Consider the following 102,208-nt stretch of genomic DNA (forward strand, 5'->3'; position numbering starts at 1 on the left):
AAAACCAACACATATTAGCATATAGTTACTGTGAGTGAAGAGTTTCAACATGGCTCAGCTGGGTCTTCTGCTTAGGATCTCAACAAGTGGCAATGAAGGTGTTAGTTAAGGCTGTGATCTCATCTAAGGTTGGCTGAAAAAGGAAGCACTTTCAAGAATACTCAGGTCATTGATAGAATTCTGTTCTTTGCTGCTACAGGATGGAGGATTGTCAGTTTCTTGCTGTGTGTCAGGGAAGGCTAAGCCATCGTTGCTGGCCATGTGGGCCTCCCAACATGAATAGGTCACCACTGGCCCCTTGCTTCCTCAAAGCCAGGAAGAAAGGAGGTAGAGAGAGAGATAGAGATGGGGTGAGGGGTAGGATTAGGGCAGGCCCCAGCAAATAGATGGGTGATACTATGTCATGTAACTTATTCACATCATCATGTGTACTTAATCACGTACCTCCTGTCACCTTTGCCATATTCTGTTAGAAGAGAAAACACAGGTCTTGCCAGACACTCAAGGGAAGAGATCACACAGAAGCATGGATATCAGGAGGGATTGTGGGGATCGTGTTGAGAGTTTGTCAGGCTGGTTGGCTGGCCAGTTCATCCATTTCCACCCATGACTCTTGTGTGTCACATCCTACAGTATCAATGTCATGGAAAATGAAAAAAAAAACAAACCCAAAAACCAACAACTCTGTTAGGCTGGGGGTGGGTGGGCATGACCATCCCATAGAAGGCTCAAAGGATTTACTGAAGAAATAGTTTTATTTTGCATAGTATTTATTGTATATACATATTTTAATATATCACTTTTTACTTAATATTAAATTTATGTGTATTTTCCTACTACAGCAAATATAGGAGGGTAGCCTTTGGGAGACCGTACATCTTTAGAGGCTCAAAATTTTTTTAACTATGCAAGCCTATGGTATATGAAATATACTTATTCTTTTTTTTTTTAAGTAGGCTCCACACCCAGCAGACTCTCATGATTCTGAAATCAAGACCTGAGCTGAGATTAAGAGTCAGGTGGTTGACCAACTGAATCACCCAGACACCTGAGTGCTTTCTTATTCTTGAGAAATCTAAATTTCCATTTTGATTGTAATTTCTAATTTATTATTATTTTTTATTATTTTTTTGCAATCTAAATGAGATTTCTGCTCAAGCAAACTACCCTAGTAGAGTTGAGACCTGTATCTGTTGAACGGAAAAACAAGATTTTTTTTTTGTATCTTTGGGGTCTCATTTTAAAGCAGACTAGACCGTACCATAAAAAATACAAATAAGCTTCATATTGAGAAAGAAGGGAATTCTAACCAAGGTGATATCGTCTTTACCCGTGTAGCCAGCGATGAAGCAGACAGCTCAGCTTTGCTACCTTATAAAATTATAGCATTTTCCTGTGGCAGGTGTATGGTTTCTATTTCCATCACACTGGGTACGTTTGAGAGGAAGGCACAAAGAGGCAGTGTGGCTATGTGGAGTGGCCACATCAGGACTGGCAAGTTCCCACTTCAGTATTTCCTCCTCACCCCAAAGGCCTCCACTATAAAACCACACATATTTTTGTTCATTTGTTTGGTTTAGCTCTATTCTTTGTGACTTCCTCACAGAGAGACCATGAAGCTGGGTTTTAGAGAATCCCTAGCCTTCAGAGGTAGCATCACAGAGTTTCTGACGGTGTATCTGTAGATACTGTTCTCTCTCAAAAGCATGCAAGACCACCTCTCCAGTTAAACAACCAGTGCTTGAACTTCTAGATTTCCCAGTGTCCATGGAACTGTGACCTCGTGGACAACATGGAGAAAACTAAGACTGTTGTTTGTATATGTAAGTTGTGAAAAATACTTAACTCGGTGAGAAGGCATAATTTCTACCTAAGAATCCACTTTCCAGAAAACAAATATCTGTATTTTAGTTTTGATCTCTCTTATTATACTCCTCGAACTGATATGAAGGAAATGAATTCCTGGAAGTAATACTGTGAAGATAAATTTTCTTTCACTTGTTGCAGAGAATGCTCTCAGCACCTTTAAGTTGTCATTCTTTCCTTTTTATTAAATATCTTATTTATTTATTCATGAGAGACACACAGAGAGAGGCAGAGACATAGGCAGAGGGAGAAGCAGGCTCCCTATGGGGAGTCTGAGGTAGGACTCAATCCCAGGGATCTCTACCTGAGCCAAAGGCAGACACTCAACCACTGAGCAACCCAGGCATCCCTGAGTTTGTCATTCTTTCATGCATTCAAGATGGTGATTAATCCTGCTAACGTTTGCCCAAGCAGCCTTTTACAGAGAGAGGGTATTGTCTGCTGGAGGCACAGCTTAGGCACTTTTCCCAAAGACTGTTGTGAATTATCTCCTGTTCCTAAGGACCACTTCATGTTTCTATGACTTATTTTGGGAAGTTGTCTTCTGGTGGCCACTTTTGCCTTAGCTCCCTGATATATATATAGAGGGTATTTATTTTCCTTTCTCCTCTCTCTCTCCCCCCCTCCTTCTCTTTTGATTATTATATCTCTGTGGTCCCTTTTATCTCAGTACATTATTGAAGTATACTTTACATACAGTAAAATGCATAGATCTTAAGTGTAGATAAAGCAATTAACTTGAGATATGTATATCCCTTGTGACCACCATTTGCATCAAGATCAAGAATATTCCCATTACTCCAGAAGGCTGTCTTATGCTGCCTTACCAGTCAATACTGCATCCTGCGAGCTAATCGTTATTCTGATTTCTATCGCCAGTTTTGCTTGCTCTTAAACTTCATATAAGTGGAATCATATAGTAGTACATCCTGTTGTGTACAGGATGTATTTTTTTTTTTGCCCAGCATGATGTTTTTGAGATTTAATTGCACTGTTACATATACAATAAAATTCACAGAAATGTATTGTTTTTATTGCTAAGTAGGATTCTATTTTATTAGTGAACTGTAGTTTACCTATGTGGTATAAGCAAACTAGATACCTGATCATATTCATAGTTAGAAGAATGGCATGCTTCACAGCATAGCCAGCAGAGTGGTGCAGTGGAGAAGCATGCCGGCCCATAACCCAGAGGCTAATGGATTGAAACCATCCTCTGCTAGGGCATCTGATTTTTCTCTCTCCCAGATCTCAGGCAGATTTTGGTCAGGTTGCAGAATCTGCTTTTCCTTTGGCAACTCCTGTGATTTTTTTTGCCACACCTTAGTTAGTCTCTGCAAATGGTTAGTATTTCCCCCAAAGTTTTTTATTTTTTTCAAAAGCCACTCTTTTCTCTCATTTCAAAAGAGAAGTAAATCTCTCCCTTCTTACTCTGCCAGAGGTGATAAATTTATCTGGAATTTCCAATGGATCAGCATTATACCTTTCAGAATACACACTTGTTGCCAATTATGGTTTTATATTTTATTTACACTTGAAGGAAAAACATTTTCATCGATATCTGCCTGAAGAGTATATTGCATTTTACTTGGGCGCTAGTCATCATCTGTGCCTTGACACTTCTTTATTCAGTCCTATGTCTGATTTATCACATTTAGATCAAGTTAGTGGGAATGTTTTGTGAATCCTTCTCTAAAGCAATACATGTTGGAATAATCATGAAGACACCATCTGTATGGATTTTATGGCAAAACAGAAGCAAAGAAGTTAAATGTGAGATGTTAAGAGAAAAATGGAAGGGAGGCATTATAGTAAAAAAGTTTGTGCATCAGGATCCCATGGACAAACTCAGAGAGCACACAACACAAAACAAAACATGTAAGTCTTACCACAATACTTGCAAAAATGTGTCTTTGAGGAAATTTTATTTTTGAACAATAAAGAATTTAGTGAAAGGACATGGAACGGTCACAGATTTGTGGGAACAGTGGCGAACCAGCTTCTGCTTCGGGCAGGAATAGGCTCTCTGGTTACAGAGCCCAAAAATCATGCTGCAGACCCAGACACCGAGATGGCCACGGTGGACTCCAGAGACAGCAGCTTGTTACACAAACTGTCACTGCGCAAAGCCGGAGTGCTGGACCCTGCTGCCACGGCTGCTGGGATGGATGTGCCACCACCCCTCCTTCTCAGCTCACTTGGCCCTAATTCAAAGTCCAGATCCATCTGATGGGCTGAGTTCAGACCACTGACCTGTGCCCATTGGCGAGGGAGCTGGGAAAGCAAACCTTTTCCCCTTCTGCTGTGGGAGGTGGGCTGTACCTCCCTCTGAGATGCAAAGGGTAGCAGATCTTCAAACAGGAAGATCTTGACCCTGGGATCCCAGACTAGAGTCCATGCCAGGTAGTAAGAAATTGAAGGTCTAACATTCTTGTAAGAAGTTTGGAGGGGAAGGGAAAGACAGGCATTAAACTGAGGGAACAGCAAAACCAAAGGATATTTTTTTCTCTTTTCTTTTTTTCTTTTCTTTTTGGTAAGATTAAGGGCCTTAATAGCAGTTCCCTAGAGGAGAAGAAACAAGAAATTCTCTTGACATAACAGAACTAGCTGGCACTCCAATCCACGTGTGTAGCAGCACAACAGCAGTATCTGAGGATGAGAGCACTTTGGGCAAAAGGACACTGCCTCTGAAACAAAGGAACCGGATGCATCACCAGTGGCTCTTCAAAGGTTTCAGTTGTCTGTTGCCTTTAGTTAATCTATAAAAAGAGAATATATCCTTTTATGATTATAATAAGGAAATGCCTATGGACAAAATAGATAACTTTTTTGACAAATGCCTAGTAAAGGTTGGTGTCAGCCAAGTTCATCCAAGGCATTAAGTAGCAGCATCTATGCAGCCAGGCCATAGTCAGTGTTTGGGGTTAGAGGTAAATATACGCAATCTGTGCATCCTTTTGATTTCTTCTTTTAGTGCCTGATTGATCATCTGATGCTGCTGGATGGTTCTCTTCTCCTTAAATTCTTCTGAGTCGATATGGATTTCATACATCGCTCCACAGCCTCCTGAAATGTCAGTGACTTGGATAGCTGTAGCTCCAGGAAAGTTTTCCTTGAGAATCCGGGTCACTTTGAGCTCCCCCTCAGTCTGTGAGACAAACAGCCGCTGGGCACAGTGAACAAGAGGAGGCCCGCCATGCTGGGCCTACGAGGCCCGCTGCCCAAGGTCACCACCTTTGAGGAAAATTTTGTAAGTACTTTACTTACATACTCTTCAGTGAATTTCTACATTGTAACAAGAAAATACAAATTCCTATAACAACAAGCACCTTAAATAATGAAAAATTTTAAAAATCACATGGAAAAATATAAATAAAGTGATGGGTTGGAGGACCAGGGGCAGGGAGAAGGGGCAAAGATACTGCTTTGGTCCTTTACATTTATGGGTATGCACTATGACTTGCAATAGAATGTGCAGAAAATGTTGGAAATGAAATACCATCATCCTGCAACCAGCCTAGTAAAGACTGGTTATTGATACACACTAACTCTGAGGGGTAACTAATGGGCCACAGGGAGGCTGCTCCATCATGGCCACTTTGGCATTCACAAAACGTGCATAACCTGAACCTAATTATGGGGAAAAAAAAAATCTCACAAAGCACAAATTAAAAGTGTTATTTAAAACAACAACAGCAACAACAAAATAAACAACAAAGTGAGCCATTGCCATACACTCAAAAAATGTCAATGTCATAAAAAAGAAAAAGGCTATGGAGATGTCTTAGATGAAAGGAAACTAAAAGGATATGGATAACTGATGTTAACTAACTGGAATTTAAATAAAAACATTTTAAAAAAGAGTATGGGCAACTGATACAATAGCTAATCCGTGGCGGGAGGTGCTATAAAGGACATTATTGGTCAAAAGATATATTGAAATACGGGTGATGAGATTTTTAAAACAATATCATTAGATACACTGAACTGATACATCTACTGTCATTATATAGAGAGAATATCCTTTTTAGGAACTATCTATTTATTTTAAGATGTTTATTTGAGAGACAGAGAGAGAGGACAGGAGCAGGGGGAGAGGGAGAAGCAGACTCTCCACTGAGCGAGCCCTACGTGGGGCTGGATTCAGTCTTGGGGATTAGGACCTGAGAGGAAGGCAGATGCTCAACCCTTTAAGCCATCCAGGTGTCCCAGGTAATAACTATTTAAATATATAATAGCAAAAGGCTATGAAATATACAATTTACTCTTAAACGGTTCTGAAAACAGAAATATAGAGATGAAGATGGAGACTACATCTAAGTTGGAGTGAGGTGAGGGTAGAGAGAGGGAGAGAGGGAGGGAGAAGAGGAAAGGAGAGGGAGTGGTTACTAATGTTAATAGGTGAATCCCAAAAAAAGGTATATAGGTAGATTTTTTTTTTTTAGGTAGATTTTTTTACTGTTCTTATTCTTACCAGTTTTCTTTAAGTGTGAATATTTCCAAGGAAAGTGTTTAAGATCCTCATAATGGCAATTTGAAAAAGTAAAGAAAGAATAGTATGATAAACACTCAAGTTCCCACCAACCAGCATAAAGGGCTAGCAGCATTTTGTCATGTCTTTCTTCTATTATTTGCCAGCCGCCCATCAGCATTTTGAAGCAAATCCAAGAGGGTATGTCCCAAGCGCTGCACTGTGACAAGAAACGAGGAAAGGTAAGAATGACTGGGGCCTGAGGATAGGAAGGAGGTGGACAGCGTTGTGCACTGTTCATAGAGGGGTCCTGACCAAAACCTTGGCTTCTTTGGCTCTGAGCTGCGTTGTGATAGGGTGGGGGAGTGTCCCACCAGGATGCCCTACCTGAGTCCCCCTAGGGCACCGTCCACCTGCCGGATGTGTAAGGAGCAGGAAGAAGCAATAAATAGTGTTCTAAAAGCAGAGAGCTGTGGCTCTCACCCAGACAGGTGGGAGCCCACACGTCCCAGCGAAACTACCTGTTGGAAGGGAGAGGGAAGGTGCAGAAAGGGAAGCAGGAAAGTTGCACGCAGGGGGAGCGGTGGTCCTTGGGGCAAGTCCCTCAAAGAAGCACAAAACAGGGGCCTGTGCTCCTGAGAGGAGGAGAAAGCCGACGAGGATGGGATTCGAACCCATGCGTGCAGAGCACAATGGATTAGCAGTCCATCGCCTTAACCACTCGGCCACCTCGTCATCTGAGCTGTGTGTCTTGAATACTCTCTTAACTCGTACATTTAGCAAACATGGGTCCTGGGACGCAGCCTTGTTTTCAAACTACAGTCGTCCAGTCCCCTAGAATTCTCTCGTTAGACCAGTTCTCTCACCTTCCCCTGGGGAGCCTCTCTCACCTTAGCCTGCCAGCGTCTCCTGCCTCCAGGGTCATCCTTCCTTGGTGATCATACTGGCCTTCCAGGCCCAGGAAATTCTGTTCTCCCTAAACTCCAAAATTTGATTTTCTACCCGCTGCATTCTAGTGTCCCCTCTGCCCTCGATTGGCCAGCTTTCCTTCTCTGCTCATTCTTCAGATGTCAACTAAGCCCTGACAGCCCCCTAGCCCTTTTTTCCCTTGCATTCGTACTTCGAAGCTTTACAGGTGAGCTGGGGATCCCTGGGTGGCTCAGTGGTTTAGTGCCTGCCTTTGGCTCAGGATGTGACCCTGGAGTCCTGGGATCGAGTCCCAAGTCAGGAGCCTGCTTCTCCCTCTGCCTCTTTATGTCTATCATGAATAAATAAGCAAGATCTCTTAAAAAAAAAAAAAAACTACTTGCAAGTGTATTTTCATTCCACATCTGCTACAGAATTGTATTGTAATATTATGTATTTTTGTGCTCAAACATCCTATTGTGCCACTATGCAACTGAGAGCATAAATTGAAATCTAAGTTTTAGTTATTTCCAAGGATGATACATCTGTTCAAGACTATTCTTCTGACTTGAATTGCTTTCGCATTTAGTAGTAACACACAATAAAAGATACACATTGATAATTTTGATAAGTACTACATATATGAAGTAGAATTGCACTAGAAATGCATTCTTTAGTGAAAGTGCTGGGAATATTTTCCCCTATTAAGTTATGTGTCCTCAGAGGAAAACCTCTTTTGACTGGAATGAGAAGAATTTGGTGGGAATTAACAGCAAAAAGACCACTGTTTTGTGCTTCTGAGTAAGTGTGGGGCTTTTACAAAAGATGTTTTTATGATTATTTAAGGTGCATGATCTTCAATACATTTTTTCTATCCAAATTTAATAAAGTATAGTCGTGAATCACAGTGATAGTGAAGAGGGGACTTGCAACCCCGTAAACATAGTTTTACAAAACATGATGATCTATTTCCTTTGACAAAAGTCAAGAAGGAACATTGTCTTATGAGTCTGAATAAGTGTAAAAAAAAAAAAAAAAGTGAAGCCCTAACTTCCCATGACATGTGTGCATTCCTTTCCTTTAAAATGTATGGGTACTCAGAAGTGGAGGGGAAATTTATCATCTCCTCCAGGAAGAAACCGTGGAAAGTATACAACGGAAACACTGATCTGTGTCTTGTTTACAGACAATAATTACTGATTAGGGGAGATGCCAATATTATCAATTGTTCTTTCTTGTCAACAGGAAATATCCCCCTCCACCTCGAGGTCACATGCTGCAGTAAGTTGTTAGTAGAAAGTAATAAAAAGGCTTGATTTGCAAGGGGATGTGGAAGTAGCCATGGTTCACATCCACAGGGAGCAGAGTGAACATACCTCATTTTGCCTGTCTTTGGAATCTCATTCTGTTTGGGTTCCCTGAACCTTTGAAATTAAATTTGTTTTTTTTCCTTTTAATTTGTCTCATGTGAATTTAAGTTCTTAGTTCAGCTAAAGAATATTGAAAGGCAATGGACATTTTTCTGGTCCCCAGTGCTGATGACTGCAGACCCTGACTCAGTCAATACTTGTGACAGGAATATCAAGAATAAGTTTGAGCACAGCGATCTGCATGGAAAAAAAAAAAAAAAAAGTATGAGTAACAGAAAGAAGATGAGGGTGTAAAAGTTAAAGGAAGGCCACCAAAGGTTCCACCGAGATTTAAACTCAGATCACGGGATTCAGAGTCCAGAGTGCTAACCATTACACCATGAGACCCACCTCTGGGTTCTTCCCTAAAGGCTTGGTTGACCTACTTCCTTAAATCCAGTTGCTTGAAAAGTGGGAACATTTTGCTTTTCCTCCTCTAGGATTAAGTCATGGGCGGTTACCTGTCGCACACCCTCTACCCCAGAGTCTTACTGCAGCGCCCTGACCCCCAAACGTCAGGAATCCTCCCTCCACCCACCCCCGAATCCCAAGCGGTTCCCGAACTGGGTGCCCGGTAAAACAGGTGAGGCCGCGACGGAGAGGAGCCCTGAGCGAGGTGCAGGCCTTGGGGCAGGTGCTTCTGTGGTTCCCTGACCTCAGGCCCAGGGCCGCCCTGCGAGATGGGGGCCCCCGTCGCTACTTTGCAGGGGGACACCGGAGGCTGAGTCCCAAGGTCCTTCGCTCCGCTTCGTTATCAGGTCTCATCTCTTCCCGAAGGTCTCCTTCCGTGGGCGATCCCTGCGCTCCCGGCAGCTTTCAGCGGGCCCGCAGGGGCGGCGCTGGCGCTCCCCGATTAGAAGTGCAGGTGCCTGCGCCTCCAGGCTGGGGGAGGGTCCCTGCGTGGCCCGAGCATCTGCGGGTCGGGAAGCGGACGCGAGGAGGGACAGATCAAGTGCCTCCCCCCGCCCGCGTCCTCCCGCTCCTGAGCGCTCATCAACCCGCAGCGTGGACAGGACAGACCAGACCTCCCAACAGCCCAGAGCACGACCCCGCCCGGCCCCGGCGGCGAGCGCCCCTTCCTCGGGCCTGCTCCGGAGCCCTCGCCGGGAACACCCGCAGAACCAGACCTGTCCGCGTGGTGCGTCTCTGCGGGCGCAGCGTGTCAGCATCCGAGCCGCCGTTTCGGTGCTGGTACAGTAACAGGACAGGGCTGTCCTCCCAGAGGTTTACCGGGTTCCTTTGTCGCTCGCGGAGAGCAGACCCAGGGGGATTCCAAGTCAGCCTGTAAACCCTGGAGGCCGGGAGGCAGGGAGGCAGGGAGGCAGGGAGGCGACCCGATTGGGCCGCAGCCCCCCGCCCCGCCTCTCCTCCCCGCCCTTTCCTGGGCACACAAGGTAAAGCGCAAACCCCGCCCGCTATGTCCTAAGAGTTTTAGGTGTATCCTCTGCATCACTGTCAGCATCGTCGTGAACGTTTTCACCTTTTACAGATGGAGACACATTGCCTCAACCTAGGGAAGGACAGAGCTTGGAGATCCAAGCCAAGTAGTCTGGCACCAGGTCGAAGGGACAAAAGGAAGGGCTGCCCGTCACTTTGTGACATGGTCTCCCTCATTCAGCTTTAAGAGGTATTGTTGGGAATAAGTAGTTCTATGTCTAGGCTGGGAGACTTACTGATGTCTTAATTCTTGTTAAAAGTGTCATCAATATTATTTTTTTTAACAGAGAGGGAAAAAGCTTGAAGATTTAAGAACACTCTTTTTTTACATTTAACCACCAATGAGCACACTGCAAAACCACTGACTCTACTAACAATGTATCCAGAAGAACAGGCTTCTGACTTCGGTGTCAGTTCCCTGAGACAATTGCCTTCGAACTTGTTTTCCCTCAGCTCTGGGCAACCAATCCTCCTCCCCCAGAGACAGAGCCTAGGACACTCAGGTCAGGGTGGCCTAGCTCGGAAGCCAGGCCACTTCCTCAAAATCAGTCTGAGCCCAATCCTAGGGTCTGAACACACGGACCAGGATTTTGGAGGCCAGCTTTTGTAGAAGGGTGGAGAGGGAGAGTGTCTGCCAGAGTGTTCATAACTGCCAGAATTCCTTGAGTGATTTGTTTGCTTAAGTAATAAAATAATTATACACCAGATACCTATGCTATACATATCATAGGTGCATTTAAGAAATAATAAAATTGTGACCATCCTTTGTATCATTGAATGGCCTTGGCACTTTTGTTGAAAACCAGTTGGCAGTATGTGGACGGGGTTACTTCTGGACCCTCAGGTGTGTTCTGTTGATTTGTGTGTCTGTCCTGTACCAGTACCTCAGTCTTGGTTACTGTATCATTGTAGAAAGTTTTCAAATCAACAAGTGTAAATCCTCCAACTTTGGTCTTCTTCTTTCAAAATTATATTTCCTTTCCTGGTTCTTTTACATTTCCATATGGATTTTAAGATGAACGTTTCTGTTTCTGGGGGGAAAAGGTTTCGCTGAGATTTTGATCAGATGGCAGGATCTAGGAAAGACGAAATTTCCCAGGGAGCGAGGTTCATTTGTGGTTGAAAATGGATTTTTTTTTCTTTTAGTTTTTCTATTCTTGCTAAGTTGGATGGAAAGAGAAAAATAGGAAAAAGTCTACCTTCTCAAGAAGACCTACTACAGAAACAGGGATTTAAAATTGGAAGCAAAAATAGAGAGAAATCAGATTGGCTGGTTAGCTCAGCTGATTAGAGTGTGGTGCTAATAATGCTAAGGCTACAGGTTTGAGCCCCCTATGAGCATGTTGTCACTTTCTCTCTTAACACTTTGATTTCAATACTACCTACAGACATTTCCTTATACTTTTCTAAATAAGGCTGGCACTTGAAGTGGCTTCTTAATGACTACTGTCCTAAGAGTGGCCTACTGGCCCAGTCGGTAGCAGGTGATTCTGATCATGGGTTTGGGAGTTCAAGCCCCACCCACCTTGACCAGAGAGCTTCTTTTGTCCAGGATATATCCATTCTATTATTTTACAATCAATTGTTTCACCAAAAATCTTTCCTTTAACTTATCTGTCTTCAGCATTTACTCACAGTTTCAGCCTGAAAGGAGCCTTTCCAGCTTCTAAAATTCCTAAGATAGTCATTTTATTCATATTTACCTGCTAGAAAGCATTTTACTTCCCCCATTTTCCTTATAAATTATTTCTGGAATTTCTGAGACCACTAAGGTAATTGCTGAAATGTGTGGACATTTCTGGTCGTCATCACACTGGCTGGTTCTTCTGGCATTTAGTAACTGAGGCTAGGCATGCTGAGCATCCTAAAATATGCTGGATAGTCCACAGATTGTCCTGAGCTCCACTAGACTTCCAACCGTCCTTCTGGAGTGAAAAGTGAAAATGTGAAAAGTGAAAATGCTTTCCTTACCTGAGCCTAAATCTGAATTCTCTTTGCATATAGATGCAAGCATTTTACATGGCTTTGGTGTCTACCAAATTGATAAACTGAGGATTGGTTGACTTGTTTTACCTGCTAAGCGGTGCTTATTATAGAAAATTGTGTCATTGAGACCAGTTCATTGGGTTTTGAGTTAGAAATGAAACATGCTTTGTCATGATTCTGAGTCTAGATATCCAAGTACACCGAGGGCATGCATCAGTGCCAGATACACACAGTAAGTGTTCCATCCACAGACAGATGTTGATTGAATGAATCCTCCCTGACAGAGGGCATGCTGCCCATGCTTTTATTTTGCCATTCTGGTAGGCAGGTGAAAAGGTATACTCCATAGAGTTTAATTATTTACATTCCTCTGATAATGAGTAAGTCTAAATATCTTGTCATATATATGAGACATTTTTATTTCTTTTCTGTGAACTGTGTGTGATATCCATCCTAAAGTGTTGTTAGTCTTTTTCCTTCTGATTTGTGGGATCTCTTTACATATAAGAGCTGTTGGTCATTTGTCTATGATGTGAAACAAATATTCTAATTTGTCATTTGCCTTTTGATTTCCCTTAGAATTGATTTTATCTTGCCCCAAAATAGTCATTTTTGTAGTTATACATATCAAATTTTCAGGTTTTTAGTTTCTGTTTTTCCATTTTACTGTCATAGAAACTTTTACCTAAGTGTTCTTTTGGAATATTCATATTTCTGTATGCTACATTTGATTCTATGAGCCATTGGAAATGTGTCCTTTTTAACACGTGCTGTATGATTCCTGCACAGTGATTCCCCTTGCTCCCCCACCCAGAGGGCTACACAGCTACCCATGCCATTCTTTCTCCATAGATCTGAAATACTACCTTTATCAGGTGTATATCCTTGCTCATTTCCCCATTTTAAGTGGTACTGTTTTCTTTGAGAGCAAAAGAGGGATCCCTGGGTGGCACAGCGGTTTGGCGCCTGCCTTTGGCCCAGGGCGTGATCCTGGAGGCCTGGGATCAAATCCTACGTCGGGCTCCTGGTGCATGGAGCCTGCTTCTCCCTCTGCCTGTGTCTCTGCGCCCCCCCCCCCCCCGTATGACTATCATAAATAAATAAAAATTTAAGAAAGAGAGAGTAAAAGAGTATGGAACCTGGATCTCATCTCCATAAATTTGAGTTTAAATCCCATATTTCCCCCTTTTTTCACAATTTTCTCCTTTTTGAAATGGAAATACTCCCTTATACAAATCCCTGCAAAAAACAAACAAACAAACAAACCATAAAAATTAAAATGGCAGGGTGCCTAGGTGGCTCAGTTGGTTAAACATCTGCTTCTGCTCAGGTCATGATCCCAGGGTCCTGGGACTAAGTCCCATGTTGGGTTCTCTGCTCAGTGGGGAATCTGCTTCTCTCTCACACATACTCTCTCTCTCTCTCTCTCTGTCTCAAATAAATAAAATCTTCAAAAAATAAAAAAAATAAAAATGACAATTGATTAAGGAGTCTAAATCCATTTTCCCTGTAAGAGAAATTACTCCTTTCTTTTACAAACTCCCTTTACTGGACAACTTTCTTGTCCTCATTCAGTTACATCTTTGTGGTTCTTTAATATTTTAATCATTCATTTATGCTATGCCTAAATGTGAGTCATAACATCTCATTAGCACATAGAGGAGCCAAATGTTTGACTTAAGTATTCTCAATAAAAGCAGTAGATGTTCACCTCATGCTATATCAGTACTCTCTGCTTATGACTTCAGTCAAGGATTCTCTACTCTATGACTTTGATCAAGCAACTAGTGCATCCTGGGCATACAGGATGTCTCTTTTTCATTCTAAGGATTCTGAATCTGAAGTTTTCCTCAGGTTCAGAAACTGGGAAGAGCATTGTGATTTTTATTGGTGTAACTACTCTCAGTATCCTGATCATTCATCATTGTTTTCTTTAATGACACAGACTGAGCATTAAGTATCTCCACAATTCTCTGTGACTCAGGTTTTCTTGGCGTCTGCTCCAGCTTTGTTGCTTATTCTATTTCTTATAAACAAGAGGCTTCTGGCAGTGAAATTTAGCTTGTATGGTTTTGATGTCCTCTTAGTCTGATGGTTAGTAGAGTCTAATTTTGTAATAGCCTTCCCACTCAACAGCTGTGATCTGCAGAGAAGAGCCAATAAAAAGAAATGATCGTAGCTTTTAATGTCATGCTCTAAATACTTTTGTCTATGATAATATCGTGAAGATATTCTCTATTTCTTTATCTAAAAGTTATATAATTTTACCTTTGATATTTACATCTACATCTGTGAAAAGAACTATAAGGATAATAAAAAATAAATGCAGATGAGACTGAAGAATGGATGAAGGTAAAGATAAAAATGGTACAATACTGAGGATAGTTGAAACTGGGTCATGGATACATGATGATTTATTATAGTGCTCTGTTTCTTTTGTAAGAAAGATAAGATTATAAGATTTGAAAGTTCTTGTAATAAAATATAAGTTTCTACAGGTGATGAGTCCCAGTTCTGCAACTTAGACAATTAACTACTCACTATGAGCCTCAGTTCTTCATCTCAAAATTGGGATAGCATTTACCTTGTAGGATCATGGTAAGGGTTCACATTTTTGTTCACTTAACATTTATTGAGCATATTAGCAATGCAATAGACAGAGTTTCATTGATGAGCAAGACCAGGCCCTCCACCTACCCTCTTGGAAATGATTTTCTAGCCAGGGAGACACAGCAAGTCATTACACAGATTAACACAGACTGCAATAAAAGGTACATAGTGCTGAGAGTACTATGAAGATTTATTTAGAAAGTTGTGGGTAAGATTTTTCTGAAAGAGTAATGATTGAACTCAAGTGTGAAGGTTGAGGAAATGTTAAGGAGGTATAGAAAAGCACCCTGGTAAGAACTAATAATAAATACATAGGGGAGCTCTGGTCGCTCAGCAGGTTAGCGTCGCCTTCAGCCCAGGGCCTGATCCTGGAGACCAGTTATCAAGTCCCACATCAGGCTCCCTGCATGGAGCCTGCTTCTCCCTCTGCCTGTGTCTTTGCCTCTCTCTCTCTCTCTCTCTCTCTCTCTCTCTCTTTCTCTGTGTCTCTCATGAATAAATAAATAAAATCTTTAAAAAAATAATAAATACATAAATCCAGTCAATAAGACAGACTGTTGTGGCTGAGAGGAAGGGGCAGTGAAGTGTGAAGCGAGGCTGAAGACACAGGACAGACCATGGAGGGGATTTCAGGCCATAATCTTAAGGATTATATGATTAAGAGGAAGAAAAAGCTGTAACATGTATAGGCGATTGTCAATACTTCTAGAAATATCAGTTTCTGCCTTCATCCTTTTGTCCTCTCAAAGTACACAGCATTTGAGATCTGGTCTTTGGGAAAGTAAGTGGAAACCAGCTAAATTACTCCAGAACAATTTGAAAAAAGCCAAGAATTTGGATCACGAATCCCATTAGTCCTCTAGGGACCAACCCTGTGGCCTGGGTTGAAGGCATCCAGTTCTCAGCCACCCGCTACGGCTGTGGCTGCAGATTCAGGGCTCTAGTAGCTAAGACGTCGCGTAAATCACCGTGAGGAAAAGCCACACAACATCCACTCCACGTGCCACGAAGCGATTTCCTTCTGTCCTCCCTCATTCCGGAGAAACCCTGCCCACAGCGCAGCACGTCCAGCCTCAGAGCAGCGCTCGAGTCCCTGGCGACCGCCCTAGGAGCAGGTGCCATCCCGGATACCCCGCTCGCGCGCGTCCCGCAGACTTTCCTCTCGGCTTCCATACCCCCCGGAGACCCGCCCAAGCCCCTGGCCTGTCCCCGCCGGGACTGCGGTGCCAGGTGGAGCGATCCGCGAGGCCGCTTCCAGCGTGGGGCCACGAGGGGCCGGAGCGCGCGCTGCTGCTGCTTCGGCAGGTGCGGCGGCGGGGACCCCGCGGTGGGAGCGAGCCCAGGCGGCGCGGTCCCCGAGGTCTGCAGGTGCGCCACGAGCGTCCGGCGGGCCCGAGGGAGAAAGGAAAGAAGGCTGAGGATAAGCAACCTTCCCTGCCCGCAGAGAGCTCTGCGCCTTCCCTGCACCCCGAGTCAGCTCCAGGCACCTGCTCCACGCATAAGGTTTGGGGAAATATTTTTGGCGAGGAGAAAAAATGTGGGAAATGGATGACACGTGCTAAGCATCACCCTCTGCTTGCCATTTGTTTTGCCTTGTGCTTTGATTTGCTGCAGGATTCCTCCGCGCCTACTGGCACGCCCCTTGCAGCGCAGCTGGCGGCCCAGAGCTGGGAGAGCAAACGGGAAAGCCTGCGAGGAACGTTCAGAAAAATACTTTGTGCCTTTGAGGAAGGCAAATAGTTCGTGTGCAGGACATAACAAGTCCTCAGCGTGACAGGAAGGTGGATGCTCCGGACTTAAGAAACTCGGAACACACTTTTCCGCAGAAGGCTCAGTGCAGAGAGAGGAGACACCGGCCACAGATTGAAGGAGACATTCTCACATGTATATCGTAAAAGGGATCCAGGCAACATAAAGACCTCTTCTAGCACAAACCGTAAGGAGAAAGGATCTACCTGTGCAGTAAACCGGTGGATTTTGAAGAGGGTCCTCATTTTGGAAGGTAGGGCCTCCCCTGCGAGGGGCGTACCAGGCAGGTGAGGATGTAGGTGTCAGCGCTGCTGGAATCCAGAAAATCTGTTTTGGGGGAGACCTCTAAGGGGTGCATGCACAAAGGCTTTGGCACTCAGTGAATGGCATTTCCTCCGTAAAGTGACAGAGTCCTAACGGATGGGTGTTTCCGCTCAGTTTCAAACCTTAGACCTCTTGCCTGTTAGGCAAATGTGATGGCCACTACACCACAGAAACCCACTGATAGTATAAGCCTCCAGGGTAGGATGGAATGATACACCTATTTCCTGGGTGCCCCCATACCTAGTAATTTTGACTGATTTTTTAGTATATTTCACTTGATGAATTTATTTCCCCTCACGCTCTTTGTTTGTTAAAATAACAATATAGAGACTCCACAACTCAACACCAAATGTAACTCAAAACCAGAGTCCAAATTCCTTCCCAGACGCCAGCAGGGTTCCCTCAGGCTCCCAGGGGATTTGGTGTCCCCTCTCTCCTGACCTTGAGAAGCAGGACTCAATAGAGCTCGCTGGAGACCTCCCAAACTTCCTCCAGGGCCAAGCTGGTCTGGGTGCCTCTGCTGAGCTGGGGTGGGGACTATGCCCAGTTACTGTGTGGGGGTGGTGACAAAGAGATGACCTGACAACTCTGTGTCCCTCCGAGTGCTCTACAATGCTAGGGCTCAGTGAGCGGTGTCAATCTTTAACATCTGGTATGCTTGCCTATTTTTAATTTTTTTCCTCTTCATTTAAACTGACGATCATCACTCTTTTTCCCCTTCCCAGCATTTTCTTGAAGGATCTAGAAGGTGCTCACTAAGAAATTATCTTTCCTCAAATCTGTGGTGAGAAATCCACGTATCTGCACCTCTGACAAATGGCAAAGTGGAAAACCTTCCCTCTTCCTCATTAAAAACTGGTTTGGTCCCAATGTTGCTGAAACAGAAGAGGAACAGTATTTCTAAGAGGGCATGTTCTTTGGTCTTATTTTTTCTTCTGATATCAAGTCGACTGCAAAAGTGACACTTCATTTTTTTCGATGAGTTGATTAGGCATTTATTTTAAAAGAATTAATGAGTAGCCCACAATGTGCCCAAAGCTGATCTAGGCTGTGGAGGTACCAGAAGTCCTGAAAATTTGGACAGGCCTGGGATATAGCAAAGGGCACATGCCCTGATGATTATAATATGATTGCACACAATAGGTTAAGTATCTTAAAATTGCCAAAAGAAACCACAGAGATAAATGCTCATGTGTTTTCACAGAAGCATAGAAACAGGGGAATTTTCCAAGTCCTATTGACTAGGAAAGGCTTTCAAAAGAAGTGATAACTGACCTATGATCTGACAGATGAAAAGAAATACATTGGTGGAAGAGAGGTTGGACGGGTGTGTGTGGTGGTAGATCTGGCATTAGGCTCAGCATGGTAGGTCATGGGTCAGGGGAGATTCCATGGGACCTAGTAATAATGAGGTTACATTAACTTTAGTCAGTAGAGAAATAGGATTTCAGATAAAACACTTTAATAAAGACATATCGGTGAATTTCCAGGTCTTATTTGGCATCAAACTGGAACAAACATTCTCTAGTTATTATGTTTAAGTAAACACTCCTCTCCCAGCAGTGTTTCCTATCACTGTTAATCACCTTTATTTCTTACAGTAGCCAGGATTCCAGTCCAAGAGTTCTTTAAAATAAGTCTTCTACACATAGCATTCCTCCAAAACGGCTCACAAAAGGAGAAATCAGCCTGTTAGACCACTATGGGGAGAAGCAAGAAACTAATTGAAATGAAACCCATTCGTTTGAGAAATGTTGTATACCAAGAGTAGGGAGGAGAGCATTTAGGGAGTATGATAAATACTTTATTTATTTATTTATTTATTTTTTTAAGATTTTATTTATTTATTCATGATAGTCACAGAGAGAGAGAGGGGGGCAGAGACACAAGGCAGAGGGAGAAGCAGGCTCCATGCACCGGGAGCCCGACGTGGGATTCGATCCCGGGTCTCCAGGATCGCGCCCTGGGCCAAAGGCAGGCGCCAAACCGCTGCGCCACCCAGGGATCCCATGATAAATACTTTAAAAGTATTTCTTAGAATATAGAAGACATAGAGCAGATAAACAAGGAAATCTCAAGTCTTGGGGTTAAAGTACTTTTCCAGGGATGCCTGGGTGACTCATGATTGAGCCTCTGCCTTCCACTCAGGGCATGATCCTGGGGTCTTGGGATGGAGTCCCGCATTGGGTCCCACATTGGGTTCCCCAAGGGGAGCCAGCTTCTCCCTCTGCCTATGTCGCTCCTTCTCTCTTTGTGTCTCTCATGTATAAATAAATAAAATCCTTAAAAAAGTACTTTCCCAGATTCTTCTTTTTAAGAGTTATCTAACTAGTAAATGCACCAAGTTTTCAGATTTATACTTTTATTTCCAGTTGCCTCTGGCATTATTAAGGGAATTTTGTGTGCTTTGCCATTTATTCTTTTTTTATCCTCTCCTCTTTCAGATACAATCATATTACTCATCCTTCCAAAATTTCTGCTATATTCTAGAATCCCTTATCACATAAAAGGTAAAACAGTTATAGCACTCTTGATTTACACTAACTTATATTATAATTTTTACCTTGTTCTTTCATTTCTTTTGAATTGGATTTGACAAAAGGCAAATGAGTAAACACAACTCCTGTTTCAGTACTGGGTGTGGAAAATAGCCATAAACATATAAAATAATAGACTCAAAGCCACAACTATTGAGGTGCTGGGAATACTGGACAGCCACATGCAAAAGAATGAAATTAGGCCATATTTATACCCTATAGAAATCCTAATTAAAAATGGATTAAAGACTTTAATGTAAGACCTCAAACCATAGAATTCCTCGAAGAAAATAAAGGCAGTAAGTTCCTTGACATCAGTTTTAGTGATGCATTCCTGGATTTTAACCTACATGCAAGGGAAACAAAAGCAAAAATAAACAAATGGGACTACATCAAGCCAAAAAGCTTTTGCATGGCAAAGGAAACCATCCATCAAAATGACAACCTACTGAAAGGAAGAAGATATTTGCAAAATCATTATTCAGTAAGAGGTTAATATCCAAAATATAAAAAGAACTCATACCACTCAACAATAAGAAAACAAACAATGTAATTAAAAACTGGACAGGTGATCTGAATAGACATTTTTCTAAAGAAGACATACAGATGGCCCACAGGTACATGGAATGATGTTCAAAATGACTAATTATCAGGTAAAGGCAAAAGCCCAATGAGATGTCACCTCATAACCGTTAGAATAACTTGTATCAAAAAGACAAGGAATAACAAGTGTGGAGAGGATGTGGAGGAAAGGGAGCCCTCATATACTGTTGGTGGGAAAATAAGTTGGTGCAGTCTCTATAGAAATCAGTATGAAGATTCCTCAAAAAAATAAGAATAGATCTACCATATGATCCAGCTACCCTACTTTTGGGTATTTATCCAAAGAATATGAAAATATTTTAAAAGATGTATATACTCTTATGTCCGTTGCAGTATTATTTATAATAGCCAAGATATGGAAACAACCTAAGTGTCCACCGATAGGTGAATATATAAGGAAAATGTGGCATATATATACAGTGAATACTTATCAGTTATAAGGAGGAATGAAATCTTGCCATTTGTGACAACATGGATGGACCTTGAGGATATTATGCCAGGTTAAATAAGTCAGTTAGAGAAAGACAAATACTGTATGATCTCACTCATATGTGGAATCTAAGAAACAACACAAATGAACAAAAAAACAATATAAAAACAAATTCATAGATACAGAGGCCACATTAGTGGTTATCAGAGGGGAAGGGGATCAGGGAGCAGGCAAAATGGATGAAGGGGATCATTATATGGTAACGAATGGTAACTAGACTTTTGGTGGTGATCCCTTTTAGTGCATATAGATATCTAATTATAATATGCATTTGAAAGTTAAATTATATTATATACCAATTTTACCTTAAAAAAAAAGCCACAACTATTGAAACTAGATCACTAAGCCACTAGCCTTTCTATACAGAATATGGGCCATGTAACAGCAGCATAGACATTAGCTATGGAGGAGTTTGTATAAATGCTGAATTTCAGGCCCCATCAGAGATTTAGTGAATTAAATCTTTCATTTTAACAGATCACCAGGTAATTAATGTGCTGACTAAATTTTGAGAGCCATGGCTCTGCTCAAATGCATTATTCAGTGGCCCAAAAAGTCACTTGGTGCAAAATTGGGGATGGAGGAGGGGGAATGGCCATTCAAGGAATTGTGCAAGAAAAACACATGCTGACAATGTCTGAACTGGTAAAGAATCTAGGAGGCAAAAATAATTAAGACAGTCACAGAGTTCACATAAATCCTAAGTGGTGAGTGCCTGACATTTGATCTAAAATGGTAAAAGAAGACCAAGAAGCAAACCTCACTTATCCTAGGCAATTCCAATGCTCTGAGTTTTTCGGTTCTCAGCATATTTTGGTTTTTCTATCACTGTAGCCTGGGACAGGTGTTTCTGGCTTTTTTTTTTTTTTAAATAAGATTCTTAATCTAACACTGTCCTTTCCACTCCTGGGGTTTTATAGAAGTAAACTCCAATGATCTCCAATTCTCCACCCTAAATTAGAAAAGCTCACAGTTGAAGGCCCCACTGGGAGTCAAACCCAGGATCTCCCATATACTAGGCAGGTGCTTTGACCAGCTAAACCACAGAGCCGGTGCTGGGAGGAGGCTCATTTGTAAATAACCGTGATTTCACCATTTGGTCTGATTGATGTGGTTCTCAAGAATTTTTGATCAACAGAGGTGCATGCAGACTAATTCTCAGGATGCTGCTGCTGCTGCTGCTGATTTTTAATTCTTAGGATTTTTATCAAGTTTTCTCACTTTCTTTTGAAAGGTGCCCAGCAGTTTATATACTGTGCAGGGAAATACTTCTCACCCGTGGGCCCCTTGCACTTGGCAGCCAGACCATTTCACTTCCAGGAATGCTTACAACCACACATGGAAACTGGATTCAGCTTGAAGTCGACAATAGGGAGCCTTCTCCCTACTTCTTGGCTACGCTGGCCCGAGCAATGCAGGTTGCCCTGAGGCTTTATTGGAATGACATGAAATCACTTGGCAAAATACAGGCTCTCACATGCTGGCAGTTTTCTTCTTTGTTGCTAAACAGTTGTTCTTTATCCCATGTGTAACTGACCATTTTCTGTATTTGCAGAGTGTGGCAATTTGCTGTAGCGATGAGATACATTAAAAATGCACAGTGCTTTTTATATTCCACACCTGAAATTAATATTACATTTTATGTTAACTACCTGGAATTCAAATAAAAACTTGGAAAAAAGTTTTTTAAAGAAGAAATACATACCAAAACACATGAAAACATCAGTGGTATGTTAACTTTTTACATTTTCTCACTAATGTTGGATGGACCTCTTCTTACTCTCACCTTTTTCCTGATATTCATATTAAAATTGATATTTATCTCTTTCTTTCTGAAAAACAAATACTAAAAATTATTTGGAAAAGGCACATGTTCTCATTCCAAGAAATTGGAGCTGGACAAATCCTTTAGATCATCTTGTCTAACCTTGAGACAAATGTTGGAAGAGTATGTGTAATGATGGGGGAACAGAGGACTAGCTGAGGATAAAGCATATTGGCAAGTCCTTGAAACAGGCAGAGGGACCTTCCTCTACAGACTCAACTGCCTCCATGTTCATACTTTGCTAAGGGCAGAAGGCAATCCTAGCCCGACCTCAGGAGCCTGCAAGCCTACTTTAACATACAAAAATTCTTTTAGAAATTTCCTTCATCTCTAAACTCCCAAGATACAGGTTGGCGATCATCCCCCAAGCACATGGCCAACCAGTATCCATCTGAAGGGTCTCATGACTCAGGTTTTATCAGAAGGTAATAAGTGACCTTTCCCAACAACGGCTGCCCCCCTCAAGGTCCTGGGAACCTTGCTTCCAAAATTCTTTAGAGAACAAGCTCTCCCTCAACCCCTCCCAACTCCCAGGTATATAACCAGCCTCCCCTCACAGACCGGGGCAGCAGCTCTTCCTGCCCTCGGGTCCTGTCCCTGTGCATTAATGAAACCACCATTTTGCACCAAAGACGTCTTAAGAATTCTTTCTTTGTCGTGGGCTCCGGACCTCACCTATACTCCAAAATTTCATCATGTAACACACACTAATTAAACACACATATCTATAATAATTCCACAAACTTCTAAAAAACAAATAGCTTTTGGTTGGGAGCATCTTCGCCGGGTGGTCGCTGCTCGGCGCCCCCTCGGAGTCCGCCCCTTTTCCCCGGGCCCTTCCCCGCCCTTGCCCCGCCCCTGCCGGCGCCGTCCCCCACCTCCCACCCCCCCAGCTCCCTGCCCCGGGCGGCCCAGGCCCAGGGAAGGTGTAACGGTGTAGCTGAGGAGGGTGGGCGATTGGGAAGAGCCCCAAAGATCAGGGCAATATCCAGGCCTGGTCCTGCAAAGATGAAGCTAGGCTGAAAAATTTGCAGCACTTTCTGAAGGAAAAAAAGTGCAAATAAAACGGAAAAGAGCGATGCTAGGGAAGCGGAGCAAAGTGACTAATGGAGAAACCAAGGGTTGAGACTTACAACTAGGAGCATCTAGAGTCAAATGAAGCAGGAGAGGGAGAAGACAAACCTAATGATCTCTGACCGGCAGCGAGTCTCAGCACGGTTCCCTGTTAGCTCCCATAGGAAGAGTGTAATCAACCACTTGTAAATGTAAATAACAACCTACAAATACATATATAATAATCAGGGAATTCCACCACCTCTTTCCCTGGCCTCATGTTTAAATAAATTTAAGTGCTTTTGAAATCAAGTACTATTTGTTTTCCTGTACAACCAGAAACTAGTTGATTTTGGGGTTATGAGAGGTTTGTCTCCTGTGTGAAGCTTGCATTCCACTGTTCACTGGGGTCAGCATCAGGAGAGATGAGGGAACAGTTCAGACAGTTCTTCCCAAGTTATTCTCTGATGCTTAAAATGATTTAGGAAGAAAGATATTTTTTAAAAGTACAAGAACAAGCCAGCCAATTGCTGAATCGGGAAAGTTTTTTTTTTTCTTTTTAGATTTTATTTATTAGAGAGAGAGTGTGTGCATGAGTAGGGGTGGGAGGGGTAGAGGGCCAGGGAGAAGCAGACTTCCTTCTGAACAGGGAGCCCCATTCCAGGCTCCATTCAAGGGAGCCCCTGGAGATCAGGACCTGAGCCAAAGTAAGACACTTAACCCTTTAACTGACTGAGCCACCCAGACGCCCCTGGGTTGATTTTTAGATGACATACCCACTGCCTCACTGAACCTCATCCAGAAAACACCTTCAAAATGCCTTTTTCATTAGATACCATCTGTTGAGTCCAGGAAGAAGTAGTTGGTTTTTGGACACAGACAGAAGGTGCTTGAATGTGTGATTCCTGAACTCAGACCAATTCACTTTATGCTCAGTTTCCAAAATACACATTCATTCATTTATTTATTTTTGTAATAAAAAACAAGCGTTGCTATCCTTTTGAACATTTTTACATGCAATGGGGTGGATGTAGTTCCATGAAGGTCTTTTTGCTTTTGTATATACTTTCATGTTTGTCTACTTCTGAGCTTGTGAAATACTATTTTGCAGTTGGTTGATCTCTGTAGCCATTCCTGAGAATGCGAATGAATCCTTAATTAAGAGTTACAGTGTTTAATTCCTAATGGTAACTCTCAAGTAGACTTATTTATTTTATCGGTATTCTATTAATTTAAACAGATGAAATGCTGCAAAAAGATAGCACATGTTATTCCAACTATCATTCAAGAAATTAACCAAGAAATCGATCTAGCATGCAAAAAATTGTAGCAGAGGAGAGAAATAGCATACTTTCAGTAGATTATGAAATGGGATTATGTATGGGAGAAAACGTGTTTTTAATACGTTTTAATACTTTTCAGTAGATTATGAAATAGTAGATTATGTATGGGAGAAAACGTGTTTTTAATATGGCAAATCAAATAATAATTCAATATCATGTTCTATCCTATGTGTTTGATAATCTCTAAAACTACTGCAAACAGAGGCCAAGCCAATTGTGTTGGTATTCTTCCCTCACTGCATTCTTGCATGTAATAGGTACCAAAGGCACAAAAAATATTTATAACTAACGAGTAACATCTAAAATTTTTAGATGCACAGAAAAAATGAGAAAACTCAATAGAAACGTTCAACATTCCAGCCTACATTGAAAGTAATTATATTTAGCATTTTTTCAGAAGTTTCTTGAACTATAGGTCTCACATGAACAGAACTGCTTTAAAGAATTTATGTTAAGTACTTCAGTTTCATAAAAATGACAATAGCAAGTCTAATAAAAATACACAAAAGAAGCCTTACTATATAAAGGGAAAATGCAATTGTTTAAGAGATCTGGTTGTTATAATATACGGACAGCAAATCCTTTGAAAACGGTTGTTAAGCATTTTATACATTATGTTAATTCTTGAATATTATTGCAGTAGACTGAATGAAAAAGATGGGTGGGAGGTGCGGGTATAAGTATACTTTAACTATTTAAAATTCAGTGATATTTTACAAATGTTCCATTCTTCACAATTTGTTCTTCATTTCTAAATAAATTGGAGTATTGAAATAAGGCACTGTATTTTTTTCTGTTGTACATTTTACAAGTTATGTTATCCTTTCGGTTATGTGGGAACTCTCTTTATGAGATTATGGGTATTCTTGGTCTGGGCCTCTGTTGAAGCTCCATGGACAACCCTATTCTGCCAAAATTCATCTTTTTCACTAGAGCATCTAAAATTCAAGTTGTTTCCACTTTGGAAGTTGTACTTCCACCAAACTGATTAAAGCCTCTGCAGTCTTTCCTAGACTTTCACTCTAAAAGACCTACTGCTTTACCTTCCAGTGGAAAATGCCCTGCTCACACCTCCACAATTTAATTTTAGTTTTGTAATATGGACGTCTTGAAACAAAGCACATATTGGAATATGATATGTACTATAATACCTGTATGGACTTTATCACATCTTTGGCTACTGTTATTGTTAAAAAAAGCATTATCTTACAAAAAGAAAAATGCTTGCCAATATTTATTTTAAAACAATGTGACAGATAAAGGCAGGAAAAAGGAAAAAACAAGGTAATAATTCAGCAAGCTCTGATATTTCATTCATTTTTATGGCCGAGTAATATTCTAGCATGTGTGTGGGTGTGTATGTGTATAATATCTTCTTTATCCATTCATCTATCAATGGACACTTGAGCTGCTTCCATATCTTAGCTATTATAAATAATGCTGTAATAAACATAAGGGTGTATATATCTTTTCAAATTAGTGTGTTCATTTTATTTGGGTAAATATGTAGTAGTGAAATTGCTGGATCATATGGTAATTCTATTCTTAATTTTTTCAGGAATCTCCATACTGTCATCCACAGTGGCTGCACCAATTTAAATTCCTACCAACAGTGCACAAGGGTTCTCTTTTCTTCACATTCTCACCAATACTTGCTAATTTCTTATCTTTTCTGATACTGGACATTCTGACTAGTGTAAGGTGATATATCACTGTGGTTTTGATTTGCAATTCCTGTAATTGCAAATCAAATTTCAATGCTCAATTCTGTTGGGCATCTTTTCATGTGTCTGTTGGCCATTTATATGTCTTCTTTGGAAAAATGCCTATTCAGGTTGTATGGGATTTTCTACATAGAAAATCATGTTGTTTGTGAAAAAGAGAGCTTTATTTTTTCCATTTCAATCTGCACATTTTGTTTTATTCTAGTAGCTAGGACCTCTAAGTCTTTCCTTGACCAGAAAGTGGGAAAGAGGACATTTTTGCCTTGATTTAAATCTTGGAAGGAACCATTCAGTCTTTCACCATTAAGTATAATGTTGGTTGTACCTTTTTTTTTGGGGGGGGGTAGATATCCTTTATTTGATTAAGGAAGTAAAGCTTTCTTCTAATCCAATTTGCTGTTAATTTTTATCATGAATGGATGTTGAATTTTACTGAATGATTTTTCTGCCTCTATTGATATGATCATATTGGGTTTTTTGAATTTAGTTAGCCTATTAATATGGTGAATTACAAGAATATGGTGAATTTCAGTGATTGATTTTTGAATGTTAAAACAGACTGGGATAAATTTCATGTAGTAATAATGTATTAATTACCCCTGTTTATATCAAATGTATTTGATTTGCCAATATTTGTTTAAGGATTTTTGTGCCTATGTTTAAGAAAGATGTGGGTCTTTAATTTTGTTTTAATGGCTCTGTCTCATTTTGGTATGTATATTTTAATATATATCCTAATGTAAATAAAAATCAATTTCTATCTGGGACCATTGGAATGTTGATCAAATATACTGGTCCAACACTAAGTGGAAATTTCCCACAGAGAGTGTGTCAATCAATAGCTCATGGCTAAACAGGTGTGGACAGGTGATGTGTAATGGATATGCCTTCATCTCAGAGTGGATATTCTCAAATTCTGTCCTCTTCTGTGTCAATCTGCTGTTACTGCATAAGAAATCACCCCAAATACCACCCACATAAAACATAACTGTCTATTCCCAAAAAACTACTGGTTGGCTCCTGGTCACTTGATGTAGGCTGGACTCAACTGGATAAATCTACTGATTTCAGCTGGCCTTGATCAAACATCTGCATATCAGTTTATAAAGACTCAGACTGGTGTAGAGGGAGAGTGGACTCTGTTCCATGTGAGTCTCATCCTCCTCATGGAACTAGCGGACTGGCTTAGGCATATTCTTCTGCCAATGGGAGCACAAAGAAGTAAGTACAACCTCACAGATACTTTGGTTATATAAAGGTAAGGCATTTAAACAACCTCAAGAGTCTTCAAGAGGTCTGCAAGTTCTTTTTTTTTTAGGTCTGCAAGTTCTAAACTGATTTCATAGTAATACTAGATATTTATGATGGGCTTGTTAGTGATCTTAATGAATGCATTTTTAAAATCTTATTAATTGAAATATGCAGTAGTTTCAGGACAAGAGGCAAAGGAGGAGTTGTCCTGCTAAATTCAAAGAGAGTTCCCATGAAATATAAATGCACCTTTATGTGGCTAGTACCATAATGTCATCTCAAGAAGGGATTTTTTTTCCTCTTTGTATTTATTTATTTATTTTTATTTTTATTTATTTATAATAGTCACACACACAGAGAGGCAGAGACATAGGCAGAGGGAGAAGCAGGCTCCATGCACCGGTAGCCCGACGTGGGATTCAATCCCGGGTCTCCAGGATCGCGCCCTGGGCCAAAGGCAGGCGCCAAACCACTGCACCACCCAGGGATCCCCTCCTCTTTGTATTTACTACTGTATCCCAGAGCTTTGAAAAGTATCTGGAACTAGTAAACTCTCAATAAATATAGGTAGAAAAATAATAAATGTTGTCCAGACTGAGTGTTCCAGGAGAATGGAAGTCACAGTACTCATTAAATTTTGATTCTTGTGTATGTGAGAAGCAGATAGTTCATTTGTTCTACATATCCCCACTGGGTGAAGTTCACAGGAGTTAATTCTTAGTCATAATAACAATGTATAATTTTGATCTTCTGTTCTCACCTTGACTCTAGTAAGAATACATAGGAAGCAAAGGCATCTCCAGGTTCCATGGTGTAGTGGTTAGCACATCTGCCTTACACGCAGAAAATCCTGGGTTCGATTCCCAGTGGAACCAGAAAGGTATCTGGGTTTCTGTTCAAAGGGAAGTTAGGGAGCCCTTACTTTTAGATTCCCCTTTTGGACACTCATGAGCTGGCTGGGGCCTCGCTGTTTTGTACTATCAGAGGATTCCTCGGCTTGGGCTTTTCATGCCCGGGGAGAAAACCATTACTTATCAACAACAAACGTGGAATACTTTAAAATATACATACACACACACACACACACAAAAAAAATATACATACACAGCAGGGCCTTATTGAAAAGATTAGTTTAATTCCACAGTAATTACAATGTTAAGGATTTATAATTTTCAAACAACATCCACTTTAGCAAGCTTAAGCAGTAGGGGTGAAAAATGTAGTTAAAGGAAATTGATCTCAGAAACTGAAAAACTCTAGTTTTCATAAGAGATGTGCAGTTTCCCACAGAATCAGATTTTAAGGGGAGGTGTAGATCAGACATCCTTTTATAGTTTTGTAAAGAAACATGAACTTTCATACACCAGTAGACAGAATGTTACTACAGTAGCTATGTGGGAAAATTTGACACTATTAAATAAAATGGAAAGCACCTCCCTCCTTTTTAAAGCACTATGAAATTTTTTAATGTCTCATAATTTGGGTAGTGATTTAAACCCTGAGGATAGTAATAATCACTCAGATCTGAACTTCCCAACATATTAAAACACATACGACAATAGAACCATACCCTCTCCCCAACTAGAGGAGAGAACACTGCAAACTTCAAGTAACTTGTAAGTACAACTGTGAACACCCAATCCAAGCAAACCTATCTTTCAAGAGCTCCCAAAGGCAAGTCTTTGCAGTGGATGGGAGGAGATCCGGAAATTCATCTAGAAGTAAGAAAATGGGAACAGAAATCCCAAGAATCAGCTAAAATTCCCCTCCTCTTAGCAATCCCACTTGGAGTGAGAAAACACTGAGAAAGGGCTCCTGGTAGATCAAAGCATTGTCTCCAGGTAAGGAACCTGGGCATCTGCCAGAAATGAGGCAGCAGCCACACAAAGGCAGGACCTCTGGATGAAAAGAAAATAGGGTGAAGAAGCTCCCTTTGAAGACTAGATGGTAAAGGAAAAAAGAAGAGGATTCAAAATCCTGCAAGGCCAAAGGAGACATAAAAATCTGAAGACACAGAAATTTTTCCTCCAACCCCTCCCCTAAAGACACCATTAAAGTTACTGTATTTTTATGTAGGGATAGAAGAGGTTTGCCTTGAACTAGGAATCTTGTAAATTATCCCAAATCTCTTTACACAATATCTGAATAACTTTCATACAAAGCAACTATAATAAAACACAAAGTCAGTATATTTTAGCTTTTGAAAATTCTTACAAAAATGAAAAAGCAGAAGAAAAATTTTACGCAGCTCTCAAAATTTGAATGAGACATTTTCTTTTTTTCACATTTCAAAAGCAGTTTTAATGAGAACATATGAAAACAAATTTGCCAAGTTATATAATGACATTATTGAACATAACTACAAATTTATGCTGAAGAAAATAATCTGCTAAAATTAATGCATACAAAATTTATTTTCTGAAAATCAAAAACGTTTGCATAAATAAATGAAAATATAAAAAACTATTTTCTGAAAGTATAACTTAGTTTAAAAGTATGGTATTTACCTAGTTAATCTAGTTTCAAAGTGTAGTGTTTCTCAGGAACAAATATATTTTGATTATACTATTTTTCGTGTACATATTTCTTCCCAATAATGTGAAGTGGCAATAAGTACTAATTATGTAATAGGTATTGAATAAAGAGCCATTTTAACTTAAGCCATTATTTTTATATGAGAAATATTCATGACATACAATAGTTTTCTTTTTTTAACAGTACATAGTATATTGCCTTAAAGAAAATTTGACATGATCACTTTAAGATTGCGTACAATCTCATTTACTGAAGGAAATGATAAGGCACATCAATAAACTAAAGTTAAGATTAACAACATTATATACTTGTAAAATATATGTTACATTTAGTAATTAAGAAAATATCACTTTTTGATCCTTTTATTTTTTCCTCTTTAATTTTTATTTTTTAAATTTAAATTCAATTAACATATAGTGTATTATTAGTTTCAGGGGTAGAATTCAGTGGCTCATCAGTTGGATATAACACCCAGTGCTCATTACATTATGTGTCCTCCTTCATGCCCATCACCCACTTACTCCATCTCCACCCCCCTCTCCCGTACCCCCGCTCCTCTCCAGCAACCCTCAGTTTGTTTTCTCTGATTAAGAGTCTCTTACAGTTTGTCTCCCTCTCTGATTTCATCTTGTTTTATTTTTCCCTCCCTTCCTCTATGATCCTCTGGTTTATTTCTTAAATTCCACATATAAGTGAAATATATGATAATTGGCTTTCTCTGATTGACTTATTTCGCTCAGCATAATACCCTCTAGTTCTATCCACATTGTTGCAAGAGACATTTTCAAACAAGCATTTTTGGATTTTAAAAAATCACATTAAGTCAGAAATTTCAAAAAAATTAAAACAAATGGACAAAAATGGGAAGAAATGAAAAGAAAGTTGGTTGAATGTAGAAGAAATAGAGGAAAAAAGAAAAATCACACCAGGATCACATCAGAGTGAAGACTACATTACAAGGCACCCAAGAGAGAATAAATTTACAACATAAATGTTTGGTAATGGGAATTAAAGAAAGAGAAATCACCAAGAAAATGAAAAGAAAATAAAGGAAGAAGTAAAATGAGCCAAAGAAATTCCAATATATGAGTAATTAGAGTTCCTGAGAGAAAAGAAACAGTCAATAAAATATAAATAATTAAGTCTATAATCCAAGAAGTTCCTATAAATAGAAACCTAGCATCAGACCTCTGAAGAGCAATATAAAAAATTAGATTAGCATTAAAAAAACTGACATAGAAGAGTGAAGCATTAGAATTCACAAAGAGTGAATTCTATATCTAGCCAAGCGGAGATCTTCAAGAATCAAGAATATAGACGCTTCTATAGAGAGTTTTAAGTATACGCATACTGAACTCTTCTTGCAGAGTATACAATAGGGTGGGTACATTCAATCAAGAAATAAAGGAACTCCACTGGGTGAACATTTAATATATTTAATTGTAGATCTATAACTAAAATAAATGCAAGGGCAAAGGTGGGAGAATAATAGTAAATGTTTCTATTCTGGCACAAGAGAAACAGTGCATGCAAAAATAGGAAAAGAAGGGAGAGGAAAGAGGAAACAAAATAAATGTACAGACCACCACATAGACAATAAGCAAGAGTGAATGGCCAAGAACAATGACAAAACTGGGGAAAAAAACAAGTTATAGAGTGTAAATAAATGGGGGAAACATGAGCATTAAGGTAACTTGCTAGAACAAAAATTCAAACTATTCTAGATGTCACAAGAAACTTGTTAAATGAGAAAAGAAATATCAAAAAAGAAATACAAAATAAAAAAAAAAGAAATACAAGAAATATACATTATAATGATGGTAATAATAAACTATGACAGAACAAATGCATAATGATGCATAACTATGAACAAATGCATAACTATGACAGAACAAATGCATCAATCATATCATTATATATTAATGGGCTTATGTCATGTGATAAAATGTTTTCAAATTGGCTCACAGAGCAGAGGGTAACAACATATTGTTAAGATGTACATCTAAAACGAAATTATTCAGCAAGAAGAAAATAAAGAAATGGGCTAGGGTATGCCAGGAGGAAACCATAAAAAAGCAGGGCCTGTGATCTTGACATCAGATAATTTTAAATTCAAGCCCCCCCTAAACTAAACATGACAAAGATCAGTTTTGAGCGTTAAAGTCTATGAATCTGATAGTTAGAACACTTTTAGTTATTTACTAAAGAATGTGCCAATTACATTTATAAAATAAAAATTATGGAAGATACATAATTAAAAACAATAATAGAGACTTTAACAGGCATCTTCAGCACAAGATAGGGGCAGTGAATCCAAATAAGAAAGGATGTAGAAAACCAGAGCAGCATAATTAAGAAGGTAGATCTTATGGATGTCAATCAAAATGTATAACCTGGTATAGAGAATATATGTTCTTCTCAAGGGCATAGGGAACAATGACAAAAACTAGTAATGGAACAGGTCACAAAGGGAGCTCCTGGGGAGAGTAAGCTCCGTTTAGCAGAACAGTTTACAACCAGGGCTCTGGGCCTGACAGGAGCTTGCTGCTTCGCAAGACTCAGCCTGGACCTTAAGGAGTGTTCTGCATGCAATCTCTGCTTTGAAACTGTGAGATAATAGAAATATATATGGGTCTCTGCCCCCAGTTCCTGGAACAAGGCTTCCGAAGTCCTTGTAACTTCCTGGGTGACAGGAGTGTCTTTTGTTCTAAGGAGGTGACTCTGGATGGGCTCCTAGGTAGGGACTGGTCATGGGAAAGGCAAAGCCATGAGCAGAAGAAGCCTGGAATTTTGTGTCCAACCCTCCATTCTCTCCAGAAAGGTAAGGGCTACAAATGGAATTACCGATTGTGCCCACCTGATCATGAAGCATTTATAAAATCCCAAAAGTATGAGGTTCAGAGGGCTTCCACGCTGGTGGACATGAGGAGGTGTGGGGAGAGGCGTGCTCTAGGACAGGGTGTGGAAAATCCATGCTTTTCCCACAGACCTCATCCAGCCCATCCTTTACATGTGGGTGGTCATTTGTATCCTATATCACATCCTTTAAGAAATTGGTAAGTGTAAGTGTTTCCTGGAGTTCTGTGAGCTGCTCTAGCAAATTAAGGCAACCACAGGAGGTGGCCATGGGAACCTCCAATTCTGGCCAAATCAGACAGAGTTGTGGATGACCCACCCAGAGACCTTTGATTGGCATCTGAAGTGAGGTCAGAGTGTTGTGGAACTGAGCTCTTAGCCCGTGGGATCTGAACTATCTCCAGGGAGATAACGTCAGAATTGAGTTAAATTGCAAGACACCCACTTGGTGTCCCAAAGAATTCCTTGTTGTGAGAAAAATCTCTACACATTTGGTGACCAGAAATGTCAGAAGTGGAGTGTTTTGTGTGAGGACTAGAAGAGACGCACAGATGAAAGACTCATAGTAGGGAAGAACAGGACTTTCTTCACACAGAAGGTGGAACTGTGAATTTTTCCCTTTTAGAAATGAATAGGGAAGTTGGGAATTGCTGCTGGAAAATAAAAATAAATACCTTAGCTTCCCAGCATTGCCAGAATTCCTGATTCTCTTCAATGAGTTTCTATTTTTTCAATCTGTAAGACAGATTAAAGATAGTAGGAGCTAGGTTTATCTTTGCTGGGGAAGGAAGCTACAAATATAGAATCAAATAAACCCTGGCTTGTTGGATTGTGGTTGGAGACATCAGTGTGAAATCACGGTTATATCTATCTACAGATAGCTAGATGTCAATATTGAAATACATAGATGTGCATATGTATGTATGTGCAGGTTTCCTATCTCCGTCCATGAGAGAGAGGGCCTGGGAACAATGAGCATATCAAGTACTTAGAACTTGATTTCTAAAAACCATTCCCTGATAAGAGCATCCAGAGCTCCTTTGAAAAATAGCTGATCTCAAGATCAGCCCCCAAAATGACAATATAAACGTGGGGCTTTTTCTTATCCCCCAAATTAAGAACTTCCTAAAATATGATGGTATGTGTCAAAAAGACACAGGAGTTAGTTTGAAGGGTCCCCACTGGCCAGATTTGTGACAATCTGGGCAGCTCGGGTGGCTCAGCGGTTTAGCGTCGCCTTCAGCCCAGGGCGTGATCTTGGAGACCCAGGATCCAGTCAGGCTCCCTGCATGGAGCCTGCTTCTCCCTCTACCTGTGTCTCTGCCTCTCTCTCTCTCTCTCTCTCTCTCTCTGTCTCTCATGAATAAATAAATAAAATCTTTAAAAAAAAGATTTGTGACAATCTGAGCATAAATACGCATTATTAATGATTATAATTCTTTAAGCAGGAATCTGTGTGAGTTCATTTGAGAGAGATAAGATGAAAGATGATAGATAGATAGATAGATAGATAGATAGATAGATAGATGATAGCTAGATAGATGGGAAAGAAGGGGAAGCTCTTCCTTACAATAGAATTTAAACAATCCATATAAAAAGAAAAATAGGCTTTTTACATCATGATTTGAAATGATCATAGGAAAATTGATTGATACTAGAATTATGAATGGATGCCCAAACTAGTAGGTACAACTTTGAGGAGAATGAAGCTATTTACATTTTTATCAAAGACTCTCCACAAATTCCTTTTTAAAATACTGACATTTTTTATTATGGTAAAATGTACATAAGATAAAATTTATCATTTTAACAATTTTTAAGCATTGTTGTGCAACCTTCACCAGCATCCATCTCCAGAACTTTTTTATCCTCTCCGGACTTTTACTTGCCCCAGGTACTAACTCCCCAAGCTCCTCCTCTCTGCCCCACAGCACCCATCTCTTTTACTTTCCCTCTCTATGATTTTGACTGCTCTAGGTGTCTCATAAAAGTGTAATCATCCAATATTTGTCTTCTTGTGACTGGCTTATTTTATGCAGGTGTCAGAATGTCCTTCGTTTCTGAGGTTGGATAATATTCCACTATAACACATATCTATAACACATTTTGTTTATCTACTCATCCGTCAATGGATATTTTGTGGTTTTGGCTATTGTGAATAAGTCTGCTAGAAAATGACTGTACAATATCTGTGTGAGTTGCCCTTTTCATTTCTTTTGGGTGTACACCCAGAAGTGGAATTGGTAGAGCATATGGCAATATTATGTTAAATTTTTTGAGGAATTGGGATATTCTTTTCCCCATGGGCTGCACCATTATACCCCTCCACTACTAATATCTGAGGGTTCCAGTTTGTCTACATCCTCACCAACACTTGTTCTTTTCTGTCTTTTTTTTTTTTAATAAGAGCCATCCTAAAGGGTCTAGATATTACTCTAAAAATATACATTGGATAGCCATATAGATTAATGGGACACAATGGAGACTTCAAAAATAGAGGGATAAATATAAAATGAAATGACTTTTGATAGGGTTGGCAATATAGCAAATAGGAAAAGAACAGATTTTTAAAAAAATAGTGCTGGAAGATAAGGATAGCCATGTGGAAAAAAAAATAACTTTGACCTTTATCTCAGTATATGTAAAAGTTATAAATAGATTATAGACCTAAACAAAAGTGCTAGTTTATATAATTCTGAGAAAAAAAACATAGGAGAAGATCATCATGACCATGGAGAATGCCAAGACACTTTACGATATCTTTGCATGAATTATAAAACACAAACATCTGATCAAATGTTCTCCATCAAAAGGAAATGAAAAGGCAAGTCAAGGCAGACTGTGAGAATATTAGATACATAACTAAGAAAGGACATGTATTCAGAATAAAGGACTCTTACAACTCAGTGCTAAATGACAAAACCGAAGAAAAACATGCACGAAAGACTTGAACACACTCTTCAAAAAAGAAGATATCTATCTATCTATAGATATAGATGATATAGATGTAGATATATATAGATATACTTATTGGCTGTATATATGTGTATATATATATATATATATATATATATATATATATATATATACACATGAAGAAATGCTCATTATTAGTTATGGTAAATGTAAGTTAACACCACAATGAGATACTTCAAATCTAGTAGACTGTCTAAAATTTAAAAGTCTGACAATATCAAATGGTGGAGAAATCTGGAGCAAATGGAACTCTCATGGAGTATTGTTTGGGATATAAAATGGCATTACCTTTTTGGAGAATATTTGGTAGTTTCTTATAAAGTCAAACATACATTGACCAAAAGAGCCAGCAATTCCATTCCTAGGTATTTTACCCCAGAAGAAATGAAAATATATGTGATGGTTAACTTTTTGTGTCAATGGGGCTAGGCCACAGTACCCAGATATTTGGTCAGACATTAGTGTAGATTTTTCTATGGAAGGTATTTTTTGGATGAGATTAACATTTAAACCAGTGGGCTTAGAGTAAAGCAGATTACCCTTCATAATGTGAGTGGGCCTCATCGATTCAGTGAAGTCCTTAAAAGAAAAAAGACGTTCCTCTCCTGAAGAAGAGGAATTCTGCCTGCAGACTGTCTCTTGACTGGAACTGTAACGTCAGTTCTTTTCTGCGTTTCCACTCTGCCAACCTACCCTGCAGATGTGGCTTTGCCAGTCTTCACAATGACCTGTGCCAATTCCTTAAAATCTCTTCCTTTCTTTTTCTGGAGAACCCTGCCTAATGCAACATATATCCACACAAAGATTTGTCCCATTAATCTTCACAGCAGCCCTCTTCTTAATAGCTAGAAATGAAAACAGTGAAAATGTTCATTTGCATGCGAATGGAAAGCAAATGGTGATATAACTGTATAATGGAGTACAATTGAGCAATCAAATGGAGTCAGCACTGATACATGAAACAATATAAATTAATCTCAGAAATACTGTGCTAACCAAAAGAAATCAGGAACACAAGAGTATGTAGTATATGATTTATAAGAAATTCCAGAAAAGGCAAAACCATCACGGCAAAAAGAAGCTCTGGAGTTGCCTCGGGCTGGGATGAAAGTATAACTCAGTGGAAGGGGTATGTATTGGTTCTATTGCAGTTCTAAATCACCACTAATTCAGCGGTTTAAGACAACATAAACTTACTATCCTACAGTTCTGGAGGTCTGTCTAAAATGGGTCAGCAGTACTACAGTCCTTCCCTAATCTCTAGAAGGAAATGTGTATCCTTGCTTTCTCCAATTTGTAGACACTGCTGCCTTCTCTGGCTAATAGCCTGCAACTGTCCAACCTCTGCTTGTGTCACATCTCCTTCTGTGACCCTGACTCTTCTCACAGACCCTTGAGATTGCATTAGACCCAATCCCAATAATTCAGGATATTGCTTCATTTTCATATCTTTAACTTAACTGCACGTGCAAAGTCCCTTTTGCTGTGAAAAATAACATCCTTGTAGACTTCAGGGATTAGGATGTGGACATCTTTGGGAAGGGGGCATTGTTCTTACTATCACAGAGCACAAAGGAACTTTTGGGGATCATGGAAGTGTGCTCTACTTTGTGGCCATTCTTATTTGCGTGTATAAATATGTCAAAACTCATCAAAATCTATGCTTAAAATGAGTGCATTTTACTGTATGTAAATCACCTCATAATAAAGCTGATTTTAAAGCAGAAGAATCAGAATCTTACACAAACCATTTTGGGTTCTGCTTTTTTTCACATAATAATATATCTTCAGGGATGCCTAGGGGCTCAGCGGTTGAGCGTCTGCCTTCTGCTCAGGGCATGATCCCTGGGTCCAGAGATCAGATCCTTGGGTCCAGAGATTGAATCCCCGGGTGCAGAAATCAAATCCCGCCGGCTCCCTGCGAGGAGACTGCTTCTCCCTCTGCCTATGTCTCTGCCTCTCTCTCTGTATCTCTCATGAATAAATAAATAAATAAATAATCTTTAAAAAAACAACAACAATATATCTTCAGCATCTAACAGATGCAGAATAACAGCTAATTATTGCATTCTGAAGAGTGGAGAGATTTAAACAAATGTTAAATAATGCATACTTTTCTTTTGGGGCTCTTTTAATGCTCCCAGTTTAGGCAGAACGTGCTTAGTTTGAACATTATGGAGGTCATCTGCCCCTCTGCTCTCAAGTTTTCCAAAGTCTCCTCGTTGCATACATTCCCTCCATCAATGATGCAAAAGGTTAGAACATTTCAGATTCAACTTCTGAATATGTCAACTTTTTGGAAAATGAGCTCTAATTTTTCCCAGTGTACAATATTGAAAGCACTATATGAAAGCTCTCAAAAATACTGCTAAAATAGAGATTCCACCTTATATTGCTAAGTGATGAAGGCAAGTTGCAACACATAGGCTGAATTTTTTATGGGAAGAAAACAAGAGTTTGCTTGTACAAAGAGAATTGGAAAGAATCCATGAGCAAGTGTGCATAGAGGTTACCTATAGAGTTGGAAATCATTCTTGGATGGATGAGGCATAAGGACAGAGGAAAATTTTCACTGTACTTTTTAATATTTTCTAACTTTGGAAACACTCGAATGTATTTTTACCCCCAAATTAGACGTTTAGGGGTGAACAATGAGCCTTTTCTCAGAATGTTTATAGTGAAGCTGCCTTACTTTTCTACCGCGCTGATGTTAATTAGAACATGTTTCACACATGGCACTTGAAATACCTTGTTTCATGTTTCAGTGAACTAGTGGAAGTCCCAGATATGGAAGTGTAGAAAGTGCAGGCGGCTTTACAATTTCTTCCCACTTGGCAATAATCCAAAAAGGTCAATTTTCTTTGCGAGAATCAGTTTCCCAATTGGGAAAAAAAAAAAAAAACTTCCACAAAAGAATCTTTTCTTTTTCCTTTGCTCAGTCACTGCTATCCTTTGTAGATGGAAATCAAAGAAGGATCTAAGGCAGGGCAAGTCAGAGAAGACTGTTCAAGCTGTCTAAATTCTCAAGGAGACATGTTTCCTGTATTGATGGAGGGAGGCCTCAGGTGAGTCTGACACCCTGAGGTCTGTTTGCATGTAAAGGTAACGAAAACCCTACAGTCATGCCCCACACGGGCATCGAAGCCATGACCTTGGCATTATTAACACCATATTCTAACCAGTTGAGCTAACTGGCCACCAGGGGACACCTTTTTACTCCCTGTAGAGAGTGTAATAGAAGCCAAAACCATTTCAGGTTTTTTTCCAACACAGAACAGGAAATTCTCCAACTCTTCTATCCCCTTCTTGCCTAAATGTACCTGCCCTATTTTGCTCAACTTCCTTTAAAAATATTCTCCATTTTAACTTTCATCTGTGACTTCTTAAAAACAAAACAAAACAAAACAAAACAAAACAAAATAATGTGACATTAGGTCTACTGGCATTCCCAGGTATTTCTGTTCTGCAGCTGCATCCTCTGGGGTTGGTACAGGGGAACTGCGCAGAAATGGTAAAATACAATACCACATGGCCCGTACGGGTCTCGAACCCGCGACCTTGGCGTTATTAGCACCACGCTCTAACCAACTGAGCTAACCGGCCACCTGGTGGCAGTTCTCCCCTCTGTTTAGAGGATGTAAACAAAGACTGAAGGCATCACAGTTTCTTCAAAGTAGGGTCAGGGGGGAAGGGGGTGTGATCAAAACAAAAAACACAAAAGATAAACAATTAAAGAATTAACAAAAAAATCCCCACATTCTTTCTATTTTGCTCTCCCACACCGTGGATGACGGAAAAAAGGAGAGAAGTGTAACACTTGGTATGAACGAAGAACCCTCCTCTCTTGTGGATCTTTCTCAAATTGCAATTCTGACCCCAAAAAAAATCTGATCAAAATCGCCAAGAGGGGTTTCCTTATTCTCTTACCCATTTGTTATTGGCTTGTCTTTTTAAAATTGATTTCTAGGAATTTTTTGTCAAGTGTTTGTCATGTGCATGTTTTCCTTCAGGCTTTTCCTTGTCTTTCCATTTCTTAATGTTTCTTAATGATATTTTTTTTAATGTGAAGTTTTCATTTTGATAATGTTAGCTTATCCTTTTTTATGTATCTTACACTATTCTTTTCTCCCTGAGAAATACTTGCCTGCTACAGGGTCATAAATAATTTTTCTATTCTTTTCTAGATATGCTATCGTTTTAGCTTTACATTTAGAACTACTATCCACTTGTATTAATTTTTGAGTATGGTATGAGATAGCAGTGAGGTTAAAATTTCCCCGCAAGCTCTGAAGCTCAGAGAATGCTTGGGAAGAGAAAGCAGTCTAGCACTCAAGCCAGACTCATTCAGATGTCAAGTTGTAAAGAAGTTTGCAAAAGAAATTGAGAGAAGGTCTATAATTTATCTGGTTGCTCCAGATCATTTGTTTAAAAGACTTTTCTTCCTCCCTGATTAGCATTGTCATCTTTGTAGAAAATTGATTAATCGTGTGTGTGTCTACTTCTGGACTCTGTCAGGTCTCATTGATCTATTTGTCTACATGTAATGCCAAAACCACATTGTCTTAATTATTGGAGCTTCATAGGAAATATTTCTTTTTTTATGATTTTATTTTTATTTGAGAGAAAGAGAGCATGAGAGGAGGGAGGAACAGAGGCAGAAGGAGAAGCAGGGTCCTCACTGAGCAGGGAGCCCAACGCAGAACTCAGATCCCAAGACTCCAGGATCATAACCTGAGCTAACAGTTCCCACTTGAGCCACCTAGATGCCCTGGAAATCTTTTGATCAGGTACTACTGGTCCTCCACTTTTGCTCTTCTTTAGAATCAATGTTAGAGATCTATGTAATGTTGAGAGTATGGTCAGTGAAGGTGCATAGAAAAGGCATTTTCACAATGCCCCTGGAGTTCTCACTTTGGGATAAGGTTATGCCTGCATCCGCACTAGCGCAGAAACCTCCAAAGCAGAGCACCCAGGAAAGAAGCCCTACTTGGTCACGTTTAAGGGTGGAATTTGTGTGAGACAAACCAGGGGTCTCCAGAACACACTGCTTCACCATTTCTTAACACTGTTTATCCTCATTATAATTTAAAAAAAAAATTCAAATGCTTCCTAAGATATAGAGCACCGCTGGTAAACTGAAAGTAAGGTAGGTGAACCACACGTTTGCCAATCCTCGTAGTCCTGAGAAGTATTTTTTCGAGCTTTGATCCAATTTTGCAATCTTTGAGCTTCTTGAAAAGAGTTAACGTGAAAATTGAGGAAGTTGTGAAACATGGAACTCAGATAGATGTGTTTGCTGGGATGGCATGGTTCCCTCTCTCAGGGACTCAGCACTCTGGTACAGAGGGCTTGGACAAAAATTAAAATAAGGTCATTTCACATAGAGCTCATGGCTGGAAATCACATAAAACAGATGATGTGATAGGTAGTGACTGGGACATGCAAGCAATCAAGAAAGGCCTCTCAGAGGAGGTGACATTAGAGTTGAGTCTGAATGTTAAGAAGGAAGTAGTCATTTAAAGGTCATTAAAGGAATGACCTTTGAGCAGAGGGAACAGCTACTGGAAGTAGGAATTGGCTTTGGGGGATGCCTGGGCATCTGCTTTTGGCTCAAGTCATGGTCCCAGAGGAGTCCCTGGATCCAGTCCTGTCTGACTCCCTGCTCAGTAGGGAGTCTGCTTCTCCCTCTGCCCCTCCCTTGCCCCTTCTCTCTCTCTTTCTCTCTCTCTCTCTCAAATAAATAAATACAATCTTAAAAAAAAAAAAAAGGAATTGGCTTTGGATTTTAAGTAACCAAAGGGGCCATGCAGTTGGCATGTAATAGAGAGAGTAGTAGGAAATGAGTTCAGAGAAGAGTTCAAAAGCCAAAGTATGCAGGGCCTGGTAGCCCTGGAAAGGAATTCAGACTTTACTCTGGTTGTAGTAGGAAGCTATCTGAGGGTTTGAAGCAGAGGAGTGTCATCACCTGACTTACCTTTTGAAAGAATCCCTGTGGTTGCCAGGTAGGGAGTGGAGATTAGGAGCCAAGGATGGACAAGGAGGACAGGAAGAGGGAGCACCTCAGAATTTTCCATCCTTTTATAACATAGACTGATGCAGACAGAGAGTAATGCTATTTATAGAGCAATCCTGGGTGAAAAAATGGGGCTGCCTGTTTACAGGCAGCCGGCCTGGAGGCTCAGGCCACCCCAGAGGTACGATATATTCCATGATGTACACCTGATAGCTCAGCCTGCCACCTCTGACACATGGCAAGGGCAGCTCTGAGCTCTGGGAAGCTGGAGAATAGAGCCTAGCACCAAACCCAGTGTCAAGTTGCAAAGAAGTTGCAAAGGAGCTGGAGAGACGTTGTATCCTGCAAAGTGGAAGGGAAACCAAAAGTGTGTGAAGAGTCAAGGTTAGACTTCATTCTTTCATTTCCCAACAGGCACTGAGCACCCACAATGGGTCGGACCATGGTGCACATGTGTAACATACGAGAGGGAGGCATGGAGGCTAAACAGAGCCCCGCTTGAGGGACTATGTTTCAAGATCAGGAAACAGAATAGGCCACACCTGCTGAGCAGGGCTGGGCTAGAGCAAAGACTTAGTCCTCAGAGTTTGGAGTCAAGATAGGTGAGGGACTTCCTCACAGGACAGTGGACTTGTGGCTTCTCTTACCATGCCCCCCCCCCCACACACACACCTAATCCTGACTTGTTTTTACTTCTGTACTTCCTGGCTCCCCAGAGGCCCAGCTCCCCAAAGGTGCCGCCTCCCTGACTGGCTACCTCCTGTTCTGCGGGCCACAGCTCCACTGAGGCACCACTGAAGCAAGCTGAGCAGGCACCCAGGGATTAGGCCCACCCTCCCAGAACTGAGATGGGATGGCAGGGCGGGGGGGTGGGGGGCTGGGGTGGGGGGGTGGGGGGGTGGGGGTGGCTATCAGGAAACTTAACCAGAGCCCTACACCCCCAGGGTTGGAAGCTGGAAGTGCCAGGAGGTGTCTGGTAGTGGGAAGCGATGGTGAGGGAAGGGTTAGGAAGGAAAATTGAAAGAGAGAGAGAGAGAGAGAACAAAGATTAAATGGCAGAATGAGAAATGGAAAGAGTAAAGAGTATCAGACACACACAGAGACGGCCTCAGGGAGACAGAGCCTGAGAAGCAGCACAGGAGAGACAGGGCAAATCTGAAGAGAGGGAAACAGAGGCAGAGATAGAGGGTGAGAGAGAAAGTGACTAAGGTGACACAGAGAGCAAGGTCGGGGGACACAGGCAGCGGTGACCGCCAGCAGCAGGACATGCTAGAGAAGAGGCAGAGAGAGACCCATTGGAGAGACTGTGACACAGAAACAGCTGACTAAGAACCAGTCAGTGAGTTCTCATAACACACCTGATTTTCCCGTGCCTTGATTTCACATTCCCCAGTTTCTAGAACCGTGAGAAATAACTAGCTGTTGTTTCTCAGCCGCCCCGCCCATAGCGTTCTGTGACAGCAGCCCGAACTCAGACGGAGGGTGACCCCCTGTCCCTTTGGGATACTAAGAAGAGACAGAGATTGCTGTTTTTGAAATTAGGGTAAAAAAGAAATCAATGTGAAATGGTTCCAGAATTATATGACACAAAGCGACTTTACAGCAAGATACTTTAAACAATAAAAAAGGACAGCCAGGAAACAATTAGTAAAATGCTCTCTAAAATATCAAATAAAATACCACTATTCACAATGAGAATAATTCTCCTCGTATAGTTACATAACTCTCTGTCACAAAGCATTTTCAGGCAGGAGTGACGAGGATGTTTGCGGACCCAAGTCAGTTACATGCAGAACAGGTGCTAAAGCCCAATTTTGGGGAATTTCCTCTTTCAGAACAAGCTGCTTTCTCCTGTCCAGTGAACATGTCCAGGGTGAGGTGGCCACGCAGGGAGTGGCGAGGGTAGGGGCCCCTCAGGCCCTACTCCGAACCTGGCTCTCCTCTGCCAGCCTGAGCCAGGTCTGCAGCTGCTGGAAGATGCTCTGTGCAGAGGTGGGGATGGCGAGTCAGATACCAGCCTAGCAGGGGACAGGGGCATGTACATTAATATGCAAATGCAGAGCTGCCGCCTCTTACCTGGCGCCCTAGGCGGAGGCTGGGGGAGTCTGAGGGCCTGTCCGGTGCCATGTCCATGCAGTGGGAAGCACTTGGGATGAGAAGGGCTGACTCCAAGGGACCTGAGGCTTGTGTTATGCTTAGCACATGCCAGGGGTCTGTGTCCCCTGGTAAGAAAGGGAAGAATGTGGTGTGTTGCACCTGGAATAGGTGGAGACCTAGGAGTCAGGTTGTGATGGCAGGCTTACCGTTAATGAAGAGCACTTGGGTGGCCCCTGGGGTCTGGCCACCGTAGTAGGAGTTTGTCTGGGCCACAGCCTGCACTACAGATGAGGCTGAGAGCCCAAACACCTGCTCACATAGCTCTAGCTGGGATGGCAGTGCTGGGACCTGGGAAAAAGGGCACCTGGGGCCCTCACAGGTGATATCTGTGGAGGGAAATACCTATGAATGTGGGACATACAACCCTCCCCTTCCATAATCATCCATAGCAATGCCCAAAACAGCTCCATAAGTTCCCAGTCTCATTAGAGAGACACCAGGCATCCTCAGACAGTGACAGCCCAGAACATCGTGGCTGCGATGGAAAAAGGCCTGGGGTGGGACAAATCCCAGAGGGAGCACAAGAGGCTCCAGAAAAGCAATCTGCCAGGGATAAAACCCTCAGGAGTCAGGAGTGAGCCAAGCAAAGAGAATAGAGCCCCACAAATAGGGAAGACAGAATGTGCACAGGGCTAGAGAGATAAAGAAACACTGCAGCGGAATGCACAAATTGGACCGTGTCTCCCTTGCTTGGAATCCACAGCACTCTTAGGCTTATGTGCACTCATTGCTTTCTTTGCCATTTATTGAGCGCTTCTTGTGTGCTCAGATGCATTGTGAACAGTAATGGGAACACGGTAGCATCCAAGACAGTCCCAGGCTCTGCGGTGACAGGACTCCCAATGTAGAGGGGAAGATAGGCAATGAGGTCTGTATGATGAGGCTGGGGAAGTGCTCAGGAGAAGCACACAGAGCTGTGGAGGAAGTGGGAGGGGAGGCTACAGCAATCAGGAAAGACATCCTAAGGAGGAGGCATGTTGTATTGAGACTTGAAGATAAGTGAACCATGTGACAAGAGGAAGATAAGTCATCCAGGACAAGTAAACAGTATGTGCAAAGTTCCTGGGATGTCAGGGAAACTGGTATATTGAGGTGAACTGGAGAGCTGTCCGGGATGAAGAGTGGGCAGGGCTCAGTGACTACAGGCTAGGAGGACAAAGGAGAGGAGGCATGAGAAACGCTGCTGGGGCTTCTAGACGGGTAACCAGGGCGACAGAAGGGCCATTCCTGGGACAGGAACACGGATGAAGAGCAGATTGGAGGGATAATCATTCATGCAGAGGACTGTGTGTGTGAGGAAGCGTGTGAGGGCCAAGTGCACACACACATATAGTTGTCTACCCTCCAGCCCCACCCCTGCAGGCTAAACAAGACCCAGCAGTCCCCTCCCACCAAAAAGAAAACAAATCCAGACCACCTGTGAGACAGCTTGTCTGGACACCCCACAGAGATGGATGTCTTGGGGGTTGAGGGTTGGGCCACTCACAGAAGCCAAACTCTGTACATGTCTGGTACAACCACTGCCGGTCACCCACACCTGACACTTGGGAATCTGTGACCTTCAGTTGTGCCACTGTTTCTGCTCGGGAGAAGCTTAAACACCTCTGGCCGAGACTGTGCATGACAACCTAGAGGATGATACACATACATACATAAATCCCTCCTGTCCCCCCAGCAAGTCAAGGCCCAGGGCCTGAAAGCATACATAAGTTCTTGCATGTCAAAGGTCAGAAGTCAGAAGAGCTGCAGAGAGAGGTCCTGGGAGTCAAGGGTCAGAGCAAGTGGGTGCCTGGGTCTCTGTGGGTTAGACGTGAAGGTACTAGATGACGGTGACACCTTGGGCAAGTGATCAGCTCTTGGACCTCAATTTCCTCATCTGTAAGTGGGGGAAAGATAGTGCCTGTCTCCTAGAAGTATTGCGAGGATTCTATTATATATATAAAATTTATTTATAAGTATATAAATAAATATATGATTATATATTAATTATAATATATTAATTAATATAATATTAATATATATTTATATATATATAAAGCACTTAGGACAGCATTTGGTCCAGACAGCGCTAGGAAGTAAGAGTCGTTTGTAACTATGGGTTCCGAGGCTGGGTTCCTTGGAGAACTCTGTCCCGAGGGCTACATTTCCTCCCTCTTTCGAAAGGCTAATTGAGCATCTGCTATGCGCTAGACTGTTGCAGGCCTGGGGAAGGAGACAGGACGAGATGCGCAAAAGAGGTAAGAGTCGCTAACAATTGCAAACCGCGTGCTTCCCTTGACCGACGTCAGTGCACCTCCCGGGGGCCCGTGGATGAGGAAACGACGGGCCCAGAAGGACGCGCAGCAGAGCAGGATCCCCTGCGAGCCGAGGCCCCCACCCCGTCTCAAACCGCACGCAGGGCCGCTCACCTGCACTGCCCGCCGCAGCCCGTGGTAGGGCGCGGAGCGGCTGCGGTTGCTCCGGCCCTCGAGCAGGAGTCCGCAGAGCCCTCGCACGCTCAGCGGCACCCCGGCCTGCGCGTCGTACTGCACGGCGCCCCCCACCAGGGCCTGCAGCGCCCCCAGCAGCTCCGCCTGGTCCTCGGCTCTGTCCAGAGGTGAGCAGGCGCCCAGCTCCGCCCGCAGCGCCGAGCGAGTCGCCCCGCCCGCGTGCAGCCGTCGCTCCACCTCTGCGAAGGCTGCGGACGCCGCCGCCCGGCACTGCGGGAGCGAGACACCGCGCGGGCGAAGACCTGGGCTTGGGCCTCGCCTTTCCTTGCCCAGGACCCGCGTCTTTCACGCGCGCTCCGGGTTCTCCTGGCGGTGCTCCTCGCGACCGTCCCCCCCCCCCATGCGGAGCCTCGTCCTGCTGATAGGGTGACCCCCGGAACCCCCCCGCCCCACGAAGCCTCATCCTGTTGATAGGGTTGCCCCCCCACAGGCTCTCCCGCCCCGCAGAGCTTCATCCTGCTGGAAGGGTCGCGCCCCCCCGCCGCCCCGCTGAGCCTCACCCTCCCGACGGGATCGCACTCCTCCCCTGCCCCCGCCTCCCTTCTAGGTGCCTCGCCCCGTCTCTCGGTTCCCGCCTTCCAACCCGCCCACCTTCCGGGTCTCCGACCTCGCTCAGACCCGCCACCTTGCAAGTTTCGCGCTATTAGTCTGGCCTCCACCCTCCGAGGCCTCCGGCTCCCTACGTCCCATCTGGCCCCACCTCCTACCTCCGGGGATCCGCCGAGGGCAGTTCTCGTCAGGCTTCGGGACACCACCTGTGGACCGTGGGAGGGAAGGAATCAGGGGACCCCCCCCCAGCACCCCCTGCACCTGCCGCCCGCTGCCTCTCACCTCGTTATACTCGGAGAAATCCAGCGTGGCCCGCACTGGAGCGGAGGAGGCGACCGATGCGAAAATGAGGTGGGGGAACTGAGGGAGGGCCGCCGTCAGCCTGCGGGGCACGGGGACCAGGACCCCACGTTCCCTGCCCCTGTGTCTCTCCCTCGGACGGTGGCCTTAGGCCAGGCCCTGCCCTCCACCTGTGCCCTCTGGCAGAGACAGTTCGTGGGGAGCTCCTCTGGGGTGAAGGAGGGTGCGGGGCGGGGGGAGTGAATGAAGACGTGGGGACCCCTGCCCCCGAGATGGGGACCCTCCCCCGCCCGCTTAGACGGGCCCCGGGGACCTTTAGCCTGGCCCAGGCGGCCAGGGAGCCGGCGTAGGAGCCTCCAAAGCAGATCCAGGGGCTGGAGGAGGAGACGTTGAAGAGGCGGGCGAGTGCCAGGCGGGCAGAGGCCACGTCCGCCAGCCTGGGGGGGCAGAGGGAAGGCTCGTGCATGTCCCTAAGAGTCCCTCCCTGCGCGGGCGGGGATCCAGAGACGTCGGTGGGGGCGTCTGGCTAGATACCCGGGCCCTGCTCCCCAAGTGTGCCCCGCAGTCGTTTCTGCAGGCACTCACCGGCCAGGGGAGACCCTCCTGGAAAGCCTCCACCCTCCTCCCTGCCGGCGACTTGGGGGAGAAAAAATCTCTAAGGCATCATAGCTGGAAACCTGACAAATAACAGGGGAGGGTTGGGGGCAGATAGGGAGAGCTACTCAGGAAGAATAAAGGTCCCAGGCTGCACCGGGTAGAGGCCACTGGAGGAAGAGGAGACAGAGAGAAAGAGATGTGGAATGGACCTAATATCCTCTTTTCTATCCCAACTGTTTTTTTCCTTCTGGAGCTTTCTGGCGCGGTATGTGGTTGGTGCCATCCTGCTGAGGTTAGAAACTGAGACAGCCTGTGAAAAACTTGAGAGATAGAAAGAAATAGAGAGGCAAAGAGATATAGGTGGAGATGGGGAGGGATGGAGGCCAGAGGGAGGCAGAGAGGCAGCAGGTGGGGGAGGACAGATTTGTCCCCAAAGAACAGTGGAGAACAGTGGAGCTGGCGATGGACACTGAGGAGGAGGAGGGGCTGTTAACCAGAGTAGGGACCCCGGGGGGAGGGGAAGGAGGGAGTGGAGGGACCATACAAATATGTAGGGGCAGCCCACTCTCTGCAGAGGGAGGCTTTGAGAGGCTCCAGGCAGTAACGTGCCAGGAAGTCTGGAAAAGAGCAAGGACCTCAGTGTAGCTGGAGCCCAGCAGATGTGAGGTCCGAGAGTTACCTGGGGACCCAGACCCAAGAGGACCTCGTGGCCACTGTAAAGATTTTGACTTTAAGTGAGAGGAGAGATATGTGAGACATCTGAGCAGGGGAGTGGGGGTGAGTAGGAGAGGGGGGTGTGCTCTACAGGTCACTCTGGCTTCATCTGTAGGATACCAAGTACCTGGAAGAGTCCAGGGGCAGAAACTGAAGCCCAGTGAGGAGGCTGTGGAACCCCAGTACCAGAGCTGGGGGTCTGGACCAGCAAGCTGTAATGATTAAGCAAGAGGTAAAAATATGCCTGAGAGGGAGAAAGAGATGAGGGGATGGGCAGAGACCCGGAGATAGAAAGAGAAAGCATAAGACGCTGAAAAGGAGAAGAAAACATGCACCAGGGACCTGGGGGCCAACCTTAGGCCATGGAGGAGTGCAACACCGGTGCAGAGTTGCCAAAATACAGACGCGCTCAGTCCTGAGTCCCCAGATGCCCTCCCGACCCTCACTCACGCGTGGCGGCTGGACAAGAAGCGGAGCTGGGCCACATCCAGGCCTCCAGGGGGGACACTCAAGCCATAAAACCTGTGCTCCAGGCCTATCACCAGGGCTCCCCAGGCTGGGGCCAGGGCTGTAGGGTGCCCTGTGAGGAATATGTGGTTGGGGGGATGCAAGCTGCCTACCTCACTGCACCACAGGGGCAGCTCCCACCCTTGCCTCTTACCTCTCAGCACTGAGCCAGACCTGAGGCTGCTCTCGCCTCCCAGATGCAGGAACACGGGTCCACGCTGGCTGGTCCAGTGTTGGTCATTCACCCAATACCGCTAACAGGTTGCATGGGGAAGGAGAAGTAAGATCTAGAGCCCTGACTTATTCTTTATTCTCAGTTCATGGCAGTCTCTCTCCCTTATGGGTCTGTCTTTCTATGGTTAGGAGTAGGTGAAATTGGCTTTGTGTGTGTGTGTGTGTGTGTGTGTGTGTGTGTGTTCCATTCTCTCCTGTGCATCTCCTCAGCTAAAATGTAAGATCCATAAGAGCAGGTGGTTGGTCAGCTGTGCACTCTTGTGTCCCTGGGGTCTGGGGTAGTGGCTGCATACTGTGATGATATGTGCAGAATAAGTGATGAATGTGGATGGATTTGGACATAGGGCCTCGATGAGCTGACCTTTGCAGCCTGTGCACAGAGGACATCATTCATTAGATCTCTTCAAGTGTCTATTGTGAGGCAGGTCTGGTTCCAAACGGGCCCAGATTTCTGCTGCATTTTGAGATCTACATGTCGGTGGTGGATTTAATGATCAGTCTGAGGGACAGGGAGAAGTAGGGGGAAAGATAATGCCCAAGGGACAAAGGAAATGGAAGCTGAGAAACCCAAGCGGATGGAGGTAGGGGGTGGTCACTTACAGCGCAGAGGATGAGCCTATGGGGCCCAAAACCCCAGGCACTGAAGGTAGAGTGAGGGGAAGAAGGCACTGGGCTCCCCGTCCTGGCCTCACCTGCAGGAAGGACCGAGTGTCGGATGCGTTGAAGGGGTCCAGTGGCTGCTCCAGCCACCCTTGTTTGGGGATGGCCACAGCGCCTGGCCCTAAACTCAGGCTGGGGCTGGAGCTGTCCTGAATCTGTCCAAGGTGCTCGCCCAAGCGCCGAAGGAGGGAGACTGTGAGCCACGGAGGGGATAGAGTCAGGCCAGGCCTCCCTTAGGAGCCCCTGCCTGCCCTCCACCTCTCCTTACCTGGAGTGGAGGATGCACAGAGGGAAAGCAGGAGCAGAGGGCCCAGCCTCAGGGCAGACCTGTGGGCCATCCTGTCCCAGGTCTGCATCGGCTCTGGGTGCTCTGGTTGCCCCACTCTCTGAGGACCTTTGTCAGGCTCCTAGGACTGGGCATCACATTTTATAGGCTTTCATCAGGCGCTCAGGTTTCTTTTCAGATGCCTCTCCCGGGCCAGGCCAAGCGTCTGTGGGAAGCAGTGCCAAGCGTCTGTGGGAAGCAGTGCCGCAGGGAAGGGACGCGGGAGTCTGTACACACAGGCCTGCTGATGGGGCATCTGAGTATCCGGTTTCTCCCTCTGTCCCTGGATTTCTTATCCCTCTGTCCCCAAGCGCCCCCAATCTGGGCCTCAGTCTGCATTCTCCCTTTCAGACTCCACCTCTCCACCCAGAACTGGCCCTGCCAGCTCTGCCCCGCCCCCACCACCCCCATCCTCAGCCCCAGGGCACCAGGGTGCCCCACTTCCCTTTCTCCTCCTCCCCCAACCCCTCACTTCTCTTTTGTCTTCTCTACTTGAGCCTCTGTCTCTGAGTCTCACCCTGCCTGCTTCCTCAGTTCCTCCTCTTTCTGCCTCACTCCCAACCCTGTGACCCCCAGGTCTCACCACTCTTAAAAAGAAGCCTCCTTTGGAGAAGAAGGATTTCCTTTAGCTTTAAAGAAACAGAAGAATTCCAACAAACTTTTTACTCTTTTATGTAAAAAGGGGATCTGGCCATGTGGCTGGTTAGTTCAGGTGGGTAGAAGGTGACTCTACCAACACTGATGGTTGGGAGTTTGATTGCCAAAAAAGGTATTATTAGTTTTAAAATGTGTTTTAAAAAAGTAATTTTGCGGGATCCCTGGGTGGCGCAGCGGTTTGGCGCCTGCCTTTGGCCCAGGGTGCGATCCTGGAGACCCGGGATTGAATCCCACGTCGGGCTCCCAGTGCATGGAGCCTGCTTCTCCCTCTGCCTGTGTCTCTGCCTCTCTCTCTCTCTCTCTCTCTCTGTATGACTATCATAGATAAGTTGAAAAAAAAAAAGTAATTTTGCTGCAGTCACCTCAGACATTGGAAATAGCGTCTCCAACATAAAATTGAGATTAAATGTTGACTATTTCTCAGTTGTCTACAGTGACAAACACTTTCTCTATCTAGTCGGGGCAGGGCAGGGGGAGAAAAAGAAGCAGTAACTGAAGAAAAGGTAGTGTAAAGCCTTCAGGTAGAAGTCATAGCAAAGAAAAAAGAAAACAAGGGTACAAAGTAGGGATGGTACTGGAGGTGACTTGAGTCTGTGGGCTGCTGGCCATCTGAAGGCCACGTGTCCTTGTCTGTTTCCTAGGGCCCAGCCCGCCGAGTTTCCATGTCGCCCTTGGGTGCTTCATGTACCCAATTGTCTCCTCATCTCCCCACTGCCTTTCAATACCGTTGAAGTTGGTATTTCTTATTTTATGTTTTTAAAAAAATCTAATCGGTCACAATATGTACTTTTCCTTTAAAAAGCTATCAGTTTGCTCCCACCAGAATTTCTTTCTATAAGACAATTTTTTTTCCTTCTGGATCTCTGAGACCAACAACAGTTTTGAACATAAGATAGGCATTCAGTCAGTATTTGTGGAGTCAGCATATGAAGACTTTCCATCAGAGGGTGTTTCCAAATGTTGGCATTTTATTTGCTAATTCTGATCAGTACACCTGTATAAGCCTGCCCAAGTCACTGTGACAAGACAATATGGTTGTAAAGGTCACATTATTGTAGAGGATTCACATGAATATCAGAAATGAGAAATAAATTAAGAAATATAATCAACGGGCAGCCTGGGTGGCTCAGCGGTTTAGTGCCGCCTTTAGCCCAGTGTGTGATCCTGGAGACCTGAGATTGAGTCCCACATTGGGCTCCCTGCATGGAGCCTGCTTCTCCCTCTGCCTGTGTCTCTGCCCCCTCTCTCTCTGTGCTCTCATGAATAAATAAATAAAATCTTTAAAAAATTTATATATAACCACAGCAAAAAAGTAAATAAAATGTAGATGTTTTAGATTTGATAAACAGGCACTTTTAAAGGATAAGGAAACCATCACTCAATACTTGAAATATGGAGCCAGAGTTCACTGGCCCTTTGAGAGAGCTGAGGGATGATGTTTTGGCGGCAGGGGGTAGAGTGGGTTGACATGATCTATGGAAGTATGATTGTTTGGGAGAGACTGTTTTTGTTTGGCACGCAAGGGCTGTTTACTGAAATGAATCCATCTCTGGCTGACCTTCAGAAGGCAGGGGTTGACAGTGATTCACTGACTTGAAAACAATTATTATTGAGATTGAATTGGCTTAAAATCGGTTCTGGTGGCTATTAGTATGGCTACACAATAATTGGTCGTTTTCTAAGTTTGTGATTAGTTTATGTTCTCACCATTTTACTTCCACCTAAAGGCAAAGATCTTTCCTTCCTTCCTTCCTTCCTTCCTTCCTTCCTTCCTTCCTTCCTTCCTTCCTTCCTTCCTTCCTTCCTTCCTTCCTTCCCTTTCTTCCTTTCTCCCTTCCTCCCTTCCTCCCTCCCTTTCTCTGCCCTTTCCTATTTATTTATTTTAATATTCAAGTAATATATAATAAAAATGGTTTATCTCTGAGCCTCTCAATCCATCTTAGATACTTTTAACTTCTAGTTCAGTGATGAGATGAGTAGCAGAGATGGAGTTAGGGACATGATGGGGGATGTACCGGCAGGGATGGGTCATGATCATAGCATGGGTGATGGTGGAATTAGGATAAGAAACTGGGATATAGGGAGCACATAACCAGATAATAAGAAAGTAATTTTTATTTAGATCTTTTCACATCAAATTAACTAGAAAGAATTAACTACTGTGGTGGATGTGTTGCACTAATAACCTCAATTCATCTTCTTTCCCTTTATTCATGTTGTATTTTCATGTGACCGTGTTCTGCATTCTTCCTCTCTCTTGGCTGAACACTGTGACTTACATAGGCCAACAGGATGTTAGCAAACTTAACCAGGAGATTCTTGAATATGCCCTTTGCTCTTTCCACTTGCTTGCTTTAATTACTGTTTTTTGTTTGTTTGTTTTTTAGTCTTTTTTTAAGAGCAGTTTTAAGTTCATATCAAAATTGAGTGGAAAGTTCTTATATACCCCCAACCCCACCACACACACAACCTCCGCCACTATCAATATCCTGCATCAGAATGGTCCATTTGTTACAACTGATGAACCTACACTGACACATCATTATCACCCAAAGTTCATAGTTTGCATAGTGTAAATTCTGTATGTTTTGCCAAACACATATTGTATGTCTACCATTATCGTACCATACAGAATAGTTTCATTGCCCTAAAAATCCTCTATGTGCTGCCTGTTCATCCCTCTATCCCTCCTAATCCCTAACAATCTCTGATCTTTTAACTGTCTCTATAGTTTTGCCTTTTCCAAGTACCATATAGTTGAATCATACAGTATGCAGCCTTTTCAGATTGGCTTCTGCCACTTAGTAATATTCACTTATGATTCCTCCATATGGCTTGGTAGCTCATTTCTTTTTCGTGCTGTATGATATTCCATTGTGTGATATTCCATTGTATACCATAGTCTTGAAGTCAGTCCTCCAACTTGATTCTTTTCTTTCAATATTATGTTGACAATTCTGGGTCTTTTTCTTCTGCATATAAACTTTAGGATAAGCTTGTTAATATTCACAAAACAATTTGCTGGGGTTTCAACTGGGATTGTGTTGAATCTATAGATTGAGTTGGGAAGAACTGATATCTTGTCAATGTTGAGTCTATCTATGAACATGGAATATCTATTTAGTTCTTCTCTGATTTCTTTCATCAAAGTTTCATAGTTTTCCTCACATATAGGTTTTATATAAATTTTGTTAGATTTATACCTAAGTATTTCATCTTGGGGGTGCTAGTATAAATCACATTGTGTTTTTAATTTCAAATTCCAAGTTTTCATTGCTGGTGATTGGAAAGGAAAGATTGACTTTTGTATATTAGCTATGTATCCTACAACCTTGCTATAATTGCTTATTAGTTCCAGAAAGGGTTTATTTAGTATTTTTTTCCTGGTTGTTTTTCCCCGAGCCATTGTTTTGAGAACTTGCCTGGGTTTAGCATGCTGGAGAATATGAGATGTACGGATATTGGCGGATTTTTGTTGTTCACCAGACATGTGAATCAACCCAGCTGGGAGATAAACAGTCTGGTCAATTCTAACCTATGTTAGTTAATGACAGACTAGTGAGCTAAATAGATTCTCATTGTTCTAAGCTACCTAATTAGGATGATTTGTTAAGCAGTAAATTGGAGGCAATAAATAACCAAAGTGTACATTAAAATACACTCCAGTAGAATTAGCCTCCCTGCTATTCCTTTAATGCACAAGGTAAATTCCACATCAGGGTCCCTGTGAGCACAGTAGCTTATGTCTGGAATGACTTTATCTAGACAGCCCCATAGCTCATTTATTTTCTTCCTTCAGATTTTTGCTCAAGTGTCACCAATAATCCATTTAGAATTTGAAAATAAAAATTCACCCCTAATTTCCTTCTCTCAATTTTTCTCCTTAGCATTTACTATAACAATGTCAGCATTTTATATGTAACTTTGCTTTAAAAAATTTTCTGTAATCTTGCCAGTAGAAATGAAGCATTTCTGTTTTGTTCATAGGTGTTATTCCAACAAATATTTATTGAATGAATGAGTGATTAAGTTCTTTGTTCAAAGAAAAGAGGACACATGTTTGAAAAGAGGGTGGGAAATAGAGCAAACATCCCTTAGGTCTGGCCCTCCAGAGATGTTGGGTCAGTAGAGCTGGAAGGACACATTTACCTTTTCCAAAAGTTCATAAGAGGACCCGCTTGGTGTAAGCTCCTTCCATTTCCTTTCCCTCCTTTCAACACCTAGAAGCTAGGTGGAATGGAATTACCCAATAGGATTTTAGGGATAAGATCATCTATATTGCAGTCAGAGGGGTCTCTTAATTTAACAAGATCTATAGAGTGTCTAGATTAATCATCTTGATGTCATTCACAGGCAGTAGTTCATTGCCCTATATGCTGGCAACTAGAGATTAACGTGAATCAGTAAATCTTTCAAAGTCATTTTCCCTTTGAATCTCTTCTGTCTACCATCTCATTATTTTTGCTTTTTCCAGTTCCAGTTTACCCCCTAAAAAAATCCAGTTGAACCACCTGTCTAAATACTTGAATCACCTTGGGGCAGAGATTTTTAGTGAGGATCAGGCTATAAGTCTCCTCACAGGTCCGTTGCCAGCCCATGGATTGACTGCTCTTGAGAGCTCTGGCCCAATCATATATGGCGGGAAGTTGGATGTCAGCATTGCTCAGTAGAAAATATGGCCGTCCTTAAAGAGTACATAGCACACCTGTGACTGCAGGCTGAAGGGGGAGCAATGTCTATTAAATGAGAATGAAGACACGGCAAGCAAGGGGATTACCAAGTCTGGCACTCCATAGTGGACATCTCATGATTCCTTCAACTGTTTTAAATTTTAGCATAGTTCCAGAACCAGTTTTCATGTATTTGTCCTGAAAAGGGAAAATAACAGAGTAGAGAAACATGGAGTCAAATCTATTTGTGACATGTTGTTATCATAGAACTTTGGAAAATTCTTCCATCTCCTCAGGGAAAGGAATTCACTTGTACTCCTGTCAGTGAATTACTAATGAATTACGGTTTTATCTGCATTGACTAGAGCAATCTCTTGACTACTGGATTATTCTCATGAATTTTCAAACATACTATTTGACTCCTGTCTTTAAAAGGCTTCTTTTGCCTCAAGATTTTCTTCTAGCGACTGTCCTAGTTGTCAGATGGCATTTTTATAAAATCCCTAAAGAACTATGTAGACATACAGTCTGCAGTTCTCTCCTCCCATTCTTCTTCAAACTACATCCAGGATTTTTTTTACACCACCACTGCATGGAAACTTCTTGTCAAGATCATCAATGACCTCTAAATGTCTAAGATTAATAATCACTTCTAAGTCCTTGACTTCTCAGGGTTCATAGGCACATCATCCTTCTTAAAATATTTTCTTTATTTGACTTTCAAGATGCTGCTGTCCTGGTTGTCTTTCTACCTCCCTGGCTTCTTATTCTCAATATCCTTTGTTTCCCCCTCTTCTCACCCACCCTTTGCTATAATGGAATGTCTCAGAGTTTGGTCCTTGGACCTCTGCTTTATTTATAAACACTCATTTCTTGGTGATTTCATTTGTTCTCATGGCTTAAATAATGTCTATATGACTACAACTGACAAATTTGTATCCAATAGTCTAGACCACTCCATTGAATTCCAGGCTTGTATATTCAATGGATTCCTTAGCATTACCCTTGAATGTTGTATACCAGGCATCTACCTGTTACCATGTCTAAAACAGAACTCCCATGTTTTCCCCCTAATGATGCTATTCCATCCAGTCTTACCCATTTCACTTGATGGCAACTCCATCCTTCCAGTTCTGCAGAAAATCCTCAAAGTCATCACTGGTTCCACTTTTTTTCACTCTTCACATCCATTTTCTGAGGAATTTCTTTTGCTCTGTCTTTAAAATAGATCTAGACTGTAATTAATTTTCACCCACTTACCTGCCAGCATTCTGACAGTTATCTCTGATATGCAGCATGAAAGGCAATTCATAGATTTCCTTGCTTCTATTCCATTCCTTTCTCCATACAACATATTCTCCACAGATCTGGCAGAGGGGTCCTTCTAAAAAAACTTAAGTCATACGGATTCCCTTCACTGCTTAAAATCCAGCGTCTTCCTGTTTTATCAGTGAAGGCCAAAGTCCTCCAAGTCACTAACAAGGCCGCACTTGACCTGCTCTGTGGCTCCCTGCTGCCACCCCTCTGCCTCCTCCAGGAACTACTCTCCACTCGGCTCTCTCCCTCCGCTGTAGTTTGGCTTCTTGACTCTCCTTGTAGACCCCGGCCCCACTCCGGTCTGAGGGCTATTCCTTCTCCTGTGTCTCCCACAAGGATGCGGACCAGCCTCTGCCTGAAAAGCCCCGCGGCCTAGTGTAGAATCCTCTCTGACCCAGGGGAGAAGACACAACATGATCAATGGTTGATGAGGGAGAGGAAGAGTCGCAGCTCTGGTCTTGTTATATACTATAGTTCTTGTAATTTAAAGTTTTGGGTTACAGAGGGAGCACGAACATTTGAGACGTGGTAGAAATGTAGGCAGGTTTAGGTAGAACATTTTTGGAACGAAACAGAATTTATGGAGAAAAAAATAAGTAGCACTTGTTTCCACCCGGTTTCGAACCGGGGACCTCTCGCGTGTTAGGCGAACGTGATAACCACTACACTATGGAAACCCGCTGAGTAGGAGCCCCTCACATTCTCAGATTAAAGTGAACCTTAAGTTTATCCTTTCCTTGAGGCTATATTCGTGGAGGCACTACTTTCCTCTCCACACTCTCCGATTCTTAGAATCCACAATATCTGAACTAGACAATTCATAGCCAGGCCAGTGTCACCCAGAGAGTCCCAATTACTTTGCAGACATGGGGGGATTGCAGTCAAACTCCTGGGACATGTCTTAATCTGTCATAGGCTCCTATCACTGATCTTGTAAGATGTTCTGACCTTCATCTCTCAAGGAAATTGTTTTGTAGGAGCCAGAGCCAATTGGTGAACCCAGGACACTTGTCTGGACCACATGATGGTGGGCCAAAGGTGAAGTGAGTATGGCCAGCATTCCTACACTTAGCCTTTGTGAAGGACTGGGCATCCCTGACAAGCCACCTTTCCAGGACAGGGTGGGCTCACTTTCTTTTGGCTGCCTAGGAGAGGCAGGGTACCAAATGTTCTTCTCTGTTGCCAAGGGCATCAACAGCCTCACAGTCTCCTTTCTTTTTGATGTGGAATGGCCTGGAGAATTGAAATCTCATCAGACAGGACACCCACGAGTGTTTTTTCCTAATGCTGGCAGCCTGTCAGGATCTTGGTATTGAAATTCATTCAGACATCTGCTTTTAACACTCCTAAATAAGATGCTTTTTTGAAGTTTGAAAACAAAAGACAGGGATGGTGTTCATGCAAAGAAGTGCAACAAGAAATAAATTGCCTGGATGAGTTTGGGAAAGTTTCAAAATAAGGCAGAAAAAATTTATTCATGGGCTAGTCACCAACGAGCTAGTGTGTGTGTGTGTGTGTGTGTGTGTGTGTATGTGTATATATGTCACACTGTATTTTTATTATAGTTTCATGCATATATTAGCAGCTTCCTCATGCATAATTATCTCAGCTTTGTGAACAATATCCAGGGGACCACACTTTACCAATCCTGAAGAAGGGAATTTGATAAAAACTTCTAAGAATGGTTATGGTTTTCATCAAAGAAAAGTATATTTATTCAGCTTGGCATTAAAACACAAGTTGCTTGAGGAAAAAAGGATATTTTGTACCTTCTATTCGACTTTATTTGAAGTTATTCAGCAGTGCCTGGCATATAATAGGAGTTAATAGTCCTTGAATGAATGAATGGATGATGGATGAATTAATGAATGAATAAGCAGGACCAAATAAAAAATCAAGAACTGAGTTTTAGATATCTAACCTGAACTTTTTCCTAGTGTATTCTAACCACAGGGCATTTTGGGTGCATGCCAAATGAGATGCTTTTGAGTTTCCTGAGCACTTAAAATTCCCTCCTCAACTAGTTGTGATTAGACTGTCCCTGGACCTATTACCTGGAGCCAATCTTTTGTCAGCCTCCTATTTCTCACATTTGTGCCTGTCTCCCACCGCAGGCACCAACACTGTGTCTTAGTGTAGTGGTTGCTTCTTGTGTGTTACATGCAGAAGCCCTAGTCTTATTCCCCAAATCTGAAATAAACCAAGCACTGATTCCGTGGCCTGTTTTTTTTTTTAATTTCATAATAGAGAAACCTAGATATTGTTTTACAACCTTTGGCATCTGGATGATGTCTGCTCCAGTAGCCTAAAGGGTTCTGGAGTCTGGCTGACATTTACACTCCCTCCTTTCTTGCTGGCTACCCTAAGGAGCCATCTAAAAGCATTTTCAACAAAACTAGGGTATCCATAATTGCCAAATATTCTCAGAACACAAAATTAACAGTTGATTTGGGGGGCTGTGGTGGAAGCTATGGAAATATGGAATGCAGGCAGCTTCAGCTAACAAAGAGGAGGCCATGGCACCTGAGCACTGTGGGATGACCACCATGGGGAGAAATTGATGCTCAGTAATAAAAGATAGTCTCATTTGTGGCTTCCTACAAGTGGATTTCATGTGGGTCCTGACACTTAGCTCTATATTCTGAGAAATTGGAACTGTAGAAGGGGAAGGATAGTGGTAGCTGAGTCAGAATTTTTCAGAATTTAGGAAGAGTCATCAGACACAGCAAGCAGCTTGCAAATGAATTTCTGATATGTCTTGAATGACATTTATTTCTTTAGCTTAATCTCATTGGATTGAAATGGGCAGTAGTGAAATGAGAAAGCAGGGAAATCTGACATAAAAAAATTCTTCTTAAGCCTTTTCAGTATTTTGACCCCAATATAAATGGTAGTTGCCTATTACCACCCACTATTTTAGGAATCCTTTGGGTTTTATAGTGATAAAAAATCATATTCAAAGATTGACCTGATTATAATTATGGAAAATTAAGCACACATTTGCTTTCTCTAGAAACTAGAGAAACTAGAAAGGGCATTACAGATGTTTGAAGGCATAAATGCACAAAGACAAAGAGATGAGAAGTGGTGAGCAACAGTAAGATTTTGAAGACCAGGGAGCAGGATGATTACTGTAATGAAGGAAACAGAGTTTATTAAATATGTTTTTAAAAACCCTTCTTTTTAAGGTTCACGAGTGTTATTACATGAAAATCTACTCTGTTACATCTTGTAGTTTCATAATATCCATTATTATACATTTACCATACTTACCTATCTACTACCTACCATCTATTACCTATTACCAATGATGGTGTCAAGGTAGAGTCTGATTCTGAAGGAACAAAAATACTGCTGCTATTAACATCCACATGTGACTCAATCTGTGCCTTTCTTAGATTTTTTGGGGGGTGATGAGGAGTGAGGATTTTATACACCTGGGAGAAGAATGCCTAGGATCATTGGATCTGATAAATCTTGAGTTAAAGTTAATAGACTGCTCTCCAGGATGGCTGCATCAGGATAAAATTCCATCAGCAGGACCCGAGGATTATTATATCCCCATTCCTGCAATAATGGTCACATCCAGGTTTCTAACTCTTCAAACTTGAGGTAGAATAACATCTCATTTTATTTTGCATTTTCATTCAGTATTAATAATATTAAATATTTTAAATCTTTGTTAATCTTTTCAGATTCTTCTTTATCCTGGCTTTGACGAGCATCCTGTTCCTATTTTTTTACCTATCTTATGTCTTATGTGTCTGATTTTCATGGCTTTTTACTACATAATATAGACTAAGCTGTCATTTTAAAATGTTCCACACATCTTCAATTTTAGTCACATCTGTCCATTTACTTTTCCATTGTTGCCTTCATTGAACATTTTTTATTTGGATGAAGTAAACTATACCAACTGTTTGTGCTTTTAGAATTTTTTTAACCTCCTCTCTGACATCTAGGTCACAAAGATATTTCTCTACGTACATTTCTATTAATTTTTAGCTCTCACATTTAAGTATTTATTAAAGTATTAAAACATACTTAACTACTCCCTAGTTAAGTATGTTTTATAAACTATAGATAATTCTACCCTGTGTGAAGAATCACAGTAATAGAGGCAACAAAAGCAAAAATAAACAAGTAGGACTATATCAAATAAAATCTTCTGCACAGCAAAGGAAACCATCAACAAAATAAAAAGGCAATCTTTGGAATGAGAGAAAATATTTGCAGACCATATATCTGATAGAGGGTTGATATCCAAAAAAATTATAAAGAACTCCCTCAACTAATTTCAAAACAAGCAAACAAACAAAAACAATAACAACAATAAAAAACCAAAATGGGCAGAGGACCTGAAGAGACATTTTTCCAAAGAAGACATCCAGATGGCCCACAGACACATGAAACAATGCTCAGCATCAGTCATCATCAGGGAAATGCAAATCAAAACCACAGTGAGCTATCACCTCACACCTGTCAGAATGGTTATTATAAAAAAGATAAGAAATAACAACTGTTTGTAGGAATATGGAAAAAAGGGAACCCTGTTGGGGTCCCACTGTTGGTGGGAACATAAAATGGTGCAGCCACTGTGGAAAACAGTGTGAGGTTTCCTCAAAAAATTAAAAATAGAAATACTGTATGATTCATCAATTCTACTCTGGATATTTAGCAGAAGAAAATGAAAACACTAACTTGAAAAAATACATGCATCCCATGTTCATTGCAGCAAATGATCCCAAATAGCCAAGATACAGAAACAGTGTAAGTGCTCATCGATGTGTGAATGGAGAAAGAAAATGTGGTATATATGCATAATGGAATATTATTCAGCTGTAAGAAAGAATGAAATCTTGCCATTTGTGACAACACAAATGGACTTTGAGGGAATTATGCTAAGTGAAATAAATTAGAGGAAGACAAATACCATATGATCTCACTTATATGTGAAATCTTCAAAGAAACAAACAAGCAAACAAAACAAAAAACCTGAGACCATAGATATGGAGAATAGATTGGCAGTGGCTAGAGGTGGAAGGTGATGGGAGTGTGTGTGTGTGGGGGGTAAGATTTGGCAAAATGGGTGAAGGGGGGCAAAAAGTGCAAATTTCCAGTTATAAAAGAAATAAGTCATGGGTTTGTAAGGGACAGCATGGTGACGATGGCTATTAGTACTGTACTGCATTTTTGAAAGTTGTTAAGAAAGTCAGTCTTAAAAGTCCTCATCACAACAAAAAAATTTAACTACGTGGTGATGGATGGTAACTAGACTTATTGTGGTGATCATTTTGCAATGTATACAGATATTGAATCATTACATTTTACACCTGAAGCTAAATAAGGCTATATGTCAACTATACGTCAATTTAAAAAAATGACAATAAAAAGAATCAGTGATAGAATCATATAAGCACTCCTGTATGTCAATGTATGGGAACTCTTTTCTATGATACATGCTTTTTTGTACCTGCTGCTCCCTCCCTTCAAATCAGCTCTGACCCAGGCCCTGACTCAAGCCTGGATTTCCCTCAATACGTAAAGGCAAGAATCTCTCAGGCCATCCCTTTGCTCACTAGCACAGAATATCTGCAAAGCCAGAGACAGAGTTCTGAGCTGGATGGACTAATGAAATGAATGACACTTTCCTTTCTCATATCTTTATCAGGCAAGAGAAGACATGTTTTTGAACGTAGCTCTGTGAATTGCCAGGAATGGCTGGGCTCCTTCTGCCTCAATGGTTTTGAGTCTGAGGAGACTGGTCCTTGGACCTTTTGTGCTTGTGTGGTACAGCTGACACAATCTTCTCATATTGCAGTTCTTTCTCCAGGTCATCAAAATGGCAGAGAGGTATTTATTTACTTACTTTGGAGGCTCTCAATAGGTGTTTTATGATGTTTATATATCGATTCTTTTCTAAGTCTACATCAGGATTAATTTCATCTCTGAGTCCAGAAGCCCTCACAGACTTTCAATACAACCCCCCAAATGCCCATCTGGTACCTGCTTTCATGAATTCTTAAACAGTCCAGTGACTGAAGTGTCTGGCGGTGTCTTACTGACTTAGTAGATGGTGTGCACCTACCTCAGTGCCTAGCACATAGTAGGTACTTAAGAAAGAGATTTCATTAGTGGATAGTTAGAACCCTTGGTTACAATACTTCCTTATTAAAACCAACATCACATATTAAATTCCAAACTCTATATGTGTGCAGTAGGGCTTTCTAAACTTACTTTAAGGGTAATTTGTCTCAATATTAACTGTTCTCTGGTTCCAGACTCAAAGCCCTCACTTGGACAATCAGATTCAATGGGTTTGGAATGGGCTAAGATTCAGCAGGCAAAACTGTTCCCTGATGAGTGATGAAAATTGTAGACACCACCTTTGTAGAGCTATGAGACATAGTTCATGGGGCTGCATTCTCTCCACCTCTTAACGCTACTCCCTTTCCTTTTTGGTTTTCTTTACAAGTCCACTAAAACAAAGGTCTTTTCTTGAGCATAAAAGTGGTGACAAAGTGAGTTGAATCTGACAATGTGAGTATTCCCGTAGCTGTGCCTTTTCTGTCATAATATTTTTCATTTTAATGCAAGTCCACGAGATCAGGGATGCTTCAGTCTTTCCCCAACACCACCATAATGTAATGTACAAAGTGATGATTAGAATATTTGTTGAAAATAAATGTTTTGTTAGTTGTTTTTTTTTTGTTGTTGTTTGTTTTTTCCCTCAAAAAGCATTCTAAGGACTTGTTTCCTCTCTATACATTAAAGCCTGGTCACAGATTTCCCTGGTGTATTCATAACCTTCCAGGGACTAGCAATGCTAATTAATTTTGATTCAGTAATTTTGACATAAACATTTGAGTGTACCACCGGGATGGCCAAATGGTTAAGACCTTGGACTTAAGGTCCAATGGACATGTGCCCATGTAGGTTAGAACCCTACTCCCAGTATGTGTGCATTATGTGAGATTAAAGATCCCTTGGGACTTGGTCCAGCTCTGCAGCTGGGTCTGGGCTTTTATTGTCCAACATGACAAACTCTATTATTGGTGCATTCAGGTAATCTACATGTCATGTCATCACGGACATATTGGTAAGGTCTACCATCTTGGGGCTCCTGGATGGTTGGTTAAGCATCTGCTTTTGGCTCAGGTCATGATCCCAAGTTCCTGGGATGGAGATATTTACTGGGCTGGGCTCCCTGCTCAGGGAAGAAGTCTGCTGCTTCTCCTGCTCCTGGTCTCTCTCTCACTCATTTCTTTCTCTTAAATAAATAAAATATTTAAAAAGAATAAAAAATTAATAAAAGTCCACTGTCTTTTTTAGCTTGTTTTTAGGTGTTCCTTTCCTTTATCTTTCTTCCTGTCTTTGAAATTTATGAGCATTTTACATGGTTTCATTTTATCTTCACTATTGCCTCGTTTTTCATGTCTTTTAAAACCATCTGGATTGGTTTCCCGATACACACCTCCAATTAGTCCAGGTCTACTTTCAAATCACATTATGCTGCTTCTTGTGTGGTGTGAGCAACTTGCAATAGCAGGCTACTCTCTCCTCTGTTTTGGGTTATTGTCATCAGACATTTGCTTTCATTTATACTGGACAGCATGTCATTACTTTTACTATGCAGTCAATCTTACTGAAAGTAATTAAAATTGGGGAAAATATTCCTTCTATATACCTGCACTGTAACCATTTCTGTGGATATTCAGTCCTTGTAACTCTCTGGCTTCGTGTTCCTTCTTCCTGAATTCCTTCTTCTGACATTTCCTGTGGCACAGACCTGCTAGTAATACAGTCTTCTGATTTTGTTTGTCTGGAGATATCTATATCTTCTTCATTTTGGAAAAATATTTTTGGTTTGATAAAGAATTCAGGGTTAACAATTTTGGGGCTTTAAAAAATTATTATTATGTTTGGTCTCTCACCACTTGGAAGTTTCACTCTCTTTTGGTGAACGTAATTTCTGGCAAGACATCTGCTATAACTTTTACTTTTTTCAACTATATATAATACATATTTTGTTCTTTCACTACCTTCATTATTCTCTCTTTTCTACTTGTTTTCAGCAGTTTGAATATGAGGTAAATAGGGTCCCCTCCCCCCACAACCCTCCTGTATAAAATACTTAAGGTTCTCTGATCTTGGAGCTGTGGTTTGATGTATTTCATTATTTGGGGAATGTACTCAGTCATTATATCTTCAAATATTGTTTTTCCTGTTCTTTTATCTCTTTCTTTGCCTTCTGGGATTTCAGTTATAAATATATTAGACCACTTGACATTAATCAATAACTCTTCAATGATTTTTTTTCTTGGTATTTCAGTTTGGGTAGATTCTATTGACCCTCCTTCAATTTCCCCTCAGATCTACGGAGTCTACTGGTAAGTCATTAAAGGCATTCTACATCTCTGTTACCATATGTACTTTTTTTTTTTAACTTAGCATATCCATTTGACTTTGAGTTTCTAACAATCTACTGAAATTTCTCATCTGCTGATGTATGTGCTCCATCTTTTTCCACTAGTGCCTTTAACATAATCATCATGGGTATTTGAAATTCACTTTCTGACAGTTCCACTATGTGGGACATATCTGAGTCTCACTTTGTTGATTGCTTTTTCTCTTTTCTCTTGACAATGCATGGTTTCTTCTTGCTTTTATGAGTGTCTTATAATTTTTCATTAGCTGCCGGACATAGTGTCAGGACGGGAGCCAGTGAGGCAAATAGTATTTAGGCTGCAGATGGCTATGTCCCTTTTACTAGGCTATTAATGTGTGAGGCTATATCAATTTAAGCAGAAGTTGAGATCTGCTTGTGTCTCCCATCACTGCTCTGATTTCCTTCAGGGCACAACCGGCTTCAAATTCTTTTGGTGGGACTTTGGGTGTAGGGTATGGTTGAATTTTTTTGGAGTGCTTTCTCAGTGTTTTTACTCTACCTTCAGCTTCAGCCATCTCTGTTTGAGTTTCAGAGAGGGTTTCTCCCTTTGGATTTCTTGCCTTCCCTCAGCACTACACTTCTGTTTCTGGATGCCTAGTCCTTGCTAGTCTGGCAGGTTGTGCAAGACTTCCTCTTCCAGTTCAGCCCAGACTTGTTAGATCCTGTGGCCCTGGGTCTCTGAGGTAGGGCTTTCTCAGGCAGCCTGCTCTGCCCCATGGGGATTGGCATTCTCTACTATTCTGGGCCCAATATGGCTTTCTGACACTCCCCCCAGGGTAGAGATTTTTATTCTTTTATTCTTCAGTTTCTGACAGTATTTGCTGTTTCTCCCTCAGCTTTGAAGACTTTGTTATTTGGGGGCTGACGCTTCCTCTGGCAGGTCTGGACTCCTGAAGGAGGCTTCCTCTGCTCTCTTCTCTTGCCCCAGCCTTTCTTGTGAATGCTCAGTGAAGTGTGTGCAGACCCCACTTGAATACGCCCCTGCTGGCCCACACCTGGACTTCAGCAATTCATTACAAAATGATGAATTTTAGGGGCACTTTCCTCACCCTCTTGCATGGAGGCCACATTTTCACCCATTGCTTTTGGGTGAGCCAGTGTTTATGTCCCATTTCTATTTGGAAGCACTGGTTTTCCTTAGATGTCAAACTACGTGGTTGCTCTGATACCCCAGGTTTCATTGGTTCACAAAAGATGATTTTTAAAAAATACCTAGATTTTTGATTGTTAGATTAGGAGCAACACCCTTTCCAGCTTTCTTCATGTTAGCTGGAAGCAAGAGTCCTATAGGACTGTAATCTGAACATAAATGATGTCATACTACTCATTGCCTAGGATATTATCTTACTGATCTTCTGAGTGTCCAGTATGATGAGAAATCACAGTAAGTCAGAAATAGATCTAGTCATAATGATGGCATATTAAAGATGGGCATTTGATGCCTTTCTATCCAAAAATCCAAGAAGGAAAGAAAGGGGTGTTTTGAAGGCATAAATGCTCAAAGATGATAATAAGAAAGTAAAGAGCAGCACCAAAATTTTGAAAACCAAATGGCATGACACACAGGGAGGTTTGTTGTAAGCCAGAATGGGGGAAAGCTAAATAAAAATGTAACTTATCTTGTGGAAACCAACCCCTAAATTAAAAAAAATTAAAATTGGTGGCTGTAGGTATTTATACATGGACAGTGAAAGTAAAGCTAAGAGTAGAATACACTTGAATCTCACTTTTCAGGAGTTTACAGCTGTAGACCCTCTCCCTCAATTTCAAGATCCCCAGGGGAGATCACCCCTCCAAACTGTGGCAGAATATTTGGAGGATGATTTCATTAAGTGAGTAAGACAGAAGCTCACCTGCCCGGAATACACTAACAAATTTGAGAGGTATATACATTCTACAAACTATCCTATCTTATCTTGGCTCCATTCATAGTCAGGACTATAATATCCCACAGGGAGCTGGAAGATTTGTTTCTGAAAATCTGCCCAGTCTGCTTGTTGATGCTGACAGGGAAGATTTTCCCAACCAAATGGCCAGCCAAATCAACCCAAAGTTAATTTCCCCTTTAAGAGCTCCACCCTCAATGCCTGAGCTTCTGGTCAGGCAGGAATTGGGGCATCTGAAGTGAATGAAGTCTCCTGAAACTGAAACCTTAACCAGTGGGATCTGGTGTGATAGATAGTCCCAAAATTGAGTTAAATCCAAGACATCCAGCTGGTGTTGAAAAATTGCTTGGTAGAAAGAAAATCCTCACTCATTTGGTGACCAGAAGTGTAAAGTGTCCTGTGTAAGTAGTAAAGGAGACATACAGGAGGAAAAAAAAAAAAAAAGCTTTTTTTCCTAATACACCTCTCAGCCACAAATTCATCCTTTTAGACAGCTTTTTGAAAAGGGAGTATTTTAATTTATTTTTTGTTTTAAAAAATAAAGAAAGAAGTCCAAGTTTTCTCCTTTAGGTCCAAGAGTGTGATTATTATATCAAAGATCTTTGTTTGTTTGAAAGGGAGGTGGAAATAGATTTCTTTCTATGACAAGCCACCACCCCAAAAGAAAAAAAAAGTATTCCATGAAATTTACATGTTTAGAACAAAAATCTTGAGAGTAGAAACGATCGGTTATCTTAAATTACCTGGGAAAAAATTAATTACCTTGGTTAAAGCCTGGTGGAATAATGCTGAGGTAGTAATTTTTATCTCCATATAGATGCTCTGTTTTTTTTTTTTTTTTTCATTCTATCTTGAGAGCTCTCAGTTGGCGTTAGCTGCAACAGCGGGTAATAAAACACAACGCACTAACTAGTCCAGTACCCCTTAAAGTGTGGTCTGCGGAATACTCGCGCCAGCATCTCTTGGCTAAAAATTCACGGGTTGAGTCCTACGAACTAATGTGGAATCTCTAGGAGTGAGGCCCAGAAAATTGTGTTTCTTCCTCCCTCCCAGTGATCTTCCTGCGCGCTAAAACTTGGGAAGCATTTATTTTGGGAAGCTCCAAATCCTTTGGACGATTCTTCTGTCCTTCTCCATCTTTTAATTTGCTTTCAGCCCAACAGGCCGTGCATCAAACTGGGTCTGGACGCGTGGCAGGCTCATTTTTTTTTATCCGCGGGCCCCCCCTTGCAACGCACGCTGTCCGGCGCCAACACACGTTGTAAGATCCATACGTGTGTATCCACAGATGAAGGTCTCTTTTGCTTGTCTGTGTCACCCACACCCCTTTCAGGTGGATTTGCTTCTCAACACCCGCCCCACCCCCGCTGCCCCAGGGGCGCGCGCAAGAGCACCTGCAAACCTGCAAAGGGCACCCTCCTGTTGGAAAGACCCGGCTCCAGGCTGCCGACCCCTTGTCTCCCTAACACCCTCGCCCTCTTGCTGGTCCCTTTTCTGTCTGGGATCCTTGACAAACCCTAAACAGTCCCCAGCGTTGGTCTGGGGATGGCGGTGAGGTGGCGGCGCTGTGGGTGACAACGAGGGGCGGGACAGGGAAGAGGAGGGTGAGTGGCTTTTGGGGGGGGGGGCGGTGTTAAAGTGCATCTATCTCTGCGGAGATCACCAAATGGGGGGTCCAAGTGAGGCTCTGATTTCGTTTGTCCACAGCCACCTCTTTCTTGGCTCAACATTTCTCCAGTGGGGGTCCCTTCTCTTTCCTGAGGGACTGATGCTCAGGGACGGAAAGTGTGCAAAGTGAGTCCGAAGAAGGAGAGCCCTGCAGAATGGGGGAAAACTTAGTGAAGAAAATACTGTTTGTAGTGGGTTGTTGTTGTTGTTGTTGTTGTTGTTTTGGTGCTTCTTTGATTTTTAAATATCAAGGTATAATTCACATACCATAAAATTCACATAAAAAGTACAATTCAGTGGATTTTAGTGGATTCAGAGGTATGTAATTACCTTTACCTAACTGCAAAACATTTCCATCATCCAAGCAAATTGTTCCACCTTTCCAAGGTATTGTTCCACCTTTCCCAGCTCCTGGCAGCTACTATCTCAGTGGATGTGCCTATTCTGGAAGTTTCATATAAAGAGAATCATATAATAAGGCATTTTGCGTCTGGCTTCTTTCACTCAGCACATCCCTTCAAGGTTCATCCATGTTGTAGCATGATTCAGAACCTCATTCCTTTTTATGGCCAAATAATACTCCTCATTTGATTCTTTAAGTTGTCCTTTCAAAGATCTTCCAGTTAACTCTTTCAGTTTGGTAAAGAGAACGAGATGAAAACGACATTGCTGAAGAGAGACAATTTGAGCCACTCATTCAGACTTAAGGGGGAGCCAAGGTAGCATGTGTGGCAGTACCATACAAAGTCAGATGAATTATTTTCCAAAGGACTTTTGAGAATTTGTTTCCCTTACCAACTTGAAGAAACACAGAAAGACATTTTAAGAGGAAAAAAGGAAGCCCAAACCAGCCAGGAGTCAAACCTAGAATCTTCTGACCCATAGGCGGATATGTTATCCATTGTGCCACTGACCCCCTTGCTTTGGCCCCCTTGCTTTGAAAGTGTTGATTATCCATTATTCATTAGAATTGTTGAGAATACAGTTGCTTTGTGATGCAGGCAGAAGTGAGTTGAATAAGACCTGTGGATTCCCCTAAAGCAGATTGATTGTCTTTGTGGTTAGCTCTCATAAGTTACATTTATGAAAGGATTTTCTGACTTGAAACATCACGTATGTGACAGAATGTCCTTTGCATTTTTTTTCATTATGTGCATGCTTGTTTCTATTGTTTCTACTTGTCTACTTCAGTAGTTTATACAATGGGTTCATTGGTCCATCAGCAATCTTATTTTTCTTATGTACTTCATACTGAGGCTATGTGTGGATCAATTATTAGTGATCCATATCATTTAAAAATTTGATACAATGACAAAGAAAGTGGAATAAAATACATTACTGAGTTATGAGGCATATGTTTTCCACCTCACTCTCCAAAGAGCCATAACTCTTGCAAGAGGAGATAATTTCAGACTCTATGCAGCAAAACAGACATTCAGAAACCCTCACCTTCCCAAATTAGGCCAAGTGGTGGCAAGCATTCAAAAACAGTAAGCATTTTAAGACTCAAATTCACATAGGAACTTAGAAGTTTGGATTTATACTTACAAAATTAAGGAATACCAGTCATCATTACATAAATCGGCTACATATATTGAAGTGCTCAAATACAGGTAGAATAGACACTTGGAAATACAAAAGCATCTGTAAGTGAGGGCGGTCCTCTCTTTTGAGAAGGAGAAGCACAGGCGCTTTGGTTCTGGGCAGCAAGGTGCATGCAGTCTTTATCCTGACTCCTGCCCCAGTAGAATTACTGCCTTGGCCAAATTGTTATTTTCTCTTTGCTTTGACTTTCTCATTTCTGTATGATGTTTTAAAGAGCACCTGGCACATGCACACACTCATGGCTCCTCAGGATCCTAGACCTTTATGTTTCCTACCAGTCTGTTTTAGGTTTGTTTGCTTGCCTTTCCTTTTTCTTTTCTTAGATATCAGAGAACTCTTTAAGGAAGCTTACCTACATTGCTATTTTCAGCATGGGGAATTTTATTGAAGAGTTTTTAAAACAAAATTTCCTGGTTCTCTTTCCCCTGTGGTCTGCCTCTGGACTTCATAATCTCAATATGAAACCAGCAGCTATTCTGAAGGAGGAATTGGCGGGCTCTGGGGACTAAGGAAGTGCTACCTGTGCACAGGGGCAGGGATTTGTAGATGCCTGGCTTGGAGAAGGATACCTGTGCCAAAATACCCAGAGTGGTGCTTGAGAAAAGGCATGGGGGATCAACACAGACCTCTGGATAGGGAGCTGCCTTCCTACTTTGCAGTTGATGGAATAAGATGAAAAGCTGAGAGTACAGCTGTTGGTGAGAATTTCATTTCATAGTTTGGATAGAAAAAGCAGCCTCATACGCTGTGAGCAGGACTTGAACCTGCGTGGGAGATCCCATTGGATTTCGAGTCCAACGCCTTAACCACTCGGCCATCACAGCCTGGCACAATGTTGCTGTTTATACATTAAAATACACATTCTTACCAGGTCCTGATTTTACAGTTCAGCTTTACCAATGCTGGCTGCTTCTGCTCATTTGGCAAAGCTATCTTCAGCAGATGCAAAAAGAAATCACTCATCGGGCCACTGCTTTCCAGCTTCCTCCAACTCGACCCAACTCTGCCAGGCCCCAGGCTGCAACATCTCACCTCTTTGAGAGAAGGCAATATTCCAGTATCACAAGAATCATTGATTTTCAAACATTTTTTACAGTCTTCACGGATGCCCTGGTTTTACTTCATAGCTGGCAGGGAATGCAGTGGGGAGTTGTAGTAAGTGTGCTCAGGATCCTATTCAGTTGTGCTCTCTAACAGAATATACTGTGCTTTGCTGCTGTGGAAGACAATTTGTCAGGACCCACCAATATTTCAAATACAGGAGAGATTATCCTGTGCTTAAGTCTATTCTCTGCAGCATTAATGGTAAAAACACGATCGGGGAAAAACTTAGTTATTCAAAATTATTTAATTAGATAAATTATGGCATAATTACACAATGGAGTGCTATACATATTCAAAATAAAATGAGAAAGATCATTGTGTACACACATATATTTTAAAATAAAAGCAATGGCGAGAGCAATCTGCATACAATGCTACCATTGGAAGGATATTTGTGTTAGATTATATGCATTTTACAAAGCATCTTGCAAGGATCATCAGTTGACAGGCTAGAGACTGAAGAAATGGAATCATTCAGGAGCAGGAGGGAGAAAGCTACAGCATGCCATTTTAGACTCTGAATGGACTTACTAAAAAAAAAATAAATAAAAGCTCAAGAAACACTATACATGAGGAGGTGGGGGACAGGAATTGTTTTTACCAGAGGCCTTCTCTGGAATGGTGAGTGGAGAGCTTCCTTTCTGGAACTCAGCAAGACTCTGAGGAGTGAATTGCAATTTGGAGTCAGTCTGGAGTCAGTCAAGAAGCCTGAGGCAACAAGGCAAGAATGTTCTGGAGTGGCAATCTAACCCTGCCCTGTTCAGAGTCAGGGAGCCCCTGGAATGCACACCCTGATTTCAAAGCTTGTTGGGGGAGCAGTCTGGATTTGCTCTAGGGTGTTCTGGGAGAAGCGGAAGAAGTTCTCTCTCCACAGTGTAGTCTTGGACTATTTTGTCCAAGAATTTAAATAGCCTAAGCTTCCTCCTTTGGATCTAGGAGTACAACTTCAAAAATCAGGGTTTTTGTGGGTTTTGTTGTTGCAGAGAAAGTAGTAACTTCTGTCTCGGCCAAAATGTAGTTCTTACAACATCCAGTTTCCAGGAATTGTGTTCACAGGAAATCCTCTCTTGGCTTTAGGGGCAAAGAGCTCTGAGTGGAGGAACTCTGTAACATCCTCCAGTCACGACCCTAGTTTTGCCATTTAACCAGTCCACAGCTGTGCAACAGACCTGGGACCAACCCAAGGCTAGCTGTGGGGCAGTGTCATTGGTTTGATTCTCAGGCCTTTGACAGAACCCTTTGGAGACTCAAGTAATCTTGAGATGAAGACTATTGAGCCTATCCAAAAATTAAAGGCTCCTTTGAAACATCTATGGTTCTTAGATGGATCTTGCTTTTCTCCTAGTCCTTCTATCCCACCAAAGAATTCAGGAGTCCCTACAGAAAAAAAAAAAAAGAAAAAAAAAAAAAAAGAAAAACAGAAAAAGAAGGCATTTGTTTAAAGGGACACCATCCAGGGGACAGAGTTTGAAGTAAGAAAAGGAAGTGGATATTTTGGGGATTGCTAGAGACTACTTGTGTTCCTCTGAAATTGGTATCTTGAAGCCTAACCCCCAATATGATAATGGTATTTGGAGGGAGGGCCTTTGGGAGGTGATGAAGTTATGAGGGTGGAGTCCTCAAGAATGGGAGTACGCGCTTATGAAGGAGACTGTGGAGAGTTCTTTCCCCTATCCTTACATATGGAGACACAGTGAGAAGTCTGTCCTGTATGAGCCACAAAGCCAGGAAGCAGGTTTTCAGCAGACTCAGAATCTGCATGTGTCCTGAGCTTGGACTTTCTACCTCCCAGAACCATGAGAGGTTAATGTTTGTCATTTAAGCCATTCAGTCTATGGTTTCTTGGTTATAGGTGCCTGAATGAGTTAGGACAGGGATGGAGACACAAATGAAGCCTACAAGACTGAGCCAGTTCTGGAAAGGCAGATCCATTCACCTTGTGAGCAGTGTGCATAATATAAATTTGCCTGAAATGTCTGTGTTTAAAACAATGGTCCGCTTTCAACTTTAGAACATGGTAACATGGTAAAGGTCTCTGTGACTCATTTATAACATGAGATTTCTAGAGTATTGATATACCCCTGAGGAAGGGTAGATAAGCCAGCTAGAAGCTCACTGCTTTTGACAGGTTTTATGATCAAGTACAGAGAAAATAGCACCGGCCATATTAATAGCTGTGTACTAGGTACAGTGCACTTGTTAATTTTCTCCACTGATGAAACATCTGGAACAGCAGATGCAATTGGAATGATCCCTTGACTAAGTTTGCAATTGCTCACTGTCATTCTCTGTAGTCCATCTGTCTTCTATAGTTGAGTAAGCAAGTGGAACGGAGCTGTGTGGATGGAATCCCCACCCCTGTATCTTTCCAGTCCCTGATGTTGGCACTACTCTCTGTGGTCCCTCCAAGAATACCAGTGTCACTTTGGGTTTTCTACAGTCACAGTTAGAGGAATTTCTAGTGGCTTCCACTTGGCCTTTTCTGCCTAATAGCATTCATTCCATCAGTCATAGAAACGATATTAGGGCTGCCTGGGTGGCTTAGCTGGTTAAGTGTCTGACTCTTGATTTTGACTCAGGTAATGATCCCAGGGTTTTGGGATCTGGCTTAATGCTCAGTGAGGAGTCTGCTCGGGATTCTCTCTCTCCCTCTGCCCCTCCTCCTCTAAAATAAATAAATAAAATATTTTTTATAAACAGAGATAGAGATACCCATTCTCTCTCTTCACTGAGAGACTTCCTACTTCCCAGAACCATGAAAGGTCAATGTTTGTCATTTAAGCCCATTCTCTCTCTCTCTTTATAAAATGATTATAAAATTTATAAGATGCCCATTCTCTCTCTCTCTTTATAAAAAAAGATATTATCTCTCTCTCTTTATAAAAAAGATTTTATTTATTTATTTTAGAGGAGGGGCAGAGGGAGAGGGAAAGAAAATCTCAAGCAGACTCCCCAACGAGTACAGAGTGGAATGTGGGACTCGATCTTACAACCCTGAGACCATGGCCCCAGCTGAAATCAAGAGTCTATTGCTTAATGTACTGAACCGCCCAGGTGCCCCTAAATAAATAAAATCTCAAAAAAAAAAAAGAAACAATATTAAAGATATTGTCTGGAGTTAGTCTCAGGGTGGACGTAGGGACCTACTCACTATACCCACAGTGAAATGGACCAGAAGCAAACAGCATTGAGAACTTACCTTCTTGGTGGACAGCAGTGATGCTTTGTACCTCTAGGAATTAATGCCAGCATTGAGTCATCTCCTAGTAATCCCAGAAAATTCTATTTCTTTTTTCCTAATGAGCAGTCATGTTGGTAAAAGGATATAGATCCTTTTAGAAAAGGCTAGGGGGAGGAAGAACAGTATACATTTTTGGCAATGTGTCTGTGGTCTTTCTCAAGGGAAACTGGAGTTTTCTACATTCAAAACTGGCTCCAGTCTGGGAGCTCATACAAATCAAGCCCAAGATCAAAGTGCCAGCAAGGTTGGTTTCTGATGAGACCTCTCTTTCTGGCTTGTAGATGGCTCTCTTCTCATTGTCCCCACATGGCCTTTCCTCTGTACATACTTGGAGAGAGATTTCTGGTATGTCTTTGTCTTCATATAAAGACACCACTCCAGTTGCATGAGGGCCCCACCTTTATGACCTCGTTTAACCGTATTTACCTCCTGAAAGTTCTAGTTCCAAATAGAGTCACATCAGGGGAAAGGGCTTAAACATACGGGTTCTGAGTTTATAACAACACCATCTGATCTTTGGTAATTCACCTTGTGATCCTATCATCCTGTGATCCAGTCATCTCCATTATGTTTAGGGATTGCAGTTCAGGAGTAGCAGGTCCTACTGTAATTCCTGGCCTATGAGGAAAAGTCATGTTGAGCAGCTTAAGGATCCTGAGGCTCTCCTCATAGATTTATTTCTCTCAACTTTGGTGAAAGTTAGTTCCTCTGGAGAAGCTCATGATAAATTTATTCTAGAATTGCAATCTCCTTAATGCCTTTAGTTTGCTCTGCATACACTCAGAAAATAATGATGTTTCAATTTCATTTTGTTGGTTCACCTTAACTGTGGTCCGTATGTTAATCATTTATTAATTATATTTATATATATTATATATTTAAGATTTTTATTCATCTATTCATGAGAGACACACAGAGAGAGGCAAGAAACAGGCAGAGGGAGAAGCAGGGAGAAGAAGGTTCCCTGAGGGGATCCAGATATGGGACTCAATCTGGGGACTCCGGGATCATGCCCTGAGTCAAAGGCAGATGCTCAATCGCTGAGCCACCCAGGCATCCCTATAAATTATGTTTTTTAATTAATATAAATTTAGAGCTGTTTCTAGGTCCTTGAGTTAAACCATTGAGTTGGGTACCTTCTGACAAGTAAAACTATATCATTGAGCTTGGTCTGATGCAACTTTATATTCCTGCCCCCTTGATCCTATCCACTTCAGATCCATTCCCATTCAAACCTGTCAGTTTTCTGTGAGTATAAATTGGGAAAATCATGCAGTTACTTTGATGTGTATCACATCTCCTCCTCAGTCATACTTTGTACTTGAGTCTCTGGAGTCTCAAAAAAGGAGAGAGGTGGTAGTGATTGATAGATCCTAGAGAATATCAGCTGAGGTTAGCAAGACAAGTACCTAAATGAGGCCATTACAAATATCCCAGACAAGAGGGCACTAACCTCTTAAGGTTGGGCTAGAAGGGCTGTTTCTACTAGTTAGCACTGGGGGGTTGTAATCTGGTAGTGTAGAACGATTTCCCTAAATATGGTTGAGAGACATGATAGTTTTCCCCTTCTAAGCTCATTTCATTCGAGAAAATAAAGTCTGCAATATTTCTAACTTTAAGCAAAATCTCTGACTAAAATACAGATCTACCTATCACTAAATTCTATCCTTACCTGTTCCCCAAGATAGGAATTTGTTTTTTACAGGAGTCATTTTATTTTTATTTGAGTCAGTTCACTTTTTAACAATAAATTTAGAAAGACTTGTTCTCAGTCTGAGTCTCATCAAGAGCTACTGTGGCATTACATTTTGTTGCCAAATATTGACAGTTTAGTTGGATTATACCGTATATTAATTTTTTGCTTTAATATCATGTGTCTAGCTCAATTATGATAGAGCATGAGATCCAAGACTGAGGTGACATAATTTTGTCTTGACTCTTATTTGTACCAGCAGTAAGTTCAGGCAATAGAGCAGAAGAACAAAAATATCATGATTCTATAAGAAAGACTTATTACTAGACTGTGAGTTCCTTGACGACAAAGACTTTTTGCATTCACATTCTGTGCCAGTGATGTTCTCAAAACATTTCAACTGCTCCCTTATGGAGCAGAAGCCAGGTAGTGAGATGGAGCCACATGACCACTTCTAATCAAGTATCTGCAAAGGGATAGGCTGTGGTAGAAAGCATTGGTGGCTTCTGACCATCTCCTGAGCTCTAGCCTCTCAATTCTGGTTCCCAAAGAATCATTTTCTGTCACCATGAGATAAGTAATAGGCCCCATTGCACAAGCACAGAAATGGTGTAGACAGCATGAGGGAGATCCTGAAATCAAATTCTCCAGTTGTGGTCATCATTTGGCCACTTGTGTGAGTCCAGTCATTATGCTGTACTCCTTAAATTTATACACTGCTGTCTGTCAACTATATCTCAATACAACTAGGAACTTTTTTTTTTTTACAACGTAAAAACTTCTATTATTACTTAAAAGCTCCCAATTCTCCAGGATGCTGCCTAGGCTTATTATGCCTGAAGTTTGTGCAGGCATTGGGGCCTTGGGCAAAACTTTTGCTTGGTTGCTAGGATTTTCTTTCTTCATAAACAAGGAAAAGGGAGGGAAACGCTCAACAATGAGTGTTTCCAAGGCAGACTTTGTAGTCAATAAACCCATGTCCAAAGGGCAAAACCAAACTCCTTAATTTTATCTGGTCACAAGTACCAGTGTATGAGCTTTCCTCCAAGCGTTTCCGTAGTGTAGGGGTTATCACGTTCGCCTCACACGCGAAAGGTCCCCGGTTCGAAGCCGGGCGGGAACAGCAGCTTTCCTTTTCCCTCCCTCGAATGCACTTGATTTCAGAGATTTCGATTTCCTTATATGCACAGACAACGAAAACGTCGCCTCGTCGCCCTTACTTTGTTAGAAAGCAGTTTTCCTGAGAGACACGTACTGCAACACCTCTCTGTACCCCTCTGCTCCTCTCTGTGGGTCCCGGGGCCAGTGAGCCTGGTGAGGGGGGTAGGGATGGGCATGGGGGCGTGGAGGGGTTGGGACAGTGGGGGTCGGTGAGGGTGGGGATGGGGCGCGGGGAAGGTGACGGGGTTCTACGGGGTGGTAAGGGGGTGGGGGTTGGGGAAGTAGTGGGTGGGGTGGGCAGGGAGCAGGGGAGCGGCCCTCCGCTCCGGCCCCCCTCGAGGCCGGGGCCTGCAGCTAGCTACCCGCTGTCCAGAGGGACACCAGCCGCCGACCCCCCTCCGTTTCGTGGCAGGCAAATATTTGCGCACCAATCCGCCGACCCCAGCGCCGCTGGGAGAGCAGGTGCTGCGGTGTATCCAGTAAGTTGTTACCTTTCATAGGACCTGGAGGATAAGAAACTATGTACACACACACACACACACACACACACACACACACACACAGTTACTGAGAAGGGGGGGGGGGACACGCTGCATTTCATTCAAGGAGAAACACTTCCGCAAAGACACACATCTCTGTCTTGGCCTTGCTTAGAATGCGTTTGGTAGTCTAGAGATATTTCCCATTGCCATGGTTAATTTTATGTTTCAACCTGAACGGGTCCGGTGCCTGGGTATGTGGTCAAACATTATTCTGGTTGTTTCTGCGAGGATGTTTGTAGATGGGATTTACATTTAAGTGGGTGGACTTAGAGTAAAAGCAGATTTGCCCTCCATAGTGTGAGCGAGGATCAGAGAATCGAAGGAAGTCTTGAATAGAAAAAAGGTCTGATCTCTCCAGGGGACAAGAGGGAATTTTGACACCATCTCCCTTCAGATATTTATAAAATTGCTTATTTATTCACTAGGGAAAGCAGTAGGGAAGACGTAAGCAGACTCCACAAAGAGAGCCAGATGTGGGGGATCGATCCAAAGACTCTGGAATCAGGCCCCAGACTAAAGGCAGGTGCTCAACCGCTGAGCCACTCAGGCATACTCTGCCTTCTGCTTTTATCTGCAAGGTCAGTTCTTCAGTTCTTCCCTAGTGCCAGCAGACTGCCTTTGGACTTCAATTATAACCCCTTCCCTGGTCTCCAGTCTGCCATCATTCCCTATCAGATTTTGGACTCACTCAGCTGCCACACTCATGTGAGCCGGCTCCTTAAAAAGAATCTCTTTCTAGAATATAAACATCCTATTGGTTCTGCATCTCTGGAGAGACCTGACCAACATACCAGTTATTATTTCGAAGTATTTAATGCTTCAAGAGTTAGTAGGTGGCACCTCCTGCAGTTTCTACAGTAGTATTCTGAGCCAATAGATTATTTAAAAGGTAGCATTGGTCTGTCTGTCCCTGCAAATAAGGGGTGTTGTTGGCAGCACAAGATGGCTATCAGTCAAGGGTGCTTGTCACTGAGCAGCAGCGACTGTGGGGTTGGGTGGGGGCAGCTATCTTTATGGCCTGGTCTGGCACTTGGAAGTGGTTGTCCTTCCCAGCTTGGGAAGGGGGTCCATGGAATATTCCTATTCTCAAAGGGACATAAGCCCTAGGAAGTCTAAGACACACTGGTGGAGAGGAGGAAAAGACTGAGGGGTTTTTGCAGTTAAGTAATAATAATGCAATCTCTGCTCTAGAAACCTCATGTTTGCTTTCATAGGGTCTATACAAACAAATATAAGCAAGTTCAGGATAATAAAAACATAATATATGTATAATGAAAATAAATAGTAGTGTAGTAATGTGTTCTGTTATAAATAGCATATACATTCCATACATGTCTTATTGTAGTCTATTAACAGAAATAATAATACAAAAACTTACCAGAGTTTCTGGGAAGAAGATGTACTTATCTCTATCCTTTCATTGCTAGGTGCAACTAAAACCCTTGGACATTATACATAAAATAAACAGAAGAAGAATCTAGAAGATGGAGAAAGGAAGGAGCCTGGCTAGGGACCCTGGGACCAGAGGAATGGCATGGTGGCAGGCTCCCTATTTTTGCCCCATGTGTCCTGAATGGCCAGTGAGTGCATACAGAAAACCCTAAGAAAAGCTGCTCTCTCCAGCCAAAAGACCATCACATGGACAGCCTAACATTGCAAAACACTTCTAGACAATAACTAACCCTAACCCTAGCCATACACCATATAAAACTGTAGCCTCTCTGCTACCCAGGGCAGCAAAGTTCAAGCAGGAAGAAGGAACTTGGACTCCCACCCAGCAGTATCTCTTCCTCTCCCTCCCCACTGGGTTGCTGGTAGAGGAGATAGTGGAGAACAGGATTTTCATCATTGCTGGGTGGTAACTGGGTCCTGCCTCCATCTGTCTCTGGGCCGATGGAGAGAGACCACACAGGAGCCAGATTTCTCACCAGCTGCCAGCAGGAATAAAATGCTCCCTATTGCTGGTGTCAGTGGGAGCTGAGTGAGGGATCCTGGACTTCTGTGCTGTCTACCTTGCAGTATTGAGCACATGCTCTCTCACTTCCCCTGCGGTTAGAGAAAGCCAATTAAAACCAAGGGTTTCAATAAGAGCCAGAGTCTCCTAACACAAAGCACACAATGTCCAGATTTTAGTTGAAAATCACTTGCCAAACCAAAACCTGGAAACATCTCAAATTGAATAAAAGAGGACATTCAATAGAGTCCAATAACCAGGTTAAAGGAATGTTACGGTTATCTAGTGGAGATTTTAAAGCAGGCATCTTAAAAATGCTTCAGTGAACAATTATGAACATGCTTGAAACAAATGAAAAATAGCCTTGGTTAAAAAAAATCAGAAAAGAGGAAAAATGTAAAGAAATACAAAATGAAAATTTTAGAATTGAAAAATTCAATAACCAAATAAAAATCTCAGAGCATGGGCTCAGCAGTAGAAGAATGCAAGGGACATAGGAAAGAATTTGTGAACTTAATACAGAACAACAGCAGCCCTAGCAAACTAATGCATTCATAAATTACTGGTGGGAATGTAATACAGCTACTCTGGAAATACTCTATATTTTCTTTAAAAACTAAATATGACATCACCACAGGACCAACAGTTGCTCTCCTTGGCAATTATCCCAGAGAAATAAAGACTTACGTTCACACAAATAACTATGTAGAGGAGGAAAAATATTTTTCCCTCCATCCTTCTAGATTCTTGGCAGAGACTTCTCTGCAATAAAAGACAAATTAGCAAGAGAAGAAGAAACAAGTTTAACGATATGTATATCTTCTGTATACATGGTAGTTACACAGTTTTCCTGGGTCTGTTACTAAACTTCATTTTCTTTTACTGTTATTAAGCTTCTTAAACTTCTGTTACTAAACTTGTTATTCAACTTCTGTTTCTTTTACTTTTGTTAATCTTTTATAATGGGTGGTGGGAGGGTCTCAGCCAAGAACTGAAAAGGGTAAAGGGAAAAATTATTTTTCATCTCCTTCAACTGTGTGTGAATGTTTGTACCAATTTTATTCATACTAGCCAAGATTAGAAAAAAAATCCAGATGTCTTTCAAGGAGTGAATGGCTGAACATCCTGCTATGGAATACTGCTCAGCAACAAAGGAGAATCAACTATTGATATCTGTAAGAATCTGGATAAATCTGCAGAGAATTTTGGAGTGAAAAAAAAATTCCCAAAGGTTACACACTGTATAATGCCATGTACATAACATTCTTGAAATGGTAAAACTATAGAAATGGTGGATAGATTAGTGGTCACTAGGGGTTAAGGTTAACTAGGGGTTAATGCAGGTAGCAGGGAAGTGTTTGTGGTCATAGAAGGTGAACTTGAGGAATTCTCAAGCTGTTGTACATATTCTGGATTGTGATTGTTTGAATGTCAGTATGCTGGTTGTAATCTTGTTTTACAAGATCATACCTTTGTGGAAGATGGTAAAGAGTACCAGGGATCTTTCTGTATTATTTCTTACAACTGTATATGAATCCATAATGATCTCAAACTAAAAAAATTAATCAAAAACACTTAAGCAGGGATCCCTGGGTGGCTCAGCAGTTTAGCGCCTGCCTTCAGCCCAGGGCGTGCTCCTGGAGTCCCGGAATTGAGTTCTGCTTCTCCCTCTGCCTGTGTCTCTGCCTCTCCCTCCCTCTCTCTCTCTCTCTCTCTCTCTCTCTCTCTCTCTCTGTCTTTCATGAATAAATAAATAAAATCTTTCTAAAAATACTTAAGTATTCTCTAATACCTTCAGATCTCAAAACATTTTTTATATTGTTGTTTCATTTGCTCTCTGTTGTTTTTCCTTCTGCTTGTCTGTTTGGTGTTGCCAAATGATCTCTGTTCCTTCAAGATATCATCTGGTTACTTCCTGGGTGAAGCTTTCACAATAGCCAGAACCTAATATGCCATAATTTTCACAACCAGGTCACATCTGGTCCCACCTTTATTTTTGATATCCTCTCATGAATCCTTTCTCTTATTCTTCTGCCCTAGAATGGGCTGAAGTGGCACCTGTGCTGCCCTCTCTTCATTCATAACCAACCTGTGAGTTCTCTTCCCTTCCTTTGCTCAAAGCCACTACACTTTACAGTGTTTAGGGAATTGCACATTGTTACTGATGACATTTTTCATATCTAGGTACCACTTCTAGCAACACACAAGTGGAACATGATGACTCATTTGCTGTCCTGAAATGATAATTTCAGATACAGATTTGACTCTTTGCTCAAAATACTTTTACCTAATTTTTATATGAGCTTTGGACAAGTGATGAGAAGTAGCATGACACTTTCAACTTCTGTTAAGAATGACTTAAATTTTTCCTGTTCCTGTGGCTTTAGAGAGTTTAGTCCATGGGAAAGAATCCTCATGGGAACAATTTATATAAATTATACCAGATTTGTTTGCTTTTCTTATTTTTTTATTATGTTCCTTTGAATGCATGTCCTATTTCCTTGCGACTGAAAGAAGAGATTGGCTATTCATTGTTTTCATTTTCAAAATTTGGTTGAACAGCAACTTCCTGTAGCTACAGTGGATGCTCTGATGGTGATAAGAGGAAACCAGAAGAAGTAGAATAATAATGCATGGAGACTAGTGAAATTTGATCACTTGTTCTATATGGCAAATACATACTGAGCCCAAGTACCAAATCCTACATCCCATTCAGACTTCACTGCTCTCTACAATTTGTTGGTGGTTACAGAATGAAAATTCTGCACTCCACAGTTTCCAAGACAGAATTTAAATATTCTCTTGAGGCCCCACTGGGAGTGATTTTCCAGAGGAACTTTTACATAGACCAATTCTTCACATTAGCATTTCTCTACAGAAGGCCACACGGTCAACTCCTGAACTCAGAACCCTAACTTCCTAGCTGACATCAAGGTTCATGATTTTCTCTGTCATTTAACTTCTAAACAACACACAGCATGCTCTGTTAAGCTGTCTTCAACATTGCTGGTGACAATACTCTCCAAAATTACAGAAAGAAAGGGAGAAGGTTTCTAACACAGGATATTCTGTTTAAGTGGATGTGCCATGAAGCCCAAATAGAGATGTTTTCCATGGCAAATAGTTTAATTGCTTTCCTGGACAGTGTAGCTAATCTGTCCTGATCATTTGTCAGAAAATACATCAGTATAAGATGTGAAGAACAAGAGAAGATCCTTCTTAAGGTAAAATGAAGATATTGCCTATGTGGAGAAGATCATGCCTACTTAGAAGACAACCACTTAGAAGCTATGGGTGCTACCGGATTTTAAGCTCTGGGAGGTGGTAAGGGGGGGACCATGTGTGGCTCTGGGCCATTATGGGCTGCCATGGTGAAGACTAGACTGGGCCAGAGCAGAATGCCCATAAACATTTGTCAAATCAGTGAACAGCATTATGGTAACTTTCTGAAATGTATCCTAAACTCTAATGACATTCTTTTGCTCCTGCGGTGGCCAGCAAGCTCCCCCAGAAGTCTAAATAAAGCCTGGCAATGCAACTGTAAGTGGCCAGCCATTTCACTTCTGAAAGTTTCCATGGCAACATGTATATAATATTTCTCATTTTTCCCAACTTCAATAGGACAATCATGGCTATCTCTTAATATCAATTGAATAAAAGATGTGTGATGGAAAGTTTACATGAGACAACATGCAAATCACCTCGCACAAAGTAGGCCCACAAATGGTTAATTTCTTTATTGAAAGCAGGCTGTTACCATATATATTTTAAAGGAACAAGTTTCAAGGATGAGGAAAGCAGTTTTGACACAGAAATCTGGAAACATTTGGTTGGGTTGTACAAGTTGCAACAGCTTGTCTCTCTCAACCTACTAATGAAAGAAAGGCCAAAAACTTGGAAATATCAGGTTTCTGAACCCATCAGGGAGTCGAGGATACAAAAGAATGTAAGGATTGTCCTTCTCCGTGGGAGAATATAAAAAAAAGTGAAAGGGATTATAGGGGAAAGAGAAAATGAGTGAGAAAAATTAGAGAGGGTGACAAAACATTACAGACTCCTAACTCTGGGATACGAACAAGGGGTAATGGAAGAGAAAGTGGGCAGGGGGATGGGGTGACTGGATGACAGGCACTAAGGGGGGCAATTGACAGGATGAGCACATACTATATGTTGGCAAACCGAACTCCAATTAAAAAAACAACAACAACAACAACAAAACCCAAACCAAACCAAAACAAGAATGTAAGGAAACTGAATTCCACAAAGAGGCCTTCATAGAAGAAAAGAGGCCTCTGATTGCCTTTATCCCTGGCAGATGGACAGAGGGGCAAAGGAAGACAAACCCAAAGACCCAAAGACCCGATTAGGAAACACTAGAAGAAACTCTAAGGGATCTTTAAGGTTTGTCAGTAGGCCTGCTTGACCCAAGCTGAGAATTCCATGCAGCCCAAACCACTATGGCTGGGGAGAGTAAGCAAAAAGGGGCTGAGAGAAAAGGCCAGAAAGTGGAAATACCCTTGGAGGCACCCCCAAAGGCAAAGGGCAAAGCCTTCTAAAGTCAGGGAGCCTGCAGGACAGCTCAGGGCAAACCAATCCAAGGGTCTCTATAGTATACTTCCAGGAACCAGGCCTGAGAGCCGAGAGAAATCTCTCTAAGGCTCTCTGGAAGGAGAGAGATCTCCCAGACAAGAAAAGTAGCCGAGGGAAGCCTGGAGAGCAAAGAGGATGCCCAGGAGCCCAAACAGCTGACTCTCCGGCCCTTCAAAAGGGTTTGGAAAACCAAGGAGAGGCAGTAAAGCACAAAGAGAAAAGGGACGCCAGAGAAAGAGAGAGAGAAAAAAATCTGGTTTTCAATTCACCTTCCGCTGAATCTTTCCTAGAGGACCAAGCAAATGCAGATAAGCGCTCGTTCCTACAGAGGACGCTGGCTCAGAGAAATGTGCTCAAGATAAGAAATATGATCCTTTAGCTCTTATTTTTAAATTCAAAACCGAATTTATAAATTGCATACTGCAAAACAAATACATAAATAGTCGATCAGCCTCGTCGATAGAGCTCTTTTTTCTCCAACAGAAAAAAAGAAGAGAAAACGTGTCTTTCGAGTGTGACTCAGATACACGTTTGCATAAAGTGCAGCTGGGGGGTGGTCAGTCAGAAGAGAGCCGAGAGGGCTGCAGGGTCCCACCGAGACAAGATACGGCCCCCACGCCGGACGCGCCCTGGTCCCGCCTCTCCGGTGGCCGCTGCGGGGTGTCTCAGTGCCCTGGGGCGGGAGGGCTCCGACGCTCCCACGGTCCCCGCCCCCGCCGACGCCGGCCCCGCGCTCGGGCTCCACCTCGCGTCCCGCCAGCATCACTTCGGCTCCAGACCCGGACGCCAAGGATTGCGGGTGCGGGAGCGCGGGAGGCTCTTTTCCCTTTCCCTAACCTTCCGCGCAGTAAGACGCCGGTGGAACTTGGCTGGGTGTGACTTTAAAAGATTTAAGTCAAGCAGAGGCGCCCGAGTGGCCGGTTAGCTCAGTTGGTTAGAGCGTGGTGCTAATAACGCCAAGGTCGCGGGTTCGATCCCCGTACGGGCCACGCACTTGTTTTTCCTTTCCGGTCCGGTACGCCCTACAGTCTGCCTTACACCCAGGGACCGGGCCTCTGCTGAGCAGAGTGTTTGGGAGCTTCGGGTATTTGAACAAAGGAGTGGGGTCCCGGAGCGCAGAGGGGGCGGTACTGCCTCTCGGGAGGGGCCGGAGGGGCGCTCGGAGCGTGCTTTGCTCGCCTGGGGCGACGTGCTGACGCCGTGCAGGATACCGGGAGCGGGCGGCCCGCGCCGGGGGAACCGTCCCCACGAGCCCCGGGTACCGGTGCCACCCGTGCCGCGCACTGCTCGAGCTCTGCAGTCTCGTGGACGCAGCGCGGCGGTGGGGGGCGGGGGAGAGTGGGCGGAGCCTCGGGCCGCCCCGGGTCCTAGCGCACGTCCCGTCCTCCTCGGGACCCTCCCCGCCCTCTGCCACCTGCTGCCCCAAGGCCCTCGCACTGCCCCGCGGGCTGCCAACCTGCTCTGCTCTCCCTCTTGTTCCAGAGCCGCGAGAGTGACATTGGCCACACGGGTGGAATAATAATGTAATAAGAAGTGTATCAAGCGTGCTGGGGACGTAGGCGATGCTCAGGGAATCCAAGACAGTGGGGCTGCGTCTGGGGGAGTCAGTGATGCATCGTTCACGTCAAGAACAGTGAGTGACAAGATCGAAATTAAAGTCTGAAAAACCTGTTTAAAATATTAATAAAGGATACCTGCTTCTCAATGGTAAATACCATGACTTCAGGTTCGAAGTACAAGGACTGGCCAAGGCCTTTGCTGACTTGGAGGATGAAGGGGCAGCGGCCACGGGACGCGGACCCGCCTGGACACTGAGCTCTCCATGCGCTGGCAGCCTGCCAGGACACGGCCCTCTCCGCCCCGCACCTGCCGCGGGAACCGGGGCCCTGCGACACCTGCACGCCAGCCCCATGAGCCCACCCTCACCCCCGGTTTTGTTTTTTCTTGGATAAGGTAAAACCTTCACGTGGTCAGTATCTAAATGGGTGCTCCCCCCACCTGTCCGCTTTTCAGCACTACTCCCTTATGTCACTTCTCACCAGGGTCTCCCCTATATTACTCCTATTCCTAATTCACCTGTATGCTCCTGGATTTTCTTTAGGCATGGACACGTACATATGAAAATAAATGTTCTCTTCCTAGTTAAGTGAAATGTCACATTTACACACTATTCTGCAGCCTGCTTTTTTCAATTCATGTACCTTGGAGGTGTCTCTCCATCAGCATATACCGAGCTGTCGAACAGCATACTTACTATTATATACTGTACAGAAACAGCCTATTTTCAATTGGGTTGGTCCAATTAGCCAGAAGTTGCATCTGAACTTTTAATTTCCTCTTACTCCTGACTCAGGAAGTCTACAAGTAGGGCTGGAGAGAGGGTAGAAAGAGGACACCTGTAATTATATGTTGTGATTAAAACACTTTCTGTGTGAAACCATTTGATCTTTCAGGTGATGCTAAAGTAGGAGCTCCAAAGCATACTGTCAATCAAAGGAAATTCTATATAGATATGTTCAAAGATGATTTTCAGAAAAAGGTAAAGCTGTGATTCAGATATACAAATGAGCATGTCGTGAGGCAATAAGATATTTCCAATCATTTTAGTTCACAAAAGCAAAGTCCGGTAAATGGTTATGGCTCGGGGCACAGATTAAGAGGAGAGAGAGAGAGCTTTTTTGTAGATCTAGACGAGAGAGCTGAACAGCATCAGCAGTATTCCAGACATACACCACAGTCATCCCTCATCCAGGCCTCTGTAATTACTTGCTCCACCAGATCTTGAGCTAACAGTTGTAAGGGTATGGAAATTATTTTGTTTATATAGGGAAAAGTGCCCTTCTCCTATCTCCCTGTTCTTTGCAGGTTTCCTTGGATATCTAGAGACTTTGAGTCCTTCCTGGAATTTTCAGAATGGAGATGCATATCTCTGTGGGTTAAGTTCAGTTTTAAGTTTTTAAGGTGGGCCAGATAACCTCTAGCTATGTAAACACGTACCTCCAGAATTAGGCCAGGAGTCTTCCAGGAGATTTATGGGATACTCAAAGGGTGCAGCCTCTTGCTTCTCAAGCAGATTTAGAGAAGTCAATATTCTTTCTTCAGCTTTGCTATATAAACAATGAGTGAGAGTTCCTCATAGTTTTGTCGTCACTTTTGTGTTACCTTATATACATGTAAATATGCTAATCCTTCATAAAGCGTGTTCTCTCTCTTCTATTGATAAGGTAGCATCTTTCTGCTGGCAGAGGTGTTTTATTTCCCCAACACAGTTTCATGAACCCATGTGCTTCTTGAGCAGAATTCTGGAAATACAGACTCAGTAGAATGGTTATGGTCTTAAAGTTGTTGAAGTTATGCCATTTGGAGTCTGCGACCAAGTGTATCCAGTGCTGTAGTCTCTTCCTGTAAAGCTTTGAGACAGTCTTTCTTTGTGGAAGATGAAGCTGATTGCAGGTGCTTTCCCAACAAAATGAAAAAATATATATATATATACACATATGTATGTATGTATATATATATGACAAGATTTTAAATGGTTGTAATTGATTTATTACTTATAATTTCCAAAGGTGAAAGGGCTGCTGAGAATTTATAACAAGAATTCCACCACTAACAAGGAATTTTGGTTGTTTCTGTGGCATGCAAAAGAAGCTAACAAAGCCAATCCAAAATAAGTTTTGGACAAAATAGCCACAGACATAATGACCTATCATATTTTTAAAGAAGATAGAAAACACTGCATCTAATTTAGAGAAGTGGATGAATGTAATTTCAACAGAGAAAAAAATCTCAAAATGAACATATGATAATCCTGAGACATTAAATACCATAAATATACAAGACACCTAGTAAGAATATGCCAAGAGTATGTCAACAATATGAAGCAAAGAGACTTGGCAAGTCTGGAGTAGGTCCTACATATTTATATATTAATAAGGCTTATCAATAATTAATAAATGATGCAAATCCTCAATTAAAATTCAGTAGCCCAGAAGATGCTAGATTCAAATTAAAAAAGTAAAGTTGCGACCAAGTTAACATTAAAAAAAATAGCTGGAATTATGACTGATTATACTCTACCCTGTTGTCTACTATCAGGCAAAACAACACTGGACTTTATACATTGAGAGAAACATGTCATGGACAGTAAAAGCATTGACAAATCTCCAGGAATGTCCCATCCAGTGTACAATTTCTGAAATACTTATGTTAACATTTTAGCCATGCATAATTTGACTCAGAGAAGACTAAATCTTTCTCCTCCTCTTCTTCTTCTTCCTCTACTTCCTTCTGGCATCCCTTCTGATTTTCAAGTCTTTCTGTACAACTTGTCAACAGTAACATATCAAATAGCCCTGGTTTTTGCAGGGCGAGAGAACAAATCTTTAAGATTTTCCAGGTGCCTTCTGCCAAGTCTCGAAGACAATCATAGGTGAAAAAGGTACCTTGAAAGTTTTATTGTACATTTAGGATTTGCTTTGGGGAAGGCAAAAATTAAAAGCTGTTAGGACACTTGAACACAAGAGAGGAATCAGATCATGGCTGCTGGAGAAAATACTTGACTACTTGTTCCAAAGTTACAATAAAGCATTTAAAAATAAGCATAGAAGGTAATGTGATTATAAAGAACTGTAGCTCATTCCTCAGTGAAAAGCCTTTGTTTTCTTCAATAATTAAAGACAGCACAGTCAGCATAAACTATAAAAGGTCATTCTGCTAAAATACAGAATATTTGATGTCCAAGAAGATTACACAAGGGGAAACCAAAAGGAACCCTATCCTATTACAGGTGAAAGCAATAAGCAGTAAACCAAACAAGCAAACACATCAAAATTAAGCAAACTTCCTACATTTTAATACACTTCATGGCTTTTCAAACTCAGGTATTATAAATGAAGATAAATAAACTTAATTTTCAAATTTGGCCTTCATTATGCTCTTCCCCATTGCAGAAAAATTTGACACTGACTGGCTCCAGGAGTCAGCAATAAGTCATCACTATAGTCTCCAGTAGGAAGTAATTTCCTACTAGTGCCAGGCTGTTATCAACATAGATTGTGTTTAACTTTGTTATCTTCAAATGAATGAATAAGAATTGTAAAAATCTGTGTTGGAATTGTTTGTAATGGAACAAGCATTCGAGTTTGTAACTGAGGTACCTAAACCTCTGAGACACAGTTTAGCGAGTTGTTTACCGGGTTTCTCAACAGCAGCTTTCCATTGTAGAGGCTCAGAGATACCAGACGTCTGACTGTTCTCCCAGGTGAATCAACTGGCCCATTGAAGCACCAAAGCAAGGAACAGGAGGCTCTTGAGGTGTACTCATCAGTTTGAGAAATATTCCACCAGTTCCAGAATATAAATAAATGGATAAGCAAACAAACCATTGAAAAATATATTTCAGGATTTGACATCTAAATCTGTTTAAAACCCAAGGCAACTTCTTATAAACTACCAGATATCCTTATTTTCAAAAATTTTTTTCCTTTTATTTGCAGCCTTTTCATTTATTTTGATCTGCCTGTCTTGCTTTCTTGGGTTTGTTTTAATCATTATCTTTCTAAGAAGATTTCATGTCAACCTACTATTAAAAAAAAATCTTCACTAAATCTACTATCTCGCAAACCTTAAAATGTTGGCATCATATGTTCTGTCTCATGTTCTGTGGTTTCTCCCAACTCTCTCCCTCCTTCTCTTCCTAATTTGGCAGAAGAAATAGGAGAGAGGGTTCAGCCTCCCTATCCATCAACCAGGCTGTGAGGGTGGCCTGGGGAAGGGAATAACAGGGAAGCCTCCCTCTGATCTTTGTGAGTTTGGAGCCACCAACAGTGTTATGCTGGCGGGTCTGGCTCCTGATCTGTGTGCTCCACTTCAGACAAGGGATTGGCAGGTACCTGAGAGCGTATCTCTTCCTCCCTGACGTTTTGGTAAGTAGAAGGCAGGAGTAACACTTTAATATATGATCTATGGGTCTAAAGGCATTATCAACTTCCCTGGATTTAGTTTTTGCAAAGAGAGAACACTGCAGTATTTAAGTTATGTGAGGCTTGTACCTGAGGGAAGAGGAAAGATGATTTCCCGTCTGCTTTTCTGAGATCTTAACTGAGACTCCCTTAATGAAAGATTAAGAAGAGAAAAACAAACCGAGATTTGGCAACATGCTTACCTTGAGTATAGGTGGGAGCCCCCTGGGGAAAGATGAATAATTGTCCAGGTGGCTCAAAATTCCAGCTCATATACCACCTTTCACAAAGGACAATAAATCTGTAGTGAAATGATGGAACCAAGAAAGGCAGAGTCAGGCCGAGGGAGGAGATAAAAACTAAAGTTTGTTATTTCCTTTCCAGGCTGATAGGGCCTAAAGTTGTCTCTGGAGATTAACCTTTGTCTTTCTCAGGAGAGAGGGAAGAAGGGACCTCTTTGTAAACTTCTGTCCTGCTTCCAGGCAGGTAGGGGGAGGACAGAGAGCTTTTGGGGAAATCTGCTTTTCTCACTTGGTTTCAGCTCACAATAATCCTTAAGTCAAAGCGGCACATTTTGGGGTGGTATCACCTGTTACCCTTCACCACCATCTTTGTTCACATTCCTTTGGAAGTTGGGAGTCACAGAACTGCTATGAATCCAAGGAAAATGAAATCAGGTTTACTGTGGAGTGTTAATGGGATTTCAGGCACGGTGCAGGACAGTTTAAAGACAGGGACTCTCAAGGAACTCCAATCGTGACCTCTGGAATCTCTTTCCATAAAACCAAAAGGCCCATTGTGTAGGCCAGTGCTACATGTACGTTTTAGCTTCTGAACTACAGTATCACTTCAGATTCAGGAAGGTGGTTGTCCGTTTGTGATTTATTTTTTCCAAATGTTACTGAGCTTCAATCTTGCCCCTTGCACTCAGTGGCTTGTCTGATGCACAGAGGTGACAGTTCTTAGGGTTGACCTAAACCAGAGTGGTGAGAGTGTCTTTCCCCCACCCCATGCTCTCTTACTTGTTCTCATAAAATATGAGTCTGACTCAAACCAGATGCCATGGCTTGTGAATTTGTCTTACACTGACAACCAAACTCCCTCATTTAGCTGAAAATGTTGGCTGTCACACTTTCAGAGATCACACACTGAACTTCCAAGACAAAATGTGAGATGCTGCTTCCTATCACCTACTGCAAGATAACTGTCGCTGGGTTCCTAACCTCCTCTTACCTATCATCAGCAAACCCATTGCTGTGATCAACTATGGAAATGTTACTCATTTTCCCTTCATCCCAGTCTCTCATCATGTGATGCAATCATCTAGCAAGAGACTTCTCAGTTGGAATAACAACTGAACACAGCATTTACTTGCCATATAAACTCTTCAAGGCATCTCCAACATATTCCATGGTAACCACACTGTTGAAAATGAAAAGGAAACAAAGAAGGCCCCGCTGGGATTCGAACCCAGGATCTCCTGTTTACTAGACAGGCGCTTTGACCAGCTAAGCCACAGAGCCCTTTTTTGTGTTTATGTTCAGTTATATCATATTTATACCATTTTCTGTGAAATGTAGCAATTTGTCAGCAATTTACTCAATTTTTTGACAAAGAAAAGATATCTCTGTTTCTGAGCTTTTACTAAAACGGTTACTTCAACATTTAAAACGTGCGTTCTTCAATATAAAGTTTTAAAAATTTCAAATTAAAAAAATTAAATACCTATTTCATGGAGAATGTCACCATCTAGAGGAAATATTGGATATTGCAACACCATTTATTTATTTATTTATTTATTTATTTATTTATTTATTTATTTATTTATTTATTTTCTCCTTTAATTCATTTATTTTGTCCACAAATGTTGAGTCACTAATTTATGTTGGGTACTTTTCGAAGATAGAACAGTGCTTTGTGAGTGGTGAGGGCATATGCATTCGTTGGGCATCCACAAAGGGCAGGGTTCTGGCGGGGTGAGACTTCCTTGGGACAGATCCTCTGTGTACCTCCTTTCCTCTGGACATCTTGGGACTCTTGCCGGCCAGTCTAGCCTGTGTATAACCTCTTTGTCCTTTCGTACAACACCTTACTGTTTATGCATTCCCTTTGTCCTCAGGTCCTGCTGCCATTCTTCTCCTTATATAAGCTAATTTGTTTATCATACATCATTTCGATATGCATCTTTTTGTAAAGTTGACATTCTGTGCACAAATATAAATTTACATAAATGGCATATTATATATTTTTACATCTTTTGAAAACATTATGACTTTAAGATCCATCAAAATTGTCCTGTGTATACCTAAATCACTGCTTCTCTCTGCTCTATAAAATCCCATGGTGGGCACTCATGATACATTTCCTTTCTTCTGTCCCAATGATGGGTTCACAAGTTCCAAATAACACCACCTTTTCATCTACCCCTGCTATGTACTTGTTTGAGAATTTCATTGGGGTATAGGAACAGAATGGCTAACTGATCCCACTTTATTCTCCAGTCCACACTCCACCAGCTGTATGTGCCCCTTTACCTTTGTCCATGCTCAACATTATTGATTCAGCTTTCTAATTTGTAATCTAACCTTTTACTGTAGAGTAATGAATCTCCTATTTTTATTTGCATTTATGCTTTCTAAAGATTTTGAGCATCTGTTTATATGTCTGTTAGCCATTGGCACTGCATCTTATGACATTCACTCTTTTCTTATAATTTGCCTATGTTGTTATTGAGGTTGATATGTCTTCCATGTTGATGCACAGGGGGCTATGTTGTGTATTGTGGTTATTGGGCTACTGTGAATTTTAGATCTTGCAATATCATCTCCCATTGTGTTACCTGTCTGTTGACTTGTCAGTGGAGGAACTTAATGACAGATCTTTGATTTTGTTAAGGATTTATCTTCCCTCCCACCTCATGGATTGTACTTTTGAGGTTGTTTAAAGGGTCTTTCTCTGTTACTAAGTTAAAAAATGTCCTCTGTAAAAAAAAAATGTGTAGATTTTCTTTTTCACATTTGAGATGTTGATCATCTAGTACACTAGGTAAGTGTATTGGTTTTTTATATGACAGTCTGTTGGAAATATGTTTTTTGGTTCTCAAAGCGTTGGTTTGGTAAGGGTCTCCAAGATGTGTGGTTGGTCATGTAATGTCCTACACTTCCTTTATCTTAACTTCTTCACATTTTCAGGCAATTATGTATTTAATAAAATCATGCATTTTTTTCCTGTTAGAATATCTATCTGCAAGGTCAGGGAGAATCCAGTTATTTCCTAATACCCAGTACAAGTCATAGCATGGAAAGAATGTATTTTAATTTAAAAATTACTTGAATTATATTTTATGAATTTCCCATTGTATAACCTTCCAAGGATTTGTTTTTTGTTTTTGTAAGCCTGAGCCGATGTTTCATGGACCGATAAAGTCAATCCTAGGCTTCCCAAACTGTGAACAAGTATTTTGGTTCTTATAAGAAAATGATATGAGAATACAAATTCTAAGTTGCTGTGATAGATGAGTGGGCAAGGTTCTGAACTTAAAGTTTGCATGAGTCCAATCTTTGCTTGTGGCAAATAATCTTATCTTCTAATATGTCCTTTTCAATATAAACTGGAAACCTCTCTTGTTGGTTCCAGAAAATCTATGAATTTCTATTTTGTCTTCAGGCAATTTGATTATCTTTCTGTCTCCTGTAATCCTGCACTTTACCACCAGAACTTGGGGGAAAAAAATCCTATTAGGTAGTGTTTACTAGGTGCACAATTATATGTTTCTACCCTGGTCTTAGCCCACCATGGATTTGGCATAAGCGCCCAAGTCCATCAGTTTCTAAGGCTACTGTAATGTTATCCTAAGCAAAGATGTAAACCGAGGTCTCAGGTAACACAAAGGAACACGTGGCCCATGAACAACCTCCTGAGCTTTGTGGCTCTCAGCAGTGACTTGACTTTCAAAAGTCTCCCAACTCTTCTCCAAAGCTCTAGAGACCAGAGCACAGAGTTCGAAGGAGACCCAGACCCATGTTGTGTCACAGTCAGGAAGAAACAGAGAGAAATTGTGTAAGGGAGGTAAAATTTCTCTCCTACATGTTTAGGGTTTCTGGCCAGACCTAAGAATTAAACTGACATAAAATAGATCAATATGAGAAAAACACACACATTTCATTAAGTGATTTTTACATGGACATGGAGGCCCTCAGGAGAAAAACAAAGGCTCAGACCAGCAGTTAGAGTCCATTGCTTACATAGTAGGCTGTGCCAACATCCTGAAAAGGTGACAAGACAAAGGGGTTGGGTTAGGACAGTGAATTGTGGACAAGGGTCCAGGAAGATAAGGGTTAGTTTCAGCAGGGTTTCTGTACAGATTTCTCCTGGCCTGGAAGCCCTGGCTCTGGTGATAAGAAGGCTTCCTTCCTCCTGGGACCGGGAGGGGGCACCTTTGCCACGGGTATTGTACCTCTTGCTTCGGGGAAGTAAAAGGAAGATTAAGAGTGCTCTTCTTTCTACCTATTGTTTTTCAAGTGCCTTTAACTCAATATAAGCAGTATGCCAGAGCTGCACATTTTGGGATGGCATGCTCTGAACCCCGATCGTTGAAAACATGTATTCGTGTCCCTCCTTAATGCATACATATCCTAAGCTTAACTAGTGAGCAATCCCAACGGGCCAGCTCTGACCCCGTTGCAAATGAGGGGAGGTTACGACGGTGCAGCTAAGTTGGTTTGCAGCTCCCTCGACCTGCAGATGCATCTCCCCAGCACCCGGGACTCGCTGGGAAACGCAGGGAAGGTGCGCGCGCGCGGACGTTCTAACCGCTGCCCTGCTCTGCCCGCCTCGGGGCTCGGGTCTTTGAAAGTGGGGATGAACAGGAAGCGGTCTGGAAGGGTTCGAAGGGGCGCAAACCAAGGATGCGGTTTTACGGAAGTTTTTCGTAGTTTACGTGTTCGCAGATGACTTTACGGGAGGTTGTTTCAAGCTCGTGTGCAAGGGAGGCGCGCCGGGAACTCGGTTTCAAATGCCCTGCGTTTGAACACAGTCACAATTGGAAAAGTATAAACATTTTTCAACGTATTTTTCCAGAAACTTTTGTATTCGGAGACAGGGAGGCTCCTGCCGGCTTGCGGTTCCATAGTGTAGTGGTTATCACGTCTGCTTTACACGCAGAAGGTCCTGGGTTCGATCCCCAGTGGAACCAGATGCGGCTTCGCTTCTTTTTCCACCCAGGCTTGGAGGCAAACAGAGCGGGTTTGGTTTTGGGCTTATTTTCAGGGCTTTTCCTCTTCATTTCTTTTTGTAAAATTTAATGCTTTTTTTTTTTTCTATTTCCTTTGTCTTTTCTTTTTTTTTTTTTTTTTTTTTTTTAAGACTTCCGAGATTGCTGATAGAAAAACAGACTTGCGGATTGTTTGGGAGATGCATCTGCCTGCACCGCTCAGATGCAGGCGGGGTGTAGCATCAGGTGGTCACGGAAAATTAGTTTTGCTCCTGCCAACGTCCAGCCACTCTAAACAGTCAGAAAGAACCGCGCATCCAGGAAGTCTGAGTGCTCGAGACGCGGAGGCCACAGCACAGGTCCCTGGCCTGGGGGCACGGCACACGGCCGGTGGCTGCGGCTGTGCACTAACCAGACCCCTGCAGAGACCTCGCCCCCATACCGTGAGCCTTGTTGGAACCTCTTCAATTCCACTTCCACCCCCAGGGAGCCGGTGCCCTCCAAGGGTCCAAGCTGCCAGTCACCCTTCCAGTATCCCGCTCCGAGCCAGGAATAGGAAAGTCAGGATTCTTACCTGTTTGAAGATCATCTTACAGAAAGGTATTAAAAAACAGAAACAAAAAGTGACTTGAGGGCTAAGGGCTACATGGATGGGACCATGCTGAGAATAACCTGATGTACTCAGGGAGGTGGAGGCAGCACCAAATAATAGAACCGACAGATGTATCTAGCTGCATGAGGAAAGAGGCTCCTGTAAAGTAAAAATATACTATCAGAAATGGAAAATTCACTAAGTAGATCAGAAAGTGTGGCGATATTCTGGAATATCGAGCAAAAACAGTGCTGAAGGGGAGGGGAAAATTACAGTAGAGGAAAAGACTAGGATGTGTAATATCTAAATAATATTACTTCTAAAAATAAATAATAGGGAAAATGCAAGAAAGATAAACCTCAAAAAATCAGGTTCATATCACAACCCTAAAAAAAAAATTCTAGGCAGTCAGGGATGACTGACTATTTGGTCAAAAGGATAAAAATATCTGATCCTTGACTACTGAGGAAATTGAAAAGAATCTAAAACCTTCTAGAGAGGAGGTAAAACACAAGTCACATAAAGGATCAGTTAATAATAGAATAGTTGACTTTTCAAGGTTGACACTGGAAGCTGGAAGACAATGAAGCAGTGGTTTCCAATCTTAAAGCAGATGAAATCCACCCTAGATTCTATAAGAAAGTCGAATTTCCGTCAAGTATGAGCATAAAAGAGAGACACTTTCAAATGTACATTGCCTTGTCAAATTTACCTTTAGCACTCCCTTCCCCAGGATCTGTGTAAAAGTGAAATGAGACTTGAAACACAGAACATATGAAATATAAATACAGCATAAGCTGAGTGGAGGCACAGGCCAAGGTAACAGGAGCATCATGTGTTTGCTGAGGGTGCCAGACTGCAAGAGTTCAGAAATGTTTGGGGAAGAATTCTTTAAGGAGATAAAAAGTTGAGAGCAATTCAGATGTGCATAGAAATCCTCAAAAGAGACTTCAATAACTGGGGGATGAATCTGGGGTTCAAAAGATAAGATCTATTGACACCTGTGCAAATAAAAATAACATTATTCCATGTGGAGGTGCAATCATAGTCTGTTAGAACGATTTAAAATTGGAAAAGACTAGAATGAAAAGGAAGAAATAAAGAATCATTACTTGCAGATGATATGATATCTATAGAGAAAACAGAATCAATAAGTGTTTCAAATCAGTAAATGAATGTAGCACATTTGCTAGATACTGTTCATAATTTTAATTCAGAAGCATACAGAAAAAAAAGACTTGAAAAATTATACCTAAGAATTAATCTGATAAATTATGTATAATATTTACATAGGAAGAGTTATACAATATTATGGAAAGATACCAAAAACTGCTCAAGTAAATATAGAGCTGCATGGCATTAATAAGAACAGGAGCTTTATAAAATAAAAATGAAAAGTTTCTTTAAAATTATAGATGAAGTGAGTTCAATCAGAGTTCCAACAAATTCTAATACTTGGAAGGACTAGCGAGTTTTGGCTAACTGAATCATTTTTAAAAAGAAGAAAGAGATGGTAGAACCGCTTTCTCTCTTTTTATTTTTTTTATTTTTATTTTTTTTTATTTTTTTTATTTTTTTATTTTTATTTTTTTTCGCTTTCTCTCTTTTTAAAAAAAGATTTTATTATTAATTAATTTATTTATTTGGGTGGGAGAGAACAAATATGAGCAGGGGGAGAGGGAAAAGCAGACTCCCACCTGAGCATGGAGCATGCCAAGATGAGGCCCAGGACCCTGGAATCATGACCTGAGCCGAACAGACGCTTAAGAGACTGAGCCACCCAGGCACCCCTGAACTGGTTCCTCTTGTAAATACTACATGTACGGCCAAGGATAACAATGAATATATATGGTATTTCTGCAGAGGTATGTAAATAAACCCATGGAACAGAATGGATGGCACAATATAGAACTGAAGCAAATAATGAAGCCATCATATCTGACAGGTGGCAGGAGGTAATATCAACTAGTCATTAAGTCTGTAGACTCAATTATACATATTAGGAGGGGAAATCCATACTTTCAAATGTACATAAAAATGAATTACAGGCAGATCACAGGCTGAAACGTGAAAAGCAAAGATTGTAGATATTTTAGCTAAGGCGGTGGAGGACAAGTTCTAAAGTTTTTCTCAGTCACAGGTCTACCAAGAGCCGCGAGGTAGAAACCATAGAGTCATCATTTCTCTCTCTCCTCGTTGAGACTGCTTTTATCTGTTCTGCTCAGATTGGAGTTTGCTCTGGTCCCTCTGCCTGGAGGAGTCTGTCGTGCCCGCAGCCTCACCCTTGGAGTAAAGACTGAGAAGGCTGGAGGACACGCAGTAAGAAGGCCTTTCAAGGCCTGTGCAGGTTAAGATCAAAGTTTTATTCCTTAACCAAGTGTAAGGCTGCTTCTGATTAATGTCACCCTGAGCCGGGAGCTTTTCCTAGCTCTCCAGCTCATCCCTAGACCACCTATACATTTTCCAGCTTTCTTGACAGAGGTTCTCTGTGGGATTTAGTTATTCCCTGACTTCTGCTCCTCACTGACCAGGGAGTGCTTTCTCTTGTTTCTCCTGTTGTAAGCATTCTAAAATTCGAGCAGCCGTGGTAGTCTAACAGATGCTAGGGTGGCCTGGGTACAGACGGATTGCTGCACACTCGGGAGAAATTAATATTCAAAGCCCCTGCTTAGTGTGCTCCCTCTGGATTTCTACTCATGTTAAAAGAAAGTTTGTTGGACCTAAATCTTTCCTTGTCCTGATTCCTCAACTTGTAGCGGTTCTTCCAATGATCTACCTTTCTCCAGACCTCTCCCTGTGCCTTCCCCAAATTTATGGCCTATTATGGCAAACATCCAGGCCATGATCAGCTTTATAAACAGACTAGCTGAAATCTTGAAATAAACCTTAATCCTGAGGATAGACAAAACTCTTCCTGCCATGATCAGAATTAGCTTATCACTATCAAAATAGCACAAGATTGCAGTCATTTAAAAAAGATGTTGAGTTTTGCACCAGTGTTTGCAACATCACTACTATACAAAGGCCTTCTTCTATATAAGTAGCAATGTGATTTCTTATTTAACAATAACAGCAATGGCTTATTTGACCATGTTTTTGGTTTGTACCTCACTAAGGTAGTGCCATCATACATATTAGGTCCTTAACTCTTTAGAACAATTGTAAAAAGTGGTAATTCTCATTAACATCCACTGGGAGACAAAGAGGATAGTAGGATGCAGAGAAATGTAAAACCAGGTCATGAGTGCCATAGAGGAGGGCAGTCTTCTCTCTGCAAATGTGGTCGGTACATCTCATGTAAACGTACCATTTGGCACATGCTAAGCAAGCTCTATACTTTTTGAGTAGATCTATAGTGTAGGTCTTCTTTACCCCTTCATGCACCTGTCACTACAGATTAATTCAGTGCCAGATTCAGGATGCTAACCCTCTTACCAAGAAGTAGCTTCTAGGCCATAGTCCATGACTGCCTGCTACTCAGGCCAGTAAGAGGTGAAGAAAATATGTTCTAGAGAACTACAAGATTCAGGTGTTTGTCTCTGTTCTAAATCACACTTTCCTCATTCCCTGGTGGCAAAAGAGTGAACAGGCACTGGTCCTTCTGGGTCCATACATACTTGATTCCTATCCTCACCCATGTAAAACCAAGTAGAAAGAACACACATAAAAGAGTAGATGGGGCCCCTCCCATCCTCTTTCCACCATCTCTCCGAGCTGAGCTGCCACAATGGTGCGCATGAACGTCCTGGTGGATACTCTCAAGAGAATTAGCAATGCTGAAGAGAGAGGCAAACGCCAGATTCTTATTAGGCCATGCTCCAAAGTCCTAGTCTGATTTCTCACTGTGATGATGAAGCATGGTTATATTGGCAAATTTGAAATCATTGATGATCACAGAGCTGGGAAAATTGTTGTGAACCTCACAGGCAGGTTAAACAAGTGTGGAGTAATCAGCCCCAGATTTGATGTACAACTGAAAGATTTAGAAAAATGGCAGAATAACCTGCTCCCATCCCATCAGTTTGGTTTAATTGTACTGACAACCTCAGCTGGCATCATGGACCATGAAGAAGCAAGGCAAAAACACACAGGAGGGAAAATCCTGGGATTCTTTTGCTAAGGATGTAATTCATATATGCAAATAAAATGCCTCAATGGAAAAAAAAAAAGTAGATGTGATACAGGTGACCATGGTCAATAACTAGGAGTGGAGTTAAACCACTGGGGCTGCCAGAGGGAGGACATCCAAAGTATGACACTTCAGCTCAGTTACAATATCTCTGAAGGTTTGTGAGTGCGAGTTTCAGAATCTATGTCAGACCATTGGGGAAGGAATGGGGCAAGTTAAGCCTCAAGAAATGAAGATCTTCATGCTGATATTTCCAATAAACTGCTGAAAATATGAGAGAGAAAACAGAAGACAGTGTTTGTTGAGCATTTAAAATCTGCAAGACCCAGGGGATTTGAGATGCCACTTGTGTGTTGTCAGGGCGCTGTGCCATGGGAGAAGTAGGCTTCTGGAATTCTTTGGGGGTCTGCTTGTCTCCTTCCCACCACCTTCCATCTCAGGTCGGCTCTCCTCTACACGCACCTTACCTGGTCCCCTTGCCCCTTTCTAAATTGCTCTGGATGCTCAAAAGGATAGATATTTTTCTGAGCCATAATAATCTTCCCCCAAAATCTTTTCCAGTTTTCCCCAGAAGTTCACAATTCTTCAGCACTGGCCCAGCCACCACGATTTGTGGCATGTGTGATTCATAATCAGGCCTCTGTGTGCTAGAAAAGATTCCCACTATCAACCTGGCTGGGCATTGGGACGGTCATTCCCTCGCTCTTAAAAGGAAAAGACTTCTAGGTTTATTTTTATGACTTCGGTTTCCTCTTGGGACTTCGAGCCAGTGCCAACAGGACCGTGGGACTTGGGAATGGCTGGAGAGAGAAGCACTAAAAAGAGAGAGATACAAACCCAGAGCTTGGACTGGTGGCAGTGAAGGCATCCGGGTCCTCGGGTTCAGGTGACATTGGCATGGCAGGAAAAAAAAAAAGACATGGGGAAGCTTAAAACTCCTGCCGTGACTCGGATTCGAACCGAGGTTGCTGCGGCCACAACGCAGAGTACTAACCACTATACGATCACGGCGCGCCACCGGGAGCCACCCGCCCTGGGCCCTGCCTGGCTCCTCTCTGAGCAATATGAGCTTTTGTCGCCGAGAGAAACCTGCGCTTTGTCCTCCGTCTTCTCTTAGGACCGCCTACCTTGCTGACTGCCTCCCGCTTCCCATTCGTCCCCCTCCCTCATCTCTTCCCTCCTCCTCGCCCCTCCCCCTCCCCTCCTCCTCCTCCTCTGCTTCCCCCGGCCCCTCCTCGTCTCCCTCTCCCCCGCCTCCTCCTCTCCCCGATATTTCGCT

At 42.1% G+C, this 102,208-nt stretch overlaps 1 protein-coding gene, 1 long non-coding RNA gene, 10 other non-coding genes and 1 pseudogene across 12 annotated transcripts; 6 read left to right on the top strand and 7 right to left on the bottom strand.

Moving 5' to 3' along the window:
- Positions 1-6,990: 6,990 nt before the first annotated feature.
- Positions 6,991-7,072, bottom strand: TRNAS-GCU (transfer RNA serine (anticodon GCU)). Its single transcript has one exon. It is a non-coding gene; the product is annotated as a tRNA-Ser (tRNA).
- Positions 7,073-28,386: 21,314 nt separating this feature from the next.
- Positions 28,387-28,459, top strand: TRNAV-UAC (transfer RNA valine (anticodon UAC)). Its single transcript has one exon. It is a non-coding gene; the product is annotated as a tRNA-Val (tRNA).
- An 11,021-nt stretch (positions 28,460-39,480) lies between these two features.
- TRNAI-AAU (transfer RNA isoleucine (anticodon AAU)) lies at positions 39,481-39,554 on the bottom strand. The gene has a single exon. It is a non-coding gene; the product is annotated as a tRNA-Ile (tRNA).
- A 4,049-nt stretch (positions 39,555-43,603) lies between these two features.
- On the bottom strand, positions 43,604-75,459 carry PRSS16 (serine protease 16). The gene is made up of 14 exons (XM_072813779.1): positions 75,052-75,459; positions 56,922-57,040; positions 50,440-50,662; positions 50,204-50,364; positions 49,432-49,531; positions 49,221-49,350; positions 47,773-47,896; positions 47,442-47,519; positions 47,318-47,365; positions 46,530-46,820; positions 45,608-45,749; positions 44,268-44,447; positions 44,041-44,186; positions 43,604-43,946 (listed from the first exon to the last, which is right to left on the bottom strand). Exons 3-14 carry the CDS (start codon positions 50,525-50,527, stop codon positions 43,878-43,880), a joined length of 1,557 nt encoding a protein of 518 aa, XP_072669880.1. The 5' UTR covers positions 50,528-50,662; positions 56,922-57,040; positions 75,052-75,459; the 3' UTR covers positions 43,604-43,877.
- On the bottom strand, positions 57,745-57,817 carry TRNAV-AAC (transfer RNA valine (anticodon AAC)). Its single transcript has one exon. It is a non-coding gene; the product is annotated as a tRNA-Val (tRNA).
- TRNAS-CGA (transfer RNA serine (anticodon CGA)) lies at positions 71,492-71,572 on the bottom strand. Its single transcript has one exon. It is a non-coding gene; the product is annotated as a tRNA-Ser (tRNA).
- A 2,377-nt stretch (positions 75,460-77,836) lies between the features above and the next one.
- On the top strand, positions 77,837-77,909 carry TRNAV-CAC (transfer RNA valine (anticodon CAC)). The gene has a single exon. It is a non-coding gene; the product is annotated as a tRNA-Val (tRNA).
- Positions 77,910-85,734: 7,825 nt separating this feature from the next.
- On the top strand, positions 85,735-87,196 carry LOC140625980 (uncharacterized). Its single transcript, XR_012025228.1, has 3 exons — positions 85,735-85,832; positions 86,516-86,666; positions 86,760-87,196. It is a non-coding gene; the product is annotated as an uncharacterized lncRNA (long non-coding RNA).
- Positions 85,949-86,022, top strand: TRNAI-AAU (transfer RNA isoleucine (anticodon AAU)). The gene has a single exon. It is a non-coding gene; the product is annotated as a tRNA-Ile (tRNA).
- Positions 87,197-92,445: 5,249 nt separating the features above from the next.
- TRNAT-AGU (transfer RNA threonine (anticodon AGU)) lies at positions 92,446-92,519 on the bottom strand. The gene has a single exon. It is a non-coding gene; the product is annotated as a tRNA-Thr (tRNA).
- Positions 92,520-96,117: 3,598 nt separating this feature from the next.
- On the top strand, positions 96,118-96,190 carry TRNAV-UAC (transfer RNA valine (anticodon UAC)). The gene has a single exon. It is a non-coding gene; the product is annotated as a tRNA-Val (tRNA).
- Positions 96,191-100,524: 4,334 nt separating this feature from the next.
- Positions 100,525-101,006, top strand: LOC140626190 (small ribosomal subunit protein uS8-like; annotated as a pseudogene).
- An 862-nt stretch (positions 101,007-101,868) lies between these two features.
- On the bottom strand, positions 101,869-101,940 carry TRNAH-GUG (transfer RNA histidin (anticodon GUG)). The gene has a single exon. It is a non-coding gene; the product is annotated as a tRNA-His (tRNA).
- Between the last annotated feature and the right edge of the window lie 268 nt (positions 101,941-102,208).

This window comes from Canis lupus, chromosome 37 (assembly GCF_048164855.1).
Source record: "Canis lupus baileyi chromosome 37, mCanLup2.hap1, whole genome shotgun sequence".
NCBI classification, from domain to species: domain Eukaryota; kingdom Metazoa; phylum Chordata; class Mammalia; order Carnivora; family Canidae; genus Canis; species Canis lupus.

Excerpts from the sequence above, each read along its gene's own strand:
- PRSS16 (XM_072813779.1), bottom strand. The coding sequence starts at position 50,527 with ATGCAGACCTGGGACAGGATGGCCCACAGGTCTGCCCTGAGGCTGGGC. Across the intron at positions 49,351-49,431 it reads GTCTGGCTCAGTGCTGAGAG|GGCACCCTACAGCCCTGGCC; the intron begins GTAAGAGGCAAG and ends TATTCCTCACAG. Across the intron at positions 44,448-45,607 it reads ATGTACAGAGTTTGGCTTCT|ATATCACCTGTGAGGGCCCC; the intron begins GTGAGTGGCCCA and ends TTCCCTCCACAG.